This window comes from Cololabis saira, chromosome 8, assembly GCF_033807715.1.
Source record: "Cololabis saira isolate AMF1-May2022 chromosome 8, fColSai1.1, whole genome shotgun sequence".
Lineage (NCBI taxonomy): Eukaryota > Metazoa > Chordata > Actinopteri > Beloniformes > Belonidae > Cololabis > Cololabis saira.
This window is the reverse complement of record NC_084594.1, coordinates 14,992,069-15,100,942: the sequence shown is the minus strand read 5'-3', so window position 1 is coordinate 15,100,942 and position 108,874 is coordinate 14,992,069. Positions and strand designations below refer to the sequence as shown.

The window sequence follows — 108,874 nt, the reverse complement described above, 5'->3', positions numbered from 1 at the left end:
GTAAGTTTATGACCCGCGCTGCATGGCCCCAGATCAAAGCAGGACAGCGAAAACCCAGGAAACCAGGTTCCTGCCAGGCCCCAAAAGGGGGGGTACTGCCTCTTTGAACAGACCCAAAACCTATAAATACCAGCAACCCCACCAGCCTGAAACCCGCTTTAATGTGCCTCCTAAAATGGCCACCTTGCCATGAACTACAACCCCCAGCATGCCTTGCATGGGGGGGCGGCGCCTACAAGCGGCATGCATCCAATCACAAACGAGGCACCGATGATGTCACCGCAGCGCGCGTAGGATCAAAACCCTGCAGCTGCTCGCTTTTTTGCTCTCTTCCGATCAAGCTTCAGTCCTGAGCAGCTGGATCTTTTGGCTGCGGGCCAAAGATCCCATCTCCTCCTCCCCCCCTGGGAGGGGGGAAAGAAGATCCCACGTTGCTCCACGGCCGGCCCATGCTCTGCATCCCGTCGCTCCAGCTTGGCCTGGAGATCCGCTGCGGTCCCGGAGCGAGGCAGCGCACCGTCCCTCCTGCTCCTCCTAACCTTTTCTCTGCTTGAGTTCCCTTAGCCCGGAAGCCAGACTCTCCAGGTCCGTGAGCCCGCGCCTTGGTGAAAGACGGCGACGGCCCTGATTCTAGTGGACTGTCCTCGCACGCCTGGAGGCGCGTCAAGAGGCTCCGTGATCGGAGAGACCTGCCCGGCTGTGCGCACGCAGCAAGACTGCATCTCTTTTCAAAGGAGGAACGTGGAGAGCAAGCTGAGCGGCTGCCCGCCCCGGGGAACCCCTGCAGGATCGTCCTGTCCGTGAGGTCCCCACAGGACTGAGCCGAGCCGAGCCGCATGGTGGAGCCAAGAGAAACGAGGCCGCATCGGACTGGAACCCCGACAGAACCCGCAGCTTCCCGATCCCGACCGGAAGGCGTGAGGTCTTGAGTCTGAGTGTACTAGTTTAATTGAGAGCGTTCCAGAGCTAAATCTTTGTTCAGAGCTGAGTTTACTGCATACATCACTATCATTGCTATCATTATTGTGTTCGATTATGTTGTCGTCGCCACTTTCTGCTAGTCATTCACGTTTTAAAGCGCCGTTTCGCCAGTTGATCACGGTTTAAACACCGGGATCACCATCCGTTCTAATTGCACGTGGCGTGGTTACAGTCCCGCCATCTTTAAATACCGCAGCCATCTTTCACCCACGTTGTTGAACCGTAGATGTTCGTTGATACCATGTTTATTATTACATTTGATTCTTTTTTTTCCATTCCATGCATTTAACTTTCATTTCATTTTTATTGATTGTTGTTCTTCTAGTTAATTAATGGTTTTATAATAATGTAGTGTGCCATCAGGATTTATTTGGGGTGTTACGTTACCATCTTTTGACACCTATATGTAAATAAATTCTGATTGATTTTTAATGAGTGGTTGTTGTTATTTCATACAAATTTTGGTCACAAACTGATTGTTTGAGCAGAGCCAGTGCTCGAATCTCACCCTTCAATTGTTATTCTGTAAGTGATAGTAAGATTTACTGTTCTGCAGAATAATCCTTAATCATTTGAGACTGATTTTCTGCTGTTAAGTTATCATTTTTCCCTGGATTAAGGCCCCGGGGTGGTGCCCCTACGAGAATTATTATCATTTTGATAATTCAATTTGATAAATAGTCGACTTTATTAATTATTAATAATTCTTTAATAGAATTATCATTAGCCTTCGATAACTGATCAGCTTAGCTACCTGAGTTGCACAACACATATGATGCATTACCACTTGTTATACCACGGTCTGTGTGAATACTCAATTCTTATTCTGATTGGTGGAGGTTATAAATTATAACCTACACCTAGGTGTAGGTTATCACTTATAACCGACACCTAGAAAACAAGTTCCGTCAAATTGCCTGATAACTTTAATATCATTGCGCTGGATCAACTGCCAGGTGGTAACCACGGCAACGGAGATTCAGAGAAGAAGAGCCGGTGTTCTGCCGATTTCTGCTGCTTTGCCGAAAAATGCTACCTAACAGTTTTCTACCTTTGTAGAGCTACAATTTTACTGTGTTTTACTCCCTAGCCCACTTCCTTTTCCCCCAAATGGATCTTGTTGCTTGCCAGGCCGTCATTGTAAATAAGAATGTGTTCTTAATGTCCTGCCTGGTTAAATAAAGGCGAATGACTGAATGAATATCAAATAAAGCGATAGAATTGTTTTTCTTTTCTCTTTATCGTATATAATATTCACAAAGTGTAATGCAATTCATGTCATGGGTAGTGTATTTTGAAGGATCAAATACTCAACATCCCATATTATCAATTTTACATCGTGCAAGAAATGATGGGCGTGGCAATCAAACTTTGAAAATCGACTGTGCGCATGTGCAGAACCACAACGTAGCATTTCTCGGCAGGGAGCGAGGATCGGCAGAACATCGGCTACCGCAGGACGGCGACCTGAGTGATTTTGTCATTTCTTTTAAATTATTTGGTGAAACGTTTATTTATTTGAATAATTGATAATATTTATAGCTTAATAAAACGGTTTAGGAAACTATCTGTGGACTTTGATTCTTTGAAACAAATATATTTACTGTTTGTTACTGTACCATAGCCGAGCGGAGCTGAGCGGACTAGAATATCTGTCAAGTCCATCTCTTCTTCCCTCCAAAGGACGCTAGGACAACTCTATTTCAATTTCCAACTCAACTTTTATTTCTCTTTAGGTTGGTTGGTCACATCATCTTAATAGGTTGTAAACCTTTGAAGACGGAAACAAAATTTAATATCTTAAACATTCAAATTAATCAATCTTTTAAGCAGCATGAAAGTAAATAAAACATTTCACCGACCATTGGCGTCTTTGTACTGAATCCATGAGTGGACTTGGAGCTTCTTTCTTCTTTCCTCTAAGGTTTGTTTGTCTTTGAGCTTCCCCCAGTCTTTCTCAGGTGCTCCAAATCAGTGACAATGACTGATCAGGTGACCAGCAGCCTGCTTGCTGCTACTGGTGCACTCTGGGAAGTGTAGTAGGGACCCATTCCTGAGATTCAGCTCAACAATATCTCCCGTTGCTAAGTCGTATCTCTGGTCCATCCTAGTTACTGGAGAAGTAATCACTGTGTCCATTGCATAAGGACCTTATGGGACGGTAGTGATTGTTCCAGGTATTAGTCAGACCCTCAGGTGTTACTGTTAAAAACTACCAGGTTCCAACGGCTGCGGACCAGAGATAAAATAGTCCGCTCAGCCGCTCCGCTGTGGCTTGTTATAAAACGAATGATTTCAACTGAAAACACATTAAAGCATGAATAACTGATTTAATATTTATGTTTTTTGGTAAGTGACCGTGGTATAAGCGGGATAAAGGCCTTCGAGGTGTACATTATCAGAAATATATCGACGACGCAGGGGCGTGATCCGTCCGCGAAGTCCATATATTTCACCTGTAAGGTGAAGGGATAACACCTCGTTGGGCATTATCCCTTACATTCTTGAAAATGTATATACAGTATGTTATTCTATTTATTTATTTATTTATTTATTTTTTATTCCCGATTTTTTTCCCCATTTTATAACCCAGTGCTCCTACCTAAGTCAGTCCTGGGCATTGCAATCATCTACCAACCCCGGGAGGGCCCTGCACTGTGCTCAAGTCTCCTCCTTACCTGAGGAGTGAGCAGGACGGTTCTTTTCACCAGACAGGGTGGGGCTTCTCTGGCCGGACGTAGCGCGTGGAAGGATCACGTTATTCCGGCCAGATCCTCCCCACCCCATCGGTTGGCCAGAGGGCCATGTATAGCCCAGGACTGTTGCATGTTTTGCATGAGGCTAGCTCACATTAGCTACCCAAGGGAACACGGAGAGGTCCTTTCCAACCCTGAAGTCATGAGGGAACTTAACACGCACTTCAGCGCCTACAGCATCCCCGGGGGAAATTGAACCCAGGACCTTCTTGCTGTGAGACGGCTGCACTACCAGCTGCGCCATTGTCCCCGTTATTCAATTTTAACAGATTATGTTTGTTCAAAGTTTGCATTAGAGCTGCATTCCTCACCATGAGGAAGAGACTATGGCTTCAGGATTGGCTTCCACATTTCTTTCTATAACTAACTACATTCTTTTTTTATTTTTGTCGGTTTTCCTTTAAAATTCCAGTAATATGCAATTTTTGAATTCCACATTTTTGCAGATGTTGGGGGTCATCAATATTTGGATTTTTTTGTTTTGGATTTTTTTATGATATTTGGTTCATAAACTACCAACAATGGATTTATAAATAAAATCAGTCAAGATTTGCTCCAGGTTTTGACTTTTAGGTTCAATTGAAAAAGTTTTAGAAGTGCATTTGGAGATCTGACTGAAAATAAGTAATTGGAAAGGTCGTGATCAATTCTGTTTTGATTTCAGGACATGCGAAGCAGAAAAGAGGTCTGGAGTTAATATCAGGTACTGAGTTGGCATTTGGCAGCTACAGGACTGAAACTAACCATTTGAACTCCAAGAAAATTTTACAAATTTTAAAATACACACACACACACGCACACACATATATATATATATATATATATATATATATATATATACATATATATATATATACACATATATGTACACACACACACACACACACACACACACACACACACACACACACACACACACACACACACACACACACACACACACACACACACACACACACACACACACACACAGTACATGCATGATTAACGTGCAGGATAAAAAAAAAAAAAAAAAACGTACATTATATAATTTCTGGCGGTCGACGGCACCCGTAGCTTGAGGAAAAGTATGATGAACTGAAAGATGGAGAATGAAAAGGGACTTTTGAACGGCAAGTTCACTTTCAAAAAGATGCCAGATGGTTCGCTGGACAAGACTAAAGTTATTTGCATGTCAATTTGAAATGAATTACCATCGAAGTATGTCGAGTCTCAAATACCACTTGCAAGCCAAACACACGATCGATGCAGAGAGCCCCGCCCACCCCCGTCAAAAGAAGACAATGCTGAATAGCGATAGATTTTGATCCCACTTAGGAAAAGGGGATATTTTTTGAGCCTTTTATTTTCCTCCATATGAGGTTAGACATAATTACATGGACATTTTTACTGACTAATGCACTTCTTGTACAATGTTTGTGATGCATATGGTTCATTGTTTTACATTGAGCTACTTAAAACAACAAGGAATCTTAAGTTAGTCTTTACAAGTGTTAAGTTGGGGACTACATTGTGTTTGTATTCATGAAGGAATGTTACATTCAGGTTAAACGCTTTTTTTTTGTGGAAAGTTGAATAAACATTGGCATAAAGCAAGCATACTTGCCCTTTCTCATGTTGTTAACAGTATTAAAAACATTTTTAAAAAATATCTTAAGGTAATTTAGAACAGCAAAAAATGTGTAAATAAATGTGCAATCCATAGTTAACTAATCGTTTGATAGCCCTAATATATATATATATATATATATATATATATACACAGTACGTACATGTGTATATACATAAATATACTGAGAGGAAGAGGTATACAAAAAATAAGATATTTTACATTTTGTCATTTAATCAAAATACTATTGAATCCCTGAAAATTGAGGTTCTTTGCCTTAAATTGCAGTAATTCCAATTTTTTTTTTTCTGTGAAAAATCTGAATTTATAGTTGAAAGTATACACTTATAAGTATATCACATCTTGATTGTTTTATTTCTGTCATTGTGGTGGTGTCGCATGGAAACTATGTCCACATGGACTTAACGACACACATAAATAAGGTGGCTTGTTTGCTGCTGCAGTCCTGGACAGTTTGCGTATGCCTGCTGTGAAGAATTTACTGTGCTTTCAGCTTTGTGAGGTCATAAGCACCATCCACCATTGCTAACTGGTGGATGGTGCTTGGGTTCAAATATCTCTTTTATTGTGCACATTTTACAAGCATTCAGAAGATAATCCAGGCCAGTCATGGAAAGTCATAAACCATAACATTTCACATGCATAACTAAATGCTACCTTGCAAGCTACTGCCTATAAGTGTAAGGTCTACAATACTGTGTTTGTATTCATAATAATGCAATTTCCTGATATTGACACAGTTCCTCAGCAAGAGCCGAACTTTATTATATTATGCTATGACATTTAAAAGCCTGATAGCACATGCCAATGACATTTGACAATATTATACAATGAAAAACTAAATTTGGCAACTGTTAAATACAAGTACAGAAATACAAATTCTGCCTCCAAAAAACCTGGTATATTAATGCTTTGTTGTAACTAATGTAGTTGATGCATTATTATCTATGACTTTTTTTTAAAGTGCTGGCTCCCAGCGCGTATAACCTTTGTTGTACCTTTGTTGTAACATTCCGAATTCTTGACTGACCTCCAAGAATATGAAACCTCTCATCCCATGCCTGACTGCAGCCATAGTTCCGGGGTCACGTAACAGCTTTTATTATACTACTTGAAATATCCAAACATAATCCTGCTCAAACCGAGCATCTGAGCAGTACTCCATTATTAGTACATTTACAGTAGTAGTACAAAGTGCCAACAACCCTGCTGTCTGTAATATCTGCATGAGTAATGTGAATGGCATTGCAGGTAAATATCACAAGGTCATCAAGGAACCTAAAACAAAACACACTTTGTCCAGAAATATGTGGACAAAAATAGAGCTTTTATCATTTTGCTTCTATACACCTCCACAATGGATTTGATATTAAACAATCTTGTTTAATATCAATATCAATATAATATCAATGTATATTGATCATTAAGTATCAATATACTTAATGATGGCTTGAGAAGCGTAGCATTTGGCTGAATGTGAGTAGAGAGTGTAGACCTATACACCTCAATTATTGTATGTTCCTACTTCTGCTCAGCAGTCAAATCATCATGGATGCCCATACCATAACACTGCCTCCACCGTGTTAGACTATGATGTGGCCTGTTTTGGATCGTGAGCTATTCTTTCATTTTGATGTGCTTTTCTCTCGCTATAATTCTGACAGTCTTATCTTGGATTTGTCTAGTCAATTAATCTAATTCAAGAAGAATACCCTGTTTAAATGTCCAGTTTTAGTGAAGGCTGGAAGTCTACACTTTGAGCATTTCTTGATGGTTTTATTTCACATCAATTATATTGGTACGTAAAGGCAAAATTCTAAAAAAAAAAAAAAAAAAAAAAAAAAAGTCATTGTTATATTTCATTATTGATTATCTAAGGGTTGTGCATGTCAAAAAATATTCACAATAAAGATAGTTCTTCTGTGATGAAAATGTTGTAGATTTAGAGAGAAAAGCTGTCTTTTGTTGATTTAAAAAAAAAACTATTACCACCACTATTGCCACCTGTTTTTTTTAGTGTATTCATTAAAAGATTTGTTTCTTTGAATGTCAGCTCACATTTTAGGATCGTTCAAACAAAAAAGAAGACTAAAAATACAGTTTTTTTTTAAATTCCAAGACTGTAACTGTAATCGTCAACCTCATTCGCCCCATCATATTGAAGGAAACGGACACCTGATACCAACTGTCGAGGGATGGGTTATGATTTGGTCCCGTTTTGCCACCACGGGAACGTTGCCATATTCTTCAGCTGATGTCTGCCAGGCAAAATTCACGAAGACAAACTATCACGAGGTGGTATGGATTTCAGTATCTCAGATTATATCAGCAATGCCAGGAAAAGAGGAGCAGGACCTACACCCACTAAATTAAAATGAACAGTGTAAATATTGTAAATAATACACTAGTTGTAGGGAATTTTAAATATTTTTTTTTTCAAATCAAAGAAAAAATTGTTCTATTCAAACATTTTATGTGAAAGGTTGCGACGTTGTGAACAAGAAACGACAGTTATGTTTGCCCTACTCGAGTTTCCCTCTTTGACTTTCAAGAGGTTGTGATTTATGACAAAATGAAAAAACCAATTCCCTTTCTTGGTGTGAATTATGTGTGACAAGGCTAGAACTTGTTACAGAGTCATCACCAGTCCTATAAGGATGTTATAGCCTGTACAGCAGGAGGGCAACGCTCATATCAGACTGGGACGCAGCTACACTGACGTGATCCCAAGAGGAGTGAGGTAAGTCCATCATTCATTTTACAAGCAGGTACTGCAAGTATTCCGAGGTGGCTGCTGTCTGTAATACTCAATCCTGACTCTTAACATATTCTCCAAAGCTACTTTAGCACTCACTTGATGTGGAAAACTTTTTCCTATGAACACAGCGTTGTCCCTGCTTTTAAAATTGATCAAATGTGTGCAGTATGGCTTGCTTGTCATGAGTCACTGAGTCACATTCTTGTGAATGATCACTAGTTTTTGTTTAGTCAGAAGATGAAATATATTTCTTGAAAGTTGGCAAATTGATCTCTTTCAGTATATATATATATATATATATATATATATATATATATATATATATATATATATATACATACACACACAAATAATAATTATATAATTCATCCTATGTTAGTCTATGAGCTTTCAGACCATGTAATGTTTTATATGATTTTTTGACAAATAGACATATTAGAAAAAAAACAAAACAACAAAAACATGGATTAAGGAACTCCCTCCTCCTTCTACTGGTGCTCTGCTTCATCTATTCACATGTTTTTTGTAATTTTACGGCTTCTGAAATGTACAAACTATGAAAATCACAGTGTAATCCTGTAAAACCAAACCTGGCGTTCTTACATTGGGGTCAGCTCTGCACATGACCACATGTTTTCTGAAGTTGCTCAGTGGCAGTGTCTCTCCATCATTTTAATGATACCCAGTTTGAGAACGTGGTCACCTGCTGTGACCATCGCCGGTCAAAGCAGCAGCTGGTGAGATCAGGGTCCGCGTATATAGTGGGCTATGAGAGCTCTCTTTAAAAATAGAAAAAATGAATAAAAACATATAAAAGACCCTTGGCATTAATATTGAGTTCAGTTTAATTTAGCTTTATTTATATAGAACCAAATCGCGACAAATGTCATCTCAAGGTATTTCAACAATACACTTCAACTCATTCAAAATTAGTTCAATTAATACAAAGCCAATAAAATAGCAATAATGTGTATTACGTTGATAAGGAAATCATCAGCTGCGTTAAAACCTACTATGATACAATCCTCCGTCCCGAGCAAGCACTGGGCAACTGTGGAATGGAAAAATTGTCCTTTAACAGGAAATAACTTTTAATAAATATTATAGGCTTGAGACTTGGTTTTATATTAAATGGTAACTGAAAGTAATTGAAAATACTTAAATAAATATAGGTACGTAACAAAAATGCAAACCGTTTATAACCAGAACTTAGAACATACAAGTTCTCAACGATGGGCAAACTCAGTCGGGCAGTGATACCTGTATCCTTCTCCTGTTTACCCAAGTATAGCTTCAACATACTTTATTTTACTCTTTTCTATTATAATATACTCATAACCTTTAAAACATGAAGAAATGTAAAGGCTGCTACATTAATAAACAAGTCAAAGACATTAGTGACAGCAGTAAATATCCATCCTTATGTTTTTGTAATCTCACATCAGATCATGTGATCAGGATGAAACTGGAATACCAGGCATGTTTCACCGTAGAACGAGTCGGTCATAATGTCAATCGTGATTTATTGGCATATGAAGATGTTGGAGATGGGCCATTCACTGTTTTAGGCGACATGTGACCTATCATATGACCATGTGGTTTACTCGTTCCAGTCGCCATGAACCACAGAAACCCTAGACGGTCATCTGCCTTTACTCAGTTTACGATAAATACAGTAGAGGACTGGTCACGCATGTGTCAAATAAACCTTCAGTTGAGTGTTCCTACTTTCCTAGGTAACAGCACAGAGCATTAAAGAGAGGTACATGAGGTGGTCATGGGTTGTTTTGGCTGTTAAATATTTTAGTCTCTGCCTGCTCTACATAAGATATAAAAAGCTTTACAACTTAAGGTTGGTTTGCTATTTCAGTTGCGCACCGGTCGCCCCCATATGCTGCTGTCAGAAAAGATAGATTTTATGATGTACTGTGTTTCCTGACACAATAAACGCAGCACAGGCATTACAGTAGCTACATTTCTGACCAGTCTTGTTATCCAGAGCAGAAATTTCTGTTTCTCAACTGCACTCCGACAAACTCAACAGAAGAACATAACCAGATTCAGATTTCATGAAAAATGTCTCCCAATTTCTAATTCAGACTTAACCAATGTACTGGCTGGTGACAATGTTCAAAATCATATATAAGCCAAGTGATATCACAACATAAATAGTTATGGATGAGTACATATACACACATCTTACAATCCAACAGAGACTTTTACTAAAGCTCAAACCCACGACTGCTGAGTAATTTCAATACAACAGCTAAAAACAATTCCTATAAATAATTTATGTTGTAATTTACATGAGAAAATGAGACAATAATTGCAAGTTTAACAGACATAAGAACTGTAATGACTGTACGCAGAACTCCTTCACCTTCTGTTACAGCTGGTGTGAAATTGCTGCATTCTTCAGGACTTAAAGAACCAAGATGTTTAAAAGATCGAAAGTGACAGATGGGAGTGGCGCTGGCCAAGGTAAGCTTGAAAATGTGATTTTTGTAGTTTTCTAAAGAAATAAATTAAGAAAATCAACTATCAAACTCGTTGGACTTCAAAACATCCCAAGAATTTACAGCAAACAGTAAAGATTATTTAAAATGTGTAATTTAAGCACAGGGATAAAACTGAAAGCACCTTGGAATGAGAATAGTGGATATCATCATTCTAGAGGGAAATTCTATCTCCAAAGGTTTTATGTTTTAAGAGATCAGCTGTTTCACATCGTCAGGTCATCTTCCAGAGGGTCTTGCCTTGCCATGGCGGGGAAACTCACAGAGCTACAGGGTACAAGTCCCAGAATAATGTAAAACTATTTCTGAAATGGAAGCAATTAAATTGGAACTCACTGACAAAGAAAAAAATATTTATAAGAAAGAGTCAGAACAAACAAAATGGGGCTTTCAGGCAGATTTAGCTGATTAATAACTGAACTGGGCCTTGCGATAGACTGGAGGCTTGTCCAGGGTGTTCCCCTGCCTTTCGCCTGTGATTGCCTATATTTTTTTGAATGATAATTGGCTGTTAATAAGGGTATAATGAACACACTGCACTGAATGTGCCCATGTACCAGAAGAATAATCATATTTCCATTTGCACATATTCATTTACTGTTGCTGTTACAAATGTGTTATTTTAAATGTATTAACTTAAAATGATCTGGACTTGCAGCGGTATACAGGGTACTGGGGAAAGACAGAAAAGCCTCCAACTCTCTTTTTCTCTGAACTACACGAGAAAGTATTGGGAGAACTTTTAAGGAACGGATCTGTTAATTTACTGTATGAAAATACATACAATATGCAGGGATATCACTAGGGATGGATTCATCCAATAATTAAAAGTATGTTATAATGCACTCTACACCAAAGTCTGAAGCAAGGAATTAATATCTCAGTAAAATTATACTTATGATTCTAATATGTCAGATATTAGAATGGGTTTGCAGCAGATTGTAAAGGTTGGATGTGATCACCGTTGTGCTTTTCATCTTATTCCTTGTTTTTAAGGTTCAGATGTATTGTTTGTGACATTTCATTTTCAAATGCTAACAGTGGGGATCAAGAAAAAATCCAGCGTCCCCGGGGTGATGATTATGCAGTTTATTGAGACGCTACCTGAGGGGAAGAGCCATCCAGACTTCACACGAAAGCCAATTGCCTTGACCATCCAGGAGGGTAATAATTTACAGCATAGCACTAATTTGAATAAAAAGACTGTTGATTAGCATGTGTGAAAAAAATATTCCAAGAAGATGGAAAGAACCCCAAGGCCATTAAACCTGTATCTGTCTGAATTGAACATAGTAAAGGAAAACTCATTTGGTACTGTTAAAGCTCAGTGATGAGTGATTAAACAGAAAGCAACGGTCTTATGTTTTCCTGAATGCCTTCAAGATGTAACGGATCTAACCAGCAGAAGTAAGAAAGCAAATTTGTTGCTTTTTTTTTAATTACTTTAATAAGAATATCCTAAAACAACCTGGACAGATTTCTTCATACCCCTGCAAATGATCATTAAATTACTGCATTAAGCTAATTAACCTTATTCAGTTGAAAAAAGGGTGTGTTTTTAATGAACTATTTAGCCCATTTAAAGAGAAAATCATTGTGTCGCAAAAGAACCCAAGAAGAAAAAAACAGCACATTAATGCATATACATGTATATACTTTTTTCTGCTTCTCTGACTTGTTTTTTTTTCCTTTTGTATGTTATTCTCATCTTTAAACAGGAAAATTTGCTTTCTTTAAAGCAATTGTTACTGGTGATCCACAGCCGGCAGTAACATGGAACAGAAACAATGGCGATGTGTCCGATACATCCAGATACCAGACCAAATATGATCCGCACAGCAATGAGCATACATTTGAGGTAAAGGGGGGGCTACAGGACTATCAAATAACAGCAATACTATACACCAGCATGCAGATGTAATGAAGCAGAATAGTATAACTAACAGACTAAGATAATCTAGAGAAAGAACGGGAGAAGATATCTGATTATTTCCAGGACATTTGCCTTGGGAATGATTATTTTTCCTTGCCTGTTCCTTTCAATGATCATGAGAGTGGCACACTTAAAGTGTTGATCAGTAGTAGCACAAAAATATGTTTTGTAACGTCACTGTGATGTTGACATTTGATTCCAAGTTAATCGTGGAGTTTCTATGGCCGTTCTTGCCAGATCTGACTAAATAACTTCCTAGGTGTTGATATCTATTTCATAAGAATTGAATGAACACGAGGTCATAATATTATAGCTCGAGCATTCTTGTATAAAACATTTGTTTCAGTCATAGCTCCCAATAAAACTAGATAATTATCAAAGCGAAGAGAAAAATGGGAGTCTTTAAATCTTTAGTGAAGTACAGCAATTATATCCACACAACACCAAACTTACAGAAGACCAGGAAAAGGTAAACAAATGTGAAAAAAATTGCAAAGATAGTCTTTAAACGTTCCATTTTCTTCAGCATGTCTTGTGTATTTTCCAGATGCCTAATGTTAAACCAGATCAAGCAGATACCTACAAATGTTTTGCCTCAAATGAGTATGGACAAGCCACTGTCACAGTTGTTTTGAATGTTATTGAAGGTAAGGACCATTTCTGTTTCCTTCAATATGATGGGGGGAATGAGGTTGACGATTACAGTTACAGTCTTGCTTATAATTGAATCTGCATGCTTAGTCCTTTTTTTGTACAGATCCATCCATAAAATAATCTGGATCTAAACACTTGTATCAGAATCTGGAATTAATTAAAGAAATTATCATTCGATAGTTCTTCTTGTTGTCTCCTTAAGATACATAATTTCATTAATAATGCAAGCATGTTCTTTTCCATTTCCAGTTGGTTACAAGAAGGAGAAAGCCCAGCAGCAGCAAGTAACCACGGAAAAGGATTTTCACTCTGTTCTGAAAAGGAAAAGGTGAACTTGAACAACTAGTTTTAGTCATGTGTTCCTATAGATTTACACAACCTTTTAACTGACTGCACTACATTCAAATTTCCAGTAAGGTCAAACCAAAATCTGAGGAGCCTGCCAGGAAAGAAGGAGAGGTGGATCCTAAATTTTGGGAGCTTTTAATCAGTGCCGATAAAAAAGACTACGAGAGAATATGTACAGAGTTTGGCGTTACCAATTTCCGTTGGATGCTCAAGAAACTCAATGAAGTGAAGAAAGAAAGGGAAGAAGAACAAGCAGCGGTGGGTGATTGGTGATATTTTCAGAATAATATTTTGTGTTTCCATCAGACATGATGTCAACTGTACATACAGCGGGCAATTTTAGACATATAATTTAAAATAACCATCTTTAGCTTTTCTTATATTCATTTAAACTTTTTTCTTTTCCAGTTTGTTAGAGAAATTTCCAACCTCAAACACATTCAGGTCAATGCAGATGGCACTGCATCGTTTGAGATTGACATGGATCTCATTGAACAAAGCCGCTCCATATACTTATACAAGGTAAATGGCAAAATAATATCCCTATTCTGCAGGAGATTTTTAAAAGAAATGTCCAGAAAAACTTTAATTACAATCCGTCCAAAATGTGCATCTTATTTTCATATGATATGCAAAGTGTTTGCACAGCCTAGGTTCCTGTCTGGAAATATTTGGAATAAAGACTACAATGATTTCCTTCTAATTCAACTGAGACCCATTTCTCCTCCTTATTATGTTACATTTCTACATGAATTGAGTAAATGTTTTAAAACGTGTTATATTTACCCTGCAGGATGGAGAAATGATTCCTTATACCAAAGAGTTGGGAGATAAGATGAGACACAGCCTTAAACGAGTAGGCAGAAAGTATATATTCAGTTTGAGGGACCTCTGTCCAGACGATGCGGGGCTTTACCAGGTGGATGTAGATGATGTCAATGTATTTTCCACTGACTTTAAAAGTAAGAATTTTCACATTTCACTTATGACACAAGAAAATATAAAGGAAAATGTATTAAATGCATTACATAACAGAGCCCAGATTAAAATAATCAAACCCACATGTTTTTATCATCGTATACTGTACATAAATGTAACAAAATAGTTCTTATAAGTTGTTTGTTTTCTTGATGTTTTTTTTCTTCTCCTAGTCCCCATGGTAGATTTCTTAGTGAAACTTCAGGAAGTGAAGGCCGTGGAGCGAGAAGATGCTGTGTTTGAGTGCGTTTTATCAAACCCATTTTCAAAGATTTTGTGGTTTGGCAAGAATACGCCACTGGAACAATCGGAGAAATATGACATCGAAGTGTCGGAAGACAAGCTCATTCACCGTCTGGTGGTCAAAGACTGCATGGTTGTAGACAAAGGAATTTACTCTGCCTGTGCAGGGATCAAATCTTGCAATGCATGGCTTATTGTTGAAGGTAAGACATCCTCTGTTGAGAGGCTTAAAGATAATATTAATTGATGTAATTAAATGATAATGAAGTATGACTGAAAGAAGAAAAGATGACTCCTCTTTCCCCCTTCTTTTATTGCTTTTCAGTCATAATATTTATACCTCAATGAAAATTTCCATTATTTTGCCCCCCCCCCTTCTTCTAATTCAGCTGATAAAGATGCACAAAAGGGCAAAAAGTCAGCACGGAAAACAACAAGAGCAGGAGGATCTGGGATGGATTTGAATAAAATTGCCCAAGAGCAGCAAGCTAAATTAGAAAAGGTGAGAGAGGAACGAGAACAGAATAAAGCAGCTCAAGAGGTTGCAGCAGCTGCACCTCCGACTGATTCCCCTCCAGCACCTGCACACAGCACGACTCCAGGAAAGACTGAACCCAAAGCAACGGAAACCTCTGAACCAAGTAAGAAAGCCACACACAGAGTTTATGAAGGAGGATGCTAAACTGAGAAATGAAGTGACTGAGTTATGACTTTGTCTTTACTTGGGTTATTAATTGTTGTTTTTTTTTATTTATTTATTTCATAGGTCAGTGATTTAAAGAAACAAAACATGAATTCCATGTTGCACTATTTTTATGTAAAAATTATTCTGATCAACTGTTATTATTGATAGGAAAGGTGAACAAACCTGCCGCAGTGGCTTCGGACCTGCCGGTTGTGGAGGTGGCCAACGGTGGTAAAAATCCTTCATACTAGCTGCCTTCAAAAGTTTCCTAGAATTGTTTGAAGTGCGCTAATTTTTTCATATATACTTTACTTTGATAAAAGCATGTTTTTAAAGCCATGCTGAGGTAACAAGAACAGTTAAGATTAATTTTGTATCGTGTCAAAGCCTGTAAAGATTTAAAGACTCCCATTGTTTCTAATTAAGCAGAAAGAAGAAAGAAATATCAGGTGATCTTTTTAGTGAACGTTTTGTCTGATCTGATTGTCAATACGTGAGTTTATGAGTTCAGCATCTGGGTGTCTACACAACCTTAAAGACATTTAAAAGTTTTCTTAATTCCTGTGCATCTTGTCAGGGTCTTGAGTGAGGAGGACTCAAAACGCAGGAGAGGAGAATGGTAGGAACGCAAACAAAAAAGTCCTTTATTTAAACAAAAGGGCTAACAAACAGGAAACCAAAATAAAGCAGACCTTGACGAACCATAGAGCTGTTTCACAAAACCAAGATAGCAGATTAAGCCGGGATTTTCCAGATATCCCGGCTGAATTAAGCATCCATTAGGTCTCACAAAAAAGCAGTAACTCATAAATTACCGTGGCAACATATCCTGTGCAACTAGCCTGCTCCAGACCAGGCTAATGGCCCTTTTGCACTAGTCCCGCTTCACCCCGGTTCTACCCGCCACGGCCCCGTTTTGCGCTTTTTCACTAGGGGCTGAGGAGGGTAGAGTCGCTCCAAGCCGATACATTTTCTCTAACCATTCTGGCGAGGTTCTAACCGGGCTGAGCCGGGACTATTTCTGAGGTCACCACCCTCCTCGCCACCGATTGGTCGGGGGGCGGGGCCGTCATCAAACTACAGGCCCCTGATTGGTCGAGGGGCGGGGCCGTCAGACGTTTGAATCAGGAAGCGGGAGTCAGCGCGAGGCGACTCGCGGCGATTTTATTATATAGCACAAACGTCTGTTTGGTGATCCAACTCTGAGGTGCAGATGTTCATAAACCTGGTGGCTGTCGAGAAAATTAAAAAAGGGATGTAGACGGGCTGTTTTTTTCTCAGCCGCTCGCGGCTCCAGCTGATTTCTCATCTGCGCCGACACAAACAAAGGTGTTGCGCAATCGAGTATGTCACAGCAGCTTCACCCCAACCTGCCCACTTCTCACCTGGCTGTGGAAAAACAAAAGAGGACAAGGACGGGTGGAGCCGCGACAAGCCACGCCGAGCCGGGCGGAGGCGGGACTAGTGCAAAAGCGCCATAACAGTCAGGTTTAGTTAAACCCAGTGCTTCATCAGTTCAGTCAGCGGTCATGCCAATCAGAAACTAATGTGTTTAGTCTGTGGCGCACATATATATGCCTTTACCGGCAGGGTATCAACCATTAATATGTGTGCAGACAAGGTAAAAAAAAAAAAGAAAGGTCTTTAATAGACTACCGCATGTGTTGAGGGGATTAGAGAAATGACTGATAAAGAAGCAAATGTGTTGCCAATCAACTCAAACCATAAGTTGCATAAGTAGTAACATGTGTCGTCCTTCACAATGGGGTGCCCACATTTGAATAAAGCAGTCAATGATGAAGCACTTGTATTGAGAAGGGCTTTCAGAGGGAGGCTTTTCCCAACAATTACCTTAATGAGCGGTACGGCTTTTCTGGGGATGCCATCCGCTCCCTGTGCAGACTACTGGTTCCCAAAATCCATCACTGCACCATTAACCAACCTCATTAACCTACTGTGGACAGGTGTCAATAGCTTATATGCCTGTGAATAATATTCACCGGATTAATGATAGCCTCTGGGAGCTCCAAAAGAGATAACGGGTTTCCAGATACTGCAAGACATCAGTCCATACATCATACTACAGAAATGTGATTATGTTGCATATTCAGTAGTGGAATGATGTACCATGTATGAAGGGGGCAGTTTCTATGGGTCGGACAGTCAGTGCCCCCCCCACCCCGGATCCCTTCTAAAACAGGCCTCCCTTTATTTATATCAAGTGTGAGCTCTTCCACGAATTCTGGGGACGGTTGGACGCCCCCTGTGCCAGACACATGAGCCTTTTTTTAATGGCCAAAATAAATACGGGGATAAAATCTGTAAGCAGGCACCTTCTGAGTCAGCGCAAGTCATTTGTACATTGCAGTCATCATTTTTCCAGATAATTATCAGTCTGCAAAATGTTCTTATATTTAATCTTGACCAAGTCCTCTTTGGTTCAATCATGTTCGTACTGTATAAACATAAATAAGATGTGCAACAAAAAAAAAAGAGCAACATTAAGTTGATCTACTGTCAGATTCACACATTACATTATAGACTTCCACTGTTCATTTATACGTTTAAAGTTGTTAATTTGAGCAAAATGTATGCATTCAGCCAATCCACTACAGTTTGCCATGCCCTTTGTTGCTCCTTTATAATAGCGACAGTGTTTCCTTTCTTTACTATGTGCTTCGTTTCTTCATAAGCCTCCATCAAAACATGTTGCCCATATGGTGAGAAGTAATTTATCTGTTGTAGAATCAGTGAAGTCTGTGAGCGATCTCATGATCTTTTGAAGAAATCTGTGGACGCGCATTTACCTGGATTACTTACACCTGGCAGTAAGGTCAGGAGTTAGGATGAATTGATGACGCTATGTCAAGCCTGAATCTCTTATCCTGGATTTCTGAATCCTACTTTTGTGAAACAGCCCTCAGGGATAACTACAGCCAGGGAAACAAACAGTATAGACCAGCAGGCAGGAAGGGAAAGACAAGACAATATATATACTCAAAGGACTGATGAGAGACAGGTGCAATCAGTGGACATGGGAACAAGGGAAGTCAAACTATAACTAAAGACAAGGACACAGACTTTCAAAATAAAATAGGAACAAAGCAAAAACCAAAACTCTGACACATCTCTATATAATTTTACTGAAAATTTAAAGAAAAAGAAATTCTGCTCATTTGATGAAAATTGCAAATATAAATGCATGAGGGCTAAATGTGAATTTAAACATGAAGTTAATATAGTCTACATTTATTTTATCACTGTATTTTGAGAAGGATAATTAGCTAAAGCAACCAAAATAAGCATATTTTACAAATAGGTAGCAATGGGAATTGTTAAGAATTGACTGATTCCGGTTCCATTGTCGATATCGCTTATTGATTTGGTTCATTATCAATTCTCTTATCGATTCTCATCCATTTATATACAGTACAAATGACTGTTTGCATTAACAATTTAATGTCAAGTACGCACTAATATCTTGCACTCAACTTAATCTAAATCAAATCAGCTTAAGCTGACAAACAGCAACCTTGCATAAATCGCAATGATCAACTTTTGGACTTTGGACAGTTTTTATGCAGAAAATGTTTCAAAGTGTTGGAGGTATTTCTCCCCTTTGATGTGATCAAAGCTCTGAACCTGTTGCAACCAAGCCCCAACCACGTCACTTCTGCATTGATGCTCATGCAGGACCACGGTTTGCTGCAGTTCCTCGGCTGACCTATAGGGGGCTGCTGCCAAAAGGGAGTCAATCTCCACTGACTCCCATGTTAAAATGTCCCACTTTAAAGTAGAAAATCATATTTACAGCCTGGTTCAAAAACTGCTGGGATTGGTTTGTACCACGCCAGGAGTTTATATCACAGCATTAAATATATTTCTAATATGATTGTTTGGCAGTCGGCTCAGCCAATCTCTACCCGTTATCACTTCCTAACTGTAATCGCCATGCTACCGCCGTTTGCAAAGCAACTATATGTTTGTACGAACCCAGTGTCGGGTAAACAAGACGGTTGTTTTTTATTTCACCATCGACTCAATATATCAAACGGTGAATCCCGCAGTAAAGGTCTGAGGGCAGATCGGCAGACATTTCGGGATCGGCTGAAGGAGCTGTGAGCAAAGCTACTGTAACTATGACTGATGTGCAGTGGGCCGGTTCCCGAGGGCTTGCTGAGTGACATGGCTGCGCTCTGTGCAGAGGAAAACGGGCTTCAAAGCTGGTCTTCAGAAACCAATGGGTCACATGACCGAATGCTCCTTCGTCCATTGTTATAAACAGTCCATGGTTGCACCCGGCCCGAGTATTGTCCTTTTTCATTAAATATAACCAAACTTTGGTGCGTTTCTGCCTCCACACCATGTTGAAAACTTTCATAGCCCAAATATGAAGCGTGTACATGACGTCATCACGCAAATGCATCAGACGTCGGCAGAACCGTTAACGGAATCATAAGGCAGACGGGTTAACGATTCCATGGAATCGAACTACTGAGAACTGTTTCTCTGTGAGAATCTACAGCTTGTAGCCGAACTATCAAAGCAACAATCAGTAATAGCAGCATAACAAAATCTACGATCCAAACTGTGTGCATGGCCTCGGTAACAGACTTCAGTATCAACTTACAGCACATGTGACTTTACATCTAGTCCTAGTTTATCCTTATATTCAAATACAAGTAAAGGAAAGAGGAAAAACAAAAAGGTTTTTCAAGCTCCAGAAGCCATGACTGTTGACAGAAAACTAAACATCCAATGACTTAAATAATAACAGCTTTCCTTTAAACACATATAAGCACTTGGTTAAAGAAAGAACAGTCTTGATTTGTTTAATATTTTTCTATTTTGGAACATAGGATTGAAAAGCTAATATGGACGCGGTTCAGGACGAAGCCCAGTTTGAGAAATGTAACTTCAGGTTGCACGACCAGTTTGAGGAGAAAACCACTGCTATTGATTTCAAATGGGGTTAGCATCTTCTTTTCTCAGTAGGAAAATACTTTTTCAAAGAAACAAAATGCATAATTTAGGCAGGCATCAGCAGACGAAGATGCAGGAAGTAGTAGGGCCAAATAATAAAGCAGCGAAGCACATGAGGATAATTTGCTAATAAAAGTTTCAATTATTCACTGTTGTTGTCTGCAGGCCAGTCAACTGGGAATGAGGGAGGTGATGAAAGGCTTCAGCCACCTGCAGGCGCTACAGGTAAAACCGTATCCCTGATTCAGTACTTACTGCTGAAGAAGAATCAGTAGTATATACAGTATGTGTATAAGATATACAAATAAACTTAACATCCATTTAACACATTGGCTGTATATTTTTACAGTGGGCTCTGAACATAGTATTGAGAAAGGACTATCTGATATTTACGTCGTTCATGGAAAGCCAGCAGAGTTGGAAGTGAAGATGAATAAGGACTCTGATGGAACCTGGTTCAAAGATGGTGATCAGGTAAAATACATTTCAAGACATCCTCATACAGTATCTCCATCTAATACTGAAGAAATATTTGTTCTCTTTTATTTAAGCATTCTTTAACACGTTAATGTATTGTCCATCTATGCTAGAACTATCTTGGATGCTAAAAAATGAATTAAATATAATTTGACATTATGCAACAACTGCATTGTTTTTTTTTAATGTTTCTATTCAACTGAATAATATTACTCTGTTCCTATCCCAAAAAATAAGGTTGTATTTGCAGAAGTGCTATTTTTTCCCAGATTCTGGCGGTTTGAGGTAGCACAACGAGAGCTTTTATTCTTATTTGACAGCAGTTTGGTGTTTCATTAAGAGCCTGTAGGTTTCAACACCAAAATAACCTGGATAGCTTTAAACATTTAAATAACAGCTTGAATTACCAAATATCCCAACACACACACACCATAATTAAACATACCAATGTGTGTTGAGTAAGAAAACAAAGATTTTTGTGTCTGCTTAAAGTTTTACCACTAGTTTCTATTTTCAAATACAGGTAGCTACATACAGCAATTGCTGTGTCTCCACACTTTGTTTTAATTTACTCAATAAAAAGCTCATACTAAATTCTGATTGATTTTGTTTTTTTAATTTGCCGTTTAAGTTAAACTCAGGTGCTGGGATCAAAATAAGCAAAGATGGAACTTCTCACAAACTGGAAATTCAAAGCTGCAGAGATGAACACTCTGGACTGTACAAATTTACCTCAGAGGAACTGAGTACACAAGGAAAAATGAAAGTTGGAGGTAACATCAAAATTATAATACAGTAAATGACACAAAGTTTAAATGTTGTTGAGTGATTTATTCTTTGCATTTCACAGACGTACCTCAACTCAGCGAAGATGACCTTCACGCATTCTCAAGGCCTGTGATAGTCAGGGTGGGCCAGAACGCTGCTTTCAAGCTTCCCTTTCCACCTCAAGACTCTCTGACGATCAGCTGGTTTAAGGATGGGATGGAGCTCAATGATGGGGGAGGAGTTAAGATTGTGAGGGAGCCCAATCACAGCCGGCTGCTGCTCAGGGATTGCCTGCGGACAGACGCAGGGGAAATAAAGATAACACTTAAAAACCCCTTTGGTGCTGTGGAGGCTTCATCTCGGCTTATTGTTCTTGGTATATGAAAAAACAAACAAGCAAAGAACACTTATGACAGCAGGGATGTAAAAGAAAAAAATAAAAGCAGAGTCAAAATATGAAGTTCTAATTCACATACAAAATTTACCATAAATAATTCAATATCATGCTTTTCTAGATCGACCAGGTCCACCAGAGGGTCCAGTGGAAACTGTTGAAACCACCTCCTCAGTCATTGAGATTAAATGGAACCCTCCCAAAGACGACGGTGGCTCTGCCGTAACCAGCTACATTATAGAACGGCAGCAAGCGGGACAGGGTCCGTGGTCCAGGGTTGGGGATATCTCAGCAGACAAGACCTCCTTCAGAGACAGAAATGTGACTCATGGAAAGAAATACAAGTATCGCGTCTATGCAGAAAACCCCGAGGGCATCAGCGACTCCCTGGAAACAGCCGACGACATTATGGCTGGTATATTGAGTAAGTATAAAAAAATGATGTCTCATTTAGCATTTCTCAGCAAATTTGTTATTCATCTCCCTCAGGTTGTAATAAATGAAAGTCTCTGGATGAGTTTTGGGATTGCTGCTGATCACTTATCTCTGGGATGGTTTAGTCGCTGCAGATCGACCTTTTTCATCACTGCTGTAAAAAAGCACTTAGTAGAAGAAAAAGGCCAGGCGGACATTAATATGTACAGTCTATTCTTAACATTTCCTTTCATTTATTGATTTTGTTTATATTTTAGTCCTATCTGGACCACCTGGAGCACCTAAAATTGTGAGTACCTCAAAAACCTGTATCAATTTGACCTGGACTCCTCCGGTCGATGACAGAGGTGAGCCAATCATTGGTTACCAAGTTGAGAAACGAAAGAAGGACACAAATCAGTGGACTGCCCTGAATGAAATAAATGAACCCATTAAAGGTTTGCCATAACGAGAACCTTACATTACATTTTGATTTAAGGACAATTTGAGCCTTTTAAATTGCTGTCTGCTCGTCTCATTTTACTCTCATTTTACTCACTTCCACATTGCTCTTATTTTCATTTTCAGATGTGAAATACATAACTAAAGATGTTATTGAGGGAGCAGAGTATGAGTTCAGAGTTTCAGCAATCAATAAATCTGGATCAGGAGATCCAAGTCCCCCATCTGCAATGGTGTGTGCAAAGAATCCCAACAGTGAGTAATAACTTTCATGACTGAATATTAATAACTCAACAACCCTATATAGTAGTGTTTATTTCTGTTTGAATGACATGTTTTCTACCTAGTGAGGCCTCGTTTCAAGGACCCAGAGGACTTCATTGTTGTCAGAGCAGGAAATTCTGCTCGTGTAAACATTTGCTTTGAGGTATGAATTAACTAAAGTCAGGTATGTATGCAGAGTCTGTTTGGCCGAACTGTTAATTTTTTTTCTGCATTTCATAGTTTACCTTCATATCCAACCTTCATGCTCTTCCGTGAGATTACTGAAGAGAGAAAAGGCAGCAGTTGCCTCACCCTTTGCTTCATTTAACTGCTATTTATATCTCCAGGCTGAACCTCCACCTCAGATCACTTGGCTGAAGGATGACAAGCCAATATCCCCATGGATTAATGTGATCAATACAGAGGGAATGTCTCAGCTTGTTCTTACTTCTTCAAAGCGCTCAGATTCAGCAATATACACCATTAAAGCCAAAAACTCTGTGGGAGAAGCCTCATTTGATGTGGAGGTTAGAGTCACAGGTAAGTAGAATTTACAATACGATTAGCACAAGAAATAACGACTAAAACATCTAAAATCTAAAAGACAAAAATATTTCTGTTCATTGCGAGTGACAACTATTGTTGGCAAACAATACATACACATAAGTTTGATTGTCCTTTGGTTTTAAATGAGGGATTCATTTCCACTAGGGCTGGGCGATATGGACCAAAAGTCATATCTCGATATTTTCTAGCTAAATGGCGATACTCGATAAATATCTCGATATTTTTTTCTGTGCCTTAATTGGGGTTTCCCCCAAAGCATTATAGCATAGCATCTCTGTTAGCTTCATTTTTTTCTGAGGCAAACCCTTAAAAAAAACAGTCAGTTTTAATACAAATCCTTGTGCCAAATGTCACACAGGATCCTTTATTAACAGAGGTCTGCACAATATCAAAATGTATAAAACAAATGAAATAAAAATAAACTGCCTGCATATATAGAATAAAAATGCTTCTTGAATAAAATAAAACAAATATCCCTTTACTGCATAACAATTAAATTAAAATACACTGTGCAATTAATACAATGTAGACAGTAACAGGCAGACTTTTCCACTGAGGTTGACAGTTGTGCAAATAACAAAACATTTGTGCAAATCTCAAATAAAACATTCAAGTCAATTTGTCACAAAATAAGCTATATCAAAATCATTAAAAAAAAAATAAAAAAAAAAAATAATAATGTTTTTTTTTTAAATCGATATAAACGATATTGTCTCATACCATATTGTGTTTGAAAATATATCGATATATATTAAAATCTCGATATATCGCCCAGCCCTAATTTCCACTATTGTACTACTCGAGCAAGGGAACAGCAATTGTAGAAAGACAGACGTTAACACCCATTTTGACAACTTAAAGACAAATCTCTTAGCATTTCATTATATTTCTACTGTGTGGCATATACTGTAGTAATAGTCATTATTTAACCAAAGCAGCTGACTTACAAATTAAATGCATGACAATTGTTCCCCACGACACAGGATATACGTTTGCTGTACCATACTGTGATCTGTTGCCTACCATATTTTTTCTTAGATGAACCCAAGTCGCCAGGTCCAGTGGAGCTTGTGCAAACAGTCCATGATAAGTTGGTGATATCATGGGGTCCCTCTCCAGACGAAGAGCTCGATGACCGCTTATACTATGTGCTTTCTCAAAACGATTCAAACATGCGAGTCTGGAGGACCGTGGCAGATCGTCTCTTCACTAACACGTACACGGTCACCAACATCCTTCCTGGGATACAGTATCATTTCTGTATCTATGCCAAGAATGACGTGGGTCAATCAGAGCCATCTCAATCACCTCCATGGGGCTTCAACAGCTGCAAAGGTGAAGAACTTAAATATGCCATTACATTAATTATGTAAATTATGAACAAGTTATACTGTAAATTAGTGGATGGATCCAGTTTGTTTGCATTTTAATTGTGCAAATGCTATATATCCTGGGAAATGACAGTATGGTACAGTAGGTGAGACTGATAGATCAAAGCCACATCTAGGAAGATGTAGGGTCTGAAAAAAACTTATACGGCCTCCTGATCCAAGAGGTGGCACCAACTTTTGCTTATCAAACTGCCTTGATTAGCGCTACGACCAATCACAGCAAAGAACAAGGTGATGTATTCAGAGCAATAAAAACGAATCAACAGGAGAGAGAGAGCTGTGTAGAACAGTTTGATGGAGTGAGAGAGGCAACGGTGTAAGAAAAATTGAATCCAACGATTGTTGCCATTTTTACAAGCAGAATAACTCGTCTGCTCAAACACCCAAACAAGGTCTTTTCACATCAGGGACCCTGTGTAACAGTTGGCTACAGCTACAGTAGTGTTAGTGACAAATATACATGTTCAGATTACTTCTTAAATAGCTTACTTTATTGTTAGAGCTACTTCACCACATGCCTATTAGCATTTGTAAATTAGATTGGGCTCCTCCATCAAAATCCCTCAAATCTCTCTTTCATTGTTCAATTGTTTCTCATGAAATTACAAACTCAAGTCACATCAAGAATACCTAAATATACTGTACCTAAATAGAAAAAAAAGAAAAAAATTACATATTTAAATATGTAATTTAATTTCACAAGGTATCTGAGTTTTTAAAATCTAATAGTAACGATCAGTATACAAATATTGAGATACAGTATATCTAGTGTAAACTGCTGCACACAGTTGTATCTTTATCAACTTCATAATGTTGTGACTTTAAATACCAACCAAGTATTGTTTCTGTACATTTTTGTTTTTAAGGTTCAATAGCTCAGTTTGACCGTACTTCAAAGGGAATTAGCTTGGAGAAGCCTCCGTCCATCTTGGTCCCTTTGAAAGTCCACACACAACCTAAAGGTTACCAGGTCTACATGACATGTGCTGTCCGAGGATGTCCCGCCCCTACTGTGTCCTGGTACCTGAACGACGTCTGCATCAACTCAGACAATAACTACTACATCACAAACTCTGGCGGCATCTGCTCTATATATATTCTCAGAGTCCGAGCAGAGGACAGCGGTGCATACAAGGTTGTTGCCGTGAATGCTTTTGGCAAAGCAGAATGTTCCACTAAACTTACTGTCAGAGGTAATCTTTCATATAAGAGTTGACATTTGTTTATTTGAGTTTTGTAGGCATTGTTTATTCTTACAATGACTTCTCTTCCCCCCACAGATTAAAATGCAAGAAAGCTTTGATCAAGCGTCCCCTTGGGGTATGGAGTACAGAAGAGGAATGTGCTACATAACACTCAAGTGATATCACAGAGAATATTTTGTGCTAATGAAAAGGTCTAAACCGTGTGCGTTATGTATTTGAAATTAACCTGATTTGAAACTGTTTCCTGCCATCAGAAACTGCACAGGCTGTGCAAAATCACAAACGATGTCATTTTCTCTTCCAACAACTTCAATAAATCAACAAAATGTCTGTTTCCTTCTTTTTGTCAGTGAAATATATTTCTATTAAAAGCATCCTCTTCACTATCATAATACAATGAAACATCATTATCGTATTAGATTTATCTTGTGTTTCCAGCAGCAAACAGCACACTGTATAAGCCTGTGCATCCTGAGTGTATTTGCATTGCATCTCCAGAAACAGCCCAGCTTTGAAGTATATTGCCCATAAGCCAAACAGGCTGTAGACTTTAAAGCAGTTCTTTTAATATCCACGGTCTACCCATTAGAAGGAGAGCTCTCAGGGAGTTGGCATGTTTAATGTTTCAAATTCACAGATCTATAAAACAGACTCTCCATTTCATTACATAATGACCGAGCCAGTGAAGTTCATGTGATTAAGAATTCAACTTTACAACAGTAGCTAAATGGTACCTGTTCATGAATCGACAACAAGCCAACAAGGGCATGGTTACAGCATCTGACGGCGTTACTGATAAATCAGTTATCTGCTTGGATTATGAAGGAGCACTTACCTTATTTCCTTCGCAAGAGTGTGGGTAAACATATGTGTTCATCTTCATGTCATCAGGCTTTTCTTAAAGCTGTGTCCGTCTTTTTAACAAATTCAAAGTGACTATTAAAACTGGATACATCATATGTAACTTTTGAAAATGCAAACCGAAAGACCTTATTTGTTCTCTGTGTCCAGAACATCCCACAACATGACCAACCATCTTTTTATATTGCAATAGCAGGTCCAGTTGACCGACCTAACACGGCAGGCTGTGAAGATTTCCATTATTACATATGGAGGCCTATTTGAACAGTCAATCCATTAATAACAATCTGGGATTATTTTCCTTAATAAAATGTCTCATGTTAAAGTGAACCAACCACTAAATCCCACACTTGATGATCATGTTACGAGAGACCTTATGAAGCTGCCAGTCAAAATATCCCTGTTGGATGGCATGCCAGTTAAGTGCTTGAAATCACAGTTCATGTGTATTGTGACGCTATAAATCATAGATCCTCGCCATTAAATACGGTCGTATCCATCACTAATCCCGTTGTCGTCAATGCTCTTGAGTTACAATTCATCATCGTCCTTTTATCCTTGATATTGATATGTGAAGCTGAAAGGCTTTTTATGCCCTCCACAGTCATGGTAGGAGAATCTTGATACCAGATTGAATGAAGAGTCATAATGTATTTCCAGTGCTAAGTGATCACTTTCATAGGGAAGCTTAAAAGAAACCTCTACCCTTTCCCACTGCTGTAAGATGGGTTTTTACCAACGATCCATTTAAGGGTTCCAGCGCATTCCAAGCTTTTATCACCGAACAAAACAGAGTGGCACATCTATAGTAATGCTTAGTGACAGAGTAGATACACGCTGAAGGTGGACAAGCAGAGCATAAGGCTAGAGGTAAGTATCTCTATTTCAATGGGAAATTTCCAGTATCTGTAATTTTAACAGGACTATATGAATCAATGGCCATTGGTAGTTTCTAGTTAGGCAAACCAGTTTGATCCAATTAGCTCTACTAAGCCTACTTTAACCTGGAGATTTAGATTTGAAAGATTTAGATTTATAACTTTCTTTTACATCTTTTTTTCCACATATAAGCACTAAAAGATTGGCAAGGATACAGACACTGCAAAGAATGGAATCTTCTGTTGGAAAATCACTTGGAAGAGCAAAACCAGATATATTTTGACCTTCTTGGATAGCTTTTTATGACTAACAAAGGACTGAGCTGGAGTATTTCACAACATATTTTGTCAGAAATGTTGAAGGACAGATACTGTTTTTTTCTTTTTCTCAATGTTTTCACCTCTCTTCATGCTGACAAATGAGAGGACCATGTAAAAGGTCTTACAGCCTTGATCTTGATACAAAGCACATCTTATTTTAATTTCATAGCCTTTCAGTATTGCTTTTCCTGGAAGAATTAAAGTAAAAGATTAAAGTTTCTTCACTAGCACTCAGTTTACAGTGTATTTATTCATTTATTATTGCAAGGAGTTATGGAAAAGTTGATGTCAATTCTATATCTGATTAACACTGGAGGATTATTTTTCAAATTTAGACATAATATATGAACCAAATATAATACATAATACTGTTTATGTTTTGTAATTATATATTTTTTACTTTTTTTATCCTTTCGCTGCATGTGTGTGTTGTGTGTACTGCTGCTGCATAAAGCGAATTTCCCCACTGAGGGATGAATAAAGGAAAAATCTAATCTAATCTAATCTAAATCAAATCAATTCGAAATGTGGGTCGATTTGTATGTTTGTTTTTTTTTCCCCGTCTTTAGTATTTAGATAGAAACTCCCTTGTTAAAAATGAAGCCACAAAAAATGATGATAATAATAATAACAATAATATTAACACATGACATCAACTTTACAGTTTTGTGGGAAGATATTTTTCCCGTCTCTATGTTTGGACTATATCTGACTCCAGAGGCAGTTGCGATGGGTGAGCCATATTACCCATTTACAGTGTGCTAGCATTTCTCCGACTGTCTGCATGAGACACACAGGAGACAAGGCTGATGTTACAGCGCAATGTGAAGGACACATGAGAAGTTGACGGGAGTGTTTCTCAACCTTTCCTGTGCATAATCCTTCCCTTGGGTGTTCCAGATCTTCATGATACCAAACTTAGTCATGCGTCACTGAATATACTTGTGGCTTACGGTCTAAATGAATCGCATAAATATAATTATGATAATAATCATACATAATAATGAGACGGTTAGTTAATATTCCATAAGACAGATATGAACACTTTCAAAAATGTAATTTATATATTTCTGTGTACAATTCAATTATTCAACTACTCTGTTGTGAATGAATCAACAATGACTGATTCATGTGCTGAAAATAAATTTAGCATCAATGGAAATATATTTATTTCTGTCATTGGTCTTTTGAAATTGGTCTTGAGAAAATGATTCTCTGTTTTTCACATTTTACTGTCATCTTAGTAAAGCAAAAGTGAACAAAGATAATACAGGCACCGTTTAAATGTAACATTCTGAATTGGGACCCAGAAAGTGAGCTGCAACCAAATTTGGCTGGTAAACCAGAATAAAGCCTCTTCCATTACATGACCTCTATCCATCTCAGTGGGGTTTTTGGTAAATCCTAACAATCCAGTCAAGTCTTCAAATAACAAACAGAAGATATGTTTTTGTAAAATCAGAGAAAAAAAATACAACTGCCATACTATACATAGCACACAAAGAACAACACAAAATCAGAAAGCAACCTTTTTGAAATTTTACAACAACGTAAACAATGCATCTATGATGACAAATTCAAAGGCTTCCAGGACAGCTTGACTGTGGATGCTGTGTTTTTCTTCTTTTCTATTTTTTCTTTTGAATGTGTTGGATATGGCCAAAAAAAGTTTTAACAACATTGTGAATTTTCACTGAAGTGAACCAGACAATTTGATCGAAAAAAGCCACCAATATTAATCTTTCTGTCAGAAATTTGAAATAATTTTTTTTCCACAATCGCCACTATATGGGATACCATTTCTTTAGGTAAGAAAGCTTAACCTTTCACATAATTACAATGAGTTTATTTGTTGGTCCAAGTATATATTGATCTCTCAACAAGCTAAAAAGGTGTTGCACAGACTGTCAGACAGGATCAAGTGGACATGAATTAAAGGAGATGAACATTTAAACATACACGTGCACAGACAACGTTTATATTTGGCCAGAGTTCCAATGACACAAGTTTGACTCTTTTTTTGTTTGTTTGTTTTTATGCTTCAGCCACAAATTCAAAATTCTGAACTGAAAATCAGCAACAAATTCCTGCCATGAGTTCAAAGAAACTCCCAGATGGACCAAAAGCCCCAGGTAAGCTTTGCAAATTATCTCTTTTAATTTTTGGTGCACTTTGTGTAAACATGTGGCGTCAGTCTACTCTAAAAGACTCTTACGTAGAGTAAACATCTTTAACAGAAATTCAACAACTGTTACAAATCAAAATGTTTAATATCGATGGTGAATAAGTCGTTAAATTCTAATCTCAGAATTTTGTTGAGGACCCTTTCAGCAGCGATTGCCACCTTTAAATGGGTTTTGTAAAGTGGAAATGTAAAAGGTTTAAGTTCTCATTGAAAAATAGCACAAAAATATATTTATTTAGTCAATTTCATCATTGTTGTCCATTTTTGGTCATATTCTTCTTGTAATGTCAATAAGATTCAATTTTTCAAAAATTACAGGAAGTTAGGAACAAATAAAAAAAATAAATACTGAACACAGATTACTGTTGTAAGCGCAAATGCAAGTTCCATCCATCCATCCATCCATCTTCTTCAGCTTATCCAGAACCAGATCACGAGGGCAGCAGTCTTAGCAGAGATGCCCAGACTTCTCTCAGCCTAGACCTTCCTCCAGGTCTTCCGAGGGGAGTCCGAGACGTTCCCAGGCCAGTCCAGAGACATAGTCTCTCCAGCGTGTCCTGGGTCTTCCCCGGGGTCTCCTCCTGGTGGGACATGCCTGGAACACCTCCCTAGGGAGGCGTCCAGGAGGCATGCGAAACAGATGCCCGAGCCACCTCAGTTGACTCTTCTCAATGTGAAGGAGTAGCGGCTCGACACCGAGCTCCTCCCGAGCATTGATGGGCAGTAACGCGTTCGAAGTAACGCGTTACTGTAATCCGATTACTTTTTTCAAGTAACAAGTAAAGTAAGGGATTACAATTGCAAAAACATTAATTAGATTACCTTTACTTTTCTGAAAGAAGGCTGCGTTACTGCGTTACTAAATGCAGTATTTGTTTTGTGAATACATCTCATGACTTTGCGCCGCTCATACGTCAGTATGAGCGGCGCAAAGTCAAGCCTGAATTATGGTTCTGCGTTAAATCGACACAGAGCATACGCCGTAGGGTACGCCGTAGGGTACGCCGTAGGGTACGCCGTAGGGTACGCCGTAGGGTACGCCGTAGGGTACGCGGCGACGCGCGCCATACGGTGAGCGTCGCCGCGTACCCTACGCCGTAGGCTCTGCGTCGGTGCGCGGAACCATAAATCAGCCTTCAGTGGTAAACCAGAGACGACATGGAGTGCGAGAGAGAGCAGGAGCATGCAGTGTTTAACGCCTGTAATTACAGACATTATTTTGAGTTTGACTCGGTCAAAAGGGATAAAAACATTTTCGTCCGCTGTAAAGTCTGTGTGGGAGGAAAGCTCGTTGCGAGACCCCCGGATTCCTCCTCCCCCACTGGGGCTGCAGCGCCGGCTGCCTCATCAGACTCCAGCGGGAGAACTGCCGGTGGCCCCTCTGCTGCTAAACAGGTGAAACTAGATGTAAGACCAACGGGACTTAGTGCAGCTGAATTGAAGAAGCTTGTCGCAGGTTATATTGTAGTTCAAGTCAGAGAGAGCTGTATTTTGCCCGACGCAATGTGCATAAATTTAAGACTGAAAATAATAAAAACAAGTTTAAAAAATAGGCTGTTTCATTTACTTATTGTCATTTAATTTTATATGGTGGAATATGCACAAAGAATAGAATTAAACTGAAAGTTCTATTGTTTTATAGTGTTCCAGTAAAGTGTATTCAGGTTGTGCATCATGTTTTCGAAAAGTAACTAAGTAAAGTAACTAGTAATGTAACTACTTTTGAAAATAAGTAATCAGTAAAGTAACAGGATTACTTTTTTGGTTCAGTAATCAGTAATCAGTAACTAATTACTTTTTCAAAGTAACTTGACCAACACTGCTCCCGAGTGACTCAGCTTCTCACCCTATCTCTAAGGGAGTGTCCAGCCCCCCTGCGGAGGAAACTCCGTGGAGTAAACTGTATCCCCAATCTTGTCCTTTCGGTCATATCCCAAAGTTCATGACCATAGGTGGGGGTGGGAGTGTAGATTGACCAGTAAATCAAGAGCTTTGCCTTTTGACCCAGCTCCTTCACCATGACGGTCTGGAACACTGACCACATAATTGCGGACATTGCACCAATCCGTCTGGAAATCTCACATTCCATCTTTCCCTCACTCAAAGAACAATACCCCGAGATATTTAAACTCCTCTACTTGAGGCAGGAGTTCTCCACCTACCTGGAGAGGGCACGGCCCCTTTTTCCGGTGATGGCCTCCATGACCCCGGATTTGGAGGTGCCGATTCTCATCCCAGCCGCTTCACACTCAGCTGCAAACCGCCCCTGCACATGCTGAATGAAGCCAACAGGAAAACATCATCTGTAAAAAGCAGATATGAAATCCTGTTGTTCCAAAACTGGAACTGGAACTGGAAACTCCATTATTCCATTACTCCATTACCACGGTACTCCATTACCGTCCATAAAAATTATGAACAGAACCGGTGACAAAGGGCATCCCTGCCGAAGTCCAACATGCACCGGGAACAACTCAGAGGGCCCTGGACCCCACACTCGCAGAGCACCCCCCACAGAATGCCACGAGGGACACAGAATAAAATACTTCATCAAATACTTTCTCCAGATCCAGAAAGCACATGTGGACTGGTCGGGTAAATTCCCATGAACCCTAAAGCACCCTAAAGAGAGTATAGAGCTGATCCAATGTTCCGTGAAAAAAACATATTGTTCCTCTTGAATCTGAAGTTCAACTATCAGTCAAATTTTCCTCTAGTACCCTGGCTTAGACTTTCATGGGGAGGCTGTAGAAATGTGATCCCCCTATAGCTGGAACACATTCTCAAGTCCCCCTTTTTAAAAAGAGGGACCACCACCGCAGTTTGCCAGTCAAGTGGCATTGTCCCCTTCCTCCATGCAATGTTGCATAGACGTGTCAACCAAGACAGCGCTATAGCATCCAGAGACTTGAGGTACTCAGGGTGGATCTCATCCACCCCCGGTGGAGCTTATGAACCACCTCAGTGACCTCGGCTTGGGTGATGGATGTGCACGCCCCAGAGTCCCCACTCTCTGCTTCCTCAGTGGAAGGCATGTCAGTCGGGTTGAGGAGATACTCGAAGTATTCCTTCCACCGTCCGACGATGTCCTCAGTCGAGGTCAACAGCTCCCCACCCACACCATAAACTGTGCCGGCAGAGTACTGCTTCCCCCTTCTGAGGCACCGAACGGTCCTCCAGAATTTCCTCGAGGCCGACCGAAAGTCTTCCTCCATGGCCTCCCTGAACTCCTCCCAGACCCGGGTTTTTGCCTCCAGGACCACCCGAGCCGCGGCTCGCTTGGCCTGCCGGTACCCATCTACTGCGTCAGGAGTCCCACAGGCCAACATAGCCCGGTAGGACTCCTTCTTCAGTCTGATGGAATCCTGTACTTCCGGTGTCCACCACCGGGTTCTAGGATTGCCGCCACAACAGGCACCGGAGACCTTGCGACCACAACTTCGAGCCACCGTGTCGACAATGGAGGCAGAGAACATGGTCCACTCGGACTCAATGTCCCCCGCCTCCCCCGGGATCCGAGAGAAGCTCTCCCGGAGGTGGGAGTTGAAGATGTCCCTGACAGAGGGCTCGGCCAGACGTTGGGTCTGCCCGGTCTGTCCAACCTCCTCCTCCGCCAGCGCATCCAACTCACCACCAGGTGGTGATCAGTTGACAGCTCAGCCCCTCTCTTCACCCGAGTGTCCAAGACATGCGGCCGAAGTTCAGATGAAACGACAACAAAGTCGATCATTGACCTCCGGCCTAGGGTGTCCTGGTGCCACGTGCACTGATGGACACCCTTATGTTTGAACATGGTGTTCGTTATGGCCAAACTGTGACTAGCACAGAAGTCCAACAACAAAACACCGCTCGGGTTCAGATCGGGGAGGCCGTTCCTCCCAATCACGCCTCTCCAGGTATCACTGTCATTGCCCACGTGAGCATTGAAGTCCCCCAGTAGAACAATGGAGTCCCCAGTACTATCCAGTACCCCTCCCAGGGACTCCAAGAAGGCCGGGTACTCTGTTCTGTTCTGCACTGCTGTTCGGCCCGTAGGCACAAACAACAGTGAGAGACCTTTTCCCGACCCGAAGGCGCAGGGAAGCGACCCTCTCGTTCACCGGGGTGAACTCCAACACATGGCGGCTGAGCTGGGGGGCTATAACCAAGCCCACACCAGCCCGCCGCTTCTCACCCTGGGCAACTCCAGAGTAGTGGAGTGTCCAGCCCCTTTCAAGGAGCTGGGTTCCAGAGCCCAAGGTATGTGTGGAGGTCAAAAACAGAAAAAACAGAGCAGATTTTTTTTCTATATTCCGTTAAAATACAGTAGTTGTTTTGTAAAGTTGTAAAAACAGATCTATTCAGATTATTTGAGCTCAGTAAATACAGTAGAGCCAATGACTGTTGTCAAGCCATTAGAAGCCATTAGGAATGCATTGTCTCAATAGGCCTTTTGTCTGGAGGAAGGCCTGAGTACTTGATGTACTGAAGTACCTAATAGTTATTTTCTGTAGAGCTGAGGAGTCTCTGAAATTAGTTCAAAGAAAATGAGCTGACCATCTTAAAAAAAAACATCCTGACCATGTTTAGGTTCATTATATTTTTCAAATGCTACTTAATTTGATTTCTCTATTTTATTTTTTATTGCAATTCTTCTTTAATCTAATAAGAAAATATTAGATGTGTAGTTCAATACACATGTATATTTCAATGTTAAGTAACAACAAATATTTTTGAATTTGAGAGAGAGAGAAGCTTCAAGCGGCAACGCTTTTTAAATTTATTTTAGTTTGTCTCAGCTGCGGAAAAGTCAGGGAGCCGTGAGCAGTTGAGAAGTTACAGATCTCCTGGTAGATCTGGTCGATCCTTATCGCCCATCTAGATCCCTTTTTAATTCTCTCCTCAGCAATGGCGATTCCTCTAACCCTGCATTCATACTGAAAGCGTCACGGGCGTCATAGGCGTCTGGCTGCCATTCATTGTCTATGAAAACGGACGTCGAGAAGCGGCGGGAGCGGCGAGGGCGACGGAGGCGGCAGGAGCGTCGCGTCAATTTGAAGTTGAAAAATCTGAACTTTATGCAAATGAGCAGCGGCGACGCCGGCGTTCAGACTGCAGGCAAATCTGATTCATATCTGATTCCTTCTCATATCCGATTTTCAGGGCTGACTGTCCACACTGTTTTTAGCAAGTGTCCATATCGGATCTGGCTCTGTTCAGACTGGGCCACATCATTGACTGATCTGACGGGTTGCCGTAGCAACGACGTCGGAGCGGAGGCGTCACCCAGCGCGTGTATTGTGTGAAGTCATGTATTTTTTTTATATATAAAAAAATCCCAAAATATCTGTACCGTTTCTGATTGGGTCGGCACTGCGCATCATTTTTAGACATAACAATGAACGCATACCGCAAAAGTTGTGTCTCGGCGGAGGGACCCGACGTCCCAGCAAAATGAGAAACAGAGAAAAGTGTTCAGAACAAAACCACCAGCAAACTAACAAACCAACCAACAAAGCTCAGAGTTAACAAAACGAACCAGCAATGAATAACTGGCAGCCCCGCTCCAGCCCCTCTCCTCCTAGGAGGGGAGGGGCTGACGGGCTGCAGGTTCAGGCTCACAGCGCGACTGAAGGCTGATTTATGGTTCCGCGTTACACCAACGCAGACCTACGGCGTAGGGTACGCGGCGACCCGCACCTACGTGGAAATGCGGTCTTTTTTTCTGCTATTAAAACATGTTGTAATGTGAATTTGCTACACTTAAACTACAATTAATAGTTTTTGACGTGACATCAGAGATTGTACATGCTCTCTGTGAAAGGATGAGTAGCTAGTGGTTTGGAGCATGGGTCTGGGACAGTCATATCCGATCTGAGTGTTTGGAGCTGTTCAGACTGACACGCATCTGCCCAAATGCGATATGGATCGGATATGAAACTACCTCCCGGAGGTGGTTTCCATCTGGTTTGCAAAAATCGGATATCATGCGGTTTGGGACTGTTCAGACTTCAAAAGAGTCATCCAGTTTCAATCTGGATGGGCTAAAAATCGGATATTTGCCTGCAGTCTGAACGCGGCCTTGATGTGCAGGGGAACCAATGGGGTGTTTGGAATCCGCCCACTGAGTTTGACGTGTGAAACTGACAGTTTTACATTTACATTTCATGATTCAGCAACACAAAATCATTAATTAAATGTGTCATTAATTAATTAAATGCAGTTTTACATTTCATGATTCACACGCAACACGAAATCATTAATTAAATGTGTCATTAATAAATTAAATGCTGAAATAATAAATATATATTTTTACTTAAAATGAATTGTATTTTAATTAATTAATGACATATTTCATTCTAATTGTAATTAATTAATGACACATTTAATTAATTAATGATATATTTAATTCCCATTTTAATGAATTAATGATGTATTTATTTATTTAATTTTGGCACAAAAAATCCTCCATACACGTGTGAGTCTGTTACAAGTCGTAGTTTGTGCCTCCACCTGGTGGCTACAATTGCAATGTGCAGTTTATGTGCATTCATGCGAATGCGTGAATCTGGTATCCCGCCAGTGAAACGGCCATATTAAACTCTGACCATCTGTACCTCAGTGACTTTGGCTTGGTGATGGCTGTGGATTCTGACACCCCAGAGTCCACAGCCTCTGCTTCCGACAATGACCCCAGTCGAGGTCAAAAGTCCCCCACCTGCACTGTAAACAGTGTTGGCAGAGTAGTGCTTTCCCTTTCTGAGGCACTGAACGGTTTGCCAGAATTTCTTCAAGGTCGACCGAAAGTCCTCCTACATGGCCTCACCAAACCCCTCCCAGACTCGAGTTTTTGCCTCCAGGACTGCCCAAGCTGCGGTTTGCCTTGCTTGCTGCTAATTATTGACTTCATCAGGAGTCTCACAGGCCAATATGGTCTGATAAGACTCCTTCTTCAGCCTGACAGCATCCCTTACGGCGTCCACCACCGGGTTCAGGGGTGTTCCGCCACATCAGGCACCAGAGACTTTGCGTCCACAACTTCGGGCTGCCGCATCAACAATGGAGGCAGAGAACATGGTCCATTCAGACTCAATGTCCCCAGCCTTCCTCGGAATCTGTGAGAAGTTCTCTCAGAGATGAGACTTCCCTGACAGAGGGCTAGACCAGATGTTCCCAACAGACCCTCGCAATAAGTTTTGGACTACCTGGTGTGTCCAACTACCTCCTCCGCCAGAGTATCCGACTCAACACGAGGTGGTGATCAGGTTTTACTAAGTGTCCAAGACATATGGACGAAGATCTGATGAAACGACAACAAAGTCGATCAATAACCTCCGGCCTAGGGTGTCCTTGTGCCACATGCACTGATGCACACCCTTATGCTCCCCTTATGGGAGTGGGCGGAGCTACAACAGTGACTACGACTCGCGAGGAGGGCTTTTCTGCAGCAGGCTGACAGGCACACAAACATGCGGATTGTAAAGCATTAATGCAAAATTAATGGCAAAACCGAAAATCCGCGGCACACAAGGGTGTATTGAACTGTGGAGGGCGAACGGTTCGGTTCGGAACCGTTGCATCCCACACACACACACACACACACACACACACACACACACACACACACACACACACACACACACACACACACACACACACACACACACACACACACACACACACACACACACACACACACACACACACACACACACAAACTGCAACTTTTGAACATTGGGTGGTCGTGAATAAATTAAATTTGTTTCCGCATACATGTACATATCATACAATATCACATTTTAGCAGCTATTGTGGCTAAATGATGCCCTTCATGCAGGGGTGTTCAAAGTCAATCCCCCAGGGCCAGTGTCCTGCATGTTTTAAATGTTTCCCTCCTTCAACACAACCCTGTGTCATTAACACACCTGTGCAGAGCCTAATGACATGCTGATGATCACCATTAATTAGAATTAGGTGCGTTGATGCAGGGAAACCTCTAAAACATGCTGGACACCAGCCCGCGAAGACCGTCTTTGGACACCCATGCCCTTATGTCATTATTGTCAGTCTGTGTAATTTAAAAGTGTCTGTGCACATCAGAAGATGTTTTTATTTTGTTATTTTTGAGGAAAAAGAAAAACAAAAAGACCAGGCCTTCATGGCAGAAATCCTCATAGCTTCATTCTGTGTGAGGTTTAAAAAAAGTAAAGGAATGAAAAGATCGACTCAGTTTCGGCTTGGGCGGTATTACGGTAATACCGTATACTGTCGGTGTCTAAAAAAAGCAGCGGTATCATTTTCAATACCGTCATGAAAAAATGCAATGGACTTATATAAGATATAACAATTAAATATAAAATAAAAATCATTTAATGCCTAAAATTGATTCTATGTCCAGTAGCACTTATGTGTGGTTGAAGTTTCAGTTTTACTTAAATAGTTGAATATGTTTTATCCTACATTTTGAGACTTTCCATAAAGGTTATGAACGTGATGTTATCACCTGACAGCGCGGAGGGGAGAGAGACGCACTAGGAGAGAGAGGGGGAGAAAGATGGCAGGTCGCGCACCTTGTGACTTAGTGTCAAAAAAGAAAACGACCTCGAACTAACAAAGTCAATAAAAACTGCAATTCTAAAAAAGATGGAGGCCAAGTATGAATCTGATTCAGTGCGCAAATTAATGCAAAAGTGCACTTTCCTTGACCCTCGTTACCGCGGAGGATATGAGACTGATGATAACGCACTGGCTGAAATCAAGAGATCGTGAGCTTAGAGGGGCAAGCACCAGCAGCCGTGGAATCAGAATCGAAGAGACAGAGGCACAACCCGAACCCCCACGAAAAAAGATGTCTCTGGGAACCCTCCTGTAAAAACGACCCGCTGCAGCGGCAGGTCAAGTCGGCACAGCAGAGGAGCGAGCCGGTGTTGTGCCAAAAGGTGATTGCCTGCCAGAATCTGATTTCTTCTGATTTGTGGCCGCGGCAGCGCGCACAGCAACCCGTTGAGCGAGAGCGCTAAAACGTTTTTCAGATTTTCAGATTATGAAGCTCAAGAATGAGATCAAGTCATATTTAGGCAGAAACAACTTTTCATTAACTGTATTTGGCCTTCAATCAATTTTTGGCAGGTGAAAATGCCTATTTTGTGTTGCAATGGTCCTTTAAAAGAGTTAAAAGCAATCCTGTGAGCTCTAGTGTTTATTTATGAAGCTCAAGAATGAGAACAAATCATATGTAGAAACAACCTTTCATTAACTGTATTTGGCCTTCAATCAATTTTTGGCAGGTAAAAAAAGAGCCATTTTCATGGGAGAAATCAGATTCTGGCAGGCAATCACTTTTTGTCACGACACCGGCACTGAAATAACAGCGCCGGCTCGCTCAAATTGATTTGTACGCGACTGTTGTATTTACACTTTTTTTATAAACTGCATTTGTTGTTAATAAAATTTGTTAATATTAAGCATGTTATGTTGTTATTCTTCAGTAATAGTGTTTGGTATTCAGTTTCTGAACGGTGAAGGCTCAAGCCAACAGTTTGGTAACACCACTTGAGGCTTACGTCATCATTTTTAATTAGTCACGGTAATACCGTATACCGGGGTAAAATGTGGAGTAAGTTTGACGGTATCAAAATTTGGATACCGCCCAAGCCTAATATATATAAAAGAACGCAACGTGTTTCCATCCATGGACAGAAACGTTTCATAGATATGCATTTTACGAAGAAGAAGAAATGTACCTTTTTCATTTTCATTTTCCAATAAACCTTACCCCAAAAATGTCTGAAAGTCATCCACACTCATTCTAAAAGGGGATTGGCATGGTTTGAGTCGTTGATGATAGCGATATCACCTTTCACCGCTACAAAATTGTTGTTGGAGCTTTACTCAAGTTTGCTGCTGCTCAAGTCCAACAGTTCTCCCACAAGCACTTGATATGGAAAACTGACAAACTACCATCCTAAAAGACTTGGCTTATGTGTGAATCGATGCTTGTGGGAAAAGGTTAGAAGAATCCTGCCTGCATTCAGATGATATAAGAACTTAAATCATCCCCTGGAGAGATGATTTTGATGAATATTCAAAACGTTTCCTCAAGCTGTCATGAGGCCGCTGGAATAAGCAATTACACAGAAAGGATAATCCAAAAGTAACTCACAGAGGAAGAAAAGAAATAAAAAGTGACTCCCCAACTTCGCTGCGTGTCTGGTAAAATAAAGATTGGAAGCATTTTTAAATGATTTCTTTAATCAAACATTTGTTTTGCATAAGATTATATGCATTTATACAGAGTAATAGGTGATAATTAGCTGATGATTTATTCACATAAGGCAACAGTAAAGTAATTCGAAATGTACAAGCCTCAGGGCAACAGAAGCAGCTCTGCGTCATCACGGTGTATGATGCATGTTCAGAAAAAGGGGGAACAGATGGTGGGTTGGCGTGATTACGACAGCTGTTGGTGAGCTTAGTGGTGTGCAACGAGTCATCCTACATTTGAACAGAGAAAATGATTCTTTTCTAATTTCTTGTTGATACTTGTCATATATGTTGTTTTTAGCACATTTATTCAATCTTTAAAGGGAATTTGCATTTGTCAAAATGTAGGACATAACTCAACTTAAGTTACTGTACAGAGAGACAAATATTCAAAAACCGCTAAGTGCACGGAAAAAAAGCTTTATCAATACAGCTGAATAAACTACTGGTCCTGTCAAACTGTAACAGTGAGGGTTGATTAAAATAAAGTAAAGAGTGACCTCTTGAGATTCTGCATGAAACTGCAACCATGAAGAAGCCAGTGTTGCCTGTCTCCATTAAACATGGATGCTCATTTTGATGATTATTTCTTAAATAACCAGAAATATAAGTGAAAATTAAAAACCAAGGGGGAAAATGGTTGTTTTAATTAAAGAATTGTCTTTTTAAGACATGGAAGACATATTCCACCTTCATCACAGCTAATTACATGGTTTCACTTACAAGGGCATTTAGATCATTTGCCTTTGTAAACAAAGTAAACGCTCTTGAATTCAGTGAATGGTGGATACCTTATGTAGCTGTTTTATTTTTGTTGTTTTTTTGTTTAGTTTTTTATAAACTAGCATTTATGCACTTAAAAGTTGTGTTTTCCATTCCCTGTTTGCATGTTTCTGTCCCAACACTTGTCCTAATCTTAACAGTGGCTATCAAGAAAAGGTCCAGACTTCCTGGGGTCACGATTACTCAGTTTGTTGAGATACTTCCTGCAGGAAAGTCAACACCTGACTTCAGCCGTAAACCAATGGCCACAAATGTTCAAGAGGGTAGAGAAACAAATACACAAAATTAAACCGCAATATTATGTAGCACTTGCACCAAATGTTTCGCTGTTGTATGAATCTCTGTTTACATTTTTCAGGGAAAAAAGGGTTCTTGAAAGCTATGGTGAGTGGGGAGCCTGTACCAACTGTCACATGGGGCCGCAATAAGGGTGAAGTGGATGATCCGGTAAAGTACAAGATCAAATTTGATAAAAGGATGCAAGAATACATTCTTGAGGTGAGGGGAAGAGAAAAATCCAATGAGGCTGATAAAATATTCTGCATGGATATTGAAGGGTTACCTTAGTGGAATGGTTTCATAATTTCTCACGCAAATGTAAATTTTCAAATCTTTTTCAGTCAGATCATTTCCTGCATGTTACTGCCTAACTTTCTTTTCTTAAATGTCATTCACTTCTTTCATGAAAAGACCCAAACATTGTTTTAAGTATCTTCATATCAAGTATTAATATAAAGATACAACTAGATCAAGATAAGAGTATGAATAATATAAATATCTTTTAAAATTGGTGTTAAGGATTCTTGCCAACTAGTTCAGACGAACAGCAAATGCTTCGTTATGTAAAGTGGAGTGAGAAAGATAGAAAAGCTGGATAACACGACCCTGATTTGGGTCTGTGATGTCACAAAACCCTGTAAATCAGGACACCTCATTGAATGGCATATTTTCATTCTCAGGCGACCCAAAACAAAGGGACAGGGATGTGTCATATCCAACTATTTTATTTGCTAGTGACTTTAGAAATGTGAATATAATATATGCTCTGAAACGCAGATGTAGTTATTTTACTTATTTCAATATGCTGTTTTTAAAGAATTTTCTGATAATGTCCAAATGATGCAGTCACAGGACGATTGGCAAAATGAAAGCAAATTGATCATGAATTAAATAATGACTAGCTAATGCTGAAAGTGTATTAATTAGACTTTAACATAAACTGTTAAGAACACTGGATAAAGAGTTAGGGGTAAGGGTTAGAGAAGAAGTAGTACAAATCTGCCTAGTAGACTAATTACAGTTTATTGCAGTTTCCATCAACCAGATACATATTTTCATTTATGTGGAGCTGGAGATCACTCTACGGTGTAGGGTTTACTGCAGAGTAGGGTACAGGGCTGATTTGATGCATCAGCATACGTAACACGTGAAGGACAACACGATACTGCATTAGTTAGAAAAGTTATTTTGTTGGTAAGTAAAAATGTACTATTCAATTCTGCTACAGATGTTAACTTCAAATGATAATATTTCTTTATCAGATAAACAACGTAAAAGCGGACGATGCTGACACCTACAAATGCGTTGCAACTAACACGTACGGGGAAGCTGTCTGCACAGCAAATGTAAATGTTATTGACGGTGAGATTCACTACTCATTATTCAACAGTAATTGTAATTCCATAATTGTAGTAATTCCACCACTTATGAATGCAGTTTTTTTGTTGGTTTTTTTTTTCATGTTTTCCTCTAGCCCAAAAAAAGAAACCCCAAACAGGTATGTAATAACAATTAGGGGATCCTTTGTCTGCTCTTTCAGTCATCCATAAATCAATGTTGATTAATTTGTGTATTAATTATGATAAACTTATTGTCAGCCAAAATGTATTTGAAATGTTTCAACGATTGCTGTAAAGATCACAAATCAATGTTATCAGGTGCTGTGGAAACAAAAAAACAACAAAAACATTGGGTATAGAAAATGGATGGATGGATGGTGTGTTAACTATTCTGCATCATCTAACCATTTTTTTTTCTCTCCAAGCAGATGAACCAACTCAGAATTTCAGATCAATGCTTAAAAAAGTGTAAGTTCAACAAAAAGTTGAGCCATATTTAAACTGCAATCCTTGAAAGAAGGTAATACTCATCATATTTTTTCAGTGACGTTGCCCCCAAAAAGAAGAAACCACAGAAGAAACCAGACGAAGAGGAAGAAATTGATCCAAAACTCTTGCAGAGGCTTCTCAAAGCGCCAAAGAGAGATTATGAAAAAATCTGCTCGGAATTTGGTGTCACTGACTTCCGTTGGATGTTGAAGAGACTAAAACAAATGAAAAAGGAGATGGCAGATGAGCAGGTAAAAGTAGCGTCTGACAGCTGCACACCACCCACATTTAAAATGACAAAGTTTGGAGTTTTTCAAGCTGGAAACAAAAGTTGGTGGTTTCAGAGAAGTTGACTGATGTGAGTTCTCCAATGTAGTTTTTTGTTGTTTTTTTTTACTCAGGAAGACATAACAGTTAAAAAATAAATTATGTACATTAAACAAAAGAAACTGTGTGTTTACAGCTAAGTGAATAGATTAACAGTGTTATAGCTGGAATTAAAAATCTGTATTTGTTCTTGGTGTAGAGCTTTGTCATTGTCTTCAGCTGCTCTCGGTGCCAAATGGGACAAGCTTCACTCCAACATGACACTAACAAACAAGACACAACAATCTTAAACCTATAAGGAAAGGGAATACACCACCATTCATTAACATTACAGCTCATTGGGGGTTATAACATTATAATTAGTGCTGTCAAGCGATTAAAAAGAATTGAGAGATTAATTAATTAAGATGTGTAATTAATGAATCTGATTAATCTCTCTTTTATTTTAATTTGCTAATTCTTTCTGTCGGACAAGAATTTTTTATTTTTTTTTTAAATACCTAACATGTTTCGGCGATTCCTTTTGCCTTCATCAGTCACAAGATGGTGTGCGTGACCATTTATCAGCTGATGTTAAAAGGCGGGTCACACATCTTGTGACTGATGAAGGCAAAAGGAATCGCAGAAACATGTAAGGTATTTAAAAAAAATAAATTAATTCTTGTCCGACAAAAAGAATTAGCAAATTAAATTGTAATGCCATGGAAAAATTGACTTTATTAAATCAATCTCTTGTTTAATCTCAGAAATGCTGAGAAAAGCCCTCAACTTGAGGGGTTTTCCTTTAAATTCATTACATTATTGTGGCAGATCAAAAGATTGATATATAACAAAAAAAGTGGCTTTATAAAGTTATTTATTTATTTAACAGGCTTGAACAGATGCAGTCTTAGCCATTTCCATCCACTTGGCAAGAACATTCACCAGCCTCTCTGTCTCAGGCTTGCGCATGCGCCGTGCTCTCCTCGGGTCTAGTTTGGGGAAGAGCGTTGCTGTGGCAACATCGTTGCTGCTAACGTTAGTTGCAGCTGTGCTTGAGACCACGTGCTTTGCGTTTGTGGCTAAACTTCAACTGCTTCTATGGTGGCAAAGTCCTTTTCACAAAGACATATCACTTTACCTTTATCAAAGGTGCCGTCGGGGCGTTTTAGAAATGTAAATTCCCAATTCACTGGAACGACAACTTTCACATGCTCCTCCATTTTCACTTCTCTCCTCTGCTACTCACCGTTCCTCCTCATGCCTGTCCAGCTACAATGGCAGCCTACCAGTTTATGCTAAACCCGCCCAAACACAGTGACAGCCAATCAATGTCCACTTCCAGGTGGGACTGACCATTGTTTTCTAACCACAACTCAAGCACAAACACAGATTTTGAATAAAGGCAACTCACAAACAGATAAAGTAAAGTTAGAGATTAAAAAATAGATTAAGCGATTAAAAAACATAACGTGCTAAATATGCCTGTAATTGATAAATCACAATTAACGCGCTAATGTGACACCCCAAATTGTAATGTAAAATTTCATTACGTTGAAGGTAGATGCTGCATGCATCTGAATGCTGCACAAATATGTCTCAAAGCTGCTCTGCACCACACAAAGCACCAGAAGCAGAGAAACCCCACTTCCACAAAAACAACTGATAACATCAAAGCTATCAAGCTTTAATAGCTTATCCCCGGAACGGATACTGGATCTCGGTGACACCACTACATGTAAGCTACGGTTTGTTTAAGGCTTGCTATCAACACAACTTAAGCAGTGTATGGCCACTGGCACTCTCCCACACTCTGTGTCTAAAAATGTTAAGGTGATAAATTGATTGTAAAGGCCTTTGAAGGCAAGGAACTTAAACCTCATAGTACAACTCCTCCCCATCACCACCACCACCACCACTACAAGTTAAGCCAGTCATGTTCCTCTTACAAACTTTGCTGCGGTGTTTCCCCACCCTTTGGCAGGGCAGTAGAGGAAACTGTGGCAGCTCTGTCTAACAACAAAAGACTGCCAGCAGATCTCGCTGCTTGTTAATAGGATGGATACTCTCAGGTGTTGGATGATGCAAGTTATTGAAAAATGGCTAATCATTTGCTGATTATTCAGTCACTCTTTTTCAGATCTAGAGCTTATATTGGGATACTGCTTTTTGCCAAGTAGATATGCAATGCTCCTTAATAAATGTCAAAGATTTTACTGTTTTACCTGGAAATCAATAGCAAAATCTAAGGAAAATACAGAGGACTCATCTTTCCTTCATAGGCTGGGGGGAAGCAGGACAGCGGGAAACAAACTGGGGCGAAACTCAGAGGAGGATCTGCATTAAGCTCTGACATGAAAAAACGGGATCCCAGCAGTGGCATCAAGGTAATGAACAGATTCCCAGAGGGAAAAAAAGAGAAGTAAGTTGTAAAAACTAATGTGACTTTCGCTCTCTTTTAAGGGCGGGATAGGTGACGATGATGAAGATGATGACGATGATGATGATGATGATGATGATGACGATGATGAGAGTGGAGAAGACAACGGTGAGTTCAAACGTTTTGCATCTGACTTTCAAGGTAGTATCCAATTTAGTCAAAGTATAATCACTAATCAAACATAATGATCATACTAGAAGTCGGTACCAAAAATCAAGAAAATAATAATCAGTAGTCCACATCAAGGGGAAAATCCACTGTAAACATTAACTGTTTTAATAAATCTGATGTATTTGTCAATTAAAACTTTCAAAAATAACTTTAAACTTGAAAATAAAAAATGAAAATAAATGTTCTTTGATGTTTCCTGGAAATATGTGAAAAAGATTTCTGAAGCAAGGTTTGCAATAACCAACATTTCTCACTGCCCAAACTTTTAGCCACGACTGTATTTGGTCAAACATGAGGTCACCATTTCAAACTAGTGCTGAGAGTAACAGATGCACGATTGGCTGATAGATGTTCATACACCATCATACTGTACCTTACCTCCAGCAGGGCCTTACTTACGGTGGACTTTGACAGCTCTAAAACCACTTCTTTTATTTTCATTTCAGTTTACACTGCTAAATGCAATAATATAAACTTGAGAAGATACAAGGATTAGAAGTAATTTAAAAAATACCTCGATCCAAGTTAACACTTCTCTCTGCTTTTGTGTGTCAATTTCAATTCAGCTGATCAAAGTGGCCAAAAGGACACCAAAACCAGCGACAATGATGACAAGTCTAAACTAGACATGGTAGACCATGCAGGGACTGGAAAGGATGGAGCAGATGCAGCAGCTACAGATGGACAGGGGGATAAAGGAGATGGTTCTGGTGACGCAAATAACCGAGACCAGGGTGACGGAGATGACAAGAATAAAAACCTCCAGGGGGATGGAGATGATAAAAGTACAACAGATGATGCAGGTGAAAAGAAAACAAAGCGAACTGGTCCTTTGGTTCCTGACACCGTTACAGGTAAAACTCTTTCCGTTGGATGGATGGATGGATGGATGGATGGATGGATGGATGGATGGATGGATGGATGGATGGATGGATGGATGGATGGATGGATGGATGGATGGATGGATGGATGGATGGATGGATGGATGGATGGCACATTTTATAGAAACATAGTGAATATCCTGCAGTACTGCATGCTGACCACTACATACACACTGTAATAAAGAGGGGTAGCTGTGGTAACCCTAGATAGATATATCCAATATTTGCTTAAGAAAACTGCACATTATGTTCAGCTAAGTCTCTATATTTGTGTGCACATTTGAAAAAAGATATATCTCGGGGGGGGGGGGGGGCACAGCAAGAAGGTCCTGGGTTCAATTCCCGCCGGGGGCTGAATGCCTGTTAAGTTTCCCCATGACTTCAGCGCCCACACCCTGGCTGGGGTTGGAAATGGCCTTTCTGTGTGGAGTTTGCATGTTCTCCCCATGTTCCCTTGGGTAGCTAATGTGAGCTACCCTCATAAAAACATGCACACAGTCCTGGGCTATACATGCCCCCTCTGGCCAACCGGGGCGCCAGATGGGGTGGGGAGGATCCGGCCGGAATAACGTGATCCTTCCACGCGCTACGTCCGGCCGGAGAAGCCCCACCCTGTCTGGTGAAAAGAAGTGGCCTGCTCACTCCTCAGGTTAAGGAGGAGACCTGAGCTCAGTGCAGGGCCCTCCCGGGGTTGGTAGAGGATGAGCAATGCCCAGGACTGTCACTTAGGTAGGAGCACTGGGTGATAAAATGGGGAAAAAAAATTGGGGAAAAAAAAGTGTAAAAAAAAAAGAAGATACATCTGAATATTTAAAATCAATATAACAGCCTTTGTCACATAGCCTTATTTTCTGTACTCTTGTATTTTCACCTGCAGATCAAGGTGTTCAGTTTGTCAGTGGGCTGTCAGATGTAGCTGCCAATGTTGGTGAACGAGCAGAGCTGTCCTGCAGACTCAGTAGTGACACCTCAGAGGGACGCTGGTATAAAAATGGAGAGCTGGTATGTCAGTTTCTTCAACAAATCCTCTGTTTAATTTTCAGAGATACATATTTCTATTCTTTTTGTGTGTTTGTTTTTGTAATCAAAGAGTTCAAATGAAACTTAATATACAACATTGATGTTTTTTTCCTTTTAAATCTGACAAGTTAACAGATAAGGACGGAGTACAGATTATTAAAGATGGAGCCTGTCATAAATTGATAATGGACTGCTGTGGCAAAGAGGATGCAGCTGTGTACCGTTTTGAAGCTGAAGGGCGCAAATCAGAGGCATCTCTTAATGTTCAAGGTCAGTCTAAAACTGACAACTTTGAAATTTGTAGTAGCATGAACAAAAAGGTTTACACTCTTTTACAAAAACCTCTCTTTCTGACACTACAGATCCTCCGAAACTCAACTTGGAAGCGTTTGAGAAATTCACAAAGCCACTCATTATAAAGGCCGGTGAAAATGCTGAATGGAAGCTGGAATTCTCAGGCGGAGAGCCAATGAACATACAGTGGTTCAAGGACGACGACAAACTCCTGCCTTCCAACAACGTGAAGCTTGAGACATCAGACACAAAGAGCCAACTACGTCTCACAAAGTGTCAAAGGAAAGACAGCGGAGAGGTCAAAATCAAAATCAAAAACGAATATGGTACAATAGAGGCAGTTTCAAAACTTATTGTACTGGGTGAGTCAGCAATAAGAAGTTTGGCCCGTATGACAATGTCCAGTAAAGTTATACATGCACAAGGGTAAAGCTTTTTTCCGTCAGTAAAACGATCAATCTCATTTTGCCATTAGATAAACCAACACCCCCGCAAGGGCCTGTGGACATAATAGAAAGTGCTGCAACGTCTGTTGAATTCAAATGGAAACCCCCAAAAGACAGCGGCGGCTGCCCGATCACAAGCTACATCATTGAACGGCAACAGGTGGGACGAAATAAATGGATAAATCTGGGAGAGATCCCCAATAACCCTTGTTACAAAGATACAGATGTGGACCCAGGAAGGCGATACTGCTACCGAATCAGAGCCAAGAACGCAGAGGGCATCAGTGACTTCCTCAAGACTGAGGACATACAAGCTGGTGTTTTACGTAAGTCTTCGGTTGGAGCTTTCTTTACATTTCTTTGTAGTTTGTAGTATAATATTACACTTTATTTTGTGTGGGTTCATTTATATTAATGTCTACTATCATAAGTCATTTATTTGCATTCGACCACCAATCAACCAGGGTCTGCAGTTATCATCTATTTTCTTCTCTCTTTCTATAAACTGAATTACTATCGAATTTTCAACAACAAATCTTCTTTTTTCCAATTTTTTATGTTCGTTTTAGATGGCACAATAAATTAAAAAAGGTACCTAAAGTAAAACAGTTTGTGACTACACATCAGTCAGCAGTTTTAAATCATCTCATAAAAATCCTCTATGACAACATCTGGATTTTAAGTGCATGTGACATAACTGCAAGTTTGCATCTACAGTATGCAGCTCAGGGGGATAAAGTGAGTGCGAGTAATCGCAGGACTATTCCTGCAATCACTTTTCAACTGAGTTTGGTCACAATATTATTTTATATTATTATATTATAATATAACACAGAGCTACAATTAATCCTTTTTTGCTATTTGAAAATTTAAAATGAAGAAAAAGTTAGTGAGTTGGTAACAATGAGGAAGGAGTTCTAGGCTAGCTTTCAATTTTCATGTAACTACAGTATATGGAACTAAACCGGAGTTGTGAAGCTGTTTTAACTATAGAAGTAATGACGCTAACAGAGCTTCATAAAAACTAAGTATTTCTCCTTTATTCTCCCGTTTCATTAATTTCCCCACAGGTTATCCTGGATCACCGGCGACACCCAAAGTGGCCAGTGCCTTTAAAGACTGCATTAACCTCACATGGTGTCCTCCGTGTGACACAGGAGGATCCAAAATAATAGGATATAACCTGGAAAAGAACAAAGCAGGCACAAATTACTGGAGCCTTGTAAACCAAGATGGTCCTATTACAGGTATTCAGCAAGCTGAAGGAATAAATGCTAAATGATATGATAGCGCTCATGGTGAAAACAAATATGATTGAAGATTTGATTCATATCAAAGCCGCTACATTTTCTTTTTCCTACAGATACAAAGTATGCAGTGAAAGATGTCTTTGAAGGTGCTGCATACCAGTTTAGAGTGACTGCTATCAATCTCTCTGGTCCTGGACTTCCCAGTATCCCGTGCGAAACAGTTATTGCAAGAGATCCAATGAGTAAGCCGATCACATGGCGTTCTTGAATGCTTTTTTTTTTTAACTTGTCCTTAAATGTGAATATATATGCATTTGTTGCTTTGTGAATCATAAAAGCAGCGCTTTCCAATTTACTATGATTTCAGAGCCTCCAGGCAAAGTGAGAGACCTTAAATTAACAGACTCCAGTTACACAACATTTTCATTGGCTTGGACTAAACCTAAGGAAGTGAAAGGAGTAGAAGATGAAGCCCAGGGGTACTATGTGGAGGTCCGACCAATAAAAAGCCTCGAATGGACCCGCCGTAATACCGTCCCAATTACTCTCACTTCCTACACTGTCCTTGGCCTCAAGGCAATGGAAGCATACTGGGTGAGAGTAATAGCCACAAATTATGGAGGTGATGGAGAAGCTCAGGGCTTTGACAATTCCATCATCGCCATGCCGCCTCCAGGTAAGGAAATTGGTTTGTTAGATTCTAATGACTACAAGTGTGGGTAATTATTCAGTTGCCACAGATGTCATTTTCCCAAAGCAGCTGTAAAAAGATGTGAAGAGTAAAGGCTGAAATATGGTTCTGCGTTAAAACAACGCAGAGCCTAAGCCGTAGGGTACGCAGCTACGCGGGAGTCTCTCCGTAGCCTATGCCGTAGCCTGACGTGCACCTCCCAAAAAATGTAACTACGCGTCGAGGCGACGCAGACCGAGAGGGCTGTGATTGGTTTGCTTGCAACGCATTTCCGGTTCCGGTTCGTGAAGCAGTAGTTAAAGGAGCTTGAGGCTCCTTTTAAGAAATGAGACTCTCTAGGGCCACCCTTCACCACGACGGCCGTTGGGGGTACTGCAGCCAACAGTGAAGCCGGCACGGGAGAACGGGGAGACCGTGCATGCAGCGTCATGTGACGTCACATCCGCAGCCCAGCGCGGGAAATTCGGGACCGAATTGCAGCACATTTTGCAGCACACAGCCTGTTCAAGGCAAAGGAGAGATACACTAGAGGGCTCATTCTTTTGGGTTTGGAACGCTTCATCTGACATTATTACTAGAAAACTTAAAATGTTTACGGATTTTTTTCATAAATCTTGCCACAATCCGGCCTCAAGCTCCTTTAACTTTCGCCTCTCTTTTTTTTGTTTTGGTTTTTTGCACAATAGTTGTCCTTATCTCTTTGTTTCTCTGTGACCGGAAAAGACGGAAGCTAAACAAACTAGCAAAATGGAGTGACGGAGAAGTCCGAAGGATTCACGACGGCGTCACGGCAACGGCGTAGGCCCTGCATTAGTTTAACGCAAAATCTTAATTCAGTCTTAATGCAGAGGGCTGCAGCATGTGTTATGCTGCAGCAGGGCTGCAATGATTAGTCAACATAATCGCTTATGAAAAATCATTTGTTGTTGCAGAGTTTTCATCTTTGACGTGTTGCATAGAACCGCATTAATGTCACGGACAGACAGCTCTGCACCACTCAGAGGCGAATGTTCATTTATCGTAGGTGTCGGTTGCAGCCCCAATCTGCAGATCACTGTCCTGTCAGCGTTTCCAGTGTTGGCATCATGCCCTACAGGATGAAGCTTAATAATAATGGATTTGGCTGTTTGAGACTGGAAAATCTACAAGACAAGCAAATGTAAAAGCAACAGCTTCCGACAGTCCAATAACAACGAATTGCAAAATACACATTTTCACAGATCATAGCGCCTAACTGTAATATATCAAAGAGACTTGTTTTTGTTGATTTTTAGCAAGGCTTTCACACATTGCACTCACACAGACAACCCCGTCTGTGTGAATTTACACCAAGACAGCCGTCTTCGATTACTTTGGCCGTGCTACTGTGGGATTCGCTCACACTACGCGACACTGTGAGATACAAATAAGTTTCAGTTAAAGAGAGCTGAAGAAAACAAAATGACATCTGACAGCTGGTGCACTTGCAGTGTAATAAATAATAAATGGGTTGGAAATGGATCTAACTGCTTAACATAAAAACACTGAGCTCCTTCAGACAATCTTACACCAGTAATAAAATCCAAATGAAAAAAACAACAACCTAAGAATGTTAAATTATTGGAGTCTTTCCTAATTTGTAAACATTGTTTCTTAATGTCATCCACAGTAAGGCCAAAGTTTACAGGCCGCAACATGAAGAGCTTCATGGTCGTGAAATCTGGAAACACTGTTCGTATCAGCATCGCCTTCGAGGTAAATTGTGTTTGCGCTATAAAAGTCTCCAGAGTCTGAACAGCTGGAACACACTTTTATTGTTTTTGCATTATCACCTTGGCACCTGACATATCAAATAATACACAGAAAATGATGTTTTCTTTTTAATTTACAATGTTCATTATACATTGAAGTAAAATAAACCTCCCAATTCAGTTTTTTTTATATCTGTGAATACATTTAGTCATTTTATTTTATTTTATAATTGTATAAATTTATGTTTTTATTATTGTTTTCATTCTGGTGTTGGTCCAGAGGTCCCAGAAGGGTGTACTTATCAAATATGTGACATCAGACATCAAGAAGTTATAGTATATGTCATGAAAAATCATGGGAATGCTTACTGTGCACATGTGGTTGTATGTAAAGTCTACTGTAGATCTGGAGATCTGATATATGTCAGTTGGACACAACGATACACAAGCTGTTATCTACTCCTTTCTCCTCAGCGACCACTCACTGAGTGAGTTAATCTTTGAAAAGAGTTGATTTAAATCCATTTGGGAGTACTAAGAGCCTTGTTGAGGTTCAGTTTGGAACCAGCAGGTAATCCCGGTGTGAAAAAGGAAGAGCTCCACCACTCATATGTAACACTCACGCAGTTTATATGATTAAGTCAAAATTAAAGTGACTTGAGTGTGAAAGCTCTTCAAGTTATCTACAAAACCATAAAAGCCCCATATAAATGCAGTCAATTGGCAGTTAAATCATAAAGTTCTTCTTGCGGTGAGCCAAAAAATCCATTTTACAAATTGTTTCTCGACTCAAACAGAGCAGGACAGATCCACTAACATAACAATGGTTATTGTATACCTTTTAAACGCAGGAATTGCAGCCTGCAGAAAAGCCTCAAATGACGACCTGACGCTTACAAGAAAACTCTACTTCAAGTGTTCACTGAAGACGTTAAATTATTGTTTAAGCAGTTCGGCAAAGTTGTCCCAAATTTTATTGTTGCATTAATTGAGTATTTTCTTTATTGTCAACAGGCATCCCCACTGCCAGATATTTCCTGGTTCAAGGACGGTATCCTGGTGTCCAAACATGTAACGATTACCAACTCTGAAAAGGGCTCTCAACTGTTAATTCCCACATCTGAGAGATCAGACAGCGGCATGTACACCATCACCGTGAAGAACATGGTTGGGCAGGAAAGCTTTAATGTTGAAGTCAGAGTCACAGGTAAATGTCAGCATTAAGAATCATGTCAAGACAATCAGGGGTAAAGTAACCTCAATACCATATACTAAATGCAAGAGTAGTACTCTGATACGCATATAACAACTATTGCAATGTTAAAAAAGCTGTCAGGTGACACAATAGTTATCAGCTTTTACCAATGTAAGGTTCCTGCTGGATAACTATGAGTCTTGACAAATAGATAAGATATAGATAAGGAATCCAAGATATTATTAACTCCCCGGATTCAATCTGATCAAGTAAGTGTATAATGCAGAACAAATAACCTGACCCAGAGCGGCCAACCCTGAACTCCACAACATAGCATGCTCTCTGAGGTTCTGTGTCCAAGTATCACAGATTTAAATAGTTTTGGCAACAGACCTTCTGGCTGATAACCAGTATGTAAAGAGTTAATCAGCTGGATACAGTAAGTATGGAATATATAAAACCACTTACAGGTAGGGGTGTAACAATATATCGTGCCACGAAATTTCGCGATACAAAAATGTCACAATACGTGTCGTGGAGGTGACAAACTGTATCGCGATATTGGGTTATTAATATTAATCTATTGTGTTGACTAGTAACGCACATCCGACCACGCGTGTCGACCGCGCCTCGACCCGCGGACCAAAATCTTACTACGCTCAGAAGAAACTAGTACCGTTTTGCATTTTGTGTCTTTCAAATAAAAGACCATTTTTTCCAGTCATATGTTCCTGATTCAAGGTTGTTAAAAAAATACTGCTATAATATCGTATCGTTATCGTGACCTCAATATCGTGTATCGTACCGTATCGTGAGATTAGTGTATCGTTACACCCCTAAGAAATATACAACTTTTGTTTGTTTAAAGATAAACGATATCTGTACCTAAGCTGGTACATATTGTGCTAGTATTGTTCTAGTATAATGAGTACTGTACTACAATCAAGTTTCTTTCTCTAAAGAATCACCTCTGCAGACCTTATTGTGCAGTACAAAGATGTGGAGAAAGCTCATGAGGTATGGTAACAGAAAGAAATTCACAGCTACAACAACAAACAAAACAACGGGGATACTTGGAGACATATTAATCTTCACCTGAGCAGGTGGCCATGTGGCTTTAAAAATAAACATAAAAAACTGTAGATTTACTCAGTAATTAAATACTTGAATTTAAAAATTCAGTTTCAAAACCTTTTTTTTTTTAAATCTGTCAGCTCTCAACAGTCGTCACTGGGCTGAGGAGACTAAAGCAGAGAAGGCTAAACACAAAAAAATACATTTCTGACTCTTTGATTTCCTGCTCAGTTAATAAAAGTCAGAACGGATGTTAAAAAAGAAAGGAGTGGTAGCCTAGCGGTTATAGGGGTGTAGTACCTGGATTGACAACCAAGGGGAGCCACTATGGGCCCCTGAGCAAGGCCCTTAACCCCCTCACAGCCACCCACTGCTCTTAAACCTGGATTATGGTTCTGCGCTACACCAACGCAGAGCACACGCCGCTGCTGTGACGCCGTCGTGAACACTTCTGACTTCTCCGTCACTCCATTTCACCGCGGTGCAATAGCCCCCACGAGCTCTAGGGGGGTGCGATCTTTTCCTGAATGGTTTATCCGACTTTTCCGGTCCCAGTGAATCAAAGAGATAAGGACAACTATTGTGCAAAAAACAAAAACAAAAAAAAAATCAAAAAAAAAAATCATACAGACACGAAGAAAATAGCGGAACCGGAAATGCGTTGCTACCAAGCAAACCAATCACAGCTCTCTCGGTCTGCGTTGGTCCGCGACCTCTTGACGCGTAGTTACAATTTTTGGGAGGTGCGCGTCAGGCACGGCGTGACGTGCGCCGTGGGGTGCTCATTGCGGCGCAACCTGCGGCGCACGCTCGGCGTCGATTTAACGCAGAACCATAATCCAGCCTTTAGTGTAACAAGTGATTGGTGAAAAGCAGAGGGCTCATTTTGACTTGTTTCGCAAGATATGTACTGACATCGTATTCAATAATGAGCAAATTAATCCTGTAATGTCAAAAATTTGTGTTTTTGCATTTACATTTCTTTTTCCAGACGACCCGAAGCCTCCAGGTCCTGTGGAGCTGGATGAGAACACCCCAGGAACAGTGACTCTAAGCTGGACTCCTTCCCCAGATGAAAAGAGAGATGACAGGTTACACTACATGGTATCCAAACGCGATTCCCTCAAGCTTACTTGGAAGACGGTGGCTGACAATATTTTTAACAATAAGCGCACAATTGTCGACATAATTCCTGGACGGGAGTATTACTTCAGGGTGTTTGCCAAAAATGACATGGGCCTTTCGGCCCCATCTGTGTCCCCTGTGTTTGAAATCAAAAAGGAAAAAGGTTTGTGTCAAGTTCAGCTCTCTCCCTTCACATACAATCATAGTTAATCATATTTCCATATGATAATAAACTTAATGCATTTCTTTATGTTGCAGAAAAATTCCAAGTAGATATGCCAGAGGTTAAATCTGTGGACCTTGAGTCGCCTCCATCATTTATTCTCCCCCTTAAGAGGCGCACTGCTCCTCAAGGGTACGAATGCTTCATGAGCTGTGCAACGAAGGGCAATCCTGCACCACGTGTCACGTGGTACCGCAACAATATCAGCCTCAACACAAACACCAACTACCACATCAGGAATGTATGTGGGGTCTGCTCCTTGGCGATACTCCGAGTGGGAGCCAATGACAACGGAGACTACAACGTCGTCATAGAGAACAAACTGGGGACAGCAGAGTCGTCCATGATGCTGAATGTCAGAGGTATTAAGGAGGATTAAAAAAAGACCTTCTGTTTAAAGAGACTGCCTGATAAAACCTTTCAACATGCAGTATGTAAATAAAACAAGCTGAAAATAGAAATGTTTCCTTGCAGAGTGAAGAGGACCTTTAGCAGCTGGAATGAACCAAAAAATTAACCAAATATTTAGACCATACAAAATGAAAACAAAAGGTGCCCCCGTTTATTGATGTCCTTAAAAGTCATTAAACTTATTATTTCATGCTAACTTTTCTGAAAACTATAAAATATTAATACGGAGGAGAATGAAATGCATTTTTATGCGGAAATTGTACAAAAACATAAATAAAAAGAAATTATAAATATATTATAAAGAGGTATATTATAATTCTCAGCCAAAGTTGATTGTTAAATGAATAAAAAAAATAATAATTAGTTTAATATAAGATGAGTTAATAGAGCAGGAACTTCGAAAAATAGAATACAAAATAAAGTATATATTTAGTTTCAAGACACAGTTTGTTGTCTGAAAAATGTTGCGGAGAACCCTGAATCCCCCAGGCCTCTGGTTGAGGACCCGAGCTTGAACAGCACAGCCACCCACAGATCAATGGCCTATGGTGCAAAGGGTTTTTTGTTCTTTGTTTTTTTTTCTCAATGCGGTTACTATCATCAATATGCTTCCATGACACCCTGGTGGCACAGTAATTACGGGCTCAAGATGATAGGACGTGATACTTTAGTAGAAGACGGGAAGCAGCCACACTTTGCAGAATCCCTGTACAAAGACAACATGCAGCTCTTCCAGTCCACCTGCTTCCTCTGCCTCTGTTCGTGCCAGGCTCACAGGCTCACCGGCTCAAGGCCAAGAAGCTGCAAGAAGACGCTTTCATCTGGTTGAACACACATATTCCAAAGTCTGGCACAATTAAAAGCTTCTTTTGTTTAACAGCTATTTTAGCTTCTTCTTTTTTTTCACCTTCACTTTCAGGGGCTTTACTGCAAAACAGCCTTGAGCAGATTTTCTAAGTACTTTTACAGCTATACAAATGACAGTCACAGACCTCCAGAAGGTGATGTAGACGAGGGGGTAACCTGATTTATTTTATCACAATCTATGATTACGTAACTTTCCTAAAAAGAAAAAAAAAGACAAATCTACTATGTAAAGTTACAGGCCAAAGATTTGCAATTTGCCTTCTTAAAAAGAGTCATTGCATTTAAAATAAGGAAATAAATAAATAAAATGTAAGAATATTTTAATACAAGCATATAAATGAATTTGCTTGTGTTTTAATTTAAGCTATTTATATGCTTAATAATGTAAAACCTTTTTCCTCAATATAAAAAAGTAGAGCAGCCTAAGGGGGGCAAGCCATTGTCTTCCTTGTGCTGGACACTGAGGGGATGGAAGAGAGAAAACAGGAGTACAGGGAAATGCAGCGTAAAGTGAAGGTAGTAGAGGTCATATGATGCCTTGTATGCCAGGCTGCACAGTAATGAGGGAGAGACTGATCTGTACAAGTTGGCAAAGCAGAGAGACAGAGATGGGAAAGATGTGCAGCAGGTTAGGGTGGTGAAGGATAACAAGGGAATTCTATTGACAGGAGCCAGAAGTGGGATTGGAAGATGGAAAGAATACTTTGAAGAGCTAATAAATGAAGAAAATGCAAGAGAATGAAAAGTAGAAGAGGTGATTGTTGTGAAATATGAAGTATAGAAGATTAGTAAAGCTGAAGTTAAGAGGGAATGGGGGGGGTGAAGAGTGGAAAGGGAGTTGGCCCAGATGAAATACCAGTGGAGGTATGGAAGTGCCTGGGAGAGGCGGTGGCACTAGAGTTTTTGACTGCATTGTTCAACAAGATCTTGAGAGTGAGAGGATGCCTGAGGAATGGAGGCAAAGTGTGATGTTGCCAGTCTTTCAGAACAAAGGAGACGTGCAGATTTGTGGTTACTACAAGGGAATCAAGTTTATATGCCATACATTTAAGCTGTGGGAAAGAGACATAGAAGCTAGACAAAGGACAGAAGTGAGTATGTGTGAGCAACAGTATGGTTTAATGCCAAGAAAGAGTACTGCAGATGCAGTATTTCCTTTGAGAGTGTTGATGGAGAAGTACAGAGAAAGCCAGAGGGAGCTTCATTGTGTCTTTGTAGATCTAGAAAAAGCGTATGACAGGCTACCGAGTGAGGTAATGTGGAGAAGTATGTTAGTTTGATAGAGGGAGCAGAGCTAGGGGTAGCAGAAATGAAAATGTTGAGGTTCATTTTGGGAGTCACAAGGATGGATAGGATCAGGAATGGGTACATCAGAGGGAGAGTATATGTTAGATGTCTGATAAAGATAAAGTCAGAGAGTCCAGACTGAGGTGGTTTGGACATGTAAGGAGAAGGGATAGTGAATGTATTAGGAAAAGGATGTTAAGTTGGGAATTGCTAGGCAGGTATCCTAGAGGAAGACCAAAGAGGAGATATATGGAAGTAGTGAGGGACGACATGGGGAGGGTTGGTGTGAGACAAAAGGATGCAGAGGGTAGTTTAAAAGAAGTGAATTGACCCTGATATAAGAGCTTGTTGATCATTTTAGTTCTGATTCATGAGCACCATAGTCAGAGTTCAGAGACAGTTTCAGCTGTTATTAGGAAGTATCCCTCCTGTCACAGCTTTAATTGTTGTGGAAATACATTTAAAATACTCATTTGTGCTACAGCACCCTTGGTATTTTGGATATCAACAGACTGAATCTAGTTTTTATATGCAAACACTACAGTACATGTTGTGCAAACAGAATGCTTAAATGATGTGCATCAAAAGTATAAGTTTAATATGCAACCTCAGAAAGATCACTAGGTGTCGCACTAGAGCAGCAGACACTCATTCCCAAAGAAACTTGATTAAAAGTGATATTTAAGCCAGAAAAGAGGTTAAAATCAACCTCTTTATCTAAAGCTGAGTTTGTCCAGAGCACATCAGTAACTAAAGAACCCAGACCTTTATTCACAAGACAATATTTCTTGTTACTTCATTACTGTATCTATCATATTTTGCAAACGATCACTTATGCCATTTTCAGAGACAACAACATTGGCTGATCCAGGGGCGATTCTAGGATCATTCCCACATTTGTGAAAGAAAAGCATAACACATTTTGGGTAGAGGAAACACTGAGTAAACTAATAAATCTAACAAAAGCTATTTAAATGCACGGCAAAAGAGGAATGGATTGTAATTATAAAATAAATATATGTCATATTTCACCAATTAATAATCCTGGGGCGTTTAATTTCCAAAATTAACTTTAAAAGAACCAGGAAGTTATTCGCTGCCTTTATTTTTACACAGAGCTGCACCAGGACATTATCGCTATGGCCGTTACTGTCCAACATAATTTTAGTACAAAAGTACTGTAAGGTATAAGGTAAACATATCTGTACATACAAATATCGCAAACCAAATGAACCGGTATGTACACAATTGATAGACGAGGTATTTGTATATTGGACAACTCCAAGCTTAAATGTAGCATTATACTTTTTATTTTTCTTCTCTCGAACGTTAAGGTTTATGTCCATGATCTAAAATTAAATTGTGAATGGAAAGTTTTTTGTTTGTCTGCTATCTTACCTGGTTCTTCCTGAGCCTGCACCGTCTCCTCTCCTTCCCTTCTTTCATCTCTCCATCTTTGCACTGAAAATCATACACCAATATATTGTATTCAATTAGATGAAAAATTATATACATTTAAAAAAATAATAATAATTAAGTCCTCTCTCCTACTCTCTTTCTTTGTTCTGTCAACCAAATATAAAATAACAACCAAACAATGTAAATTATATCAAATAAATTATATTAATTGATCCAAATTACAATACCATTCTAATTGAATATTTGGTTACAATGGGAAATGACGTCACACCATGTGATCACTACGGTGGCCGACAAGGGCCAAATGCACAGCAAGGGCCTAATGCGTCTCAGTTAAGGAAAACGGCTTCAAGTACAGAAACGATTCAAATTCACAAACTCAAAACGAGGTACAAAAAGAGGAACGTGGCGCAAATGAAAAAACGTGCTGCTAAAAACAAAGACAAATGCAGCATCATCAAACGCGCTGCAAATAGAGAAACGATGCAAAGCACAAAACGATTTCGGTCTCTCTCTACATCCCGTGTGTCTGTCCATTGAGCTGTTACGCTGAGAGCACCCCCTGCAGGTTTGGTAACCGGTTATGAAGCATTTTTCTTTTGAAGATGGTTTCTTGTTTTATATCGTTTTGTTCCTCGTTTTGAGTTTGTGAATTTGAATCGTTTCTGTACTTGAAGCCGTTTTCCTTAACTGAGACGCATTAGGCCGTTGCAGTGCGTTTGGCCCTTGTCGGCCACCGTAGATCACTCTTACCTGAACCTGGCTCTTTTTCTTTTTTTTAAAAACATCCATATGTCCATGATAGTAAATTCTGTCTGTCTGTCTGTCTACACCAGTGTTTCCCAACCTCGGTCCTCAAGGCCCACTGTCCTGTATGTTTTAGATCAGGGGTCTCCAACTCCGGTCCTGGAGAGACCTATCCAGCATGTTTCAGGTGTCTCCCTGCATGAACACACCTGATTCTAATCAATGGTCATCATTAACTTGTCATCAAGGTCCAGACAGTTCTGTTGTTGACACAGCTCCTTGTATCATGGTGTGCTGAAGCAGGGAAACATCTAAAACATGCTGGATAGACCTGGGGCCTGTACTACGAAGCAAGTTCAACATACCCAGGATATCTTTTCCTTATCCAGATTCAATAACCCGGACAATTGCAATCACGCTAAGCGGTCACACGACGGTGGTTATCAACTCTGTATATCAACCCAGGTTTCTCCAATCTGGATATGAGCGCGTGCACATAAAAGGGGCGGTGTTTCAGCGCATGACCAATCGCAAGCATGGAGAAGTCCGCTGTCAGAGCCGCTTATTTCAGTAGCGAAGAGCAAACAATAATTTTACGGAAATATGATGAGTATAGGCATATAATACAGGAAAAAAGCAACACAGTTGCAGCTGCAAAATGCAGGAAAGACAGCTGGCAAAAGATCGCTGACTGTATAAATGCGTAAGTTCATAGGGATATAAACATCACTGCCCCATCATTAGGGCATAAGTAGATCTGACTATAATTACAGTTGTCTATTCTGTTAAATGCATGTGTTGCTTAGATGTATTCGTATGGCGTGTATGACAATTGTAGCCCCATTCCTTCAGCTGCAACCCCAGCGGAGTGAAACGCACATGGGAGCAAATAAAAAATAAATATAAAAACATAATTCAAAGCGGTAAGTAGGCTCACTTTCATATCTTAGAAGTACAACAAGTACAAGGCTTTAGTGTTTCTATCACTCTCTGTTTTAGGATGATATCAGTATACAAAAGCACAATGAAATAGCATTGACATTACTTGCAGCGAACAGAAAAAAAAATGACAAGAAGAAGACAGGATGGTCCCTGAATACGCGTTCTCTTCGGAGGGATCCTCTCACGATCCGCGCACCGAGCTCCACTGGATTCTCTTCGAAAGGGCATGCCATTTTCCAAGAGAGCTGATTGGTCAGTGGGCGGTGCTTTTATACCCGGCGATCTGTATCTCGAACATAACCTGCTCCGGAGCAGGTTAGCTGTTCAGCATAAGTTACCATGGCGATGTACCCCGGTAAGAAGTGAACCACCGTCGTAGTCCTGAAAACCCAGGGTTAAACCTGAAGTTACCTCGCTAACCCCAAATCCCGCTTCGTAGTACAGGCCCCTGCTCTCCAGGACCAGGGTTGGAGACCCCTGTTTTAGATGTTTCCCTTCATCATCACACCCAGTGGTGGACAGTAACAGAGTAAATTTACTTGAGTACTGTACTTAAGTACATATCCAGAGGATTTGCACTTTACTTGAGTATTAGATTTCTTTGGTACTTATTACTCTTACTTGAATACATTTCCAAGACAAATATTTTTACTTTTACTTGAGTAAATTTCTAGGAAAGCTGAAAAGTACTCGTTACTTTCAGGTCTGCTCTTTTTTCTTCTTCCCTAAAATCCTATTGGACACAAGCTGTTTTTGTCAAAGGAGAAGACCTATCACAGTGCACGCTCTCCACTGGGATGTACGTAAAGCGGAAATACGTCAAGCCTCCTCAAAACGATACCGCCAAAGTAGCCTGCGTTTGTCAAGACAGAGCCGCAACAAGTCAAGACAGAGCCTCAACAATGGCTACGCCTGCGTCAGGAGAAGAAAGACAATCCGCTGAGTCGTCTGAGTCTGATAATGAGCCGGACTCGGAGCAGGGACTTTCACAAAATCCTTGGCCGTATCTTAACTCAATGTTTGAGTTCGACCGAGTAAAAAACGAGGGCACAGACAAACCACAGACATTTATTTTCAAATGTTTATTGTGTCTGCCGAAGCAGAACTACCTCTCTGTTTTCAACAACTCAACATCGAATTCTCAGAAACAAGAGTTAAAAGATCCTTAAATTAATTTAGAAAAAATATAGTAATTTACTGATGTGGAAAATATCAGTAAAGAAATTTACTCTTACTCTTACTTTTACTTAAAGTAAATTTAAAAGCATTTACTTTTGGATACTTAAGTACCTTTAAAAGCAAGTACTTTTCTACTCTTACTCGAGTAATATTTTGACTGAGCTACTTTTACTTGTAACGGAGTAAATTTTGACCAGTAGTATTTGTACTCTTACTCAAGTACTAGGGTCGAGTACTCTGTCCACCTCTGATCACACCTGATTCTAATTAATGGTCCTAATTAGCTTGCCATCAAGGCCTGCACAATTCTGTTGATGACACAGCCACTTATATCACGGTGTGCTGAAGCAGGGTAACATTTAAAACATGCAGGACAGTGGGCCTCGAGGACCAGGGTTGGGAAACACTGGTCTACACCCTCCACCCCCCCTCCCACACACGCACATACACACACACAGTCGAATACTATATGACGTTATGGGGCACCAGTTCAGTCAGTTCATGAGCTAATCATATAAACACAGGACAGTGATTGATTGACCACCTACATTTTCTAGCAAGAAAATACTTTAAGTCCGAATAAATGCAGCAGAAATAAGGCCAGGTTACGGACTGATTATAATAATGTGTTGGTATTTAGTGGCAGAAGTAAAGAAATATGTCACATATGGCCAGGTAACTTACACTTACTCACACTCTGGACACGTTAACGCTCTCTGAGGCTCTGATGCGACGGCACAGGTGAAGGTGGGAGGGATGTGGTGGATCAAACCATTTTCAAAAGATGGGGTGCTGTACTTTGTTGATAAATATTACGTTTTAGCCATATACTGTTCGTGGTTTTGACATTTCTTCCGCTTATTAAACACAAACATACAATATAAAATACAAAATAAAAATCTCTCTAAAAATTGTAGGGGTGCTGGGGTTCAATTAAGGGGTGCTGCACCACCCCTCAAAACAGGCTACAAACGCCTATGGGCTGATCAACAGTGCAATGGACGCATAGTGGATGAAGATTCATGGGTGTCAGTCATGGACGCTCTGAACATACATGATGTGTTGATTATTAATGACTGTAGACCCCCTGAATTATCAGCAGGTTGCCAATTACATGAATTATTAAGTCATAATCAGGACTCATGTTGCCTCAAGACAAACTGAGATATTGATTTTTTTTTTTTTTTAGATAATTTTTCATTCTCACAGTAGTCTCTGTAATTAGTTAATTCTCAATATGAAAGAAAATGAAACAGGGCATGATGGTTAAATGATAGATTTGTCTCATTATGAATTTTTTATCTTTTTTTGTCTTATTCCAACTGGTCAAAGAAAAAAAATTATATTTGTGAAATCAACTTTGCAGTTATTGCTTGCAAGATGTCCCATGCACTAATTGATGCCTCTCTGAAATACAAAAAAATAAAGATTTTGTTTTGTTAAGTTGCAGCAGGCATATGAGAGGCCTGCTCAGACGTCGAGGCTGGAATTAATAAGAATTAGAAATTAAAAAGAAAAAGCAAGATGCAGCAAGTACTGTAGGCTGACAACACCTCTGTCCTCTGAAACTTCAAACATTCTGATAGTTCAGATTAAATGCATTTTGTTGAGTTAAATACTAAAACACATTCTACATGCATTTCAAGCACATCTGATGCACACTTTCTTTTTTAAGTTAACAGATGCACATAATGAATACAAAGCTATCAGGTGACATAGTTAGTGAGATAGTTAGTGCCAGTGGATTTTAATGATCAGAAAAGCCCCCTCACATTCTCTGGATTGATTGACTTTAAAAGTAACAAGCGATCTGACCCCAAAAATAGTATTATTTTTTATGTGGCCAGCGAGTTGGGTTTTGGTTTGTTTTTTTTCTAATATGCTTTTTGCTCATAAAATAAATCCATGTGTCCTTGTCAATGTTTTCATTTAAGTAATGTAGCCAGATCTTCTGCCAACTGTTATAACCAAGGAGCTTGACAAAAGCCTTAATTTCCTTTTGTTAAGAACACCATCTTCCTTTAGAACAGAAGATTAGATACAGTTTTCCATGTTTGTTGCCATCTAAAACTAACTTAAAACGCAGGGAAGTGTATGATTACTGTTTTTTTTTTTTCTGTTGATGATTCTGAGCGGCTTGAGAGCCCTGAAAAATACTGCTTTCAGAACGTTGTATATACACACACGGACACACTCGAACACACTCTACAGCCCGCCTACTCCCACCACTTCCTCCACAGTCTCACACTTGTGCTCTTCTTTCACCCTCATAGTAAAGTCCTGCCATCACATGGAGATCACCCTTGCATCGTTCACTTTAACTGAGGAAACAATCGCACCTCAATTCACTCTCCCTGGATGATACTTTTAACCGTCAACTCTCTTCTCTGCGGTTGCTTTTGCTCTCAACAAGACCTTGTGTAAACAAGAAGAAAAAGAGGAAAAAGCGGTTTTCGGAGGCACATTGAACCATAGTGAGGCTGTATGCAGTGGCTTCAGCAGCAATGTCATCTCTACTTTCTCACAATAAAGAGCAGCTCCGCATCAGAAAGACCCTGTCTGACACTTCTCCAGCTTCATCCCCTGCCAGCACAAAGAGCCTGAGGGTAAGCATTATCTGATTGTCTCTCATGTTTTCTGCTTGTTTGGTTACAGGAAATGCCTCAGCTGACAACACAGAGGTCTAATTTTGAGGCATAATCATCAAACATTTTTCTCCAGTAACAGATGTGCCTCTGAATGTTGGTGTATATGTTAAATAACTGTGCGTTAAGTCTGATTGGGCCTGAAAAAATATATATATAAACAACTTTAAGCCTTTCTTTTGAGAAACTACTTACAAATCAGCTTTTTGAGTCAAACTAAAGATATCACGCGTGACAATGTTTGCAGATTTTCTCAAGGCACTCGTTATTCAATGACTATAAGTGCTAGCGTAATTATGTCGAGAGACTGAACTATTTGGTATTTTAATTGCCAGTTAATCACATAAAGCTGCCAATACTTCCCAATGTTGGTGTCTATCAAATTATAAATAGCAAACTTGGAGAAAATATGATGTGTTATCATCTTAATGAGTTAGATTATGATATATTCTACACTATTTGTCCATTTTTCAGTTTAATATCATGAAGTTTGACTTCTTTTTTTATAGGATTTAAGCTTCTAAAGGGCATAGCAGCTGATAAAATATGAAGTAAAACTCTATACAGATGTTTATGAGGATAAAAGACCAGCAGGAAACATAAAGTACTATCTCTTTAAGCAAAACAAAAAGCCACTTTGTGAAAAAAAGGGGAATGATGCAGAAAACATCAGTGTGTGAGATGGAGGAACTAAGAGGGGAGAGGGAGAAAACGGAGGGAGGGAAAGACAGGACAGCGAGGAACAGAAAGACAGCTTGGAGGACTTGCATGTGGGAATTCACAGTATTTATGGATGTTTATCTCTCTTGCTAGTCCTACGGGAAGTTCACATTTTCCACTTGGGAATTGCTGGTAATCATGCGAAAAGTTCCTCAGCGGCTCTAGGAAGGCTGGAGCACAACTTAAGGACGGAGAAACAACAGAGGGACAAAGTTACAAAAACTCAGATCTCCATCAGAATGTGTGTATATGGGGTTGTTAGTTAACCTGGAGATTTTTCCAGCTGTTTATAAATACGATCAATGACCTTTCACCCAAGCATGTCCAAGTATCCTGAGTGGGCCTTTAAGGAGATGACGTCAGAGTCTGGTGAAGATCCAGAGGTCCTGATGGTGTCACAACCGAAGGAAATCATAGCGTTTACACATAATGTCTGTGATGTAACATTCTGTTGCTTTTTCTTTTTCTTTTTTTTACCACAATCGACTTACAGCCTTCATTACTTTTGTTTGACATGAAGCTCTTTAAGCTCTTACACGTCTGCGGAGGTTCATACAACATTCTTTGGAAAATGATTAATGTATGGAAGATTGCAGAATCATATAAATCAAACTTTGTGTACTGTTTTAGACAGTGCATGATTTAAGACTGGATACAAACGCTGCCTGGTGAAAACATAAAACTGACAGCATGAGTCATGTTAGTTTTTGGTGACAGAGCATTGAGAATGGTGAGGACCGGTTCAGAGAGAAAAGGCCATGGCAACATGTTACTGCAGAGGGACAGCAGTGCTGTCAGATAAGATACAAGACAATGATGTGAAGACAATCATTTAAGTTATTAATATCTTAATTGTTTTACTTATTCAACACAATGAGAATGGCAGGATAATATAAATTCTTTAAGTACTTGTTCAAACTACATTTCAGCCTCAAATACTCATTTGAATGCTTCACAAGCTCGCTGCTTACTTCTGCAAGCCGAGCAGGGATAATATCTTTAACACCTTTACTGGCACTTACTGCACAGCTGTCTATTTGTTTGAGAAAGATGCACATTCAGGGCTGTAAAGCCAGTTATTATAATGACGTAAAGTGTGATAGCAGAAATAAACTTGTGTAGGCAGTAAATACAAAAGACATCTAAAAATCACCGGGGAGGGAAACATAACGCAGATATTGAAAATGGTTTATCTGATCAAAATATACATATGTTGGCTTGACAGTCAATAGATCTCAACTCATCCGAACACCGCTTTTAGATTCGGTAAGCAAATGTTCTGCCCCATCTTCATCTAAAACCCCGAAGTAGGATTGGACAGCGGGAATATTGTTATTTATACCTCCAATAAAACCTTCAGATATTTATTTTAGCTGTATGAAATGTAGGAAAAAGTGTTGGCAGATACACAATGAAGCAATCCTGCTCATTTCTTTAATGCTTTGAACAGCTTGAAAGTAAGATTTGTTGTGTATTTTCAACTGTGGTTCAGATCTGGAAAAATAGTATCAAAGAAAATGATGTAAAAACAGATAAATGCTAGATCGTATGCAGTGGACTTTTCATTTCTCCCTTTTCTCTCTACATTTTAACAAAAATTAAAGGGATCTTAATGATCATAGTTGCTTATCTTTTTAAAGGACTGTGACCTTTTCTTGTGTTTCTTGTAAAAATCTCTCAGGATTTAAACCAATAACCCATCCAACTTTAGCAGGCCATGATGGAAAAACTGTTATGAGGGTCAGTGCTAGACTTATTACCTTTTTTGGATGTGTTTAGTTATCTGTGCTTCTTGGTTTATTTAAGGAATCATTTCCTCTCTCCTCCTTTAACTTGCTTTGGTATGTCAGAGTGCCATAAACCTTTAAATGGAAAACTAGAACATGCCTTTCCTTAGGAATTATTTCATATGGGACGTAGCAAAATCCTAGTCACATGGTTTTTGTTATACACATAGTCACAATGCGTTTACTCCATCTGGCATTGTGTCTATGTTCCCTGTTCAAATAAGCTGCTTGTTTAAAGAATTATGTGAGGGAAGATGATCAGTATTGTTCATGAAATGCAATGTTAATGTGCAGCTGCAATGTTAAGATAATCATAAATGAATAACAAGTTCTCAAACATGTCTCCTTTATTTCAGCACGAGAGACTGTCTAGGTAAGCTCTAATTCAGTTTACACAATTAAAAGAAGACTTTTACACATTTCTTGTCTGACAGCGGGACATGTAGAAACTGGAAAACTAATGACAGATGACTTCATGACATTGACAACACTCTTATGTTACTAGATTGGGCTCAACTGGGTCACATGATGTCTCCAACAACGCATCAACAAACCACGCTGAGTCCTATTTCTTACGAAGGGAGAACAGACTGTCTGCGAGGAAAAAGGCAGAGGAAGAGACCATGAACAGTGACTATAAAAAGGCGGGTGATGTTCCACGAGTGTCCGAACATGTTATCATAAAAGAATCTTGTTTTTTTTCTCGTTTTTTTTTTTCATTTGATAATTTTCCATAAGCGAGTGCTGTTGTTAGGATTTACTAACAAATCAATTCAGTTCAGTTCAAATCGATGTAATTCAGTTATATAATACCGATTAACAACAGCTCACGTTAATCAAATTCAGTTCATCAAGCCATCTTCTCCACTCCAGCTTATTTTTAATGCCCATCTGCTTCTCTGCATTGGGGGGCCCTGGAGTGGCACGGGTTCATTACATCTGGCATTGTACTTCAAAAATGGTCTTTGATGTCTTTAGATGTCATTGATCTCCAACCTGAGGACCTTTTTTTTTTAAGTCTTCTGATTATCTGATTATCAAAGGAGTTATTTCACGTAATATGTCATAAAAGTTTTTCAAGATTCTTAACAATTTTGAAAACCCAATATCTCTGGGCCGTACATCAGACAAAACTACCAGCAGTTTTCTTTGTCTCATGTTAAATAATTCTGTTTTCCTATCCATCCAAAAACTGTTGAAATGTTTCACACTCAGCCAAAATATTGGTGATGTCATGATTGTGTTGGAAGAGAGCCATTTGGGCACCACGAATAAAAGCCTATGCAGGATTAAATAGTAATTATTCAAGTTGTTTAAATATAGCATCTAAAAATGTGAACCACATGTTAAATAATGAAAATAGTCTTGGCTTGTTTATCTAAAACTACTGAACTATTGAATAATTCCCTTTTGTCTATGTTGATGGTATTTTTTTAGTTATGCTTCGGACATTATTTTCATTATTTACCACATGATAAATAATGAACATAATCATGGGATGTTTTTCTAGGAAACACATACTGTAAAATGATTCTCTTTTTTGTTTGTTCATGCCTCTTTTTTTCCCCCACACATGTGTGATATGAAAATAATTCTCCTAACGAGTGTACATTTCATAGATGTATGAAAAAGCGCTGGCCACCAATCAAAGGCTCAAATCCCGTTTGGAAACAAGCAAACAAGAGCTTGCAATGATTCAGGACCAGCTGCAGAGAGCACAGGTAACGTAATGCGCAAATCCAGACATTTTAGTGTCAAAAAGAAGAAAAATCATTCATAAAATGTCAATCCAACTGTCAACAAATCATGCATATGGTGCCTTTAATAGTTTACTTGCATTTCTGCAGAATGGAAGTGATTGTAGCTCCAACGTGCTTGAGGCTGAAAAAAAGGTATGTCCAAATCAAGCTGTTTTCATATCATTATCCAATTATCATAATTATACCTATTAAATGATTTTCATAGGAAAGTTGGAGCCTTAAAAAGAGGATATCTGATATGGAAGAACAGTTAAAGGTAAAAGTGTTACTTTGTTGTTCACTCCTATTATTGTCATTATTATTTTTTTTTATCAAGTCAAGTTACTAACAGTTCATAGAGTAGAATATCTTACACTAGAGGGGTTAACTGGACACAGAGGGAGTCCGGAGTGTGTAAAGTGTTTGTGTCCCTCGGTGCCATGGTCTTAGCTGTTTTGTCTGCAATGGTTTTATCTTGAATCATTTGTCACCATTCTGCTCTGTTGGCTGTAGAACGGTTGAGCTCTGCAGCTAGTGCCCATCAGTATTCAGTGTAACACTCACAACTGTCTGCTGTGTTTCTCCCGAGAGAAAACAAACAAAAACCTCTTGTTTTCCGTGAATGAATGGCCTAAACAAACATGAGCCGCTGAATATAGACCTTCACAACAGAGACCCTCTCTGGGTACATGACGGTGTGTGGATATGCATGTGTTGTATTGCGATAAATAATCCACATTTATTCAGATCCGAATGTCTTCTATACTCTTTCATTTATAAATAAATGGCAGAAACAAACATCTGAAACATGACCATGGTCTATGTCTTAAGTTTGCTTTTCACCAGAGCTTTAAGAGCCTTGAAATTATTTTTAAACAAAAATGCTGTCCACTGTCACTGAAATACATGTTTGAGGTTAAAAAATGAGATAGAATTCAAAGGTTATCAAGTGAGAAAGCATTTTCTCTATAAAACTGCCAGAATATTTCCTGGGGAGGTCCATGTAATGCTCTAATTGGCTAACAATGTTTGTCTTAGCTTTTCTGGCCTTTCTCCTCAGGTTAAAGCAGATCTGAAGATGGAGAACCAGAGACTGAAAGACGAAAATGGGGCTTTGATTCGTGTCATCACTAAACTGTCCAAGTGAGACAGGAAGCAGGAGCAGGAGGGCAAAAGAGGAGGACACTACGAGCCACGTTATATCAATATCCACTGCCAATTTAGAGCAGCACAAACAAACCTTTCTCTTTCTTTCATGTTAAAATATCAGTTTGGATTTCATTTTAAGGAGTATTGTTTTTTTTTTTATCGTGTTGTTTTTAAGAAGTGTTGTGTACTCCTGTCCGGGTTGTCTCCAGTGAGTGAAGATGAATCTAGTTGGCTGGGCTTCAGTGGACGTCATGGAAGACGTAACTAAGAGGCTCAATAAAGTAATGACTCCAGGGAAAATGACCAAGCGAGCGATCGAACAAGAATAAATCTCAAAGACAGTGACGTAACAACCTGACCTCCACACCGACAGGGAGATGGCAGCTGTTCATTTCCACTTTGTTGTGTCTTTTTAAAGTAAAAATCCATCTTCTGAAAATATTCCAGAGATTTCATAAATGTTCATTGTAGTTATTGTTAATGTGTTAATTAATAATCTTGAAATAATAGCAGTGTAAAAGGATGTGTGAAGACACATCTTAGAGCTGTAAATGAGCTGTTTTGTAACACAGTTGGACACAAAAACATTCATTCATAAACTCTTTTTTATGTACATTCACAAAATAAATACATATTATTATTGTTATTATTAAAATGATTTAACTTTGTCTTTTTTTATATGGACATACTCTACAGGAAGCAGAAGAAAATTACATCAATCTACTGAACTCAATGGCCTATTAGTCCACTTCAAACATAAATACATTATTTTAAGAAGGATATATGTAAATGATATAAGTAATCAAAATAGCACTGATTAAGAATACGTTGTTATCTATGAAATATACCATATTAACACTCGAGGAAAGTACAAGTACTTCAAAGTTAGACTTAAGGGGCTGTAACTAATTGCAATTAATACTTTCAAGGGGACAGCAGTCGTAAGATATTTTAGTTGCATCAACAATATTGATTCCAATGTACAAACCATTGCAGGTAATCCCACAAAGGTATTACCATGGAAACAGCAATATCAGGTCAATTCCACATGCAGACACTGAAGACCAGCTCTGACTTGCAGGGACTACCGAGGATGGATGAGCTAGATTTTTCAAAAACATTGAAGTGTCGTCCCTGATTTAGGAGCTTATACTTGGACAGATCACAACTGAGAAGTTTCGTTTCTAGCACTAGCAAAGAGAAAAAAAAGACTGAATATATAAAAGGTTGTCACACAGAGACAAACAAGACTACTTCTTTGAATTCAAAGTTGCTAGCCCAAACTATACCAGATGATGAAGTTGTATGCAAATAGAGTTAGAAAAGGAGACTAATCTGTTTCATATCCAGCTCAGTCATAAGACTGTTAAAAAAGCTCTTGACTGAATCCCCTGGACTTGAAAATTAGATGATGAAATGAAGTAATATCCAAAATTATAAAATGACTCACCCATCTTTCATTATTTATCTAGAAATCCACAATAGGGCGTATATTTAACCACTCAGGTTTGTTCTGCATTCCTGCAGTTTGCATTGTAGAGGATAAACGATACAACACCGCCGCCTAGTGGCCACAAGTGGAAACGCACCTACAGTAAAGTACCACACGGGACACGGCTACTGAAAATGCTTTTATTATCTATGATTACAGTTTCACACAGATATGTGCTGGCTCTCTTGGGTATCACATTTCTAAACAGATTAATGTACATTTACACATTTTTATTTGGTGTTTTTCGTAGCTCCATTTTATGGAAAACATGGACTTTTGTCAGTAAATCAAATCATGCATTTCACAAAAAGGCACAGCAATTGACACACACTTCAACGACAAGACAAAACAAGAGTCAAGAGAGACAAGCATTTGCCTTGCCTCTGTTGCTTGGTAAGTGAATACAGAAGTGCGTAGGAAAGGAATTAGATCTTTAGATGTTCTGCATTATGGCTATCTTGACGTAAGAGGATCAGGCAGGTTGGCAGTATTGCGTTGAAAATGTTGATTCTGCACTCTGAGGGTCTACTCTGTGCTTAAGACCCGGGAAGACAGGGATTTTGTTGTGTGCACCGCACGGACAACTCATATAATTCATACAAATCAAAGCTCTTTTGGACCGTTTTGCCAATTCACAAAACAGTAAATAGATATCTCATGTTGCTATGATCTGACTTGATATGAAATTGATTTAAAGAACATGGAGTATAAAATATAGCAATGAGTTGCCTTTTCACAAATACATTAAAAACTGACACACTGTTCAAATGAATCTTCCACCTCCCTCTCAGCCCCTTGAATGCTGAGACATAGCTCCATTATTCTATAAAAGATGGACTGTCATGGAGATTAGGGTTGTTCATCTTGATGCTCTCAGTGTTGACAAGAACGATGTATGTGGTGGCAAATGTGGTACATATCGTCTGCCATGACAAACTTCTAGATTACAAATGTCCAAATCTTGGAGCACGCACAAATAGCACACCAGCCCATCCCATTGCAGTCCTTTTTTTTTTTTTTTGCTCTTTCATAAAGGGGTGTTTGTAGTCAAATATGTTTTCTTTATCAAACTGACCTCCATGAGGTGTGGTAACGCTTTCCATATTGCCAGGTGGATTGAAATAAGATGAGAAGCCACAGTTTGGCTCATGCGGCAGAATTGAATAAAGGAAACACATGACACACTGAGAGGGAAGTGGTTTGAAATATGATGCAGTCCTTGGGCTACTGACACACACAGTGCATTCAAAAAGGAACAATAATTACCTCACTTGCAGCCTGGGACTATTGCAACACTGCATTTAGTACAGACGACACAGAAACAATGACAGGAAAAACTCCAAGTCGTGCAGTATTTTTAGAACTCAGAACTCACATGTGACACACAAGGCAACCCAGCTTTCAATCGATCAACGTGAACTCTCCCGTGGATTTTCCAGACATACGCGCCACTCAGTCCCAACCATAAAAAAATACATACACTTTGCAGCCACAGCATACTTTTTTTTTTACTGTTTTATTATCAAAAATGACACACAACACAAACACACGTACACAATATAATTCTAGTTTCTCTTTAAAACATGCTACTATTTACATCACTTTGTAATTACATGCTGTAGCCTATGAACAAATCTGCGCAATGCATAATTTTAACAATAGAAAGAAGTACTGTGGATGAAGCAGCAAGCTGCTGTCTACCTTCCTTTTAATACCTCTAATATGGATGCCAAAATATCTAGGAAATTTAAAAAAAAAGCAATTATTATTTCAAATTAAAGCTGAAATTGGTACCGAATTGAAATTTTACAAATTCTTTGAAAACTTGTGACTCATATTCGATATTGTGTTTCACTGATTTATTGAAATGTTATCTGAACATTATTATTAGAGTACTTTTTGCTTTGAGACCTCAAGTGGTGTTTGTTCTTAAATCGATTTTAAATAGCACGTCATTTAACATTATTATGCAGGAGTCACATGTTTGAGGTTTCTTAGCAACATCTTGCATGGCTGAATTGAATTGTGGGTTGGTTTCTTTGCTTGCGATGGAAGGCTGAAAAAAAACTACATTTTAAGCGGCGGTGCAGTCTCCAGCCAAATTGCTTAACTGATGGGCCTTACAATTTTGAACATCATATAAACTCTGCAATCGCACACTGATCACACACGTCAATTCTGCTTTCATGATTAAGAAATCCATGGATCTTGTGATTCACGTTTCATTGTTGATGAGTATTGAGTAGTTTTGCCTACATTTTTTTAATGATACTTTCAGAGTAAAGAAGCTGGATGTTTCTAACTTATCCTATATCCTTTAATAGATTCATTTTTGTATCATGAAATGTGGAAATAAATGTACTTGTGACTGGCATCATGGAAATCTGTAATTGTTGTGGGATTTCTTTTTCACTTCCAGTTTGGAGATTTTGATAATGAATTAAATATATTACTAAGCAACTTCACTAGTGTTCAAAATTCCTTCTAGAAACTGAAGAAGTACTTAACAGAGTAATAATACCCTTAGTCAAGAATAATTTCAAATACCGTTCTTATCTTCCATTAATAAATTGTTCTCGCATTTGAAATGTTGGCGTCTGAATGAGCTCGACTTCAATATATGCCCAAGTTTCACTAAAATGAAATCATTTAAATGCTAAAAATAAAGATTTTGCAGCTGAGAAAACGTTTGAATTGTTCATATAACAAACTAAAGATAAAATTTAAAAAGTAATAAAAAAAAACAGTATTCAGATATTCATAGTGAATTGATCATTATGTTCATTTTTGCCTCCTAACCTTTGGAAATGAATGTGATGCAGTACACCTGGGATGAAGCTTGAACACCACCTGTTACCATCCTTTACGCTCCAAGACTAATTAAGCTCATATTTTGAGTCCAGAAACGTTTATGTTACACCCGAAAGGACATTTTTTGTTTAAAAAGTGAAACTACATCTCAGGTTTTAAATTCAGTTCTATATAAAAATCTCTCATCTTTGCTAGAAATGACTGAACTACAGCGTTAGTCAAGGACCCTCAGTTTCAACAGACTCCACAGTAAAATAGATTGGATGGCACTGTTATTCAGAAGCAGCTGCAGAATTGAAAAGAAGCATGGTCGTAACTGTTTTGAGCACCAGCGGGAATCCCTCTGGTGTCCTTACTCCTGCCATGGACAAATAAGGTTTAACATCCAGGTGATCAACACAGCTCAAGCCAAAAAATCCGGTGGCACATTCACAGTGACAGCTTTTGAATGAGATTCGACCTCTTAAAAAAAAGTATGTAACCTACCGTATGTCTCAAAGTGTCACAAGGCACACTCTTATATGCTGTACTATATTAGATCTGCCAGAAGAAATGTGTCTTAAACCTGAATGCATAGATGTACCTTTATGGCAAGACTAAACAAGCGATAAACATCAGACAACTGTCATACCTGCTATTCTGCCGATATAATGAAGACACATTTGCCTTTAAAACATAATGCCTAACTTTTGATTGCTGCAGTCAGTCATTTCATCCTTATTCATTCGGAGTTATATCTGCTTTCTGTAGCGGATGTAAACCAACTCAGTACTACGGTGCTTTCTATTGCAGGTTATAGCACACTTATTAGGGAGATACAATACTGGGTGGAGGTGTGCGCAGAGCAGTGGAGAGGTAAGTAAAGCATGCTTTAACAACTAAACTAAAGCTTTTATCCAGTAATGCCTTCACTAAGACTTCCATTCAGTGTCAGCACCCTAATAATCAGTTTCTACATTTCCTCAAATAAATAAAGACCTAAAATTGATCATTCATGAACCGTTCACCCAGGAACTCAACACCACTCTTCTCGGCATACACTACTTTGTGAGTTCCGACACGTAAGAAGAGTTTCCTTTTGACGTAACAATGAGTGAGAAGATAATCTATGTCTCTTTTTTGCTGAGCAGGATTCATGATAAGTAGTCATTTGTTAAGTCCAGCGATTCATGCAAAGTAGGGGAAGGGGGGATTCATATTCTGAGCAAGGGCGGGAGCTGGATGATGGAGCGTGCTACTTCTTTGCAGCCAGTTTTGCCAGCTGACCATCAATATCCTCCTCTGGCATCAATACATGCCACTGGGCAATGGGGCGGCGTGGATTTGACAGCATGTCTGACCAGTGCTTAAGACCTAAGCCGGTGGCCTTGCTGCCAACGAAGATCTTTCCGATGGCGTCGTTCTTACCTATCTTGTCATAATCAAACACTGTGACTACCACCAAGATTTTCTGGGAAGAAAGTAAGAGACAGAAAGGTCATTTCACAGTTCAGTCATCCATACATCAAATATTCATGATTTTCCTTTGGCCTGCAGCAGTATCTAGATATATCTCATTTGTTTTGGTATGAGTTCCTGAGTTTAGGAGATGGCTGTCTGAATCATTTGAAAAATGTAACAACAAAGTCTCATGAGAAACCATGTATGAAACCCACCTTTGTTAGTCAAGGACGTCCACAGACCTTGCTGGCTAATGGCATGCAGGAAGGGCTTTCTTTTAACACAAATGGATAATCAGTCCTATTTCAGTGCAAAGCTGTAAAGGCTCTTGTCTATGACAGCATGACTGATGGGAAGAATCACGTCCTCTTAGCTGAGCTGTAGCACCAGCTATTAACTTCACTAGACAGGTGGGATGTTGGATGAAGAGGAAGACATCGATGCCCAAATTTATTTCAACCACATTATGGATGCACAAGGAAAAATGTGTGTAAATATTATCTAAGGCTGAGTGCCTTTCTTGACAGGAATGGGACATAATAATGACACAAGTAGAGGACTTACACATATTAAGCTCTGTTGTGATTTTATTGACTACCTCAGGCTGTGTAACTTACAACAGAGACATCCTTTTCTTTGCTTTATTTAGAAACTCATGTTTAAGATGACTACAGCAAGAACTAATATTAAAAAGAGATGTACATCAATTAAGGCTAGAGAAATTTGGAATAGTTGTAATAACAACCGAAAAATGTGTAGTTCTATCTTCAAGTTTAAGGAAATGTTTAAAGAAAATACTGTAAATAAATATAAAACACTATAATTATAAAGTATACTATCAAAAACATTCTATAATGTGAAACGTCAACTTTATATTTTGTTTTACTTATTTTTGTCTTCTTTATGTATTTTTTGTTTCCACGGAGTAAAGTTAATGTCTCATATTTATGCTGATCATAAGAAAAAAGGGTAGGCACTATAAGCTACGGCTTCTGCCTACACCTTTTCGGCAAAAGAAATGTTGTTGTTTTTTTTTACCTTTTCATCTTGTTCTGCAAAAAAGTGTGTACAAGCCGAAATAAAGATTCATAACATGACATAACATAACAAGATCTGTTAGGGTTTTGTGTTTTTTTTACCAAAAACCGAACAAAGACCCATGAGACCAAATAAGAAATAAAGATAGTAACAATAATTAACATCAGTGTTTCTTGTTGTTGTTGTATTAGTTTGCTGTTAAGGAATCCATGTATTCATTATGAGGAAACTAATACTGAATAATTTGGTAGCATCACAGCTCAGTTATGAAAGATGTCATTGCTGTTTAAATCTCCTGTGCAAACATCCCTCTGCCGTCTTATTTGCCAATCTAATAGAAAGAAAAAAATACCGCATGAAATATGACATCTAATTAGGGAAAACCATTTTTTAATTGAGTGACCTTCCTATGATGTGTGAACAGAGACATTGCTGTCATATTTGTCAGCTGCATTTTTGTCCCTTTGCACACCACAAATTAAGTGCCATTTACTTCCATATGCTATGCTATGCAATTAATAACAGAAAATTTAGAAAGGCTAAAAGCACGACAGGCAAGAGGAAAAATATGTACATTTGATTTGAAGGTGAACTTCTAAGGTATCACATAACTTAAAAATGAGTGGAAATAAAAGATAAATATGAAAAATGTCGAATTTGGTTTACACAGTACCTGCATCTGTTCCAGGGGGATTTCAAAGCTGAAGGATTCATTGTAATATGGATTGAGGGTGTTCTTCTTCACTGTTGTCTTCTTTTTCTTCAGGCGCTTTCCGCCCTGCAGCAGCTGGATCTTCACGTAAGGATCTGGAGGAGGCGTTAATGTTGATCAGTATAAAGGCCACCAAAAACCATATCTGCCACCGTTACACATACAGTATCAGTTCCAAGAAACATTGTCACGTGAAACAGATAATGCATTATTTTAAATGCATGGTGGCTCAAAGACTCAAGACTTTGTCTGCTTTACCCAGAATGACCTAAAACACTCTACCATCAAGTGTGTATGCGGTATTGTGTTACACAAACTTATTTTGAAACATTGTGTTAAGAAAATATTATTTGCATGCATACAAGCATGCATACAGTATATATAGAATATCTAAAATCGCAAATGAGGTTCAAACTCTTCCTCCTTTGGGAATAAAGATGCTTTGATTGCATTGGCAGATGTTTCGTTTATTTGGGGGTTTTCTATACCAGATAAGCCGCAGGCATCCATCTTCTTCAGGTTCTTTGCCTCCAGGATGCAGACGGTGAGTTTCCCGGCAGTGGGGACGTAGCGGAGGGAGATGCAGATGTCTCCAAGTTTCTCAGGCTAAGTGGTGAGAGATTCAGAGAGGGAGCAGAAAAATGACAAGCAGACAACTGAAAACAGTTTAATGACACATTCATTCAAAAGGCCCCATTGAGTATCTTGCAACCATATTATTTTGTAGAAAAGTATGTCAATTTGAAATAACTAGACTACTGCAGCCACTATTAGTACAACTGGTAGAACAGCTTGTTAATGGCAGCACTTCTCTTATGATGTATGGATTTTTGGTTTTACTGACATGTTTTTTCTAGGTTTAGTCTTGATTTGTCACTTCAAGCCTCTGTTCTTTGTTTACTTTAGCCATAAACAAAGTCCCAGTATTGTCCTGTTCCCTCCTGTATCCCTGTATTTATGTCTCTATCTGTTTTGCCCCGCTCCATCCCCTTCCCTTACTGGTCCGTTGTCAGTTCTGTTAGCTGTGCTTCTCTGTGAAGCTCACCTTCTCTCCTTAGTTCTGTCTTTGGGATATCCTTAGCATCACTTTTTATTCTCCAGTCTTCATTTAGATAAAAGGACATTGTTCATTACTCTGGTTTTCTAGATATCTCCATTTGGATCCCACTCTTACAAACCTGATAATTTCAGAGCTGTATTTTGGGGGGATTTTAATGGGATGTATCAATAATAAGAAAACAGAATAATAAAGATCCCTTTTCTGAAGGTGTGGTTGTCTGTCTGTTTCTCTTCATTCGTCAAATAGCAGCTTCATGCCATTTCAAAGTGTGTTTTCAGATATCATCAAAAAACAGATATCATGACCCCATAGAGTGTGCATTTAACATAGACATATTATATTTTATAACACTATAGTGTTATAAAATATCTCACAACTTGCTACTGTGCCTTCATCATGTAATAAATCTGCTCTGGCTGCCAGAACAACTGTCTTACTATAATTGCCTGGAAATAATATGAACAATGAGAGTGACATGTATTCATCTTTCACTTGTAAGGACTAGCTTAACCTTATGCACACATACTGTATGCATTATTTGGATTCTGTGACTGTATTCACTGTTGGCTAAGAAATGTAGCAACATTCTTCCTCCACTGAAAAGCAAAGAGCCAAAAGAGTGCAGCTAAGAACGAGCAGTTTGAAAGTTGACATAAAAAAAAACAAAAAAAAACATTGGCTTACTTATAACTTATATAATTTATAACTTATATAACTTAACTTATCAAGCAAACTTGGACTTATTTACTTTCTTATGAGACAGACGCTTCATAATGTGTAAAAATGGCAATGTGATAAATGTAATATGTATGTATTCGTGGTTTCCAGAAGTATGAAACAGGGTTTTTTTACTCTGGTTTTCCATTTATCTCCATTTGGATCCCACTCTTACAAACCTGATAATTTCAGTGCTGTTTTTCGGGGGGCTTTTAATCAATAATAAGAAAACAGAATAAGAAATATTCCTTTTTTGAAGGTGTGGTTGTGTCAGTGTAAACGTGAGCGGCACCTCTTCTTGATCAGCGCTCTCCAGGTCCCGCCACTCTTCAATGGGCCGTCCAAGGTCAATGGTATTCATGGCGACCTTCACCTCTCCAATGACGTCATGTTTGGAAAATCGGTCATAGTCATAAACAGACATCACTAGGGTCTTTCCCCCCAGCTCCTCGTAGGGTACCTGATGAGTGAACACAGTGATGCATGGAGATCATTGTTCAAACTTATCTAATCTAATCAGCTAAAATGTTGTGTTTTTAAGAGCTAATTACAGCAAGTGCAGCTCTGCGAAACCAGTAAATAAACAAAAGGAACAGTAGTATATACCCAACGTGGTTTTTATAATTCTGCATAAAACAATGTGAGAAAGATCATCTTTTCTGTTCCAAATTGTGTTGCTGTTACCACAGCAACTGTAACACATGACCCCAACGATAACAGTGAAAAACCTACCTTGAAAACAAATGTCTCATTGAAGACAGGGTTGAGTGTTTTCTTGTGCACCTTGGTGTCATACTTCTTCTTCTTATCAGGGAGAATAAAGACTTTCACATACGGATCAGAAGTTCCACCAGAGTCCATGGATATGAGATCTGCAGCTTGGAGGATGCCGATTGTGAGCTGTGAAAGGAGGATGTGAAGTGGACAAGACTAGTTATATAACATGATCTGACAGTTTAAGCCTGGCAGTGAATCAGCACGTGTGTCTTGCCTGAATGGAGGCAAATTGGATTTCAGGGATTTTTTTTTGGCTTTCTCAGATGTCACAAAGTATGATCATTTGCATGTATTATTTTATGCTCTACAAAACATGTGTATTGGACTTTTTCTGCAATGTCAAGACACATTAATGTAAAAAACACAATACAGAAATGTGGCATGTTTCATTTTTATGTAATTAACAATTCAACCGTTAAATGCTTGCATATTGTTGTGGTTCCTAATTAACCAGAACCAGAATAATGCATAACGTTTGACTCATGTCAGTTATTCTATGCCACAGCTGCATACAAATCAATCACCTAAATGCTATTTGTCTTCAGAAAAATTAATTCAGAAAAATGTTTTGCTTTTTTATATATATATTTTTTTGTATATGTATATATATATATATATATATATATATATATGTAGAGAGAGAGAGAGAAAGAGAGAATAGACTATATTGCAGAACTATCTATATCTAAAATCTCAATCTCAAAAAACTGATATAAAGATGCAAAAACTGGTCCTTATTTATCCGAAAGAACCTTTTAAGGGTATTTTGAAGTTTGATATTAGCAAGTGCATTTGGATGTGATGACCACAGACCTTTGTATTCTCAAAGTCATAATCTATAGAGTACTGCAGCTTTCCCAGTTTTTCCGGCTCTTTCTCCTCCTCCTCTTTCTCCTCCTCTGTGATTCCAGTTTCTCCCTCCTCCTCATCATCGTCGTCATCCTGGTGTTTCTGCAGTGTAAACGTAACAAAACAAAACATTAAAATCAAAAGCCACGCGAGCAGAAACCACAATACAGCCCCCCCCTTATAACAGCCAACATGCCACAGACACTGGAGCTCCAGGAGATTTTACGTGGGAGATACACGTCTTGGTTACTGCTTACCTGCACAGCAACTGATGATAAAAACCAAGAATTTATCATTTACAAGAGGAATAACTTAAATGTTTTTCCCTATTCAACTTTCATACTTCCCATCCTCTCAGTGTTTTTCCCTATTTTCTTTTTTTTGGGGGGGGAGGGGGGAGTGAGTGCGCATTACTTTAACACATGCTTCAGCACTAGTGACAGCCAGCGTCAGTGGAGGCATTGCATGCTAGTTCCACATTAGGGGTTATAAATATTTTCTTGTTCATTGAATGATTAAATACTAGATTTAAACCAATTGTGCAAGGAGATGGGTTACAAAATAAACCCCCCACGGAACTAGCTCACAATAGCAAATATCGTTGCATTTTAAAAATAATAATATAATAATAATGATAATGGAAATGAGATATGATATTAAGTGCGAAGAGATATGTTTCATTCAATCCAATTATATAACACTAGGAAATTATTTTATAAAACATTTTCTTCTACGACTGGTTGCAAAAACAGCAAATATAATCTTCTAGACTCCACGGATACATGTACTCTTTGCGACTATATACATACATATATACATACATATATATATATATATATATATATATATATATATATATAAAGTTGAATTATTTGGGTTCCCATTTTTGCCCTGCCTTCACCAGTTGTCACATTCAAAAGATGAACGCAAAACTGAGTGCTAATGTGTATGCACGCGTGTGTGTAAACAATGTTTCATGGGCAAAACATTTATTAATTTTTTATGGCTAATTTATTGCATAAGCCTAATCAAACTGTTTTTTCATACAGCTGTGATGTTATTTTCAAGAGAGAAAAAAGATGCCCAGGTTATCTATCTTTTTCTTTCAATTTGTTAAATAGCAGCTTAATGCCATTTCAAAGTGTGTTTTCAGATATCATCAAAAAACAGATATCATGACCTCATAGAGTGTGCATTTAACATGGACCTATTCCCAACACTATAGTGTTATAACTCTTGTTAAAATATCTCACAAACTTGCTACTGTGCCTTCATCACGTAATAAATCTGCTCTGGCTGCCAGAACAACTGTCTTACTATAATTGCCTTGAAATAATATGAACAATGAGAGTGACATGTATTCATCTTTCACTTGTAAGGACTAGCTTAACCTTATGCACACATACTGTATGCATCGTTTGGATTCTTTGACTGTATTCACTGTTGGCTAAGAAATGTAGCAACATTCTTCCTCCACTGAAGAGCAAAGAGCCAAAAGAGTGCAGCTAAGATCGAGCAGTTTGAAAGATGACATAAAAAAAAAACATTGGCTTACTTATAACTAATATACTGTTACTTAACTTATCAAGCAAACTTGGACTTAAAGATGACATAAAAAATGAAAACAAAAATCATTGGCCTACTTATAACTTATATAACTTACAACTTAACTTATCAAGCAAACTTGGACTTATTTACTTTATTATGAGATGCTTCATAAAGTGTAAAATGGCAATGTGATGAATGTAATATGTACGTATCTGTGGTTTCCAGAAGTATGAAACAGGGTTGTTTTACTCAGACGTCTCGGTTGCAATTAAAGTCTAGATTACTCTGTTCTGCCTAAAGTAGATGGCACATGTTGTTTTGTGTGGTTTAAGATAAATCCTGAACTTTCCAGCCTACGTGGTTTCTTTAACCCTTATTTTGTGCCTCAAAATGCCTTTCTTTTCAGCTAATCGTAATCACAATAAATAGTCCAGGATTAAAGGGCACAGGGAACTATTTGAAGAATGCAGAGTCCTGGTACTGCAGCTATTTTTGTAATTGAATGAGAGTCTCTTTGTTGAGGTAACCTTGACTTTGACATTTTTTTTAAGGGGGGGGGCTTCAAGTGTTCCCACATCCTACCCCCTCCTTGCATATTGCAACAAAAAGAAAAGATTTGGGAGTATTTTTGCTCATGCAGTTTTATCATCACCATTTCCATGTCTCCCAAACAACCAACCATGCCCTTTGTCACATGCACAGATTAATAGTGTTAACAGCATCTTTCATATCATCTTGTAATCCAATACTTTTCATATTGGTGCGAGTTACAGTAACATTGTCCGTAGAACAATGTGTTAGATGGTTAGACTCTCCTCTCCTGGGTTTATGGAGGACATCATAGCTTTCCCATTGTTTCATTCTCAAGCTATCATGACCAAATTAACAAAAACAAGGGAAGACTAGGAATAATAATTATAGAAAAAAGGAAAAAAAAAAAGAAAGCGAAGGAAGCTACGACTTTCATTCCATGAAACCCCCCCTCCGCCCTGGCGGCCGGAGGGCGTCAACGTGAGCTGTCCACCTACCGTAGAGCGGGGGTCCACCACAGTCAAGAAACACGAGGCACACACAAGACAGACACAAAGCGGAAAAAAAGAGGAGAGCAGAAAGAGGAAGAGATTCAACTCACGAGACACCAAACACACTACAAAAAAGAAGGCAATCGACACCACCACCGCCACAGTTACGAGGACAAATGAAACACCTGTTTCAGGTTGAGGGCAGTGAAAATCACAGCGTGGACATTTGCATCTGCTTTCTATATTTAAATCAGCGGAGCTCAGGGCAACTGGGGGATATGAGCCAATTGGTTCTCAAATTAATCATTGTCTAATCTTTTACCTCCAAACTCTCATGCAGGTTTCCCCCATCATCAATTTACTTTATCAGCATTTTTGAAAATCTAATTATTCAACCCCAAAGTGTCTCCTCCTCATGATGCTCGTTATTCTTTGCCAGCTCATAACAAAGTGTGTCATTTTTCACCATCGGCCACAATGGAATACGTCACACAGTTAAACGGCACAACATCAAATAAATGGAGGGGAAGAGAGCTCTCCTTGTGTCCTCTACAGCCTGGCCTAAAACAGCTGCTGGTGAAAGATCAAATGTAGTTAGCCACAGTCGTATAATTATGTAGCAATAAATTTAGGAAGTTAAGATTTTAAAAAGTTGAAATCATGAAAACTTGATTGATAATTTGTGAGAAAGAAGAAGCAAGATGTCACCCGAAACATCCTGCCACACGTCAGCATGAACAAAGCACGCGGTGCCGTACCTCGCCCTGCATGTTCTTCATGTTGAATCCATCCTTGCCCTTTTTTCCTTTCTTGTTCTTCTTCTTCTTGCAGCAGCACTTTTTGATTATGCAGAAACAGCAAGTGAGGACGAGCAATGCAGCAACCACAGCGATGGCAATCAAAGCCCACGGAGGAACTGTCGGTTGACAAACAAACAAAACATCCAAAACTCACATTAACTTGCAACTTTGATGGTGTTTCTTTCATAAGATTTGTTTTTTCTCGATAAACTGAGGAGCTGTTGGAATCATTGCAGCTTCACTTACGAGGGATTTTATCAATCTCATTTAGGAATTTGGTCCTGATCTCCTCAAACATGTCATTCTTGCTGATCTCCGTGTTGTTGGAGCCAGAAGTGTCCGGTGCGGAGGTGGTGACCATGGCCGGGGAGGGAGCCATGGTCGCAGTGGGAACGCTGGTGGTCTCTTCGGCCTTCATGGCCTGTGGCTTTTTGAATATGTTGAACTTCATTTTCAAGGACTAGGGGCAGGGTCCCTGAAATACAAGATAACAACACAAAAGGGAAGAAAAACAGAAAATAATTTGTAAATGAATGAAAGGTGCAGCAAATCTGTTCCTTTTGTTTGTTGGTTTGTTTTTATAGAATTCAGTTTTGGGAGTAGTGTTGTCAAAATGATGTGCCAACGCAATTTCAACTACACGTGTGTGACGGTACCTCTGTGAAGCCATGTTGTCTCATTTGTTGTGAAGAGACCTACGTAATGTGCACAAATGAATGAAGAATATACAAACACACTGTGGGGAAACAATAATGGTTTGCATGGTTTATTATTATTTGCCCCAAATAATAATAAAAAAAGGCTAATACCCCAGCCAGGATTCAAACCTTGAATCCTGGCTGGAGCCTTTCTGTGTGTTTGCATGTTCTCTTGCATCAGTTTGCGGTCCCAATGATCCTTTTTGGGTCTTGTGGAGAGATTTCTCTGTCAAATACTGTTGTGTCAGGAGTCAAATAAGTTCTGTTCCTCTGAAGAAAAAAAACATAGTGATGCAAATATGAATAGTTATGGAAAATGTAATCAAAGCTTCAGAAGAACCTACTCATTTCCTGAGGGCTGTTTCACATAACCAGGATAGTGGATTCAACTGGGATTTTCTGGATATCCTGGCTGAATTAAGCCTGGACTCGGGTTCATAAAAGTAGCAGTACATAAGTTACCATGGCGATGCATCCTGTGCTGTTAGCCTGGTCTGAAGCATGCTAACAGCCAGGCTTAGTTAAGGCTGGTGCCTCATCTGTTCAGTCAGCGGTCACGCCTTTTGTTGTGTCTGTTTTGAACTTAAAGGGGACCTATTATGGCATCTAATACCTATTTTAAACAGGCCTTGAATGTGTTAAAAACAAGCTTTTGATTGAAATTCAGCATCTGAGCCATGTCTGCAGCTTCCCAGTCTCTAACCTCATTATCTATGCAGGATTCTGAGTGGGCGGGGCTATGATAATGAGGCACTGTGCTGATTGGCTGCCTGAATGACGTGATACACCGCTACGAAAAAATGGCGGAAGCTCCAGCCGGCGGAGTTAGTTGTGGGCGTGGTTTCACGCATCGGAGGCCAACCGATGTAAATCGCATTTTGGTTACGTAACGAAAGGGAGCAGAATCTGAAACGGCTCGTAAAAGTCACATGAAACTGGATGGCTCATCCGGGCGGCTGTACAGACACTGCAGAATTTGGCTGCTTTCCTCCTTCTCTGAGTTGGCAGTCTGAGGGGAGACCACTTTATATATGTTAAAGCAAGAGAAAACATGTTTTTCATAATAGCTCCCCTTTAAAAAAAAAAAAAGGGTCCCAAAGTTCAGCACCACACCGAGCGGAGCCACGTCCTCACCGTTACCCAGGTGACGTGTGTGGAGCGGAGCCACGCCCTCACCGAACCTGCGCTGCCTGCCCTGGGGCAGCAGCCTCTGTGGGCGGCGCCAGCTCAACCCACCGAGCTGTCCAGGACAAGATCCGCTGTCAGACATCCCATATTACATTATAGACTGTTCCTTTATAGGGTTAAAGTTGTTAATTTGACTTAATATCTGGTAAATCCCTTGTATGTTATGACTATAACGTTTTCCATTAAGAGTAATGTGATCACTCTCATGGTCTTTTGAGGAAATCTGTGGGCGCACATTTACCTGGATAACTTACACCTGGCTCGACAAAGCCGCGTTTGACCTTTGTGAAACTAATGAAGCCAGGATGAACTGATGGCGCTATGTCAAACCTGGATTTATCTCTTATCCTGGATTTCTTAATCCTATTTTCGTGAAAGAGCCTTCTGGTCATAGACTCCAAGTAGCCAACAACTTTTTGTGCTTATGTTTGGTAAACAACAAAATGAGAGCAACACATACAACACACATACAACATAGAAATAAGAAAATAGACTTCTTATACAACAATCCTTATACAGGTGGTTAATTTTTTTTATGCACTTGTATGTGCTTAGATTGTAATGTGCTTGAAAGTGGAAAATCTTCAAAATGTTGAGTTGAATTGGAATAAATAGTTGGAACATTTTCTCAACTGATCTCGTGGTTAGTTTTTGATTTCAATGTATAGTGAAAAAAAATATTTAAAAACGACTTATTTTTTCTCCTAAAATACCAGTTGAAATGATCTTTTTTTGGTCGTGTTGAAACTGCTCAGATCTGTGTAACACACAAGCAAGTTGATGAAAATTATCAAGGTGTCATCACGCTCAGTAATTAGTGAAGCACTCAACGATGGATTGAGGCTGAAAGAGGAGTAAACAAGCTGTGATGCTGAAAGCAAAATGAGACTGCTATCCAAATCAGTCTAATAAAACTAATAAACAAGCATATAATCACAATTGTCTATCTGGTAAATCTTAAAAGCTGACAAAATCAATTTATCTCCCAGCCTCCAGGGACAATTACCTTATTGAATGTCTCCGTGTAGGACGGCATCTGACAGTGTCGGCTCATGACGGAGGATTGCTGCTTATCCCCAAAAATTAAATGAAGGTTTTAGATAACTAGGAGCATCTGGCAACATCGGTTCACTTTTAACTAAACCAGAATGCATCATGTTTGATAAAGAAGAGATCCATCTCCTTGTTCTGGTGTCCATTTATTCACTTACTTCAAGCAGCAAAATGAGTAGTGATAGCAAGAGCAAAGTGCCGTGAAAACACATTTTACTGCAGTGTAATGCATGAAAAAATTCAACAGTTTCATTTCTATATAACTTATTTAACTTTCCGGGCTCCCCATTAGCCAAAGAATAATTGGTTACTTATTTTGAAGTAATGACGCCTCCTTTTTTATTGCCTTAGGGTGAAGGATTCAAATGAGACACTTGCTTTGACAGGGAAAGTTATTAAATTAATCCATTATCAAGAAAGCAGAGAGAGAGTATACATTGAATTACTCTAAGTATATAAGACAATTTAATATTGTAGTCATGGTTGGAAAGCGGTCGCGGTGTTGTGGTGGATCCGGGGTTATCTAATGAACCAAGCACAAAGTAATAAAGGGGAAAGAAGTTGTGTTTGCGTGGTTATGTGTGCGAATGTGGATGTTCAACACTAACAGAAATAGCATACCACATGAAAGGACCATTCACCGTTACTGTGAGCCAGATTGATTATTTCACAAAGGTTGAAGCTACAGTTTATCAAAAACTAGTATCTCATATGCGTGAGACAGTCACAATCATGATGGTACTTCATCTTCACCTGTTCCTTAAGCCACAGATCAATATACTATAATAGAAAATGCAATGTGTGTATTTTAGTGCAGACTTTCTTATGGTGTAAGGTGTCTTTTAAAGTCCGATTAATGTTTTTTTTTTTTTTCTTTTGTACAGTAGAAGCCTTTCTGATATGAGCCCACAGATCATGGTTGCTAAGCAATCCTGACAGTTTCTATCACAGATCCAGAATTGCCCACAGACTGGCTATCGCCATCGCTGAGGTGACCAGCTTTCAAATGACCAGCTGGCTTGAGGCCAGCGTCAAATCATTGCCCGAGCAGTGAGGACGAGCACTGAACAAATGCAGACTGATACCGCTGATCAAATGTTTAGATACAACAAGGATTCCTCAAAATCCACAAGAAGACTTTACTGTTGATCTGCAGCTAGAAATATCACTTCTGACGTGAACTGCATCAGCAGCTTTAATTAAAAAAAAAGAAAGAAAGGAATGCCAGCGGACAAAACATGAATTATTGATCCAGTGCTGGAACAACTTGGTACTCTAACTTCCATGACTTAGATCTTTGTTTTTTTTGCTACCGTTCAGAAAGCAACCAAAGCGTCTGCATGCCCTCCTATCTTGTTTTAGTCTACCTTTTACCTCGGAGGCATTCACGCTCAGTCTTTATCTGCTTTTGAATTCTGCAGCTCGTCACTGGTCAGCGTCACTCAGCACGGACAGAAAAAAGGCTCAAACACATCCCCCGTTAAAGGAATGCTCAGGTACGTGGAACGCAGTCGCATCCGAGCAGTTTGTCATGGCTCACCTAGTTTGGAAATGCAGAGAAGATCCTCTGAGACAGCGCTGTTCTTGTGATTGATTAGATTCCACGGCAAAAGAACTAACATGTAAATCTGCAAAGATGTTCACAAGAGAACTCACCAGTCAGCTGTGGTATTCCCCCTTTCAAGTGGCCCATCCACTATCGATGAGTGTGTGGGATACAGTTCTTCACAGCTGTGGTAACATAGTCTGATCTCTCCCATAAGCAGAGACTGCAGTCTCCTCTCACTTCTCTCCACTGCAGCACTACACTCCCCCCCCTCCTCTGCCTCCTCTTTCCAATGCTCACCATCTCCCCTATTTTCCACCCTCCCGTCACACACACCTCCCTGCTTCCACTCCATCTCTCCCTCAGTGCACTTGTGCATGCAACCTTTTTTACCTCTGTCTCTCCATCCATCACCCCCCTTCCCCCCCTAAAAGCCTCATTTGGGATGCTGCTCACACAGCTGATTGCAGTATGCCTCTTTCGTCTAGTATTGGAGGGCAGTGGTTTGAGATCAATAAGCACAACCATCAGGGGGTGAGGGGCAATCTGAATACAGAGGGAAAGACATAACAGAAAGAAGCAAGCGAGGCATGCAGCAGGGTGGCTGACAAACTCTAAAAAGGCCCGCTGACTTCACCACATCAGCTCCACAAACTGCACCACGCTAAGCTCAAGCAATTAATTGGATCCTAAAAATTGATGTCATATATTTGATATAACCCTCTAGAGGGATTGCTCCCTGTTAAACCATTGAGAATGAACAACTGACAAAAAGAGCAACTACGTCAAGTCGTGCGCCTCTCTCTCGCTGATCACTCTGGAGACTCGTCAGTGATGATTGAAAGTGAGCAGACTGCAGAGAGTCTTCTCCAGTTACACAACAAACACAATAGGTTAAACAGTTACATTGTGAAACACTTGATATGGGACCAAGGTATGTTTGCATAAATGTACATGGGACTATCTAAGACCATAAGATATGTAGGCTTACATGTAGATATGTAAGCTGTGAGGTCTCATAGTTCAGCCTCACATTATTTCCTGCCTGATTCACTGCTGCTCACTTTCCAGCCGTCCTCCCTCATCTAGTTATGCATGTTTGAGTCCTTTTCAAATGCCCCATTAATTTTTTTTCCGTAGCAAATCTTATTACCTCTGCTGAGGAGACACCACTGTGTGTTCGGGCTCCCCTCACAGCTGCCACAGGAGTTTTAGGTTGCCCGTCTCACGTCAGGTTACAGCGCAGTGAGCTCTTCCAGCCAGAAGAGGGCGTGAATCTCATATAAAACTGCTGCATCACAGACCACCTTCTCTTTCTCCCTTTTTTTTCCTCCATCAGAGAGCACTGCAAAGTTATGACCAGAGCTATTCATCTTCCTTGCTTTTGCCCGGTCTTTTTTCATCTGCTGAATACATCGAGCACTGCTCAAAGTGACTCAGCCTACAATTCATGCATTCATTTATTTTCCACCTCTGCTTTTGTCCTGTTCGGAGTAAGGAACTGGGGCTTTTTCCAGCTGCCGTTAGGGGAGACATGGGGAGCGCAACAAACAGTATTTAAATAAAATATTTGCAGAGCTATATGCACAGCATCATAGTCTAGTGCTACAAAAGGCTTCACATCTATTTTCTTTTAGGTAGGCATGATGGGAAAAAACAGTATTCTTGCAGATGAACACAAATTGTTCATTTCCTTTATTTCTTTTCCATATTTATCTCTTTTGCAGTTGCACTTGTGAACTGTTCAAATATGGAGACACGTTTTGCTAAGGAAGTAATTTTAAATGCTTAAAACCTGACCAGGTGTTTTAGTTACTTTGACCTGACCAGTCGGTGAAGTTTAAACCAAGATAGACTAGAAAAACAGTATTGAAGATACACTAAACTGGCATTGATGACAGACATGCATTAAACCCTGCTGGCATATACTCCAAATATGGGACTTTACTGCCTGTTAAACATCCTTAATAGTGACACTTGAATACAAATATATACTTTACAGATTTACTTAATTTAAATTTTTTATTTTATTTTATTTTATTTAAGTTCAGAAATCATAATGATACTGTGTTGTAAAATTGTAGAATGGAACAAACTGCAAATTAATAAAGGCTCATGAATACGTTTAATTAACATGGCGTACAGGGATTTTCATAGGAAACAAAATTATCTTCAGATTAAGCGGTGAGATAAGGTTGGGCTCATGCTAATGTGAAGTTCTTCAGGGAGGTGCTAAAAGGTAAATGTTCTGGGAGAGTAAGTTTGTCTAAATTGGTAAAAATGAACTTTAACCTGCTTTATATGAAACCGACTCACCAGAGAAATGTTGTTGCATCTTTTCCAGAAATCACACAAGTTGGTGAGACCAACCCACTGATAGGACTATGTGCTAAGAAGAGGAGTAATAAGTCAGCATACTTTTATACATATGTGTATTTAAAAAGAATGTTTCGCTTAGATTTCATTATAAGGCAAATGCACCTTTGCAAGTTGTAAATTTCATTATGTCCCACACTGTCTGCACGGTTTCCTGCATCAACATCTTTTTTTAGCTGACTAAACTGGCACCGGATTCTGCCAGCTGAGAAAGATTCATCTGATTGGCATTTTACTGTATTAAATCTCCAACATCCATCTAGCGTAGGAAAGCTCCAGCAGACACATTAACATAATTGTCTAGTTAACCACTTGTGTCACTTTTCAAAGCCCTGAAGCTAAAAATGCCACTAAAGAATAAATGTAAAAAGCAATTGATGTTTTGTACCAGTTCAAACTGGAATGAAGGTGTTTGCTATTCTAAACATATCAAACAGGCCTTTATAAGGTAGAACGATGTTGGATGTTAAAAATTGAACTAAAAAAGCCCTCACTTTATGCTTGATTTACATTTTTCCTGTTCCCTTTTCCTGTGGGCAGTTACATCCTGTTTAACTATCCAACAACTGCTGAAATAGACAGAACACGGAACCAAAACAATAGATGACAAAAACAACTTAACCACAGAAGATGGATGTTCACACACGCACGAATGACACAATGATGAGCAAGAAAAAAAACGTCTGAAAAGATATATTTCTTATTGTACCACAGCTCACCAGCAGTGTTCCTTTCCTCTTTTCCTTCTAGAGTCAGCACTGCAGATCATTGGTTTCCATCTCAGCCTGTCTGTGTGTCGTCCTTTGACACGCCAGCTAACTTCACAGCCTTTTTTCACCACATCTAGAAATGTCTTCTTTGATCTTGCCCTTTTTCTTGCTCCATCTCCATCATTTTTCTATCATCGTATCCACTATCCCTCCTCTTTCCATGTCCAAACCTTCTCAATCTAGCTTCTCTAACTAATCTCCATGACACCAAACCATTGTTGTTCCTCTTAAATGCTAGTTTTTAACCCTTTTCACTACCAAAGAAAGTCTGAGCAGTATTCAACTGTGACGCCTCCAAATGTGCTTTCTGTCTCCTGGTCAGAGCTGCATTCTCCAAGAAATAAGGGGGGGGCTAATCCCACTAATGTCTTGTAAACATTTCCCTTTACTCTTGCTGCAACTATCAAATATGAACACAAGAAGTGATGTTAGTTAAAACTCTCCCTTCTGACTTACCAGTTTTGGTGTCAAATAGATTATTGCAAGATCATTATCCAACAACATTCATCCATTCTATAAACACGCTCCATCCTGTTCCAGGTCACGAGGAGAGGCCGGAGCTGATTCCAGCTGGCATCTGGCGGGAGGCAGGTTGCACCCTGAACAGCTTGCCAGCCCACCGCAAGACCACACAGAAACAAACAAGACAAAACATACAACACTAATAAATCGGCTCTAGTCCAGTATCCGCAGTACTCGAGTTGAGGGGGGATGAGGGGGGATGGCATCCCCCCTGAAATTAAAACAGTCAAAATCATCCCCCTGTAAAACTGCCATCCCCCCTTTCCATTCCTTATGTCATTTCATCAATGAATGTGGTTTTACTGTTATTTCAACATTTAGAGTCATCACCAGAAAAATAACACCAGAAAAATAACTTATTTGACAATTTTCACCTGTTTCAAGTAAATTTTCACTTGAAATAAGTAGAAAAATCTGCCAGTGGGACAAGATTTATAATTATTACAAGCAAAAACATTTTGTTCCACTGGCAGATTTTTCTACTTATTTCAAGTGAAAATCTACTTGGAACAGGTGAAAATTGTAGTTTTTTCCAGTGATGAGTCTTGTTTTAAGTGTACTGAGATTTGTTTTTACTAAAATGAGACATTTTAACTAGAAATAAGACAAATATTCTTGTTAAGATTTTGAGTTTTTTCAGTGATCCATTTTACTTATCATGTGAAGGACAGAGTCATATTGATAAGTTCAGAAAACTGTTCTTTATTGTTGTGTTTTGAAGTATTTGATGTAAGCCCAGTGGATATTTAAAGCTTACAGAAGGCTGCATTTAACTGCTGCTATCTCATTCCTGCAGTATTTCTGCAGGTGTTTTGGTCAGTGCTATTATTTGTAATATATTATATTATTTGTAATCAGCACAAATGATCTGTCCCCATATGATAAAATCCACCATCCCCCCTGATTTTTTTTACAACTCGAGTACTGAGTATCCGGCTCCCACTGAATCTCAGTGCATTGTAGAGGAATAAACCTTAACCTCCAGCTCTACTTGTGATTTCTTCAATAAAGAATGAGTCAGGCCTGAGTGCAGTGCTGCAGCATTGCCGCCATTGTCGAAGTCACATGTAATAAACACATACTACGTGAGAGAACAGCTGCAGCTTGCAGGCATCTGTGCCAAACTGTGCCGGGACACTTTGGTTGCGATGAGATGTCTCCTCTGAGGCTGCCATACGGGATGTGGGAAACACTGCACCTCACTCCGTTCTTGCAGGGAGTGCTGCAATGCAGGGGTGTAACAGTGAAATACAAAGCAACCAGGCAGTTTGTCCTAAAGACAAGTCATTCAAACTCGTACAGCCGTGCATTACTCATCCTGTCCTAACTGGTTCCATCTTTTGTCACTCTCCCCTTTTTGTCCCCCCCAGTCGATTCCTTCTGTATGTATCAAATATATGCATACGGTGTCTCGCACACTCGTAAGTGTGTCACCATAGTCTAGTCATTCCACAAACAGAAAGCTCCATATGGCTGTAGATGCTTCTATACATCAGATGCATAATTCAGCAGATGGCCAAGAATGGGATCAAAGGGCCAAACTGTGTATCATCTATGCATATGGATCTGTACGCTCTTTGCATGCGCATCTGTAAGAAGTGGGGTGGTGTGTTTTTTTTTTTTTTTAAACGGAGCAGCTAACCCGTTATGCGTTAGGTTTTATTTTTGACACATACGTCTCTGTGACCTCTACACCATCCCCATTATGGATTGTAAAAGACAAAATAGATAAATAAGGAGGGGGGTGTTGAATTAACAAATGTATTAAAAAAAAACAAATCTGTATATATAAACAGGCTTTAAGGGGTTGAAAGAACTTGTGATTTGACAGCGGTGTTTCACTCTGAATTACTATGATGATGATGATGAGGAACCTAATGTATCGGCTCCAGCAGACCCCTGTGATCCTGTACAGGATTAAGCAGGTGTATAAAATGCCTGGATGGATTAACTTAATGTGCCAGTCTCCTAAAGGAAGGTCGGTAGAACCGCAACAACAAAGTCAATGTCAACTTCATTGTGTCTTTTGTAATGGTGTGTAAATCGTAAAGTTTGGTCAAAAATGTTCACATTAGCCGCAAGAGGTCATTTTCTTCTGGGTTTGCCTAAATCTGATTTAAAAAGAATTTCTTTCTTTCTCAAAATAAGACATGCATGTCACCCTCGACACTCCTTTTGCTTACATTTCCTCTCATTAAGCTCAATGCAGTCAGTTAATCTGTGGCATAAAATGAAGGTTGTTTTACACTGCATTTGCAGAATGTGTCTTTCAGGAGTAATAGAAAGGGTGGAGAGTGGTTACCGTTCATAAATTAAAGAGCAGCGGAAAAAATAAACATTCCCAGTGTATTATTTATTCATCGGGGTGATTACACTGTGTAGAAACACTGGTATTTCACCTATCCCCTCTTCTTTTGGCAGCATCTCAAAAGTTATATATAAATCGGCTTAAAGGAGCATGAGGCTCCTTTTAAGAAATGAGACTCATTAGCGCCACCCTTCGCCATGACGGCCGTCGGGGGTACTGCATCCAACAGCGAAGCCGGCGCGGGAGAACGGGGAGAACGTGCATGCAGCTTCATGTGACGTCATATCCGCAGGACAGCGCGGGAAATTCTGGTCACAAGTGCAGCACATTTTGCAGCACACAGCCTGTTCAAGGCAACGGAGAGATACACTAGAGGGCTCATTATTTTTGGTTGGGAACACTTCATCTGACATTATTACTAGAAAACTTAAAACGTATATGAATTTTTTTCATAAATCTTGCCTCAAGCTCCTTTAATAATTTTATGGAAACACTCAAAACTTACGTCTAAATCTTATGTGCGGTGTGGATTCAGATATAAATGGCCGAAAACAACAAACAATCTTGAATTTTATATAAATTATATAAATTATATTGTTATCAGATAACTTTTTTTCTCAACAGACATATTGAGTTGTTATCACAGGGAATTAACAAGATGAACAAAGACTTTCCTCCAATCAAGCAGTCAAACCACATCACTGTGGCGGTGTCATGGTGGAGTCAGCATACATGGAAGCAGAAGACTGAAACTAATGGAGATTAATTCAGTTCAACCATCATTCATTGTATTTACGCCCCCACACATTCTTACTGTGACATTTAAAAATGTCTGCAGATGTGATTCAGATTTATGGCCCTTCTGTGGCCTGTCAATAATCAACTAGTCCGGTGGGAATTCACAGTCCAAACATACCACATCAATGCCCCAACCTCACCCCACGAGCGACTATTATAACTAAACCAGGACCATTGGAGGAGACCGCCCTAAGCAGTGAGGACAACAAGAAAACGTTGGAAATAAAGAGGAAATAAATGGGCATGGTGGCTAACTTTGGATGGTTGTTACAGTATGTACTTTGTTCTGGTGTTATGAGACATAGACTTCCTCAGCATGGGAGTCATTACTAAAGCCACAGTAAAGGTCATGTTGGTAATTGGCTATAATCCAACATCTTCCCAAAAGTGTTTTGTGTAAGTGTATGAAACTGTCACAAAATGCCTCTGTCCTTATTTTGTGCATCTGCACATAAAAGCGATGCGTTGTCATGGGATTTTGTACACTGTTTTGAAAAAAGTTACTACCATAGTCCAGGGATAAAGCTCACATATAAAAGATGGTTAACTTTTATATGTGAGTCTATCTCCTGCCCAGCCCAGCGATTTAACCTGATTTTTTCTTTTAACCTTACCTTTTGTTTTTAGTCGGCACTTGGTTATGTTTAGGAGGGTTAGGGTTAGGGTAGGGTTAGGGTTAGGGTTAGGGTTACTATCTGGCTTCAGACATGAAACATGGAACGGGCACGTAAGAAATCTGGCTTACTTTTTGTAGCTTGAGGTTTGGGAGGTTAGAAAGAATCAAATTCCACAATTTGTGACCTTTGACATGGATACAAGTGGTTTTATGTACTTTTTTTAACTTAAACATGATACTGCATTGCATATTCAGAATATAAATAAGTGCATTTAACTTGGTTGCAGCATTAGAGTATTTGGCCTGAAATCTACTTGTTTTTCAACACTATGCTCATGAAGGCTACGTTGTTGACATCATTTTTTGGCACATTTGACTGGTAATACAGTACATCAATGATTGCATTGATCCAGTGGATGACACACTGGACAATGGAGTTCACATAGAACTTCCAGATTTTCAAATGTAAAAAAATAAAAATGTTGAAATATGGGAAGTCAGGGGGTTTTCCGGATTGTGGAAAAAAACAAGACACAAACAATGTGCCAACTGTAGTGGTAGACTGCTGTTATCACCCCTAAATCAGCAGCGTCAGATGACTGGTCACATTTTTCTTTAAACTGTCTCTAACCTTACTCTTCATACTCCATATTAGATATTACATATTACAAGTTTTAATTAAGACTTAATCAAACTAGTTCAACCAGCTATTCATAATTCATTTTCCAAACCTTCATCCATCCTGATCACGGTCATGGTCGAGCTGGAATCTATAACAGCGGTCAGAGCCAAAGATAGGGGGTTGCTAGGATAGTTTTTTTTTCAAAAATAAATAAATATATAAAATGAAAGAAAAGTTGAGCTTAAATTGGAATATTGTGTGGTATTTAGAGGCTGGGCATGTGGAAAGAAAAGGAGGGAATATCAGAGGCAGTATGACAAAGCTGTACGAAGTGAAGAGAAGCCAGAAGCTTCACTAGTTCAGCAAGCAATTATCTGCTCTGTCTGCGCAGACTGCATTTTTAGTAACCTTGAAGTCATTTCATATCAGATTTCACTGCAGAATCTTGCTAATTAAACAAGAAACAGACATTTTCCAACTACTTTCCGTGCTTCGTTGACCATATTCATCACACATACACACACACATGTGCACACATACAGTAGTGTTGCTGTGGAAAGAACGTGTAAGGATGTGGTACAGAAGTCTTGGGGCAAAAGTCCAGCAGACAGACAAAGACTTTATCAGTCCAACATCCTCTAGTTTTTGTTGCAACACTTTTCTAAATTTGCCAACAGTCTTGTGGTAGAAGGGGAAAAGACACATGGATCATCATTAACAAAGATATTAATCAGCCAATACTGACAAACAAGTCATACTCTGCCTCTTCAAATTAAAAGATTTGTTGTGATTTTATTTACACTTTGTTATATATCATCCTTTGTTAGTTCTCAGGGACTGTATTTCAAATTTGGCCAGGTAATAATGTTTCCAAAGTCCAAGTGGCTGACCATTTGGCAGCTAACCAAAAACTATCAACCAAAATGAAATACTAAGAAAAAATCCTTGCTGCCCGGGGGAGGCAAACACAACCTTCATTGGGCACTGTCTGGAGTTTAAGACAGGTACTTAAAAATAATACTTCACTGAAAACTTCATAATATAATTTTTGGCAACTAGGTTTCCCTAATATCCAGATCTGACTCAGCAGTTCTTCAAACTAACACAAAGCTATCTATTAAAGTCAACTCTTACAGCATTTTCACCCCAGATTGTCTCCTGTACATGACATTGCTTTTTTTATGCTTTTTTGTTTGGATTGGCAGTTTGACCAAGTATGCACACCTAAGTCAGTTAGCTATGCTTTTAACATCCCTTTATGTTTTTAAAGCCTCAATAAGTGGGTGCTCCATGCTTAAAGACTGAAGATTTTTATCCCAGCTGGACCGCGTCTGCGTTCTAGCCAGTGGCCCTTTGCAATTCGTCATCCCCTCTCTCTTCTCACTCTCCTCTCATCACTTTTTTGAAAACAACACTAGGTCCAACAATCTTTAGGAAGTAAAATGCATGGTTACGGTTAAGATGCCATCCTAGACATCTCTTACAAAGTCTACTGATTAAAATTGATTACATTTTTCTGGCTTGGCAGGTAATAAGTCCACTGCATAAAACTGCCAACAGTTAAGAAATGTCTCGCTAAAATATATTAATGTGAAAGTCATGGTGGGCATTATTACACACACACACACACACACACACCCAAAATCCCCCAAAAGTTTAGTTTGTGTCAGCTATAGAATAACCAATCATTGACAGATTTAGTTTCAATCATTTACACTGTAAACTCCTGGAAAAGGTTGATTCAAATAACTGTTTAACCGTTTGTCTTTATTCCATGAAAATGAGTTTTAAGTCGTTAATGGCAGCTTTTCTTTTTCTCTCATAGAAATCAACCCGTAACCCCCAAATTTGCTGCTACCCTTCTCTCTCTTTGACCAAGAACTCGCACAATCACTCGCAGCAAGTAGAGTTCACGCTACAACTCACTAAACTGATAGACAAACATTTAATTGTTCATTTTGATTTATATTTAGTCTGCAGTTAAAAGACAAACAGTTTCTGATCTCTACTTCAGTCAAAATCTCATCCTGAGTCATGCTACATGACAAGGTTATTTAAATACTGCTCCACAGTTAGGAGCACTGAAGTCAAGTGAAGGCCTGATGGTGTAAGGAAAAGAAATCACATAAGCCCTCTATAAGCTTCATAAACCTTGGTTGTAAGATCTGACCATTACTCTGTTGTTTACGGGCTAACTTTGAGAGATGCTGTTTGTACAATATGGGCAACATCTCACTGGTTTTTTGTTTTTTTCTTTCTTTTTCATAGAAAATAGCAGTTGCTAGACACTGGTACATTCAATAACAAATAAGAAATTGCAAATTCAAACTTCTGATGGTATATGAAACATTTAATGAAGTCATGACTGAAAATGAGTTTGTTCCCTAACTTAAATAAACGTACAACTGCCCGTGAAACTTTGCTGTTAACAGCAAACCAATAAAGCAAAGCAGAACATTTATTTGTACAACACATTTCATGTACAAGACAGTTCAAAGTGCTTCACATAAAAACAATAAAAAGTGTGTTAAAAAGTAAAAAGGCAGATGAAAAAATTAAATAGACAAAACAAGTTAAAAAAGATTAAAACAGATGAAAGCTACAGTGGATTGAGGGAGATAACTGAAATACAGCAGTAAATAAAAATGTTTTCAACCTCAATTTAAAGCAGCTGACTTTCAGCAGCCCTAATGGATTTGGATCATTTGTGTCACAGATGAGGAGCATAAAAGCTGAACGCTGCTCCACCATGTTTGGTTCTCACTCTGGTTACAGAAAGAAGGTGTGACCCTGACAACCTGAGGGTTCTGGTTGGTTTATAATGGACTAGGTGAACAGAGAGGTATTTCAGCACTAGACCGTTGAGAGATTAATCGACTAACAAAAGGATTTTAAAATCTATCCTGTTGTGGACAAACTAGCTGTTAAGTTTTCAGACCGGTGAGAACAGCCTTACAGTTGTCCGGTCCACAGGCATCGCTGCATTTGGGGCCAGTGGGGCCAATGAGGCCAGACTCCACCAGATGTCATTATGGAGCAATATGTTGCCTTGAAGTACGTGTACAGAATCGCAGATGATATGATTTGAAGACTGCAGCTGGTAGTGCAGCCGTCTCACAGCAAGAAGGTCCTGGGTTCGATTCCCGCCGGGGACGCTGTGTGCGCTGAAGTGCGTGTTAATTCCCCCATGACTTCAGCGCCCACACCCTGGGTGGGGTTGGCGAAAGGGCCTTTCTGTGTGGAGTTTGCATGTTCTCCCCGTGTTCCCTTGGGTAGCTAATGTGAGCTACCCTCACAAAAACATGCAACAGTCCTGGGCTATACATGCCCCCTCTGGCCAACCGGGGCGCCAGATGGGGGGGAGGATCCGGCCGGAATAACGTGATCCTTCCACGCGCTACATCCGGGCGGAGAAGCCCCACCCTGTCTGGTGAAAAGAAGCGGCCTGCTCACTCCTCAGGTTAAAGAGGAGACCTGAGCTCAGTGCAGGGCCCTGCCGGGGTTGGTAGAGGATGGCAATGCCCAGGGGCCTCATCTATAAAGCTTGCTTGCGCACAAAAAGGGCCTGAAAGATGCGCAAGCCACCTTCTACGCAAAGGCTGGGATCTAAAAAGAAAAAACTAACCGAAAAATCTGTGTATCCCTACGGCAACCCCGACCCTCCCGTAGGAACTTACTTAAGACATGGGGAACTGGCGACGCAGGCTGTGAGGTGGTGAAATGAAGCCAGATTCATGTCATACTCTTAATAATGTCATCACATATCACAACATATATCAGACTTATAATAAAATAGCGCTAATCGTGTCCCTCTGTGTTTGAACCTCAGCGTCAGTCAGGACTCTGGTGTTGCTGCAGCCGCGGTGCAGGACACGCACCTCCTCTTCACCCACCGCTTTAGGACAGAACAAATGAGGGGCTCCCTAGAGCGTTTAGGGGCTCTACGGACCCCCTAAAGGGACACAGATTTTTTTTCATATATACTGTATAATGAGTTTTATGTGCGCGTGAAACCTTTACGTGCAGGTGTATGGTGCCTAAATTATGGTTCTGCGTTAAAACGACACAGAGCCTACGGCGTAGGGTACGCGGCGACGCGCACCTACGCCGTAGGCTCTGCGTCGTTTTAACGCGGAACCATAAATCAGCCCTGAGCAGCACTGAGGGGAGGGGAGGAGGGGGTCCGGGGCTGCCAGGCTGTTCTCACATCGCTTTCGCACAGAGTATCTTGATGATTTGCAATTACAGGCTGAGCCTACCGCTAGTTTTTAAACTGTAAAATGTGGGGGGGACAAAAACATGATTTTGAAAAGACGAGGGGACATGTCCCCCCTGTTGCGCCGGGGCACTCACGGCGTTTAGCGCAGCAACGACGTGCTGCCACTCACTCGCTTTATTTTTTACTATTTATATACTTTTTCTACTTTTACTGTGACCACCAAATAATGTTGTTTTCCTGTCCTCCACCTCATCCTCAACATTTCAATCTCAGATCTCAGTGAAATTCAGTGGCACGGTGGCTCGACACGTTGCAGGAAGCCACTGCGCATGCTCAGCAGGCTCATTCATATGCAAATACTACTTTGCATTACCCTTTTAAGGTATAAAGTGGGCGTGTAGAGGGCGGGATATGAGGCGGATTTAGCTGCGCAACCTTCCAGCTGGACTGTGATTTATAAAGCGAACATTGCGTGCAGGTGTGCGTGCACATGGTTTTATAGATCCGAGATTTTTTTTTTGCGCCCGCCATTTTCGGCTTTTGGGTGTATGTGCACTTTTAGTATGAATCCTATGCACTGGGTGATAAAAATAAGGGAAAAAACCGGGATAAAAATATTTTAAAAAAAAAAGAAAAGATATTTGTCAGAATGGTGACAGGCTTAATAAGCTTATTCCTCACAAAGCACCCTCTCGTGCGTGTTTATGCAATGCACTGCTTGAAATCACAGTGGGAACGCCCAACACGGTCTCAGTAGATCACTGTGGGGCACAATTATGATGGCTCCATGGTGAAACCCTTCAGTTAAGGTATTGGGATGACTTATGTCAGTACGTAATGTATATAAGTTTTGACCTAATGCAACTTAATGCTTTGTCCATTGTTTTACACAGTCTATAGTTTTGGCAGATGATAGGATTGTTTTATACAGTCTATGTGCAACAGCTTTTATTTTGACGTGTTGGTGTGCCACGATCATTTACATGTAGCGGAAACTCTGCATTTGATACTGAGCAAATTACGGTTGCTGCAACAGAAGACTCTAGAAGATCCAGGCAGGTACGGGCACAATCACACTCACCACAACATAAAACCAACAGCTGATTTCTACGAATTAGTCTGCCACTCACATATAACTGCTCCCTAAAACACATTCATCTCTCATTAAATATTTATTTGATAATTAAATATGTTTTTTTTATCCTTTGTATGACTGCAGAGTTTAAAATAAAGTCCCAACAGTTAGTAGAGTCATGCAGAAATGTGTGAAATGTGAAACTAAAATGTGAAACTAAAATGTGAAACTAAACATATGAAACAGTCTGCATGGCAATGTCACACTCATCGACCACTTTACGAGTTACTCGTGGTTTACCTCAGAGTGGTGTGCATACTCACATAAACATGTCTGTTCAGAAGGTCATTTTGTGTTATACTACTGCCTGGAAACAACACTCAAAAACAAGGATAGTAGATCTTAAGCTATATAAAATACAATTTTGTTGATCAAATTATTGAGCTACTGATACAGTGCGGAAAAGTTAAATGTGAATATTGCTAATTCGTTTTTTTGCCTATTAACCTATGTATTAATTGTTGATTTCTAGCTTTTATTTACTGTGTTTACTGAATGTAGAAGACATTTTAAGGTCTTCTGAGTACATGGTCCTTCTCCAATGAACATTATAGATTTGGCCGACTGCATCTTATTTATCTGTCCTCAGGGTAGGCCTCAGAAAATGCACGCTCCCCTCTGATCCCCTAGATGACCACAAAAAGCTAAGTCTTGAACAGCCTTTAATGACTTGTTAATTGCATTTCAAACAGAAGGAATGAAGTTCAGGTAAAAGAGGTCAGCGATTCAATACCTGAGCTACATATTGATATATTTTTCCTCATAGGCCTGCCATAGATGCAAATCAATTCTACATATCCTCGGGCAGTGATGAGTTGCACAGACTCATTTAACTGAAAACACACCGCACCACCAGCAAAGTAATAAATTCAGCAGCTTCCACAGGAAAACCATCCAAGTGTGGAAGACTTTCCCAAAGAACTCATTGTGTGAAATCTACAAAAATCTCAGCAACAAAAACAAAAACATTTAATGGGATTTGAAAATGGGTATTATTCATACCTACGGTATTGCACCAGCAAATTAGATTTTGTAGATTATGATTCTGAACAGAAAAAAAAAAAAAAAACATTTTCAACGTAGTCTATTTCCACAGATAAAGGAAAAGACTGTTGAATAACAAAGGCTTGTTATCATTTATATTTCAGATTTGTAGTTCATTGTTCTTATTTGCATTTGTGTCATATATTGAAAATGTACATATGTACATATACATGTTGTCACGGCTTGGGTGTGTAAGACCCAGATGCAGGAGACTGGAAGGCGACAGGATGGTTTATTAAATGTAAAGTGCTGCTTAACTGGAAATACAAAAGACATGATGGGGAACGTGGCGGTGAGAACAGTACGGATCAGCAGGGAGAAAGGGAAAGACAAAACAAGATGACTTGACAAGACACAGGTGCAATCAATCAGGGCAGATAGGAACAAGGGAAGTCAATACACAACTAAAACACAAGGACATGGATTTTCAAAATAAAACCGGAACATAAATCGAAACTGTGACTGGACCCAAAACCATGACACATGTGCATGTATGTGTATATACATGTATGTGTGTATGTATATATATATATATATATATATATATATATATAAATACTCACTGAGTAAGTAAGTCATGTAGTATGTTGTTTTTATACACATTAACATGCTTGTGATTGAAACCTGTTCACCTCTAAATGTAATGAATTGTTTGAACATATGTTTCTTCAAACAGTGGAAGGAGACAGTTTTATCATAATGACATGTTAATTGGTGATTACCTTCATTGGCTTGTCAATATGTTAAAATAAGTTCAAAATAGTTGTGGCACAACTTGACGAGAATTTGGGCTTTCCAAGTGGCTTGGTAGAAAACTCTAATACAGGTGACATTAATGCTTGTACCAAACCATTCCATACAAAACCACCAACATGGACTTCATTTTGCTTAACAAGATGACCAACATCATCATGAGGCAGTAGATGGAAATGCTAGTGTCTGGAAGACATTTTTGCAGATATTTCACAAGATTGGTAAAACCTTGACTTGCAACATCAGCATTTCATTTTCTGAGCACCATCAACGTCTCCTCAAAGAATTTATTGGCAATCCAGTCAATATCATTTAAGACCAGGATTGAGAAAAATGTGTCACCTGGCCACACGTACAACTATGCTGACAGATCGGTTAAAGGGACGTGTCTGCGTGTGTTTGACGGAGTGGCAACTCGATCCTCTGTCTGACTATTTACAGGGGACATGTGTCTCAAAAATGCAGTGCATTTCAACACCAGGAGGAAGTATGCAAAAAACGTATTAGGCTACTAATCTTTCCTTAGCGTGCAGGGAAACTCAAAATCAGCAGAAAAACATCTCTTTTGTGGTGACTTGATATTTTTCTCTGATTGATAATAGTTTAAGCTTGATTGGGTGTGAACGGATCCATCAGATTTCAGAGAAAATCCATTTTTGTTTGTATGTTTTTTCCAAAGGGAAAGTACAGTTATAATGCTTCTGCGATTGGAATTATTCCCATGTTCTTGCCTTAATCCACAGGCAACTTAACGACGATGGCCTTGAAAACTCATAGCTGAAATAATAGGGTGGAGTCATATCTTTTAAGTATTCAATGAATAATCCAAAGGCCGCTCTCTTATAGCAGTGGTTCCCCTTTACATAGATGGAATCTGCTGCACAACATGAAGTTATGTTACTCTGAACCACTTAAGCGTCTACTGCAGCACAAAGTGCAGCCGTGTGTGTCAGTGTCATCACTAACATTTGCAGCAAAGCAGCCCCCCGATTCACTTCAGCTGATGCCCAGAGGGAGTCTTCGTGATACAGTTAGGAGTGTCCCGGTCGTGATCTTGTGACAATAAAGAAACCACTGCGTCACCTGACCCGCATCATAATCAGCCCAAGAACATGCAGCACAAGTGTCGACCATTGCCTCAAATCTGCGGCCATTAATAACCGGAATGCTTAAAAACTGATTCAAGAAACAGAGACATATGAGATGACCACCAAAGCAAACAAGGTGAAAATAATATTCTCAAACTGTACTTTTATGATATCAGTAAACATTTGATGCTGTAATTTGAGAATATATATAAAAAAAACACACATTAATGATGGTTTTTCTGTTTACAGTCGATGAAGGGCATCATTCACCGAAATGCATTTCAAAACAAGGCTGTAGTGGTATTGTTTTTGCCTTGTTTTTCTCTTTTAAACAGGATGATGGGATTAATGTGACCACTGTGAGCTCTGCAGACTGATGTGAGGGGCTCCTGCTGGCTCAGCAAATTTCACTTCCATTGCACTCTCTCTCTGTGCTCTACTGTATGATAGTGAGCTAATTCCCTCCATCCGTCTAAAGACTGGACACACTTCCAATAACTCCAGGAGGAAACAAATTAATACTCATTCTCAAAAGAACTCCCTTTTCATCAGGACAATGTTTGACTCTCACTTTTGATCTTCCTACACATTCGTTATAGTAACCAAAGAGAGTCACATCCTCTGCAGTCCCCCTCAAGTGCTATACCCTCACTCATCCACGTTTGTTTTTATTATGTAACATAATACTGCAGCAGAGCATACACAGCCGGCACGAGGACTTACGGGCAGGGTTTTGCAAGTTCCACTCTGGCAGATTTTGCTATTACTGCAGAACTGCGGCATTAAAGTGAGATGGGACTGTCAAAACCTTAACAGTCTCCGCTCTAATTACCTCTGAGCCATTTATCCTCCCTCTTTCTCTCTGCAGAGCTTTCTTTTGCTACATCCAGGCAGGATGTGTATAATGAGGCTAGTTGCCTGTGTGACAACCTGCCATGCAGCAACGCTGCTGAAACAGATGTTTCTGCCTTGGATGGAGAAGAAGAATAAAGCTGCTTACCTTAAACAGAGGAGTGCTGCCTCCTAAACAAGGAGTGGAAGCAGAAAACAAGGTCAGATATGCTCTTGATACGAAGAAGGAAAAAAAAAAAAAGTCTTAACAATCAGCTCTTTGGGTCATCCCACCCCAAAAAGACATTGCAAAAGAATAAACCCTAGTATTGGCAGGTCCCAGTATCACCTGGGTGTGTGCTGCTTTCCAAGGAGACACTCACACACAAGAGTTTTGGCTCAAGGTTTCTGCTGATCTGCCCTCGGATCAGGCAGAGAAGGAGAGAAAACACTCACACTGATTAATACAGTCTAAGACCGAAATCAGCGCAGGCAACGGTCGGAGCCAGTGCAGTTCCACTGCTGTATTTCCCGGCACGGTTCTCTCATTGGCTGAGGAGCTCCTCAATAAAAACCCTCTGTGTCATCATCTAAGAGAGGAGGTGGGGGTAGGTTTTCTTTGGCGCACTAACAACTGTGCTCCTCCTCTTTTTTCCTTTGCACTATCACCATCTCCCTTAGCACATGCAGACTAGGAGTGCTGAGCTTTGAGAATTAGGTGCAGGAGGAAAAGGAGGGAGGTGCAAAAGGCAGAATTTGACAGGGCTGATGAAAAGAGCGGGGAAGATGGTAATCAGGCATCTACATCGGCTCATGGAGCTTTGTTTTAGCTCCCGAATCCTCCTGCTGCTGCAGGGACCTGAGTGCAGTGGGCTGTGAAGACCAGAGAGGCTGAGAGCTGGAAGATGAGGGGAGGATGGGAGAGGGGGTGTTACCGGTCCGCCTGGGCTGCTTTTGCTGCAGTATACAAGAAGGCAGATGGCAGGATGTTTTTTTTTCTTTTTTTCTTATTTCAGCAGGTCTAGCAGAAAAGCCAACTTTTTTTCTCCCTTGCTTGTTCACATGCATCTAACGTGTACCTGGTGAATAATTTAAGAGGAGGAGAAAAGTAGGATGAGGTGCTGGAGTAATACAGATCACTGCAACTGCACCTTTAGAGAGACTAAAAATAATAAGAAGAAACAAACATCCCATTTAAGAACTTGGCATATATATCACATATTATCCCAAGCTAACACCATTTCCTGGAGTATGAAAAAAGCACTCTTTTCATCCATGTCTTTACACCTCTGTTCACAGCAACCCGTTTTAAGGGGGTGGAGTCAGCAGCTCTGCTTCACAATAGCCCCCTCTTCTGGGGGCTGTTCCACTCCGGGGCTGCAGAGGGTCTGGAGACTTTCTGCAGACCCTGGCCAGGAGTATTTATTTTTCTTTCTTTTTTTTCAATTTCCTGAGCAGTTTCTGCTTATTTCTATCAGCAGTAAAGTAAAACCTAGCATAACAACATGGATGGAAATG

The 108,874-nt window shown here is 39.5% G+C and overlaps 4 protein-coding genes across 11 annotated transcripts; 3 read left to right on the top strand and 1 right to left on the bottom strand.

The window, feature by feature from the left end:
- Positions 1–8,007: 8,007 nt before the first annotated feature.
- Positions 8,008–26,737, top strand: LOC133448393 (immunoglobulin-like and fibronectin type III domain-containing protein 1). 2 transcript variants are annotated; one of them, XM_061726865.1, is made up of 24 exons: positions 8,008–8,107; positions 10,518–10,606; positions 11,683–11,805; positions 12,360–12,499; positions 13,122–13,221; positions 13,478–13,556; positions 13,642–13,834; positions 13,985–14,098; positions 14,370–14,538; positions 14,728–15,000; positions 15,187–15,438; positions 15,651–15,713; positions 20,631–20,690; positions 20,815–20,939; positions 21,574–21,715; positions 21,793–22,086; positions 22,226–22,528; positions 22,797–22,976; positions 23,107–23,235; positions 23,328–23,407; positions 23,592–23,784; positions 24,850–25,146; positions 26,069–26,395; positions 26,483–26,737. In XM_061726865.1, the coding sequence occupies exons 2-24, from the start codon at positions 10,561–10,563 to the stop codon at positions 26,485–26,487; spliced, it is 3,687 nt and encodes a 1,228-aa protein (XP_061582849.1). In that variant the 5' UTR covers positions 8,008–8,107; positions 10,518–10,560; the 3' UTR covers positions 26,488–26,737. The 2 variants fall into 2 exon arrangements, with proteins under 2 accessions (XP_061582849.1, XP_061582850.1); XM_061726866.1 differs by lacking the exon at positions 15,651–15,713.
- A 1,300-nt stretch (positions 26,738–28,037) lies between these two features.
- On the top strand, positions 28,038–58,055 carry LOC133448394 (immunoglobulin-like and fibronectin type III domain-containing protein 1). Its single transcript, XM_061726867.1, has 23 exons — positions 28,038–28,138; positions 30,513–30,599; positions 41,818–41,940; positions 42,036–42,175; positions 43,219–43,318; positions 43,431–43,454; positions 43,725–43,764; positions 43,841–44,036; positions 46,374–46,478; positions 46,555–46,639; positions 47,269–47,556; positions 48,461–48,585; positions 48,732–48,873; positions 48,966–49,259; positions 49,373–49,669; positions 50,414–50,590; positions 50,707–50,835; positions 50,961–51,269; positions 52,933–53,018; positions 54,029–54,221; positions 56,275–56,571; positions 56,667–56,993; positions 57,106–58,055. The coding sequence occupies exons 2-23, from the start codon at positions 30,560–30,562 to the stop codon at positions 57,108–57,110; spliced, it is 3,522 nt and encodes a 1,173-aa protein (XP_061582851.1). The 5' UTR covers positions 28,038–28,138; positions 30,513–30,559; the 3' UTR covers positions 57,111–58,055.
- Positions 58,056–65,743: 7,688 nt separating this feature from the next.
- Positions 65,744–72,198, top strand: LOC133448390 (protein phosphatase 1 regulatory subunit 12B-like). Of its 3 annotated transcripts, none has more exons than XM_061726862.1 (7): positions 65,744–66,089; positions 68,992–69,008; positions 69,141–69,279; positions 70,255–70,356; positions 70,483–70,527; positions 70,601–70,651; positions 71,413–72,197. In XM_061726862.1, the coding sequence occupies exons 1-7, from the start codon at positions 65,988–65,990 to the stop codon at positions 71,437–71,439; spliced, it is 483 nt and encodes a 160-aa protein (XP_061582846.1). In that variant the 5' UTR covers positions 65,744–65,987; the 3' UTR covers positions 71,440–72,197. The 3 variants fall into 3 exon arrangements, with proteins under 3 accessions (XP_061582846.1, XP_061582844.1, XP_061582845.1); XM_061726860.1 differs by having other exon boundaries at positions 71,435–72,192; XM_061726861.1 differs by lacking the exon at positions 70,601–70,651 and having other exon boundaries at positions 71,435–72,198.
- Positions 72,199–73,158: 960 nt separating this feature from the next.
- On the bottom strand, positions 73,159–107,931 carry LOC133448388 (synaptotagmin-2). 5 transcript variants are annotated; one of them, XM_061726855.1, is made up of 10 exons: positions 107,706–107,931; positions 107,526–107,548; positions 86,036–86,264; positions 85,748–85,905; positions 82,384–82,521; positions 81,526–81,693; positions 81,086–81,253; positions 79,505–79,622; positions 78,978–79,111; positions 73,159–77,276 (listed from the first exon to the last, which is right to left on the bottom strand). In XM_061726855.1, exons 3-10 carry the CDS (start codon positions 86,238–86,240, stop codon positions 77,061–77,063), a joined length of 1,305 nt encoding a protein of 434 aa, XP_061582839.1. In that variant the 5' UTR covers positions 86,241–86,264; positions 107,526–107,548; positions 107,706–107,931; the 3' UTR covers positions 73,159–77,060. The 5 variants fall into 5 exon arrangements, with proteins under 5 accessions (XP_061582839.1, XP_061582840.1, XP_061582843.1 ...); XM_061726856.1 differs by having other exon boundaries at positions 107,813–107,827; XM_061726859.1 differs by having other exon boundaries at positions 82,384–82,512; positions 107,526–107,929.
- Positions 107,932–108,874: the final 943 nt, after the last annotated feature.

Coding starts and splice junctions, on each gene's coding strand:
- LOC133448393 (XM_061726865.1), top strand. CDS start 10,561: ATGTTTAAAAGATCGAAAGTGACAGATGGGAGTGGCGCTGGCCAAG. Junction 13,835..13,984: donor GGGAAGAAGAACAAGCAGCG/GTGGGTGATTGG, acceptor TTTCTTTTCCAG/TTTGTTAGAGAAATTTCCAA. Junction 23,785..24,849: donor TGTGGAGGTTAGAGTCACAG/GTAAGTAGAATT, acceptor ATTTTTTCTTAG/ATGAACCCAAGTCGCCAGGT.
- LOC133448394 (XM_061726867.1), top strand. CDS start 30,560: ATGAGTTCAAAGAAACTCCCAGATGGACCAAAAGCCCCAG. Junction 41,941..42,035: donor GGCCACAAATGTTCAAGAGG/GTAGAGAAACAA, acceptor TACATTTTTCAG/GGAAAAAAGGGTTCTTGAAA. Junction 49,670..50,413: donor CATACAAGCTGGTGTTTTAC/GTAAGTCTTCGG, acceptor ATTTCCCCACAG/GTTATCCTGGATCACCGGCG.
- LOC133448390 (XM_061726860.1), top strand. CDS start 65,988: ATGTCATCTCTACTTTCTCACAATAAAGAGCAGCTCCGCATCAGAAAG. Junction 69,280..70,254: donor TGAACAGTGACTATAAAAAG/GCGGGTGATGTT, acceptor TACATTTCATAG/ATGTATGAAAAAGCGCTGGC. Junction 70,652..71,434: donor ATATGGAAGAACAGTTAAAG/GTAAAAGTGTTA, acceptor CTTTCTCCTCAG/GTTAAAGCAGATCTGAAGAT.
- LOC133448388 (XM_061726855.1), bottom strand. CDS start 86,240: ATGAAGTTCAACATATTCAAAAAGCCACAGGCCATGAAGGCCGAAGAG. Junction 81,694..82,383: donor ATGACTTTGAGAATACAAAG/GTCTGTGGTCAT, acceptor CTCCTTTCACAG/CTCACAATCGGCATCCTCCA. Junction 79,623..81,085: donor AGAGCGCTGATCAAGAAGAG/GTGCCGCTCACG, acceptor CTCACCACTTAG/CCTGAGAAACTTGGAGACAT.